This window comes from Tiliqua scincoides, chromosome 8 (assembly GCF_035046505.1).
Source record: "Tiliqua scincoides isolate rTilSci1 chromosome 8, rTilSci1.hap2, whole genome shotgun sequence".
NCBI classification, from domain to species: Eukaryota; Metazoa; Chordata; class Lepidosauria; order Squamata; family Scincidae; genus Tiliqua; species Tiliqua scincoides.
In genome coordinates this window covers 10,203,870-10,347,436 of record NC_089828.1, presented here as the reverse complement: position 1 = coordinate 10,347,436, position 143,567 = coordinate 10,203,870, and the positions used below count along the sequence as shown (strand labels likewise).

The 143,567-nt window shown below is 45.3% G+C and overlaps 4 protein-coding genes and 1 pseudogene across 5 annotated transcripts; 3 read left to right on the top strand and 2 right to left on the bottom strand.

Moving 5' to 3' along the window:
* Window positions 1-12,584: 12,584 nt before the first annotated feature.
* LOC136659801 (5S ribosomal RNA) lies at window positions 12,585-12,701 on the bottom strand (annotated as a pseudogene).
* A 36,756-nt stretch (window positions 12,702-49,457) lies between these two features.
* TMC3 (transmembrane channel like 3) lies at window positions 49,458-73,731 on the top strand. Its single transcript, XM_066636177.1, is given in 22 exon segments — window positions 49,458-49,564; window positions 51,349-51,492; window positions 53,835-53,910; window positions 58,141-58,222; window positions 59,291-59,397; window positions 60,209-60,307; window positions 60,418-60,560; window positions 61,263-61,410; window positions 61,629-61,672; window positions 61,937-62,084; window positions 63,059-63,168; window positions 63,321-63,437; window positions 64,766-64,967; window positions 65,819-65,947; window positions 66,764-66,831; window positions 67,454-67,582; window positions 68,092-68,202; window positions 68,469-68,594; window positions 69,424-69,502; window positions 69,736-69,778; window positions 70,717-71,026; window positions 72,870-73,731. Coding segments are annotated over 22 exon segments (3,384 nt in total).
* A 6,187-nt stretch (window positions 73,732-79,918) lies between these two features.
* STARD5 (StAR related lipid transfer domain containing 5) lies at window positions 79,919-87,344 on the top strand. Its single transcript, XM_066636366.1, has 6 exons — window positions 79,919-80,038; window positions 81,836-81,885; window positions 82,408-82,540; window positions 82,939-83,056; window positions 84,685-84,778; window positions 86,864-87,344. The coding sequence occupies exons 1-6, from the start codon at window positions 79,949-79,951 to the stop codon at window positions 87,009-87,011; spliced, it is 633 nt and encodes a 210-aa protein (XP_066492463.1). The 5' UTR covers window positions 79,919-79,948; the 3' UTR covers window positions 87,012-87,344.
* Window positions 87,345-89,130: 1,786 nt separating this feature from the next.
* IL16 (interleukin 16) lies at window positions 89,131-135,073 on the bottom strand. 2 transcript variants are annotated; one of them, XM_066635027.1, is made up of 21 exons: window positions 134,765-135,073; window positions 130,309-130,445; window positions 126,550-126,682; window positions 124,126-124,234; window positions 122,639-122,772; window positions 122,593-122,598; window positions 120,919-121,029; window positions 119,562-119,676; window positions 118,334-118,407; window positions 118,008-118,221; window positions 116,257-116,374; window positions 113,358-113,490; window positions 110,663-110,750; window positions 109,166-109,641; window positions 104,658-104,796; window positions 98,509-99,613; window positions 96,810-96,993; window positions 95,515-95,616; window positions 93,412-93,661; window positions 91,299-91,424; window positions 89,131-89,599 (listed from the first exon to the last, which is right to left on the bottom strand). In XM_066635027.1, the coding sequence occupies exons 1-21, from the start codon at window positions 135,071-135,073 to the stop codon at window positions 89,400-89,402; spliced, it is 4,263 nt and encodes a 1,420-aa protein (XP_066491124.1). In that variant the 3' UTR covers window positions 89,131-89,399. The 2 variants fall into 2 exon arrangements, with proteins under 2 accessions (XP_066491124.1, XP_066491123.1); XM_066635026.1 differs by lacking the exon at window positions 122,593-122,598.
* On the top strand, window positions 102,822-103,521 carry LOC136659457 (sentrin-specific protease 2-like). The gene is given in 3 exon segments (XM_066636669.1): window positions 102,822-102,925; window positions 102,927-103,047; window positions 103,096-103,521. Coding segments are annotated over 3 exon segments (651 nt in total).
* Window positions 135,074-143,567: the final 8,494 nt, after the last annotated feature.

The following is a 143,567-nucleotide window of genomic DNA, read 5'->3' as shown; positions in this document are numbered from 1 at the left end:
TTTATACAACTGCTGCTTTTCGGGTGGGCTTTGATCTTAAAACAATTAGACGCGTCAGTTCAAAATAATGCACTGTGGCAGGAGTTCACCAGGGGACCCAGAGTGTATGTTCGGCTCTTGCAAGGAGATTTTGCAAGGCTTGCTTGCTTGTGTTTGGGTGGATCCTGATGGTCAAAAGGAAGCAGGTTAGACTCTATCATTAACTTTCCACGAGAGTGTTTGAAAATGCCTTGTGCCAGGTCAGGCTAACTGGTCAGCTGTTGGCTCCAGTTGGTTGGCACATGATTACAAATAGAGATCTTGTCCACCTTTATTACTGGAGATCCTTTTAGCTGAAGGTGCCAAGAATTGAGCATTGGCCCTCCTCTGTATGGAAACAATGTCCTCTACCACTAAGCTATTGCCAGCTTTAGTGCTCCAAATGTCAAAAAAAGTGAAATTGTAAGTAAATTTTAGGAAATTTTCAAGGAAAGTTAAATAGGTTTCTGTGAAACAAGTGGAATTTTTCAGGGGGGTGGGGGTTCTACGCATCCCTGCATCCCCTCTGCTAAAATGTTCTGATATACAGGCTCCTGCTGGAAACATGCAGTTTGAACCTGAAGCTCTTTTGAAACAAACTGAGTAAGTGTGTTTGGCCTTAATCATTGCGCAACATTGTCTTGTGAACCACAATTCTTATGCCACATGTCCACATATGTTTATATTTTGCATGTTAGAAGTTCACCAAATATTTTTCACTTTTGATTTGGGGGTGAGAAGCAATTTCTGTGAGGTATTATTTCCTAAAAAAGAAAAACTCTTAGATTTCAAATATTTGCCACCATGGTCAAAGAAAATACAGCGTATGCCCCTTGTAACCAGGAGTGTAACATCTGGGGACAAACAATAGGGATGGAGCTTCCTGCCCTTCTTGTGACCTTCCAGAAGCATCTGGCTGGCTGCTGTTGGAACAGAAAGTTGGATTGCATGGATCTTGGTCTCATCCAGCAAGGCCTTTCTTATACACCTGAAAGATTAAAGCATGTCAAAATGGTTTTTATTCCCCAAATGATATCCCTCTAAATTAAATCTGCAGTTGCTGACGTGTTCATGATTTATCGCTTGTGCAAATGTGTTATGTATGTGTGCGAGATTTTTTTTTTTTAAAGGCTACAGTTCTAGGAACCAAGGGCAGCTCAGGCACGAGGTTGCTCAGCCCTTGTTTCAGCCAGCAGGCTGTGGGAGGTGCACACCACCTCTCCTGTTTGCTGCTGATTCAGAGGATCCACGTGATTGCTCTGTCCCCTTTGGACATGCAGAAAGAGAATGGGGAGACTTGGGGCCCAATCCTGAAGCCAGTAGTGCCCAGGGCTCCAGCAGCACTAAAATGGTGATCGCAAGATCCTGTGGGTGCTGCAAATGCTCTCTTCCCCCAGGCAGCCAGCAGCCAGCAGCAATGGGTCTCCTCGGCTCCGTACCCATGTTTTAATGGGCAGAGTTGAAGAGGTTCATGTAGGCTGGCTCATGGGGGAGAGCGCTTCAGGATGTGGTGGCAGACACTGCTGCTGTCTCCACCCCCTTCGCAAATGAAGATCTTCCCTTCCCCCCATCAGTTCCGCTCTTCCCATGCCTTCTACCAGTCCTCTCCCCACCCAGAAAAGCCACACCACCACCTGGGGATCTTGCTTACCTATGGTGGCAACACAGCATAATCTTCTTGGCACTGAGGCCAAGAAGCTGATGCTTACTCCTTGCCAGGTGCCATAAATGTGCTTTATGGCACGTTCACTACTCCTGGAGCAAGTGCTTGTCTCCTGCAGCTCCATCACTGTGATCTGCCCCCCAAATTCTCTTGGATCAGTGATCCCCAAATGTTTTAGCCCCAGGATCCACTTTTTAAAATTACACTCTGTTAGGACCAACCTAAGTTTACGAGACTTTATTAAAAGGTGATCTAGAAGGCAACAGTATTTTTATTTACTTACACATAATTTATTTATTTGCTTGCTTGCAAAAATCCATTTCTCCACTGATATGTGACCTGGTCTTCACACTACCTGTCATTGATGGACTTGGGGAAAAAAATACAACGAAAAAGATGCTCAAACATTTATCATATTTACACAAGCTTGCAAACTGCAGGAGCTCAGCTCTTTGCAGGGCCCTTAGCAGCTCTCTGATTTTTCAGTAGCCTCAGGGCTTGAAGCAATTGGTTATCCTTCCTTCACCCTGATTTCATTGGAGGCTCTGTGAGACCCAGCAGAAATTGGGTCACAACCCATCAAGAGTTCTGGACCCATAGTTTGAGAAATGCTGTCTCAGACTATGGGCTCCCCTAACTTGGCATCGGCTACATTGCCTGGAAGTGGTTTTCCGGGGTTTCAGACAGAGGTCTTCCCCAAACTTCCCTGGAGACACCAGAGAAGAAACCTGGAACCTTCTACATGCCAAGTATGTGCATTGCCATGATTGCCTCTCTCCATCTTCATGATTATAAGAATGCAGGGTACATAGTACTTGAATCCTGGGGGAGGGGGGGGGGAGCTGTATCCCTGGTATCAATAGCATGAAGAACACTGCATGATGGTGAATTATGGTAGGATTGCTGTTTTGAGTTGTGTTTGTTTTGTTTTTGAGAACAGACACATTATTGAATGGGCAAGAATATGAAAAGTATGACTTAATGGCTGAGGCATGTTAAGTTAATAAACCTGGTGTAGCCCCATCAAGCTTCCATCAGCTTTTTTCAGTTTCTGTTTTATCCAGTGTTCCTTGTTAGTGCTGCTGCCAGGCCTGTCAAGTTGCTGGCGAAAGCATTTGTTTGTGTAATAAGATGGCTGTAATCTTTCTCATGTTCTATTTTTGGACTTTTGGAAGGAAGGAAAGAAATAAAGACCCCTCTCTCCAAGTTCATACCAGCTGAATTACTTGGGAGTGCACTGAAGTCAGTAAAAAAAAATCTATGCTTTTTTTGCTCTGCAATGAGCATTAAACGAAGTTCTTTTGTTTAGATTGTTTGGGAGGAGAACAGCAGATCTCTTATGCTGACTTCTTGTAGCTGAATTCTGGAATTAGAAAATGAACTATAATCAGAGCTGTGAGTACTGTGTGATTGTACCCTGCAAACACACATTTCTATGGGATGCAGCCAGAATTCTGTATCAGATTGGTTGGTTTCCTTGTTTAAACAAGTTCCTAGTCCTCGAGGTTGAAAACTGGGCTTGAATGGGTGCAATCACTAGTACAAAAATTACCAAACTGCATGCCATATTTTCAAGAGAATATTTTCTCTTGTCTGTTCTCACTCTCCTGACAGTTTTAGTGAATGTCCCCTGGTTCTGGTATTGTGTGAGAGGGAAAAGAACATCCCTCTATCCAGTCTATCTGTCCCCGGCATAATTTTGTATGTCTCATCTCATGTCCCTTGTCTAGAGGTGGGTTTTGTAGTGATAACGAAACAGAAACACATAACACCACATTTTGCACTTCTCATTTTTGTAAAAAAAACAAACAAAAAAACCCACCCAAAATCTGTGAAAAAATAAAAGCATTTTCCAACATTTTCTCTAACACCTGTATGTGTATGTGACTGCATCTGCTTACACTATACCACCTATATCACCTGCCCAGTACACTTTTAAAGCAATTATAATTTATAAAAATGCATCCTTGGAATAAAAACACAGAACACCACTATCTGCACTTTTAACTTCAGAAAACACCGAAATCCATGCAAAAATTAAGCCGTTTTCACCCACCTCTACTAGCCATGCCATTTATATGTAACATAATAGACCTTTCCATTTGCTCACACTGAAACCCAACATCCCAGGCACCAATAGTACAGCCGTTTCATAAACTGCTTTGAACTGGCATTACTTTGTCAGTGTACAAAAGAGCCAAAGGAACTTTTTTAAAATAAGAAAGAAAAGAGATCTCGAAGTCATCCTACAGAAAAATGATATGTAGGCATCTCTGCCTGATGAGCCGCATGGCATGACAGCCAAAATCCTGAGGGCGCAGAGAGCTTGCGGCAAAGCGATCCCCTTAATGAGAAGCAGAACTTGAAATGTGCTAATCTGAAATCCCTGCCAATCTAACCATCTTGTCATTTTTTTAAAGGGGGCACCCAAAAGGGCAACGGGAAGGGGAAGGGAAGGAAGCTAATGACTTGACTATGAAAGCAGGTCATTCTTAGCCAGGCCCCGGACTTCAAACGACTCGGCACTTTTATGACCTGTAAAAATTGGGAGTGCAGCTTAAGGTAGGATCCTTTTCATCTGGTAGTTTCTCTCCCTGTATGTGTGTTTGCTCTTTATAATTGTTCTGCTTTTCATTAGAAAGGCAGAAGAGGGTCATTCTCTTGAGAAGGAAACCGCAATATGACATGTAAATCTTTCGTCTGATGCTGTCTGGTGGTGTTTCTTTTTATTTTTAATCCAGGTTTATTGTTGGGGTTCCCCCCCTTTTGTTCTTTGTCTTTTTTTAAAGACATTGGCTACCCACTGGTGCTTAATTGTTGACTACCTCTTCCTTCTCACTTTCATTCAAATGCTGTGCCGTTCTATCATTCTGAGAAGTGCTTCCCATGAAATGTAATGTAAAAGACAGCAGCAGCTTTTTATTAATGGCAATTGAAGGGTCACCACATTGTGAGTTTCACTTCACACATGGTTGGTTTTGAAGGTCCATCTCTCTTTGATCTCTCCCACACCAGATAACCAGATAACCAGATAACCAGGGAGCACACCAGATAACCAGGGAGCACGAGACACTTTCTCGTGCCATGAGCCCAATAAACAAAGTATGAACTGGGGACCCACCACCAGCCCCCTCCTGGGACCCAGTCTGCCCGCCCACCCCCACACCGCCCACTCCATTTTCCAATAACTCTTGTGCCTTCAAAACAACCCTGTGAGGTAAGCAGCCTGAGCAGGTCTCAACCTTGGGAGCTGCAGGGCACAAAGGCAAAAAAACAGTTGTGCAGGATTATATCAAGAACTCAGTTTAGATAAGGCAGTAACATTATTGGTTTGGATCCTAGCCCCCTCTTGCACAGGCTTTAAAAGATTGCTGAGATTCCCCCCCCCCCAATAGGCTTTGGGATCATGTTAGTGTCCCAGTCCACAGGTTGAAGAACACTACTAAACTCTCTTCCTGGTACAATAACCTGTACCAAAGTAAACACTTACATTGACATTCAAACATTGCAATATGGGGCCTGGGTGAAGTGTCAGTTGCTGTGGGGGGATTTGGACAGCTGACTTGGTAGCTAAGAGATGGATCTTGCAGGGATGGACACCCCTCATTGGTGGCTCTGTCTAGATACAGTGTATTTTTGTTCTATATTATGCTTTCCCCCTCTCCTCTCCTGCTGTGTGCTTTATGACACATAAGCAGTGTGGATTTGTGTGTTTGCTTACTGTCCTGTATGTGTGTCCCTTTAATGGATACAAACCAATTAAATGATGCTGAACAGTCGCTTATTCCTGTGCTGTGCCAAATCTAGACTAACTTCTTCCCATCTCATTATTGGCTGCTATGTTAGTTTCTGCCCTTAGGTTTGAGTGCCTGATAAGTGGATTATTTTATTTGTTTTTTAGTTACATACCACCCTCACTGCAAAGAACTTAAGTGTGGCATACCTGGCCCCTCATTTTACCCTTGCAACAACCTTGCAAGATAGGTTAGACTGAGAGATAGTGATTGACCCCAGGTCATCCAGTGAGTTTCACAGCTGAGTGAGGTTATCATCTTGGGTCTTCCTGGTCCAGATCATACTCTCAGACCATTACATTTCACTAGGTAGGACCATCGTTGTTTTGTCTCTGAGAACGATCTAACTGTTCCTTTTCACCCCAGCTTACCATCATGTCTATTGACTGTTTGTTGGTGTTTCTTCTGCATCACTTAAGATTCTGGATGCAATCCTATCCATACTTACCTGAGAGTAAATTCCATTGAACTCAGTGGGACTTACTTCTGAGTAGACATCATAGAATTGTGCTATCTTCTGTGGCAGGAGGTCTGGTCTAGAGGGTAGAGCCTCCATTTGCCTGAAGATAACATCCACAAGGTCACCAGTTCGAGGCCACCGGCACCGTGCGACCTTGAAGCAGCTGACAAGCTGAGCCGAGTTATTCCATCTGCTCTGAGAGTGGGAGGATGGAGGCCAGAATGTGAAACCAGATCAAGAAAGAAACATCTTGAATGTTGTGGTTCTTGAAAGATAGAACCTTCTTTCAATTGTAAAAATCCCTACGGGGATTTAAATCGCCTGCCTATGTAAACCGCTTTGAATAAAGTCTTGAACAATGACCAAGAAAGGCGGTATATAAATACCATTATTATTATTATTATTATTATTATTATTATTATTATTATTATTATTATTATTATTATATGAGCCTTCTTGGAACAGGGAACCATTTATTTACTTACTTTGCTCATACACTGCTTTTGTAACTTTTTGTTGAAAGGTGGTCTATCCATCATCATCATCATCATGCCACTGTGTTCAGCGGGCTTGGTCCCTAAGTGTGTCAAGCTGTAACCTTTCAGTCTCATCCTGTGCATGTTGACTCAGAAGTAAGTCTCAGTGGGGTTTACTACCTGTTAAATTAGCATACAGTTGTAGCAACTTTCTTCTTCATTCTCATCCTCCTTTTTCTTGGTCTCTTTTGAAAGATAAAAATAATTGTTCTGCAGCTATTCTGAAGGTATTTTTACCTTCTGAAACTGGCTGTTTCTCTCTCCTGCCTTTCTCTTAATTAATTTTTCTCATGGATGATCAATATTTTCTTGTGTCTGTTTTTTCTTTAAATGATGCAAATAATGTATTTGTAATTCCACAATGGTTATGTGATTTTTTTTTTTAATGGAAAAAAGTACAAGCAAAAAGTAAAAATACCGTCTTTTGATAGATCCAGTAATGTTGCCATTATGGGGAAAAAGGCACGAGAATGACAGCAAAGGATTTTCCAGTTGCTTTGTGGTATCCATGCAGAGATATAATAGCAGTCCTGATTGTTTGCTACAGTGAACCCTTTCATTATTTATTTTCATCTAGCCATGGCTCTAATGTACTAGTCAATCATCTGCTAGTTCTTTGTTGTTAAACCATTACCCAAACAGTTATGTATCCTTCGATCTTTGTTGCTGTACTGTCCCAGTCTCCCTGTCCTGATTTAAGGCTTGTTTTACTTGGCTCATACTAACTGTGAGAAAATCAATAATCATTTATTTCCATTAAGCGGCGAGTAGCTTTTATTGCATTCCTGAAGTTTAAAAATAGCTAAGCAGAGTAGAGTTTCCTGCAAACTTCTGTAAAAACACCAAAGCCTTCCAAAATAAGCAGGACATTGAATTCTTGGACCTTGATGGCCAGATTTGAACAGCGGATACAGTTTGATGTCTGAACACACTGTTGAAAGCCAGACTGCTAATCAACAGGGTTTTAAAAATTCTAGGGAGGAGGTGTTAAGGCTGCAATCCTGTCTGCAGTTACTTGGGAATAAGGCTGCAAGCTGTCAGGTGGTTGTATGGCTGCAGCTTATGATATTAGTTACTGTCACCTTAAGAGAATAACAGCAAAATACAACATAGCAAGCAGGCTACTGAAAGAGGCAGCACTTACTCCCCTTCAATCTCCTCCTCCTCTTTCCCTAGTAATGTAAAAATGTGATGACATCATGTCACACATTATAGTTTCCCCAGCTCCTTAAAAGCAGTCAATGAAGTGTAGGAGGCAGGAAAATTCAGAGTGTGATGAGGACAATTACCTCACATGTTTTCATCTACTGAAGATTACAGAGGAGAAAAGGAGACACCAGGCTGCTGATTGGATGGTGACTGTGCAGTCAAGGTGGGCAGCTGCCCAGAGCCTTCTCAGGAGGGTAATCTCTGATCCCTGAGATCCTGGGAAGGGTTAAGGCTCCATTTCCAGTGACAGACAGGTGCCTCCGAGCAAAGAAACCTGATGCCCTAACACTTTCTGTTCAGCCATCACAATGAACATTTCAGGGAAGCAATGCTCCTCTCCTCTCCTCTCACAAGCGACTGAGAAGTGGGGGGCTGAATAGTTACTTCATCTGGGAATGGATGCCAATAGTACTGGCTTTGCCCTGGGCCTATCCTTTGAGAAGGGCTGATGGGAATGCACACATGTTCAGCACACTGAGTTGTCTGCTTGTGTGACAGGGGTGCTGTTGTAGGTGCAGGAGCTGTTGGGATGATTTCAGTGCAGGGCAAGATGCTCAGCAAGGTTCAAAGTCCTACTCTTGTTGTGACTTATCCAGAACTGTTTTTTTTAGTCATTTTGACTCTAGTCCAGTGGTGGCGAACCTACTGCACGCATGCCAGAGTGGGCACTCAGAGCCCTCTCTGTGGGCACGTGCGGACACTGGTGGACCTGGGCATGGGGCAGATGGGTCAAAAGCCCCAGGCGCTGAGCCAGGCAGCCTGGAGAGCTGCAGTCCCCCCCCCCCAGTGCGTCACTTTAAATAAAATGGAGAGTTTTTTCCGAGTCTCCGTGTGTTGGGGAGGGCGGGCTGCTTCCCTCTGTCTGCTGAGCTCACTTCCTTCCTCTCCTGTTGCTCCATTGCCGCCCCACCTGCTCCATGTTTTCTTTTCCTTTTGAATTTTGCCCACTCTGCTAGGCTAAGGCCCATGTTTTGCTCCCATATGGCTCAGGGCAGTTCACTGGCTGACCACCAGCCAATCGTGAGTGCCCTCCTGCAGCCTCGCCTCCTCAACCATTTTGGCAAAAGGGCTACATCATCTCTCTGTGTCAGGGGCCGGGGGAAAATAATTAATTTACATTTTATTTAATGTTTTTAAATGTTTTTATCTGCTATGTATTAATGTTTTTAAAATTTGTTTTTTTAATATGTTGTTAGCCGCCCTGGGTCCCGCTAGGGAGAAGGGCGGGATAAAAATAAAGTTTTATTATTATTATTATTATTACATTTCAAATTTGAATAAATTTACATAAATGAATATATTAGGGATGGAACTTATATGAATGAATGAAGGTCTTGCAATAACTCAAGCCCTATAAAAGGCCTTGCACAAAGCAAGGCTAGCCTTTCCTTCGCTGCCACTGCTGCATCACAGACATAAACAGCAAGTAGTGGAGGGAGCCCTTGTCCCACAGCTCACATAAGAGGCTGAACAGTTGGCCATCATGCTGAGAGCAGTTGTGTCAGGCCAGCATGGGCTCCAGCAAGTCTCTGGAGGGTCAAAGGCTTATTGGAGACTGGGGGCCCCCTGCAGGCCGGATTGGGAGTCCTTGAGGGCCGCAAGTGGCCCCAGGACTGTGGTTTGGGCACCCCTGTTCTAGAGGAAAAGTTCTTTATGAGTTACAAGTAATAGTAGGTAAAAGATGTTGATGTATGAGTTGTTTTTTTAAACTAAAATCTCAGTATTCAGGTTAAATTGCCGTGTTGGCACTTTGCGATAAATAAGTGGGTTTTGGGTTGCAGTTTGGGCACTCGGTCTCTAAAAGGTTCACCATCACTGCTCTAGTCTGAGTCAAGACATGGAAATGGTGGAAAACAAGAATCACAAGGACATAACAAAGAGAGTCTTAACTCAAGTCTATTCAAGTCATGAGACTTTTTGAAGTCACTGCCATGAGTCTCAAGTCAGCCCTGAGTCATTGGCACACGTGACTTGAGTTTGCCCCAAGGCATGAAAAACCCATATTTTCACAACTTGAGTCCAAGCCTCAGACATGAGTTCCCATCCCAGTTTTAACGTGGCTTTATTTTCAGTTAGGCAAGGTGAGAGACTCACACTGCCTCAGATCACTCTGTGATAAAGAACCATTACTGAATATTTTTATTGCTGGGAAAGTGGATCTCTCCCCCCCCCCATGTCCTACAACATGCATTAATAGGGAGGGTGAAAGTCTTTTGGTTTATGATTATTGGAACAGGGTAAGATTTAAATTCAAGAAGAGTAATTGTTTTGACCAATAAGCACCTTATACCCAATTATTGTTATAAATAATAATAATAATAATAAACTTTATTTATATCCCGAATTGCATGAACTTCTGAAGGCAATTGCCTATCTATGTGTTCACTTTCAGTTTGTCTACTAAAGAGGCCCTGGGCCTCTGCCATTCATTTGTGCTGCAAATAATTTGGGGGCAAGTTCTAGATTAACATAAAATCCTTCATGCAGGCATTGGCTACGCCTAATAGTTGTCTCACGTGATGAGATAATGCAACCTAGATAATACCCATATAAGACAAACACATAGTTGTTGGTTAGAGTTTAGGTGTGTAGTTCGTTCTATATGGATCTACACACTGCTGAAACAGTGTCCATAGTCTGGAGGTGCTCCTGGACCCATCACTACTCCGGAAGTTATAAAAAATTAAATGGGTTCATTTGCAGGTGCACGTTCCAAACAACCAATTAAACAAATCCATTGCTTAAAAATAAAGAGTTCTTGACCTGTGTTTATATTGTTACTATTGTTACTATTTACTATTGTTACTATTGTTACTAAAATTCATCACAGTCTAGGTCAGGGGTGTCAAACATAAGGCCCGGGGGCCGGATGCAGCCCACGGAAGCTCTTTATCTGACCCTCAGCTGCTGAGCAGTGCTGAGGTGTTACTGCTGGGAGGGCAGCCCACATGAAAATTGGACTCTCCAATATCTTGAAATATGATCAAGATTTGCATATTTTCTCTTTTGTCATTTGCAGCTAATGAGTTCCTAAGTGAGAAAAAGTGCTTATTTTTGGTTATGACCTGTTTAATGACATCACTTCCTGCCTAATGACATCACTTCCGACCCTTAGCAGGTATCATGAATGCTATTCGGCCCTCGGTATGAAATGAGTTTGACACCTCTGATGTAGGTCCTTCAAATATGCTGTTTTTTGCAATTTAATCTTGAATTTAAGCCCAAGCCACTGTGTATGCCCTTCCCCATGCATTGAAATGACACTTCTGTGATGTGGTTTTGACAGGTAAGAAATACACTAGAATTCTCAGATCAATTCCATGCCACTGATGCATAACCTAGTGGTTTGTGTCTATTCTTATAACAAAATTCTCTTGAAATCTTATTTTCCTTTTTAAAAAAATAATGTAACTGCATCCATTTAAACCACTTTCTCAGTTTCTCAGACACCATCAATGCCTCATTATGCACACTGAATCTGTTGATGAAGAATGACTTTCACTTGTGTCCATCAGCTGGGCAAACGTTCATACACACCTCATGAGATAACATTGGCAGGCTCGATCCAATCTTTGCATGCGTGAACTGTACTTTTGCATTCCTCAGTGCTTGACTTTGATGGAAGTATACCATCATCCAGTCAAAATACAGAAAAAACCCACCCTCAGCCAAATTTTTCCCAAACACCTCAATCACGTGCAAGTGATTGACATCCCAGGGTAATGGAGTCTCTTATTAACATATAAATTGCAATGTTTTTACAACCCCCCTTTTGAATGCCACTCCATAAAATCCCATGCATTTATCTTGGCAGCGCATAGAAGCGTATACAGAGCACTCCTTAGGGGCATGCAACATATGGATTCTCCACGATGGACTTTAAAATGTCTTGGAGAAAAGTCTAACGGCAATAAAGAATAAACCACTGCTCTTTTTTTCCATAGACTTCCCCACCAGCTGCTATGCTTTTTCCTTCACTTTGCTGTTGGTAAGGGGAAAAGGTTGGGCAGGGACCAGGGAAATATCGCACAAGTGAGACTTGTGAAACGGAGCTGAATTAGACCACTTATAAGACACAGATGTTTTTTGTGTGTGATTTTTCTTTTCTTTTTTGCAGTAAAAAAAGAGGCTTTTTCTTAAAGCCTGTGTTTGTATTCCCTTGCTGAGTTCGGCATTTGCTTAAATCTCCTGTGTGCCTCTGACCTTATCTCAGACTACATGGAATAATTAATCAACTGCAGGCTGATTATTCATTTGGGCACAAGTACTATTTGCTAAACATTTTCCTTGACTTCACTTTTGTGGCCAGTTCTTGTGAACTGCCAAAGGTGTGTGTTGCTAGTTGGGGTGGGGGGTGGGGGTTAGAGAATTTATTTTTGAGTGTGTCCATGGCCAAAGACAATGAAGCTGTGTACAGTCAATGGAAAGCAGACTTTGTGACTGGTTCATGCATGGATGTGCATGAAGTCAGGATCTCAGCGTAGCATGTAAGTGACCTAAGTAATTGACAGCCCAATTCTGAGCTGCCTGAGGCACAACTTGGGGCAAGGGGAATTAGTTCTCCTTACCTCAACTCATGTCACAGGAGCCCCTAAAGAGGTGGTGCAAATCTGAACAGCCCAGTTCTAGGTCAGGCCGTATGGAAGCAGGGTTAGGATCCAGCCTAAGTGCCTCATCCTGGCCCCAACCCCGGCTGGCCCTGGTCTACCCATGGCTCACTCACTGCCAGCCCTCCTCCTGGGATGCCCCCAGAACATCCTCCCCAGATCCCTGCATTGGTGGCCCACTGCTGGTGCTTACCTACCTTGCTACTAGCATAGGGGCCCCAAAGTCAGCCTCCAGAGGCTGGCACACATCTATACACCATTGGTTGGCGACCTTCAGTCTCGAAAGACTATGGTATAAGCCTACAGCACCCGGTATTCCCAGGCGGTCTCCCATCCAAGTACTAACCAAGCCTGACCCTGCTTAGCTTCTAAGATCAGACGAGATCAGACATGTGCAGGGTAACAGTTGCTGCCTTCTGAACACCAGCCTTCTGACTTACCAGGTGGTGCAAATGTGCCTCACAGCACTTTTGTGACACCCGGAGGCTGGCACAGTTAGGATTGTGCCCTGAGTATAAGTGAACTTCTGCTGAGTCAGACAGATCTTTCTAGCTCGGTGCTGCCCTCACTGATTGGCAGCAGCCTTTTAGGCCAGGTGCCTCAAACTCATTTCATACAGTGGGCTGAAGTTAGCATTCATGGTACCTGCTGAGGACTGGAAGTGATGTCATTAAGCAGAAAGTGACATCATTAAGCACGAGATGGCCAGAAATAAGCACTTTGTTCTCGCATAGAAACTCATTAGCTGCAAATAACAGAAGATAAAATGTGCAAATCTTGTTCATATTTTTGAGATATGAGAAAGTCCAATTATCAAGCTGGGAGAGCCCACTTATAATGGGGGCTGGATAAATTGCTTCTGGGGGCTGCATTTAGCCTGCGAGTCTTATGTTTGACACCCCTGCTTTAGGCTTTTAGGCAGGGTGCCCTTGTCAATCATTGCCAAAATATTGTCAGGAAGTAAAACTGTGAAACCTTTTGTAAGGAAGGTAGGTACTCAAGCATTTAGCTACCTTCCTTCCTCTAGGTTAGACCAGAAATGGAGCCAAGGTCCACCCAAGGAGCTGTGAAGGAGATTTGGACCTGGGTTTCTCAAGTCCTAGATAGCCACCCTAACCACTGCCTCTTACTGCCAGATGAGGATAATTATCAAGTACTGTGTGAAGTTGAACAAAACCCAGGAAATGCTTTCAGTGTCTCCTCCTATGAAAGCACAACAAGGATAAGCTTTTATGAAATGTGTGTCATAACCATGATCCAGCTCTTGTATCATCCCTTGGAGGACAAAGATTTTCTGTCGTCGGGGTTAACCGTGTAGACAGCTGAGACGCAGGCCGTCAGGACATGGTGCTTTATCGAATTGGTCTTGGTCTCAGTCTGGCACTTGAAAGGAGATTCCAAACAGAGTTCATTCTCCGAGTCCAAAGATGAGGGTGAGGTCAAGTTCCCTAGACAATTATCATCTCTCATTAAAAGACTAAAACGAAATGCCATGTGGAAAGTGTGAAGTTCCCTCCCGCAAAGTTGAAGTGTACAGGAGGTTTTCATTGATACACAAGTACATGCATGCACACAACCACCCCTTGCATGTTGGTTTTTAGTACAAAAAAGACCTAACTTGGGGTCAAACCCAAGATGTTAAATCCATCTTTAAGTCATCCTTTTAGAACCCCAAACACTCAGAAGGCCCTAATCTGAGCACAGTGTGGAATGTCACAGTCCCCCCCTCACTGTGCCATTTTTGTACCCAGCCTCTCACAACTATAAAGCAGCTGTCAGGGCTGGCCTTAGGAGCTGCAGCCCCCCCCTCTAATTTTGTGGGGCTGCCCTCTACTAATTTTTTTAGCTCTTAACTTGAATGGAGCCAGACCAAGAAAAAAAAAAATCTGTTACTTCTGTGCAAGTGGAGAGGACTCTTGTACCTTTTAGTGGCTGTGCAGAATAGGCACCTGTGAGGTCAGCCGGAGGGAGAAGGGAGTGTGCCCAGTCTGCAGCGCTGACTGACTCTTGCCCGTTGCTGCCCTATCCGCACCAGGAACGGCAAGGGTGGGGAAAGAGTGAGGTGCTCATTCTGACGCCTGCAGAGTACCAGTTTTGGGCCAGCTAGAAGCAGCGGTGGGCAGGAGCTGCTTCTGAAGTGACCCAGTTTCAGGTCAATTGGAAGTAGCGGTGGGAAGAAAAGCAGTGCGGGTCCCCACCATGCACACAGCCCAATTGGGTGAAATCTTCCCAGTTGCCTAAAAGCTAGCCCTGGCAGCAGATTCCACAAATAGCTATCTCAGGGGACAAACAACTGCTTTGTGTGGGATTTTCAGGGTACAGACAGTGGAGGGAGAAAGTGGGACGTAGGAAGTTGCCACCTACTGAATCAGGCCATTACTACCATATTACTATGGACTGGCAGCAGCCCTCCGTGGTTTCAAATAGGGGTCTGTCCTAGTCCTACCTGGGGATGACAGGAATTGAACCAGGGACCTTCTGCATGCAAATGAGGTGCACTACCAGAGAGCTACACCCTCCTCTAAATGAATGCACTCTCACACTGAATCATCTCCATCCCAGGTTGTCTGGGGGCTTAGAAGGACTACATCCAGCCTACTTCCTGTTTTAAGCCCATACATTAAGGCGTAAGAACATAAGAACAGCCCCACCGGATCAGGCCAAAGGCCTATCTAATCCAGCTTCCTGTATCTCACAGTGGCCCACCAAATGCTTCATGGAGCACACAAAACAACAGACACAACCTGTGTCCTGGTGACACAACCTGCATCTTGGTGAAGGCAAGTGAAAGCTGGGCCAAATTAATATGTAGTTTGGCCTTTAGGAAGGAAGTAGCAGCATGATGGTCATTTTCTCTGGATTGAGCATGCCAGATCTCCATTCTTAAACTCTGAGGTGTAATCTGTGCACATTTTCTCAGTGTATTTTGGAATCATGATTTGTTCCTACCAGTAAGCGCCAAAGATGTTCATGGTGTGTTTGCAAGAGAGAAACAAACCTGGCAGTCCCAAATCTTCTTTTTACTGCGCAGGAAAAAGTACTGTGTTAATACATAAACAATTTTCTTTGTGCGAACTTCATATTCTTATTCTCAGGCAAGGAATGTGTTTTGGAGCACAAAGAGAGCTCAAGAATTGGGGCTTTCCCAATACAACAGCGTCGCTTTAAAGTTCTGTGAATCATCACAATCGTTTATCAATTAATAAACCCTCCAGTTTGTAACGTAGACATGATTTTTTTTATTAAAAAAAAACTTGCACTTTCACCTCTAAGGATGGTAATTAGCATGCATAAAATTAAAACCTAGTATTTGTACTAATGCTGACCCAGAACTCCCCCCCCCCAGTCTCAATTTATTATGCAAATAGGGTGACCTTTTCTGCAATTTTTTTTTGGGGGGGGGGGGTTTCTTGGGGGCTGGGTTGAAACTTAAAGGAGGTCTTGAAACTCTGCCAAGATTTCTGCAGCTACTTTGACTTTCCTAAGAAACCTTGTTTCATTTGCCTTGGAGCAAGGCATGTTGGGAAATGAACACCAGGAGTCCCAAGAGCAAACACTCATCCAGACAGCAGTTGCGGTGGTGGGGGAATATTTTTCCAAAACTGTTTTTCCCCTTCAAAACCTTTTTATCTTCAAAATGTTTTCTTGCCCCTGTCCCATAAAAGGAGAACACTGGCCAAAATAAAGGGAAAAGGTGGTTTGGATCAGCACAAATTTATACCACGTTGCTGAATGCTTGAAGTGCTTCCTATACATTATCTTGGTGCAATTCTTACAGCTCACCCTATAGGACAATATTATTGTCCCCATGTTGCAGATGAGGGAGCTGAAGCTGTGGATTGGATAAGGCTACCTACCAGCAGCTTCACTAGGGTTTGCATCACCCTGATGTGGGAGAACAGTGCGTCAGCCGCATGGTGGACCTCCTTCCTTGCAGTAGGCAGGGCTATGCCCTGGGCAGTGGGCATGGTGATGCACCGTCACTCTGCCTCCTGCTGGTTTGGGGGCTATAACTTTTGATAGAATAGAGATATTTCAAGATGGGTTGTTGCATTGCATTCTGCATGGAAAAAATGCATTGAATAATACATAACGTGATGGTATTATTCAAAAATACCAAGATTTTAGAAATTTTGGCCAGTGATGGTGTCACCTCCCCCATGCACGTAACCCGGTGCATCCTGCACTCCCCCCAGTGACACCACTGCTACCTACCAAAACCATTGCAGAAGTGAGCTTCAAACCAGGGGCTTCCTCATTCAGAGCTCACAGCCTAGTCCCCATTCTTGCCTAGAGGGTGGGGGTGAGGGAAGTACTAGCTGTAGCTCCTCCTTACCATTAGTGTTTGTTTACCCACTCAAAACCTCTCTCAAAACAGAGCACTCAGCGTCAGGTCATGGGACCTCACCCCTTGCATCACCTGCCTCTGCTTCCCTTGCAAACAAGCAGTGCCATTCAAGGACACTTGCAAGGGTGCACTGGCTGTCAGCTGACTCCATCAGGCCAGTCGTGGTTCACCTGGTCCCATAAAGTCTTGGCCTCTGAGAAGGCCCATCAGCAGACTTGACTCTGTGCTGCCCGTCTCCTTTAGTATACCGTATTTTTCGCTCCATAAGACGCACTTTCCCCCCCCCCAAAAAGGGGGGGAAGTGTGTGCGTCTTATGGAGCGAATACTGCAAAAAAGAGTGCACGTTGGGGACCTTAATGAAGGGGGGATCTTCATGCCAGTTTATGATCCCATTCACCCTAATAAAGGGGGGGATCTTCATGCCAGTTTATGATCCCATTCACCCTAATAAAGGGGGGATCTTCATGCCAGTTTATGATCCCATTCACCCTAATAAAGGGGGGATCTTCATGCCAGTTTATGCTCACATTCAAAAAATGTCATTCAAAAAATGTGGCATTAGCAATGCCTTAGTATCTTATATGAAGACAGCGAAGAAAGTGATGTCAGTGATTGTGAGCAAATGAGCTTCATAAATTCTGACTCTAGCGATGATGAGTTCGTGGGGTTTCCAGAAAACTAGAGTACTCAAACCTTTAAGTCTCTCCATTTGTTAATGACAGTGATAATGGTTCTTAATACCACTGTTGACTGCTGTTCACTTTGCATGGTTCAAATGTTATTCTGTTATAGTTTATTAAATATTTTATTACACTATTTGGTTCAGAATATTTTTTTTTGCTGTATTCCTCCTCTAAAAAATAGGTGCGTCTTATGGTCAGGTGCGTCTTATGGAGCGAAAAATACGGTACATTCCTGTGCATTTTCCTGGGAATAAGGCCCATTCAACAAAATGGGGCTGACTCTGAGAAATCATACATAGGGATTGCACGGAAAAAATATGAATTGGATTCATATTAAAATCTTTCTCACAGGTGGCTTAAAATTGGAGGTGAATGCCTGAAGCTTAACACTTTTATTTGTAAGAAAGTTGAGGATGTGGTTAAAGTGCTCAGTTTCATGTACTGAACTTCCATTTGTTCTGAATTGGCCCTCTTGCCTCTTTCTCTCACCCTCCTTTCTGTTTCTGTCTTGCCCCTTCTTTCTGTCTGTCTTTCTCCTGTTTCTTGCTAGCTCTCGGGGAGCGTTGCAGGTGAAGGTGAGTAAGCTGGGTTGCTCTTGCCAATTTCATTGTGTGCAGTAATGATAGCGATAAAATGGAATTGGCCCATGAAAAGTGCCAATTAGGGAAGCTTCTGGAAAAAAAAATAGTGTAAAAAAATATAATGTTATTAGAGAGTCTCTTAGTAACTGCCAGGCAAATTAATCCACCACTCTAATCATATAAATAGGCCCATTTGACACTAATGTAAATAATCATAATCATCGGCATCTTTCTAAATCCTTGTTCTCTTTAGATCTCTCTCCACAGTCAGCAATTAGGATGATGTGAGATGAAATGCTCAAATTGAAATCAGACTGAAGCAAATATAACATACCAATGGGAGAGGGGTGGGAATGAAAGTGAGAATACAAATTGCTTGTTTATTTTTTAATTTCATTTTAAACTTGGCTTATCTTTAGGGAGCAGTGAACGTGGTTTATAGTGGTGTCCGTCCCTGTCTCTCCAATTTCACCATCACAACAACCCAGTAAGGTAGATTAGGCTGGACCATCCCATCTTCTTGAACTTAGCAGTGTTGGGGCTCAGTGGTGTCACTGGGGTCTGTGTCACTCAGTACTGGAGACCAGCATGTTACCCCCACAATGGACCTCTTCCCATGCAGTAGATGGGACAACGCCCCAGGTGGTGGGCATGGTGATGTACCATTGCCTCACTCTTTTGCCTATAACTATTGATAGAATATAGATGTTTCAATGTGGCGTGTTTCATTGCATTCTGCATGAAATTACACATTGAATGATATACTTATAACATGATGGTATTATTCAAAAATACCTTTGAAAAATTTTGTCCAGAAGTGGTGTCACTCCACCCCGTGTGTGTCACCTGGTGACAGCTGGACCCCCCTTAGCGATGTCACTGTTGGGGCTGGTGAGAAGCAGCCTGGCAGTTGGAAGGTAGCCAACAAAGGAGAGCTATAACTGGTGACACAGCTGACTGGTGAGGACAAGCCTTTGGAAGAGTGAGTCTCCAATGTCACGCTTTCTGAAAAGGCTGGAACCAAGTTGCACCAAGCCCTCGGGCACTGGAAAAATCTCAGCCATATTTATCCACACACTTGTGGTGTGTGCAGCCCCCATATGTGACCCCCATCCATTTTCTTCCTCTCCCCCATTTCTTTCCCCCTCCCAATCTGGTTTCTCCTCCTTCTGTGGGTGCAGGTCATGAGCTCATGGCCTGCAAGAACCCATGTGTATGGCCTATGCTTACTGGGGCTATTAGTAGTGAGGGAGGAGAAGGGAACAGTGACAGAATTTCATTGAGACCAAAATGCAAGGGACATGGTTTAAACACCTTGTGATGCTATTGTTTTTAAACACACACACACAGGCTGCTGCCGCCCTCTTCCAAAGCCCCCAGTGGAGCAGCAGACTGGAGAGGGCAGCAGACAGATAGGCTGGGAGCTCACCCATTCGCCACCCCTCCAAGGGTGCTGCTCCACACAACCGTTTCACCTCACTGCGTGGCAAAGTCCCTGTGCACTTTGTGACCCGAGTATTTAAAGGAGCCTGTTCTGCTGCTCTAATCTGCCTGCCCATTAAGATAATTAATGGAGGCCCCATTCTGTGCCTTGCTGCCATGGTTGAAACAGTCTTGTGGCGCCCAATACTATCCAGTGCTGATGCAGCCGTGCCAAGGTTGAAATTATGTGATACAGGGCCCAATTCTATCCAACTGTCCAACGTTGATCCAGCTGTGCCAACGGGGCATGTGCTGCATTAGGAAAGTTGGATCGGATTGGGCCCTATATCGCATAATTTTATATCACCTTATACATAGACTCGTATATTGTATGTCTTATGACTGTTGTTCTGTCCTTTCATGTTACAACACCACATTCCTGTGGCTTACATCCTTTCATTACAAATCTCCTTGTGTGTATGGTGTTGTGTAATATCTCATAGGTATTGGTATATTATTTCTAAAAGCTGCTATGATCTTATACTGCCATCAGAGCTGCAGGTGTTGGGGGCATGGAATGGGCACTCTTGGAGGAAGGAGTTCCAGCGCAGGGCTAGCACCAGTTGGCAATGGGCTCAGCATCAGTTGGGGGGATGCCCGATGATGAGTAGCACCACCAACCAGCGGTGTGGGTGTTGAGAGCAGGGGGAGGGCGGAACAGGGAAGGGACCGGAGTGGGGAGGTGATGGGTCCGGTGAAGGCCTCCTCTTGCGTGTTGGGCTGCGAAGCCTGACCCAGAGGTTCTCAAGTCTGTGCCAGCAAAATGGCCAGCGTGGATTTAAGAAGCCCCATTGTGGGGTCTGTGCCCTTACTCAGGGGAAGGGGTTGAATGTCCCTTTCTCCAGAGGAGATCTGTGGTGGCTTCCCAGCGCCCTCAGTGGTCACCATTTTGGCACCGCTGTTTCTCCGGATGCCAGGAAGCTGCTTGTTTTGATAGTGGGGAAACAAAGGACTACGATACACTCAATTATTATTTCTTAGTGTTTAGCAATTGCGAAATTTTTAGTTTTAGCAATTATGAAATCAGCCACAGAAAATTTTCTATGACATAAGAAAGTCTATCCTCAGTTACTCTTGGCAACTTCACTTAGCGGACCTTGCAGGTGCAAATGTGTTAGAACAAGGTGTTAGCAAATTTTAACAAGATAATCTCTCCTGTTGAATTAACCAGGGTTATTTTTAGGAAGTTTGTCTAGCCTGCCAGGGATCTTTAATTGGCATTACACACCACAGCATATTTTTTCAAGTGCTGCTGTTGGGGTGGCGCCCACTGACTTATTATGTTTGGCAGACCACTTGTGTTTAATAGGGATGGTTCTCATGTTTAAATGATGCCTTTCTTTCCTCTTCCCACTTTAATTCAAAATGTGATGCAATTAATAATTATGCACATGGCAGGTGGTGGGTTGAGGCTGCGAGAAAAGCTTGCCGAAGGCCACCTAGTGAGTTCACAGCAGGAGTGAGTTGAACTGGGAATAGTCAGGGCGCTGTTGCTCAGGGAATGGCTTGCGCCTGCGTCTGACAATCCCAAGGCACACAGAGAGGGCTGGAAGACACTTGCTGAAATTATGGGTTTTGATTGCTGGTGACTCCGAGCTATCTGGCATCCCATGCCCTTGGAGATGGGCTTGAGAGAAGCCACCTAGATAGAAATAAATCTTTTCAGTGTATTAACCAGAAAGAGCCCTTGAAAAACATAAGAAGAGCCCCGCTAGATCAGGTCAAAGGACCCATCTAGTCCAGCTTCCTGTATCTCACAGTGGCCCACCAAATGCTCCAGGGAGCACACAAGACAACAGGCACAACCTGCGTCCTGGTGCCCTCCCCTGCATCTGGCAATCAGAGGCAGCTTGCCTCTAAAACTAAGAACTTGCACATACCTATTTGAAGGAAGCTATATGGCCATTGGACATAGGCTGCAATCTTATGCGCACATCTGGGAGTAAAATCCCATTGTACATAGTAAGCCTTGCATCTTAGTAAACTTGAGTTGGATTGCACTGTTATGGTGCAATCCATTTGCACCATATGTATTTGTATGTGTAATATATACTGCTATTTTTCTTTCAAGAACTCTACCTTGTGAGATGCCCTTGTCCCAATGCACTGTGCCTCTTTGTGTGTGTGTGTGTGTGTGTGTGTTCAAGGCAGCCCATAAGCCTATGCAACAACATCACGTTCTTCTAGGAGGGGTCACCTTGTCAATTCCAATTTCTTGAGAGATTTGACAGAAGATAGCTTGAACAATCACACCTGGGACTGAAAAGTGTGAAATGTCCAAAGTTGGGCTAAAACAAGGTCCTGCTCTGGTCTCCAATTGGATTAGACTTTTTTTAAAAGTAGCATTTTACAAGTGAACTTTTAGCTTTGATTGGCTGTACTAGTGTTTCTTGAGCAGGCTGCAGAATATTAGCTTCATGACAGCTTTGTGAACCAGGTTACGCTGAGAGGTGGTTACTGGCCCAGGCCTGCCTATTTCCCCATTCCCCTAATGGGCAGCTGCTGTTTGGAGTTGGTACTGGTGGGCATGGATTTCTCGGGTGCATGAGGACCCCCCATTCATTGGAACAGAGAGATGTGTGTGCAGTGTTCTTTTACTGAAGCAGATGGGGGAGCTGTTTTGTATGGGCAAGCTCTGTGCAAATATCATAGCTACCACCACCATAACAGATTGCGGGATCAAAACGACGATTTGTCTTTCTGTTGAGCACAGAAGGATCAAAACCAACACCAATTAAAAACACTGCAAAACAATGATGATACAACACAACGGTTCGCTGGCAAAACCACAAATTGTGAAGAATTCTGCAGACAGAAAGCGCTACCATATAATTTTGTGTTGAGTGAATGGTCTGTGTGTTACAGCAAATGAATAACTGGGGTTATTCAAAGCGGGTACTTTTGCAGAACATTTTTATGGGGGAAAAGGAATATCCCATATTTTTTCTTCAAAGGTCTTGGGGTCTAGCTACATGTGATGCGTTTGTCTGGGAGCTGGAAACTTCCCACTACCCCGGCATCTCCAAACCATGCAAGTCCTTCTTCTTGCCCGTGATGTAGCTAGAGTTGATGTAAAGCACGCGGTTTTGCAGGGAGCCTCACGGTAGCGTGCAAGCGTACCCTTCTCCTCTCCTTCGGAGCCATTCTGGATGGCTGGTGCAAAACGGAGCCGTTTGCCACCGTTTTGCTCCCACCGTCCGGAATGGCTCCAAAGGGGATGGGGAGGGGCTGCCTGTATGCCGTGGTGAAGCTCCCTGCAAAACTGAGTGCTTTGCACCCTCTCTAGCTACACCGCTGCTTCTTGCCACACTGAATGTGCTGTTGTCTTGCTCACTGAAAATGGCAATATGATTTTGCTCAACTGCTACGCACTGACGGAACATACCAAGATCCAGGTCTACAGAGCTTGCGTCCTGAGTACACTTCTGTACTGCAGTGAGTCATGGACTCTTCGCTCACAACAGGAGAGGAAACTGAGCGCTTTCCACATGCGCTGCCTCCGACGTATTCTCGGCATCACCTGGCAGGACAAAGTTCCAAACAACACAGTCCTGGAACGTGCTGGAATCCCTAGCATGTATGCACTGCTGAAACAGAGACGCCTGCGTTGGCTCGGTCATGTCGTGAGAATGGATGATGGCTGGATCCCGAAGGATCTCCTCTATGGAGAACTCGTGCAAGGAAAGCGCCCTACAGGTAGACCACAGCTGCAATACAAGGACATCTGCAAGAGGGATCTGAAGGCCTTAGGAGTGGACCTCAACAGGTGGGAAACCCTGGCCTCTGAGCGGCCCACTTGGAGGCAGGCTGTGCAGCATGGCCTTTCCCAGTTTGAAGAGACACTTGGCCAACAGTCTGAGGCAAAGAGGCAAAGAAGGAAGGCCCATAGCCAGGGAGACAGACCAGGGACAGACTGCAATTGTTCCCAGTGTGGAAGGGATTGTCACTCCCAAATTGGCCTTTTCAGCCACACTAGACGGTGTTCCAGAACCACCTTTCAGAGCGCGATACCATAGTCTTTCGAGACTGAAGGTTGCCAACTAGTAACTACGCACCCTCGTGTCCCACCAGAAGCCATCATTCAGCATTGCAAATGAACCTTTCCACAATGGTGTGCCAAACCGCTGATGTCTCACGGACTCAAGAGTTGTGCAATGGCAAGGAGAGATTCCAACCTGGCAAAAATTCTTGGTGAATTTTGAGATTGGGTTTGAAGGGAGCTGGACAGGCCCACAAACACAGCCACTCTGGTGGCACTGGGGTGGCACTTTTTAATGCTGTGGTGGCACTTTTTAATGCTTACCACGTTGAAAGCCACAAAGGAGTTATTTATAGTCTTAAAGTGTGGGGCACCTCTCCCCAGCTCGCTGCTGCCATCGTGAGGTTGGTTTCTGCATTGCAGAAAAGAACAGGGATGATTTATTTTTATTTTTTTCCCAAGGATTGCACTCAGCTTGGAGAGCTGGCAATAAGAAGAGACAGAGAGCCCATTGTGGTGGCGAGGTTAAGAGACATGGAATTATGGAGGTTAATCACTATTCTGCACGAGGCGATGAAGGACTCCAGAAGGGCCTTAGGCTGTATTGCTGAGCATCATGTGAGGGATGAAATTAAATTCATTCAAGATGCCTGTGACTCACGGCAAAAGAAAACTCCTTGTATATGTTAATGAGGCTGGGTCCAGCTTTAATTTGGCAACGAGTCCCATCTGCCACTGTGAGCAGGTCACATTTTGCACTGGTATGGAAGGGATCCCAAACGCACTGCTGATTGTTTAAAAGTACAAAATGATGCAGTCTTTCTCTTTCTTCATGGGAACCTACAATGCCAGGCTGTGTCTGGAGTGCTCATAGAATCATAGAGTTGGAAGGGACCTAAAAGATCATCTAGTCCAGGGGTGTCCAAAGTTTTTGGCAGGAGGGCCACATTGTCTCTCTGACACTGTGTCGGGGGCCGGGGAAAAAAAGAATTAATTTACATTTAAAATTTGAATAAATTTACAAAAGTTTACATAAATTAATATATTAAAGATGAACTTATATGAATGAATGAATGAATGAATGAATGTCTTGCAATAGCTCAAGGCCTATAAAAGGCCTTGCACAAAGCAAGGCTGGCCTTTCCTTTGCTGCCGCTGCTGCATCGCAGATGTGAAGGAGCAAGCAGTGGAGGGATCTCTCATCCCACAGCTCTCACGAGAGGTCAAACAGTCACCCTCATGCCGAGAGCAGTTGCCTTGGGCCAGTGCAGGCTCCAACAAATCTCCAGAGGGCCAGAGGCTCATTGGAGTCTGGGGGCTCCTTGAGGGCCGCATTGAGAGGCCTTGAGGGCCACAAGTGGCCCCCGGGCCAGGGTTTGGGCACCTCTGATCTAGTCCAACCTCTGCCTGTAGCAGGAAATCCTCCTAGAGCATCTCTAGCAGGTGCTTGTCAAGCTTGAAGATCTCCAGTGAGGGAGAGTCCACTACCTCCCTCTGCAGTCTGTTCCACTGCTGAACCACCCTCATCGTCAGGACTTTTTTTCCTGATGTCCAATCAGAATATCTTCTCTTGGAGTTTCTACTCATTGGATTTAGTTCTACTTTCAGAGGCAGATGAGAACAAATTTGTCCCTTCCTCCATATGACAGCCCTTCAGGTATCTGAAGAGCATATCATATCCCCTCTCGGCCTTTGTTCTCCAGGCAGGTTCTCCATGACAGGTTCCCTGAACCTTTCCTCATAGGGCTTGTTCTCCAGCCCTCTGATCAACCTCATCTCTGAACCTCTCAGGTGCCAATCCCCAGGCTGCCCTGAAACTTGCGGCACTACTTTGGGTTCATTGTTATCTCCCAGCATAACCATCCTCAGCCTTTTGGATGATGATGGTTTCCCCCTTGAATACACTATTTTTGTTGCAATGACGTGTGCTGGATTGTATGCCCAGAATGACCCTGTTTCTCCAGTCTTTTTTCTCAGGTAAATGAGTGGCAAAGGTTATGCCCCAATCCTATCCCCCACCGTTCTACGCAATGCAGTCATGCTGCCGGAGGATGTACTGAATCCAATGGTGTGGGGAGTGGGGCTTGACACCTGACAACCCGGGTCAGATAAATATAAGTGTTTGAAAATGGTTTTATTTTTTCCACAGATTTCTTAATCTGAAAAAAATAAAAAAGGCAGAAAGCAGTATTATTATTATTATTATTATTATTATTATTATTATTATTATTATTAACAGTATTTATATACCGCTTTTCAACTAAAAGTTCACAAAGCGGTTTACAGAGAAAAATCAAATAACTAAATGGCTCCCTGTCCCAAAAGGGCTCACAATCTAAAAAAATGTTATATCTTTTTATTCCAAGTTCTCATTCTTATTAATTTTAAACACTTTAAAAGTGTACTCGGTCAGTGATATAGGTGATAAAGGTGTTTGTGTTCTGTAAGACATAGGCTGTAATCCTCTCTTACTCACCAGAAATAATGTGCTTACTTCTGAGTACATAACACAGTTTTCAAACACTTCCAGTGGTACATTGTCAGCAAATGCAGCCACCGAATCATTTCTAACTGGAAAAGTAATCTATTTTCATTTCTGAAAAATACCTTTAACACAAAAATGCAGTGTTTTGTGTTTTTATTTGGATATTTTAAACACAGAAGGTGTTGTTTTTATGCATTATCAACAAAGCAAGCACCTCTACAAATAAGTTAAAAACATGGCCGTCGTCAGTTGGTCTCCTCAGACGTCGTCAGTTGGTCTCCTCAGACCTATGCCAGCTATTTTGCTGGGATCCAATGAGCTACTTTGACACTCCAAGTGGGACTTGTGAATGTATCATTGGAGCAGCACCAGCCATTGGACACGGCCATGCCCCGTTTCAACTGATTTTCAAATGGTCCAAAGAATATTACCATGCAGCAGTGGCGTAGCGAGAGAGGGTGCAAAGCACTAAGTTTTGCAGGGAGCCTCACAGCAGCATGCAAGTGGCCCCACCCCTTCCCCTTCAGAACCATTCCAGGCAGGGAGAGCATATGCCTCGGTTTTGGAATGGCTCCGAGGGGGAGGGGCCTTTTGCACGTCATGGTGAGGCTTCCTGCAAAACTTAGCATTTTGCACCCCCTCTAGCTACACCACTGCCATGCCGCATTAGTGGCTGCAATTCAGGAAACACTAGTTTAAAGCACCCTGGGGCATGTGGAACTAATCATGTGCCATTCTTTGGATCAAAGTCACAACAAAGACAATGTCTGGGAAATGCTTTGAATCTTCCAAAGTGCTATATAAATGCTGAGAACAATTGATATTTTGTTCTGGACGTAACTCGGCTACCTGCCTGTCAGCGCTCTAAGCAGAGAGGGGGAGATATCATCACCCTTCTCTGTTCCTGATTTAGATTTTTGTCCCTTTTTACAAATGCACTCAGCAGTTGGGAAGGGATGGAGGTGGTGTGGGGGGTTCTGACGGTATTAATTATGGTTGGCCATTTGTTGTTCTTGGTTTACATTCCTCCCATAACTGTTTGCAGAAGTTCATATGGATACGATCATCAATCGTATGTTTGTCGCTGACTACAAAGAAATCTTCATGGGGGCACAAGAGCTTTCTATAAATTTTTGCACAGTACATTGGGTGGGGGGGGGGGGAGAGAGAAACCTGCTGTGCCAAACCGACACATATTCCTCCAGCTAGGCTGCTCTTATCACTAAGCTGCTCTTCAGAGACAAATCAGGGGAGGGGGGCACCACTGTCTTGCATGTGGCCTCTCTGAGCCCATACAGGATGATCAAATTAGCCTGTATTAAGCAATCCCTTACACAGAGTTGCCAACTTTTCAATTGGCTGCTGGTAATGTAGTGGCTAAGATCCTGAGCTGCACATCAGGACATCCCTGGTTCATAGCGTAGTGGCTAAGAGGCAGCTTATGAACTAACTAAGTGACTTGTGAACCAAGTAGATCAGGGATGTCAAACATAAGGCATGTGGGGCGGGTACGAGTTGAAACTTTTTATCAGCCCTCATTATCATTGGGCTTTCCCAGCACCACCATCAGCTACTCTCAGCAGCTGAGCTGCAAAGTGACACCTTGTCAGAAGCAGTGCTGCTGAAAGGGTGGCCCGCATGATTTGGGTTCTCCCCTGTCTTGAAAGTCTGATCGAGGTTTGCACATTGTCTCTTCTGTTCTTTGCAGCTAATGAGTGAGAACAAAGTGCTTATTTCTGGTCTTCAGCTACTAAATGATGTCACTTCCTGCTTAATGACATCACTAATGGCCCCAGCAGGTGCCATGAATATTGTTCGGCTTGCTGTATGAAACAGGTTTGACACCCCTGGACAAGATAGCCTTAAACAAGCCATTCAGCCTTTGCTGCAGTATGGAGATAATAATATCTGCCTTTCAAGGTTTTTATAAGGGCTGCATCAAGTACAGAGCTTGGAACACTTAGTAAACAATTGTAAAGTACTGTTATCCCCATCTGTGCCTTTATTTTAAACTACCCTTCCTCCTGTGAGCTTAGGGCAGCATTCATGGCACTTCTCCTTTCTTGAACCCACAGCTTCCCTTTGAAGTAGGCTAGCCTGAAAGAGAGAGAGAGAGAGAGAGAGAGAGAGAGAGAGAGAGAGACTTGCTAAGTCAACCAGTAAATTTTGGTAGTTGAGTGGGGATTTGAACCAGAGCCTCCACATTCCTAGTCTGACGCCCTAACCACTATACTACATTGAATCCACTGGCCTTAATACTATTGCGGGGCTCAGATATTAGCAGATAATAATCCACTGAACTGCAAGTAGCTTCACCTGCTGATTTCTGCAGATCAAACAGAGCCGGCCAAGTTGTTTTTCAAATCAGGTAGCCACCCTCACTCCAGGTAGTTTGCTCTCACTCTGTATAGTTCTCACTCCATGTTGTAGAAGTAGTAATAGTATTATCGTACCAAGTGGTAATCAAGAAGATCTTAGCCACCGCACTACACCAGCTCCCTGATTGTAGATATGTGGTGGCTGCCTGTGGTCAGGCCTGGCACAAAATCTCCCCCTTTGTAGCTGTACTTGCTGACTGCAGAAGTTTGGAGGCTGTTTTCAGAGGGGAGGGATGACGTTCAAGCGCAAAATTTACCTTGTTAAAAACAACAGCGGTGGCACTTATCCTGGCAGACTGCTGATTGGTGGCCAACATCTTGTTCTCTCCATAATTCCAGCATCCACATTTGATAATTTGCTAAATAAAAGTATCATGGCAAATGAAATCCATCACAGCTGGGTCGGTTTCAGTATCCTGAAGTGAACCCCATCAGCTGCATGTCTCTCCCAGTCTGCCCTTGGCACTGTCTATGTTAAGTTACAGAGGTTCTGAGCCAAACCCGCCTCCCCCGTTGGCATCTGAATTCTAAGTACAATCTGCAAGCCCACACAGCTCTCTTTGTTCTGCGGGTCCATCTGCGCCGATGGCGCCCAGTATACAACGTGCTAAGGCACTCCATGCTTTCAGCTTGTGTGATCAAAGCACACTGAAGTCAGTGGGACTTTGTTCATGTGTTACTGTCATTTTAAAGAATGCACACGGTCAAATTTGGGCATGTATCTGCTGGAGTCAGATCCTTACAAGTTAAAAAAAATTGGTTTTAAATCTGAGTCATTAGGCCCCTGAATGGGTCAGGAAGGTGGGATATAATTGCTTTATAATATGATCAATTAACATCAATAAATGTTCTGTATTTTTCAGTCTTTGCCATTAAGATTTTGAAATTTTAATACTTGATTTCAAATCTGCGGGTTGAATGTAACATTTTCCTCACTTCTGTTTTTCTTTTAAAAGTTAATATCAAACATTTATTTCTTTATCATCTGCCTCTTTTGCAGTGCTCAGAACAGAATGCAAACATTATATCAGTATATCCCCCAGTTAACCTCTAAACCTTGCTGAGGATTTCTTCTTCATGCTGCTCAGAAATCTGAAATGATGCCCCGCAGGTCAGATTGTGCAGTAACAGAAACAAAAAAAAATATGGGGGGGGGGGGAGTACAAAGAGAACAATATATTTTGGGGCAGAAGAGCTTTGTCCCATTTGTTAGCTATTTGAAAGATAAAATAATGGTGGATTTCACATTAACGCTCCCACCCAAAGCATAATTTCTCTTTATTGATTGGGGTGGCATCAACTTTCGTATCAGCAAGGTTAGAATTGCAATTTTCATGAATCTGATAAAGTGAACAGGAGTCCGGGAAAGCTCATGCTGAAATAAATGTGTTAGGATGCAATCCTAACTGTGCCATGGGCTGGTGCTAGTTTCTTGCGCCAACCCGGGAGGGTTCACAAATGTGCCGTAAAGCACATTTGCACCTCCATGTGAGTTGGCTGGGCCGGTGCAGGGATGCACATTGGCCCATGGAGACCACATCCAGCTTCTGCACCGGTGGGATGCGGTAGGTCTGTGCCAGCGAAGCTCGGCCAGCACAGGGGTCTGGGGGGTGTTGGGAGGGCAGAGAGGAGGCGTTTTGGGGTGGGGTGGGTGGGCGGCAGGCAGCAGGCCCATGAGCAGGGAGCAGTAGGTGGGACTGGGATCGATCCTAGCCCTGTTCCCAGGCAGCATGGAGCGGCTCCAGGCAACTCTGTTCTGCTTGGATCTGTGCCACCTTGTCAGGTGGCGCAGATCCAAGTAAAGCCGTTGGGGCCACTGCGGCTCTCCCCAGTGTAAGGGAAGCCTACCTCGGATCAAGCCTTAGCCAGCCCCAAACTTGCTCTGGATACAGCGCAGGCCTGCCAGCCTGCCTGTTCCAACACAGGTTAGCATTGCGCTGCCCATTTTTCAGGAGTCACGTGCTTCTTTGTCGGTTTTTGTTGCAACGGACTAAAAGGGCCACCCTCTGGAAGCTTGAAATTCCAGTTAAGATTTAGTAGTGAGTCCAGCAATAGGACAGTGGCGAGCTACTTGTCTGGCGGGGGGTCACTCCCCCCCCATGCCACCTCTGAACCTTGGACAAGGCGGTTCTTTGCTTGGTGATAAGCACTTATACAACTGTCCTTTGACTGCCATTCCAAATTTTAACAAAGATTAAACACTAACACAGGGTTTCTCAAACTATGGCTTATGTCCCGAGGTCTGATGGGTCCTGTTTTGAGCCTTCCCACCCATCCTTGCATCCAGTTGGCTCCAAATTGGTTCCTTCCAGACACAATTAGAGGCTGCACTGGGCCTGTGCAGGCCTCCAGAAGCAGCTGGAAAATCACTTCTGGTTTACTTTTGGGTTCGTGAAAGCGACTTCTGGTTGCCTGGCACCAGAGAAGGAGGTGGGGCATTTTGAGAACCACTGCTCTAACAGGTTCATTTTGTGGCAAAACGGATCTTGTTTGTGGATTGTGTCATCATCAGATGCATCTAGTGTTATTAAGAACATAAGAACAGCCCCACTGGATCAGGCCATAGGCCCATCTAGTCCAGTTTCCTGTATCTCACAGCGGCCCACCAAATGCCCCAGGGAGCACACCAGATAAGAAGAGACCTCATCCTGGTGCCCTCCCTTGCATCTGGCATTCTGACATAGCCCATTTCTAAAATCAGGAGGTTGCACATAATAATAATAATAATAATAATAATAATAATAATAATAATAATAATAATAATAATAATACAGGTATATATATAATAATACAGGTATTTCTATACCGCCTTTCTAGGTCCTCAGATTTCTCCTCAGACTTTATTCAAGGCGGTTTACATAGGCAGGCTAATTTAAATCCCCGTAGGGATTTTTACAATTGAAAGAAGGCTCTATCTTTCAAGAGCTACAACAATTCAGATGTTTCATTCTGATACACATACACATCATGGCTTGTAACCCATAATGGATTTTTCCTCCAGAAACTTGTCCAATCCCCTTTTAAAGGCATCCAGGCCAGATGCCGTCACCACATCCTGCAGCAAGGAGTTCCACAGACTGACTACACGCTGATTAAAGACATGTTTTCTTTTGTCTGTCCTAACCCTCCCAACACTCAATTTTGGTGCATGTCCCCTGGTTCTGGTGTAATGTGAGAGTGTAAAGAGCATCTCTCTATTCACTTTATCCTTCCCATGCATCATTTTGTACGTCTCAGTCATGTCTCCCCTCAGGCGTCTCTTTTCTAGGCTGGAGAGGCCCAAACGCCATAGCCTTTCCTCATAAGGAAGGTGCCCCAGCCCAGTAGTCATCTTAGTCACTCTCTTTTGCACCTTTTCCATTTCCACTATGTCCTTTTTGAAATGTGGCGACCAGAACTGGACACAATACTCCAGGTGCGGCCTTACCATCGAATTGTACAACAGAGTTATAACATTAGCCGTTTTGTTCTCAATACCTTTTCTAATGATCCCCAGCATAGAATTGGCCTTCTTTACTGCTGCCGCACATTGGTCAACACTTTCATCGACCTGTCCACCACCACCCCAAGATCTCTCTCCTGATCTGTCACAGACAGCTCAGAACCCATTAGCCTATATGTGAAGTTTTTTTTTTTTTGCCCCAATGTGCATGACTTTACGCTTACTTACATTGAAGCGCATCTGCCATTTTGCTGCCCATTCTGCCAGTCTGGAGAGATCCCTCTGGAGCTCCTCACAATCACTTCTGGTCTTCACCACTCGGAAAAGTTTGGTGTCGTCTGCAAACTTAGCCACCTCACTGCTCAACCCTGTCTCCAGGTCATTTATGAAGAGGTTGAAAAGCACTGGTCCCAGGACAGATCCTTGGGGCACACCGCTTTTCACCTCTCTCCATTGTGAAAATTGCCTGTTGACACCCACTCTCTGTTTCCTGATCTTCAACCAGGTCTCAATCCAGGAGAGGACTTTCTTGGTTGGCATGGGACAAAGCAACTGAACGGAGCTGTAGACACTGCGGTTCTCAATGAGGTATAGATGTACACATAGTAATAAAGCCAGGAGCAAAGAGAGGACAGTTTTTCCAAATCAGTAACTTTGGATGAATCAGACTGTAAGTGTAAAGAGAGTGCTTAGTGCCTGCGATGAACCCAAGGCCATTCATGATGTGTCATGCACACTGCAAATGAATGTCAGGCAGAGCGCAGCCATGCCTTGGGCGTTACATGCAGGCTGGTAATGTTCATCCCAGCTGCTAAAGAAGCCTCTTATGCCACCACGAAGACAAGCAACTGTCCTAGGATGAAGGCAACCATAATGAGGCATTTAAAGGAAGGTTGGAATGGAAGGCAGGATAGGGAGCAGGGTGAACATGCTCCTCTGAGGCCTGAATACTTTAGTACCTAATTACAGTATTTGCATTTGAAGCTGCCCCCTTTGTTTCACCTAGCTGAGTATTCGATATCCTGCCCAGGGTTGCAGGCAGACATTTATACCAGCCCTACCTGGAGGTGCTGCCAGGGATTGAACTTGGAACTTTCTGCATGGAAAGCAGGTGCAATGTCTGTTTGTCCCCACCACCACTACCTGTATACTTTCACCCTGTAAGTGTGCTTAAGATTGCAACCATAAACATTAAGGCAGCTTTCTGTGGGGACACAGAGGGTAATTCAAGGATGGGGAAGTGGTCATGAACCGAAAGGGACAGGCCTCTAAAATGTTGCCATCTACCCTGGCTGCCATCCAACCTTTGTTGAGGCAGGGTGTTCCATTTGAGTAAAAAACATTTGTAGTATGAATGTCTTATAGTAATAGTTGCTAAACATTTTAGCACTGAGACCCACTTTTTAAAACAACACTCTACCCAGATCCACCTAGCTTTATGAGGCTTTTAAAAAGAAAGTTTCACCTTACCATTGACTTAAGAACTGCTCCCTCTCTTGAAACTTTCCAGCGAGGCCTGAAGACTCTTATGTTTAGACAAGCCTTCTGAGTTCCTGGCCTTTTAAACATCTTTTTAACATCTTTTAATGCCTTTTTAACACCTGGTTACAGGCTGATCCTTTTATAATTTGTTGCTCTATGCTCTTTTACCTGACTACTTTTTTATCTGACTACTGTTTTTAATGATGTGTTGTTAATGTGTTTTTATCTGTTTTTAAATTATGTTTTTTAATTTGTTTTTAACCTTTGTTGTAAGCCGCCTTGAGTCCCTCCGGGAAGAAAGGTGGGGTAAAAATGAAGTTAATAATGATAATAATTATTATCATTAATAAGCTGCTGAAGTCTCTGTTTTTATTCTTTTTATTATGGTGAGGTGCACCACCTTCTAGAATGTTTGTTGAGCTCCTCATTCATCAGAAGATCAGGACCATTCTGGTGATCTTGCATACCCCTTTGCAGTGGACCAAGGCACATTCATCTACTCACAAGTAAATGCACAGGATTGGATCAGTTTTGCTTTCCTTAGGGCTCCCTGGGGGCCGAGGGACTTCCTTCTTGAGAGTTTGTTGGGGTCTGCATCCTTCAGATCAGGACCACTCTGGTGGTGTTGGCCTGCCCTTTGAAGTGGGACAAGGCACATCACCTACTCGTAAGTAAATGTGAACATTTGAATTTCCATAGGACTCAATATATTTTCTTTGTCAGCTATCAACTTGACAGTTTCGTGACCTTGGATCATGAGCCACTGATAAATCTTGACCCACAGTTTGGAAACCACTGTCTTATAGGGTGATGTCTGTGGTATGTATGTATAGGATGAATGTCTTATAAAACAGTGATGCTAAGTTATGATATTGATATGGATCACATTAAAAAATAAAAAGATTTAGCACCTCTGGCTCCCAGCAATACTGCTCCCTTCACATTCAGAGCTCCCCTTGGCTGCTATAAGGTATGAATAAAATATCGGGAAGGTGGTCCATCCACCAATCTCCTGGGTCAGCTGTACCTGGCCCTAAAGCTCTGTTGAAATCTGTTGTTCAGATCAGCTGTTCGGAATGGGTGTTTTCAAACCTGGTGAAAGGCAATATGCAGGTACCATAATGCTAAGGAACAGATAGTAGGAAAATGTCTTGGCGGTCCTCCAGAATTCTTAAAACACTTTTGCATCAGATTATCTCATATCACTAAAGTGAATAGTGTGACCTGTCTTGTTTGCTTGTGGTCTCTGCTGCCATCTTGTGAGCGGTCCTTGCAGAACAGAACAAAGTCCAGATGACTCAAAAACGGTGCAGGGAAAGTCAGCCCTCCCTCTGGAGAACCAACCCAAAAAGACTATTATTATTATTATTATTAAACTTTATTTATATGCCGCCCTTCTCCCCAAAGGGACCCAGGGCGGCTCACAACATATTAAAAACAGATTAAAAACATAATTTAACCACAGATAAAAACACATTAAAAACACATTAACATATACCCATAAAAACCATAGTCAGATAAAAAGTCAGATAAAAAGAGCAAAACGTAACAAATCAGAGGAATCAGGCCTGTAAAAATACTAAAAAGATACAGAAAAGATGTTTAAAAAGGCCATGCACTCAGAAGGCTTCTTTAAACAAAAATGTCTTCAGGCCTCGCCAAAAAGTCTCAAGAGAGGGAGCCATTCTCAAGTCAAGGAGAAGGGAATTCCATAACGTTGGTGCCACTACTGAGAAGGCCCTATTTCTTGCCGCTGCCCCACGTACCTCCTTAGGCGGCGGCACTTGTAAAAAGGCCTTCTCTGATGACCTAAGAGGACAAGCCGGATTGTACGGAAGTAGGCGATCTCTGAGATACCCTGGCCCAGAGCAGTATAGGGCTTTAAAGGTCAAAACCAGCACCTTGAATTGGGCCCGTAAACGAATGGGCAGCCAATGCAGCCCCCGGAGAAGCGGGCTGACAGAGTCAAACCGCCTGGCTCCGGTGACCACACAGGCCGCCGCATTCTGCACTAATTGCAGTTTCCGAACCGTCTTCAGGGGCAGCCCCACATAAAGCGCGTTACAATAATCTAACATCGATGTCACCATGGCATGGATCACCGTGGCCAGGTTTGCACGATCCAAGAACGGCCACAGCTGGCGCACCAGCCGAAGCTGGGCGAAGGCCCCCCTAGCCACAGCCACCACCTGGGAATCCAGGAGCAGCTGCAAATCCAGGTGGACCCCCAAGCTGTGGACCTGCTCCTTCAGAGGGAGTGCAACCCCATTCAGAGCAAGCCAATAGTCCAGTACCTGCATCGAGGATTTCTGAACCAGGAGAATTTTCCAGTTCCAGTGCTACTGTGGCAACGGGGCATGCACTGCATCTTGTCATGGGGCAGCAGTCAAAGAGGTCCCCTTAAGGTTTGGGAACATTTGTTCCCTTATCTTGGGGCTGCATTGCGGCTATACCAGTGCTGGAAAATTGAATAGGATTGGGCCCTAAGGCATTGAAGAGCAAGTGTTTGAATCGGATTGGGATTTTTCATTCAGCCAGAGAGTTGGCAAAAGAAGGGGGGGGGGAACCAGGGAGAAAATGTGGAAGGTTCCTCGACAGTCTACAACAGTGTGTAAAATCAAAACATGGCACTCAGGAAGTTTTTGTGAAGATTTGTATCAGTCTTCCAATGGTTACAGTATGCATACAGGGGCTGCTTGGACAAAGAAAGAAAGCCGAAAATGGTTGAGCTTACTGTGTTCTTGAAAGAGAAGCTGCAAGTTAGGTCAGTTCAGTCTCTAGTGACCTGCAGGTTTCCTTCTAAGGCAAAGATCAGGAAGGTGCAGGGCAACAAGGTGGGCTTTATTGTGTCAAAGCAGGAGATAATTGTCAGGTTTTAACTGGGCCGAAAGTCTGTTGGAGTCTAATTGGGAGCATATCTACTGTTGGAGGGCATTTCACACTTTAAAAGTGATGGTAAAAACATGTCCTTTCTCCTCAGTTTGAGTGTTTTTCAGCCGTGATGTCCTCAAAATGACAAACTCCTAGGCAGCTGTGTTGATCCACCAGAATAAAGAAATCCACAACCCAAACTACGGTATGGCCTTCATCTGAACCAACCACAAAATACAGGTCGAACCCTAGTATCTGTGGAGGCTCGGTTCCAGAACCCCCCATGGGTACCAAAATATGCAGATGCATTCTGGGGGGAAGACTGGAAGAAGGGAGGAACTCTGTGTGACCTGGAATTGGGTCTTTCAGTGCTAAAAAAAGCTCCTTGGGCTTGGAAACGTCATGGTTTTGCCAGGAAAAGATAGAAACCCTAATTTTTGTTTCTTCTTTGGTTTTAAAAATATTAAACTCGACCCCCATATCCACTGGCATCTGCGGTGAGTCAAATCTGCAGAACCAGATCCATAGATACCAGGGTCCAACTGCAATGAATTATCACCTAGCAAGCAATTGAGCCCTATATGATTCTTCGTTGTCATTGTAAGGCTATGGCCTGATTCTCCATTGCAGTTGCTGCCACTGGGTTGCTGGGATCTATGCCCGACAGTCATGACTACAGCATCACATGAGACAAGTGGGTTTATTATGGGGTGACTTCCCATGCCGGCACTTCTGAACTCCAGGGAGATTCAGAGAGGGTGGATAACCTCATAATTGTGAGTTAGAAATCTGCTGTCCTCTAATAAAATAATGTCAAGTTCAGTTATTTTTGGAAATATAACAGTGGCAGCATTTCGTAGAGGTTTCCTAGATACCAGCTGTTGTGTCTGTTGTGCTGTTGCAGTCCCTGAGAGGTGAAAGCTGTTAATCTTACTGACTGGGCGGTTGCACATTAGATCATGTTACAGATTCCAAATTTGATTATGCTGAAAATCAGATAAATTTCCTAGTGTTTTTTTGTTCTTTTTTCCAAAGCTGTTCTCCAGCTGAAGGGTTCGAAGTGGAAGCATGAATTTTGATATTGGTAGCCTTTGTTTGATGTTTATATCCTCATATAGAGCACGTTCATTTAATGCGGTAAGTGCTAAATGTTAACAAAACATTGTAGAGTACATTAGCATCAATGAAATGTTGTCATTGTCGTGAACAGATTATACTCCTTTCTTCTGAGGAGTATACACAGTCCTCTCCCCAATATAGCCTTGGCAACAGCTCTGTGAGGTTACTGAGGCTGAGAGATGGTGACTGGCTCACGGTCACCTTCAGCACAATCCTAGGGATGTCTACACTGAAGTAAGCCTCACTGTGTTCAATGGAAATTACTCCTAGGGAAGCATGGGTTTAGTGAGCAAACATAGGCTGCAATCCTAACCTCACTTTCCTTGGAGTAAGTCCCATTGAACACAATAGGACTTACTTCTGAGTAGACCTGGTTAGGATTGTGCCCTTAGTGAGCTTCATAACGGAGTGGAAATTTGAACCTAAGTCTTTGCAGTGTTAGTTCAATGCTCTAACCACTATGCCGCACTGACTGTCATATCCTAACAAAAAAAAGTACATGTTTTACTTGTCATGTTAGACAGACATGTTAGAGAACCAATAAGCAATAAGGAGAAACTGCTGCAATGGGGAGAGGAGACTGAAGAACATTTTACATCCATATTACCCCACTTTGAGAATCTGACCAGATTTGAAAGTGGGCTAAAACATCCCCTTAATATCTGACAAATCTGTGATCTAAAATTCTGACTCCAGAGGCCTTTGCACATGCATGGTGAGTCCTTTTGTCTTTCCCAGAGCACTGTGAAATGTTCCAGTCTTGTTTTGGCTGGAGCTCTGTTCACAAGAACATGAAAACGTGAGCCAGATTTTATATACAGTACTGTGGAACTCCTTGGTATCCCTAATTAAGTGTGTGAGCCTACTGTATTGGGGCAAAAATGAGCTCAGAAACCTCTGAGTCTCATAGACCTGAAAGAAGAGATCAACATTGACAATCCGTAATTATCATTCCCTGTTAATGTATGGTTTTAACACAGTGCTCAGTGAGACAGAAACAAATTTAACTTAAGGTAATTGAAGAGCAAAAGTTCTATTTTCAAACAATAGAGAGACTTCAGGCAAACAGTATCTCAATCTTTTGCAAATCCCAAGTGGCTGGGATGGAAGGAATCCGTACACTCCAACTTTTGCTAGTTCCCAGGACAGTCTTTGTTTTCTGGTACGTCTTTGGTAACGTACGCTCTTTATTTTAAGCACATGTTGGCCTGAGCATGTATATTCATTGGTTTCAGTTTCTCCCTCTAATCTCAAGATTAAATTCATGAAGAAATGAAGGATTAGGGTGAAGAGGAGGTGGACTGAGGCCTGGAAGGGGGCCGTATTGGTATCCTATCCCCCTTCCTTCATTTTGATCCGCCTTCCCAGTTCCATGTGGATTTGCACCAGCTATATATTTGGTGCAAGTTCAAGCAGACCTGTCTTCGGTAATGCATACTCTTTATTTTAAGCACATGTTGGCCTGAGTTAGCATGGATATTGATTGGTTTCAGTTTCTCCCTCTAATCTCAAGATTAAATCCATGGAGGAATGGGGTGAAGAGGAGGGTGGATTGAGGCCTGGAAGGGCGCAGTATTGGGGAGAGCAGTACCACCGATATCCTATCCCCCTTCCTGGTTTTGATCTGCCTTCCCAGGTCCACCTACATATCGCACCAGCTATATATTTGGTGCAAGTCTAAGTAGACCCAGTGGAGTGGCAAGAAAACAAATGTTCCCTTACCCCGAGAAGGACTTCGCGATTTGAAATCATCACCCCGGCAGGATAAAGTGTGCACCCCATTGGCGCAGCTAAATTGTCACATGGGAAGTTAGGTAGGATTGGGTTGTAAGTCTATATACATAAAACTGCAATCATAGCAGATTCTTCCCCTGTTTGCTTTCATTTCCCTCCCTTCCTCTGTTGTCTCCCTGGTGTCTGTTTTTGGGATTGTGAGCCCCTTGAGTCAGGGAACTGGATTCTCATTCTGAGTAAAGCCCCGTATGCATGGATTTTTAAAATGCACTAAAAAACCACGGTCCCTTTTGAACATTCTACTCCCAAAGGTAGCCGAAAAAGCACCATAACCTTTCAAGTTCTGGGATCATGCAATTGGCTAATGACATCATTTGGTGCTCCTTTAATATAGTGCCATAGTGTTCAACATTTGTATCCACTGAGCTAAGTGGAGCGACATTTCATGAGAACCTGGCTCTTCATCTGTTTCCTTTGTCCGATGTTGTCTCTCTGTCCTGGCAGTGCTGTGCTCTGTGATTACATCTCTGCTTCATTCCCTGCGTGATTTATGTGAAAATTCTTCCATGGCAGAGAAATACAAAGTGCACGCAGGCGTGGAGAGCATGACAGGGTGCAAGATTTAGGGCAAGTGTTGGAAACGGAATGTAGAAATAGTCCATGACTCAGGAAATCTCAAGGTCGTCCAAAATGAAAAGTACTTGAGTCATACAGCAAATTGATTTCCGGTTGGATATTAATATTTTTACCACCTCAGACACCCTACTGATTGCCTGCCACCCCTTCTCACGTGTCTCCATATCTTACGAGTGAAATAAATACTATTTGCTTACTTGTGCAGATTCCTAGAGCTTAAACATGCATAATGCCAAACTACATGGGAGTTACATGGGAGTTGTGTGATAGGGGGGAAAAAACAAACACCTGGGGGGGGAGGATTCCAGCTATGGGTGTATGTGTGATCTGTATCAGGGTTATAAGGGGATTCTATCCCTTTCTTCCCATGTCACAGCAATCTATCCAAATCACCCTCTCCTGAGTTGCTATTATAAAGGGGGAGGGAGGGTGTGAGATGAATCCTTGGGAATTTCCTCCAAACATTCTTCTCTGGCTCAAATGTAAATTGAGACTCTGTACATGTGCTTTAGTGTTAACTTCTTTAAGGTTAAGCCCTTTCTCCTTGCTGAAACTCTTGTAAACTATTTGTCCAAGCAGCCTTTCATATAGTGTAGAGATCCCTTGACATTCAGCTGCCAGGCCCACATCACTTGGTCATGCTCTTCTGGAGGGCCAAAGCAGGCCACTTATAAAAAAACAATATGTACATTATGTGCATCACTAAGAATTTTCATAAGAGGAGAAAAAATTGCAAATAATTTGCAAAAATTTGCCAAAAAAAAAAAAAATGGCAATATTTGCAGCCAGTGGTGATTCTGGCCCCTATGCCGGCCAAGGTCAGGACCATAGAATGCCTCCCCATCAGTGGCCTTATGGAGGCCAGAGGAGGATGTGGCCTCCTCCAGCCTGCCAAAGACCTTAATAGTCACTTCTGAAAGCCGGAAATGTGCTTAAAAGGCCCTCTGGAGGCCTCAGAAGGCCTTTGGAGGGCTGAAGAAGTCACCACCCTGCAGGCATGGCACCCCAGGGCATTTGCCCCCCTTGACCTCTCCAGATATGCCAGTGTTTGCAGCTGCAAGGCCCCCCTCTCTCTCAATCTGTCACTCAGTGGGGCACTCAGTAAGAATGACCCAGCTCAGCACTTACTTCATCCGGCAACAGGAAGAGGTGCATGGTGGCAGGTGGGCACTGATAGGGGAGAAGAAGGAGTGGGAGGGGACATGCTTAATTATAATGCCTCTGGGTTCAACGGGCGAGTCAAAATGTGTTGGTGAGCATGGTGCGGCCCAAGGGCGATAGTTTGGAGTCCACTGATTTAGTATCTCCTCTGTTTAAGTCAGTTCTGTCAGGGCCCAATCCTATCCAACCTTCTAACACAAATAGTCCCTTACCTCAGGGCTGCATTGCGGCTGCACCAGTGCTAGAAAGTTGGTTGGGATTGGGCCCTCAATTTTTTGGTTGTGTTTTTTTTTGCACAGACTTAATGTGGCTATTGTCTCCATCCAGACCTTAAACCCTCTCTTGTTCCCAGTTATATTTATGAAGACAGTTGAATTTTCAAACCGCTTTCTGCGATATCTGATGCTAGAAACTACCATTTCCAGAAGAAGTTATGGTAACTTTCCGTTGTGAAGATTGCGGCTGATGGGCAGTCTGGACCTCCCTCCATCTGCCTTGCAGAGGGTGCCGCAGTTAGCCATGTTATGACAGCCACATATCTCTTTAGTAGCAAGACTGTTAATCAGCGCAATGTTCATCATCATCAGCTCAGCCCTGAAGTTTCTTCTGCATTATATTTATTGTTAAGCACCATAAAACTATTCACCCTAATGCAGTATTTCAGCTTTTATTGCACAGCAAAGAAGATAGCCTGTACTGAATTAGCCTAGATCATCATCATCATCACTCACAGATCTAGCAGGCTTTCTGCAGCCGTTCACCATTTCGATTTGGTGGCATGGATTATGCCCGGAGTTATGTCGTTAAATATCTCACTGCAATCAAGCCTCGTTAATTGAGATATTGTCAGTGTTCCTGGGCCCCAGGTGGTGTCTGCTGGGTTAAATATATACAGGGGCAGATTTATTTATTTTTATTTGAAACATTTGAGGTCTGCTGTTCTCCTTCAGGGAATGCCCAAAGCAAGCGTGTTGGTCTATTCACATGGGTGAGGTGTTACTTCATGTTTCAGCTACCAAAAGACACACTTGTATGTATGAACAAACCCTCAGGCCGCAGGGCAAGCCAACCAAATCATGCAGCCTATGCAATCTAATTCATGCGGGAACTGAAAGGGACTCTGATTGGCTGATTTTGGTTACAGACCTATACACTCTTACTTGGGAGTAAGTACGATTGAATTCAACGGGGTTTACTTCTGTGTGGACATGCACAGGATTGCGCAGTTTGTCAACCACTCAGTTTCTGGTTTTCCTGCCAACTGTCTCTAAATATATGTTCTCAGCTTTAACTGCATCCTGCGCCTGGCTTGCAGTGATTCAGGTTAGTTGCAAAATAATCAAGTTACAAAGCTTTCAGAAAAATCCCTGGTGAAATAAATATATTTATGACATTCGTCCCACATTACAGTAACTTAAAAGACAGTCTGACTGGAGTTCCACAGGGGAGGCAGATTATGATATGATACCCTTGAATGCAACCCAGGCTTTAAATTCAAAACTAGTTACCCTTCACATGCCCAATCTCATCTGATCTTGGAAGCTAAGCAGGGTCAGGCCTGGTTAGTACTTGGATGGGAGACTGCCTGGGAATACCGGGTGCTGTAGGCTTATACCATAGTCTTTCGAGACTGAAGGTTGCCAACCAAAGTTGGGTGCTAACAAACCAGGAGGGTCCATAACTCAGGGTAAAGCACATGCTTTCCATCCAAGACATGACTCAGTACGAGGCCACTTTACATGTTTACTCCTCTTCTTTAGCGTTTGTCCCTCATGGTGGCAGGGTCTGCTATTTTGGATCAGAGTTTCTCTATCATTTGGATCATTTCTCTCTATCACAGGCCTGGTCTGGGTATAAGTGGGTGATTTTCATGTCACCACGCTGCGTGTCAAGCCAGTGCTGCTTCACTTGGCCCTTTGGTCATTTGCCATTGACCTCCAACTGAAGGCCCTTCTGCACCAACGTATCCTTGTTGGAGCACAGAACGTGGCTGTACCATTGAAGCCGGGCTTCTCTCAACTTGTTGGCGATTGGAGCGATGCCATAACGCTGCTGGATGTTGTCATTGCAGACATGGTCAAAATGAGTGATACCACTGATCCAAGAGAGAATCTTTGTCTCCATGACACTGAGGCGACGTTCGGCTTCTCTTGTCGCCGGCCAGCATTCAGCTCGGTAGAGTGCGACCAGCTGGATGACCATCCAGTAGATCTTTGACATGAGACGATCGCTGATCTTCTTGTTGCAGAGGACACCAGTCATCATGTGCCACTTTGTCCGGACTGCATTTACTAGTGGAGGCTGCCGTCAGCCACGATCATCAAGCCGAGGTATTGGAACATCTCAGCACATGGCAGGTTGATGCCATTTACACAGATTGTCCCAAGCTCATTGGGGTCCATCTTCACGTACTCCATCCACTATACATGTTTACTAGCAAGGCTAAGCCATTTCCTATGCCCAAGGCAGTCTTATTTTTCTTCTTAAATTGTTGGGAAACATGCACACTGGGGACCCCACCAACAAGTGAACTATGAAGTTGGGAACTTTCCATTGATGAAGAGAAATCATGCACAAAATGACATGGTGAGATAAAAATGGCCTGGTGTTTTTTTTTATGCACCCAATCACTCATACACTTCATTTCCTTCAATAGAAAAAAAAAATCACGTGAAGGACAATAATGGAAAGCTATGGCTGGAGATTATCATCCTTATCTCATTTCTAAAATTAATTTCACAAATTCTCTGTGCAGGATTGGAAGAGTGGTGAAATAGAATCCTGGGCAGAGATAACCTGTAACAGGCATAAGGAAATCTGCCCACCCCAAAGTTTAGGTTGAGAGAGAAACTTTGGGGTCTTCAGGAGCTCACTACTCATCTGGGGTTAGATTTTTTTGAAGCCCCTAGAGATGTTCTCCTAGCCTGAGCTGTTCACTGGCATCTCTACTAACAGTTCATAGACAGAGGTACTTAGACTGGTTGGTAAAGTTATAGATGTGTTTGTGGGTTATGAGGAACTTCCCGATTTGAGAGGGGCCAGTTACCTGGTGCACTGTGGCAAATGCAACACTTCTATGCTACTCGTCTGGCTACAGCACTTCTGGGGTGTAGAGTGACACCTGGCACATGGGACTATATCTGATATCTATCTCAGAATCAGTCCTGATAGGTCCACTAGCCAGTCTTAATTGTTACCTGAGGTCCTACATTTTATTGTCCTTAAATCATTTGGTGACAGGTTTATCTAGTGCCACCCTAAAAACAATAGGAAATCTAGCAGTTCATGCCCCCACCCCCAGTTTGTGAGCAGAAGGGATTTCATGGGCTTCCACTTATTCTAAATAGTTCTCTTGGTTCATTCCATCTGGGAACTGGTGATAAGCCTTGAAATGGCAAGAATGAAGGGGTTGTGTTTCAGAGCTGATATATGTGTGACATTTGGCTGCTTGCTTTTGCTTAAACTTCATTTCTGGTCTGATTGGCAGTTTTAATAGCCAAGGGATCTTGAACCATTCTGATGCAGGGAGGAGGAGAATGAAACATGTGCTGTTGTGTTATCCTGTTCAGGATTGCCTACACTGACATTGGTTCTCTGGGATTGAAGGTAAGGATCTTTTTCAACCCTGTTTGGCAATGCTAGGGATTGAGGGTCCAATCCTATCCAACTTTCCCACACCAGTGCAGCCTCAATGCAACCCCAAAATAGGGCAACAAATGTTTCCTTACCTTGAGGAAGGAACTGTGACACAGACTCCTTCTGTGACTGCCCCACCACGACCGCAGGATGCAGTGCACACCCAGCTGGCATGGCTGCATCAGTGCTGGAAAGTTGGAGAGGATTGGGCCCTAAATCTTAGACTGTCTCTGTGCATTTTTATTTCTGTCTTTCTAGATCAAGGTGTCTTCTTTCAATGTCCCCATTACAGAAGTATGGGTAAAGAAGAGCCCGGAGGCTGCATCTGTTAGGGCACAGTGAAGGAATGTGCCCACCTCGTGTATTTCACCAGGTAAATACATAAATAACTATGGCTTCACTGTGAATTGTTCCCAAGTATGCACTCTTGCTTTGTAAATTTAAAGCATGTCATAAGAACAGCCCTAGTGGATCAGGTCAAAGGCCCATCTAGTCCAGCTTCCTGTATCTCACAGTGGGCCACCAGATGCCCCAGGGAGCACACAAGACAACAAGATACATGCATCCGGTTGCCACTCCCTGGCATTCTGAGGTAAGCACTTGGTTCAAGAACCAGGTGGGTGCACAGGTTGTAACCTGTGGTGGGCTTTTCCTCCATAAAGCTATCCCCTTTTAAAGGCATCTAGGCCTTCAAGTGCCATCACCACATACCGTGGCAAGGAGTTCCACAGATTAATTACACTCTGGGTAATGAAGTATTTTCTTTTCTCCATCCCAACTCCCTTGACACTAAATTTTAGTGAATGTTCCCTGGTTGTGATGTTGTGTGTGAGGGAGAAGAACATCCCTCTTTCCACATATGTGTGGGGGGGGGGGAGCATGAGGGATACATCATGCAAGACTGACGTTATCCCATCCTTGCATAAAGCACTGAATAGATTAAGTTGATGCTAGCAGTACTGTTGCTGCAGGACCTTGGCTAGCTCCATGCAGACAACTTGCTCTGCTTCCTGGAGACTTTATACGTATTTCACCCTCCCCCCTTGGATCTGAGTGCTCCTGCCACGCTCCACCCTCTTCCTGAGGAATGATAAATCTTATAAAGATGCAGTGCTTTGGCATGAAGTCCACGTGTTTGGCATGTGTTGCCTGCAGTGGTGAATAGACACCAATGAGTGTCCCCAGTGCAGAAAGGGCCAGTTCCTCAGGGGGGGCTTGGGGGAGGCTACCTCTGGGGGTCCCACCTCAGAGGTCTTCAGCTCAAGAGCCTCCTTGTTGACATGCTGAAGCTCTGAGCTGCAATCTGAGTCCAGCCCCTCTGGACCTGGTGCTCCTTGTCTTCATGGTCGTCTTAGCTCCCCCCACTCTCAGTTGGAGTCTTGTCAGCCTCCTGAGCCAATATCATGACCCCAGAGATGACAAACCTGCCACAGCAACTTGTGAAAACTCCTGTTTTTCCCCCCTGTAACCAGGAGTGAGAAACTGCTGTAGAATATGCTCTCAAACTGTTCACATACATCTGTTCTCAAGAGAATGTATTGCCTCTGGGCTGTAATTTGGGTAATTTCCACTTGCATGCATCCCATTAATGTGTGTGTGTCAACACTTTTTGAATCATCTGATGCGTCTTGATTATTACTTTTTTTTAAGCGTTACTTAAAAGATGGGAGTTTGGTTATGAAAACACAGCAGAGCCAGGCTGCGTTAGAGAACGATGGTAGTTAAACCGTGAATTTGGGTTTGCCAGAATGTGTCTAAGATTAACTGTGGCCATTTGAAAGGGACATTTTTTTTTCCAGCAAACAATGACACAGTAGATTAGCTGGGAGCAGGGAACAAAAGCAAGTGGTGCGCTTTACTCAGCAGCGAATCTAGTGGAGAGAACTTAATGTCCTGTCTTCCCAGAGGAGGCAAATAAAACTCTGGGGCTAAAGGCTCTTGATTTATGGAGCTGATGCCTCTCACCCAATTGTGTGCAGAGTAATTGTGGAGCAACAACAACAAAAAAAAGCCTCTATTCTATAAATGAGCGAAATCACAAGGGTAAGGAGGTTGTTTGAAATCAGTCCCAAACCTGGAGAGGGCAATCTTTATTTTTCTCACTCTGTTCTGTGCAAATGCACAGGTGTTAACAGCCACTTTTCTTACCTCCCCCCACGACTGCTCTCTGCTTTCAACAGAACAAAACTACCAGATGAATGAGTCCCATTTGTTTTAGTTACAGAAACCAATGGGAATTGCAACCAAGGAATTTGAAATGAAATATCCATTCACTTCCCCCATTTGTTTTCCTTTTCTCCTATAAATCCCAGTCTACACATTATACAAAATGAGGCAGTCGAATTCTGAATTGTTTCATGCCTGCACAGTCATATTTTTGTGCATGCATGCATCCTCCACCCATGCAAACACAGACTCACATACACGTACAAGCCTCTTGCATGTAGTAAGCCAGCAAATCAAGGAACAGTCTGCCCTCAACCTTTCCTTCAGTGTGCTCGTTCAATGACGGATTTTTTGTTTGCTTGCTTGCTTGCTTCATGGGGAAACATTCTAAAAAAGGGTTTCCCAAATTGTGAACCACAAGACGATTTTGGCAGGTGCAACTTTTGAAAGATTTTTGCAACATTGAAAAAAACAACACAACAACTTTGCAAGCATCCTTGCCTGGTTTGCAGAAGAAAACCATTAGCTGGAATGCTAACCTGTGGTATGAAGTCATATTCATACCTCCAAATTAAAATATCACATTTTCCCATTTTCTCTAGTAATTGGCATGCTGTAGATCAAGTGTGAAGCCAGTTTCAGCCTTTTGTCTGACCTGGAAGTCCCTAACTGTACATCTTGCTCTCCATTTCAGCCTTCTGGATACCCTGGAATGACAGTACAAATTGGGGGGGGGGGGGGGTCCTTGAACTCCATTTCTAGGGAGACTCTAGCAAATGTCTGCACACACATACTACGTATATTTAAGGTCTCTAGCAGCCTCTGGAATACATGACCCCAATTATTATTAATTAATGATTTATTATTATTAGATAGATTTGATATATAAAAATATTATTTCTTTATAGATCTCTTTTTTTGTGTGTCTAGTGGATCGTGATAGATAACACAGGCCAACACACATTTTACTTCCTAAAACGTTACACCTATTCCTGGATATATTTGTGGTGCCGATTCCAAAAATGGCGTCCGTTTTTCCCTATCACGTCTAGTTTTGGAGACACAGCATAGCCTCTTTAGTGAATGGTTCAAGCAGCTTCCTCATGAGGAAGCCTACACCATGGCTTCCTCATGAGGAAGCTGCTTGAACCATTCACTAAAGAGGCTATGCTGTGTCTCCAAAACTAGACGTGATAGGGAAAAACGGATGCCATTTTTGGAATTGGCAGGCATCCCAAATTCATATCAAACCACCATAAAGTTTGGGAAAAACATTTCTGACCCTCAGTTTTGTAGGCCTGTGTAATCATTGCGTCCCAGTGCTAAAGTGTTTTGGAAGCACTGTCCTAAAATAATATTCCACATCTGAAGTCTGAAGTAGAGCAGTCCATAACCCTCCCACCTTAGCTTACAACCTCACTCACTTTGCTCTCTCTACACCGTACATATTTTATAAGCCTCCATAAGGTGTGTGTGTCCTCACCAGTCATCTTTTTTTCTAAATTGGAAAGGCCCCAAACATTATAGCTTTTCTTCCTAAGGAAGAAGAAACTCCTGCCCTCTGGTCATTTTGTTTGCCCTATTTTGCACCTTTTTCCAGCTCTGCACCTTTGAAAATTTAATGCAGTGGATTGTGTTTTTTTTTTAAAAAAAAACTTTCTACCCAAAGGCAACTTTTTCCATATTGACATGCTTGTTGAGAAGCCTCTGTGCATTGCCAGGGATTCCAAGCCATGCTGTTGTTCATGCATGGCAGTCGCTTGGTCTTTGGGGTTCACCACTGAGCTAGAAAGGCAAGCTTGAACACATGTGATACGCTCCTGCAGCTGCACACTGTAGGGTTTGGGAGCTGTCTTTCAGTGTAAATTCCCCCGTGCCAATGCAGTACACGGGCACAACTTCAGCTGCATCCCATGGGGCATTTAGCAGGTGGAAAACCTCTTCAAGGGAAGGGAACATTCATCCCCTTGCCCCGGGGAAAGACCCGGCTGCTACCATTGGTTAACCCAGACACACACCGGTGATGTTGCCAGCACAAATAGGCATCGATCCGTGTTTGCAGATCAGTTGCTGACCTGGGAAGGGGGACAGGATGCAGTTGTGCACCACCACCTCTGATCCCGCTCCCATCCTGTGCCCAATCTGCCTGCCCCCATCACTGCCCTCCCTCTTTCCACCCCTGCACTGCTTGACTCTGGACTTATCTGCTCCAGTGGGCCCTTCTCTGCTATGCCAGTGCACAGGGGAAGGTTTCAGACACCCCACTATCTGGCATGGAGGCTGTGCTGTCACAACAAGCTTTACAGCACATTTGTGACAGCTAGTGCCAGTGGAGCACATGCTCCTCCAGTACAGAAGGGGGGTAGGATTGTGCCCTCAGTTACCATTACTTATGTTACCGAAAGACCCCTAATGAACTTCTGAGGAACCCCAGTGATTCCCCAGTTCCCTGTTACAACATTAACCCTTTGAAACATCAGTTACAACCATCCTTTGCTCCTTGGCTTGAGTTTATTGTATTTCCAGGGTGTGGTTATCCTGCATTACTGAATTTAATATACACCTGATAGAAGCAGCTCTTCCCTACGAATGTCCACATTGCAACAAACATAGCTTTTAAGGTTAAAAGAACAAAGCACTGTAATACAGTCAGTAAGTCTTCAGACCATTTCCGTATTTCACTCTGGACGTGTAGGAATGATAAGTATGGGTGGCTCTGCGCCAGAGTGCTTGGTGTACTGCACCTTTAAGATTATGTCGATGTCACTGGCTTTCTGGTCTTCCCCACTATTAGGAGTGCCAGATGCTGGCAAGAAGAGAAATCAGAGACCACTTTGACATCCGCTGGCTCCTGGCAGGCTTACTCTCTGAGATCTGTGCAACCTAGCCAGCCTCTCTCACATTCCCAAGCCCTGACTGCTACTGTCTTTAAAGCCTTGGCTGTCGGTGGTTTTGTTTTTTAAATGCAACTTCAGAAACTCTGGAGATGTCCTCTGGAAGTGGATCAGCTGTGATGAAAAATGCAAAGTCCTGCAAGAGGTACAACAAAAGTGTGAGACGCCATGCCAGCATCTACCAGGATCCACCCCACAGGTGAGAGAGTGTCTTTCTGTTTAGATTTGTCAGATAGAGATGCTTAGGAGAACTGGGGACAAAGAAAGGCAGCAGGTGACAAGAGCTGAATTTCTCACCTTTACAGGATAACTGATACCTGACAAAATTCCCTATTCTACATAACTATGAAAGAGACAGGGGCCTTGTTCCCTTTTAAATACGGTGGTCACAGTACACTCACCCTTCTCTCTCATTTAATCTTTCTTTCTATCAGTCACACATTCAAGGCAGCTAATAGAATATAACTACTTGAAGATTATTAAAAGATCACAGTTACTGGAACACATACACACACACACCCATAGCCATCACTGAGTTTGGAATTGGCCTTTTGGCTACAATACTCTAGGAAATTATTAATAAGAAGTTAAGAGAATTTCTTTTGTAAATTTTTTCAAGTCTCTGCTTCCCCCCTCCCCCCCACACACACACAGAAAGCTGCAATTCTTTGCTCTGCTTACCTGGAAGTAAGTTCTATTGAACACTGTTGAGCTGACTTATGAGTAAACATGTAGGATTGTGCCTTAAAAAAAACACCTTCCAATGAAATCCAGTGCGTTGGCTCTCTATTTCTGAAAGGCTCCGGCTTTTTGTTAGTTGTTTCAGCGGAATGTTATAAGCAAGTTGGTTGGGTGGCTCTTAAAGAAAGTTATGGCTCATTTTGTTAATGTAAGGAAAATATGAACTGCTGAATCTTACATATACAATTGGAAACATAACCATTATCCATCTGCTATGAATGTACAGTAGTTTATGCTTCTGGCTGTTGCCTGAATAGACAAATCTATTATCTGCATCAGGGAATAGTTCAGAATGAACCATTTCAGGACTCGGTGAAATATTTAGGCTACAATTCTATAGTTACTAGATAGTAAGTTAGACTTAATGGTCCTCATTTCTGAGTCGACGTGTATAGGACTGCACTGTCAGTGGTACACTTCTCTAAGTGAGAAAGGGTCACAAGAGGAGTGTTTTAGCAGTAGTGCTGAAATCTTGTACACATTAACCTGGGACTAAGTCCTACTGCGCTCGATAGGTCTGACTGCTGGGCAAACTTGCATAGGATTCAGCAGTATTATCCCTGTATGCATGACCACTGGAAATTGATAGATTGGGGACATTTATTCATTTGTTATCCTGCTCCTGAAAACAGAGCATTTTGTTGTTAAACCATTTTTGCCGTACGTTGCACATATGCAACAGGGATCAAATGTGGGCCGGCCAAAAATGGGTTTATTGGAGTTCAAACAAAGGTAATGCAGACCAGCAATTCAATGTGTAGTGACCTTTTTTACTGGAAGGATTGTAATCCTGTGGAATTATGGTTCTAAGGAAGTGCTCCTTGCTCAACCGTTGATGTTTGAAGGGGGACGTACAAAGTGTTAGTTATTTTTTTTCTATAAGGACAATGCTCCAATCTGTTAACTGTTCTGTGCAGGGATAGAAAGACACACACAGGCAAAAGCATCGAAGAAATATGTCTATTAATGTAACTGATTGTGTTTGGCCAGAGTGACCAGCTACAATGGGGAACACAGTGCCTATATCTTTAACCATTGTAGAGAAGAGGGAATTTTGGCAGGTGCAGCTTAACATGGAAAGTTTTAAAAAGCTACATCTGCCAATATTCCCTCTTCTATAGAGTGGTTAAAGGTGTAAGCACTGTGTCCTCCATTGTATCTGGTCACCCTGTGTTTGGCTGAAAATTTTGACTGGAAAAAATAACTCATCTGTGTTTTCCATGGGATACTGGATATATTTAGCAACTCGGATGAAGACAATGGGGATGAGAAGGTGGACAGCAATGACCCTGAGCAGATCTTCCAGAACATTCAGTTCCAAAAGGAGATTATGGCGAACATTCGTTGCAGACCTTGGCCCATGAGACAAAAACTTAGAGCACTAAGGTAATGGAGATTTTCCGGCACCATCAGTCATGTCTGAAGTGTACAGTTTTGCAAAGCCCTCCAGAAGCATGACCTCAAATTATTTGCACTTGCTAAGAAAGAAAGCAGTAGCTACAGCTAGACTAGTAATAATAGCCAGTGGATAATGCGCTGTAAACATTATAACTTTATAATATAGTCAACAATTCCCATTATAAGCTTGGAATTGTCCAAGGCATCCTTCCCATAACAGTTGCATTGAGCAAGACATGAACCTTCTCGTAGAGAGACCTTGGCTCAGTGGCAGGATATGTGCTTTGCAGTCAGATTGTCCCAGTTCAGTCCTGGGCATCTCAAATTACAAGTGTCTCAGGAGTGGAAAAGGCCCTTGCCTTTGTTCCTGGATAACTGCTTCCAGTCAGAAGGCACAATAAAAGCATCTGGCTTGTTAGAAGGCAGCTTTTATCATGTATACCCCACAAACCCTTACTGTGCAATCCTGTGCATGTCTACTTGGAAATAAGCCCCATTGAGTTCAATGGGACTTACGTTCATGTGAGTGTGGATAGGATTGCAACCTTATGGCCCAGTCCTCTTCCCCTATTTGTGAACAAGGCCCTGCAATGGCACATGGAGCACACCACCACCAGTCAGAGCCACCGTCAAGCAGCAGCAGCTTCTGAACTGGACTGCTGCTGACTTCAGACCATTCCAGGGCAGATAAGATGGTGAGATGGTATTTTGTGGGTGGGAAAGGAAGGTAGGGGGCATATCAGGGCAGATTGGAGGGGGGGCAGGTGCAAGGAGCAGGCTGGGATAGATGGAGCAAATGCACACACCAGATACTACTCCCCCCCATTTTTTGGCCTACCCTTTTTTCTCCTCAGATGTATGTAGCTATATAGCTGACATTGGTCCAAGGAGATCCATGAGCTATCAGGGGCCTACACAGAAGTAAGGGGAAAATATTTCCCCTTACCTGGAGCAGGCCCCCTGATCCCCCCTCCCACCATTAGATGCATTGCATGCTCTGCAAGTGCAGGTACATTGGCACAAGTGGTAGGGGATAGGATTGGGCAGTTAGTGGGTTTGCTATTCAATGCTTGACTTGCACTTCTCTATGCCATTTTCCAGGGTGGTGGACATGTGAATGTGGAAACGTGATAAACTCATGAAAGTGTACATGTAGAAAGTTTTTTTGGGTGGCAATCTATGTGTTTTGGGCAGAAGAACACCAGTTATGAACCTGGCCCCTGTGGTACCCTGGGGTCTGCAATGCCACCCTCCCCCTGCATCATGCCACCCCCCCCCCTCTGGGATACTTACCTAGCCTGCCACTGAAGAATACTTACTATTGACACATTCCATGAGTATGGTATATAGTGGATGGAATGCTGAACCAGGAGCAGAAGATGGAACATTCTTTAGTCATTAAGCTCACTGGGTCATCATGGATGAGTCTCCATCTCTTAGCCTAGGGGTGTCCAAACCCCGGCCCGGGGGCCACTTGCGGCCCTCAGGGGTTACCAATCCGGCCCACAGGGAGCCCCCAGTCTCCAATGAGCCTCTGGCCCTCTGGATACTTGCTGGAGCCTGTGCTGGCCCGACGCAACAGCTCTCAGCATGAGGACGGTTGTTCAACCTCTCACCTGAACTGTGGGATGAGGGCTCCCTCCACTACTTGCTGTTTCACTTGCTGTGATGCAACAGTGGCAGTGAAGGAAAGGCTGACCTTGCTTTGTGCAAGGCCTTTTATAGGGCTTGAGCTACTGCAAGACCTTCATTTATTCATATAAGTTCTGTTTTTAATAAATTCATTTATGTAAATTTATTCAAATTTCAAATGTAAATTAATTCTTTTTTTCCCCTGGCCCCCAACACAGTGTCAGAGAGATGATGCGGCCCTCCTGCCAAAATGTTTGGACACCCCTGTCTTAAGCCTAACCTGCCTCATAAGATTTGAGGAATAAAATGGGAGTGAGTTTTTTTTAAAACCATTCCAAGCACAATTTGGTTCTATTACAGATTCAGAACTATATTGGCCTGCAACCTAATCCATTTTAGGCATGTAAGTGGGTTCCATTGCTTCACTAGGAATCTGTAGCCATGACCTTGTAAGGTGGTCTTATCTTATTATATTAACATCTACTACAATTTCTAAACAATTTCTAAATCAGTGTCTACACTGGATCATACCCTTCTTTAAAAGGCTTGTTTGATTTTGAATTGTAGCAAAGCTTCACTTTGTAAGTCAAGCGACTTGGCCAATTTCTGAGACATTATTTATGGGAGTGGAATGACAGGAGCTCGGAGTGTAATGAGATTTCGGTCATACAAAATGAAGCTTTTGTCTTCCTTGGCAGACAAGCTAAAGAGATTGTGCTGAAGTACGAAGGTCGGCTGACTCGAACAAGAGGCTACCAGGCAGCTGGTGCAGAGGTGGGTCTGCTTTCCATTAAAATCTCCAGAGTTCATCTTTCATGGAAATTATTGAGAATTTTTATGTGCAGAGAGAAACATTTTCTTCCTAGCTGAAGAACAGGACAGCAGCCCATGAGTTGCTAATTTATTTTTCAGAGGCGTCTCCAGGAGAAAGGAAACAGATCGTGATGGGGGAGGGGGGCTTTGATGCATCTCCCCTCCCCAAGGGTGAGGCTAATTGGGATGCACAAAAGGGTTTTTTCTGTCCTGCAGCCCCCAGAATGTGGAACTTCTTTTGCTATGTAAGCTACTTTGAGAACATTTCTCTGTTGAAAAATGTTGCAATCCTATTAGCACTTACCTGGAGTAAACTCCACTGAACATAGTGGAATTTATTTCTTATTGTAAGTTGGTTGGTTGGCAACCTTCAGTCTCGAAAGACTATGGCATAAGCCTATAGCACCCGGTATTCCCAGGCGGTCTCCCATCCAAGTACTAATCAGGCCTGACCTTGCTTAGCTTCCGAGATCAAACAAGATCGGGCAGGTGCAGGGTAACAGTTGCTACTATTGTAAGTTACTCTTTGATATCATAGTGCATAGGAATACACTGCTGATATTCTCAATAATAATAATAATAATAATAATAATAATAATAATAATAATAATAATAATAATAATAATAATAATAATAATAATCCTTTGCCACAGGACTCCTTGGCTCCAGGGCCTCTGAGAGGAATTTTAATTTTATCAGGGGGTGTGTTTCTTTTGGGCCCCATTCCCTTCTCCATTGGATCATAACTTCATATGATCATTCAAACACAATTTCTACAAATCACAATATATAAAACTATGTAGGTTTACACAAAAAGTGAATGCTCATCTTCACACAATTTATGACAAAAAGTTATAATAATAATAACTAGGTCAGGGGTGCTCAATAGGTGGATCGCGATCTACCAGTAGATTGCGAGGCAAAATGAGTAGATCATGGAGTGCCGACCCCCCTTCAGGTGCCTCTGGGAGGAAACGCCAGGAGTAAGCCCCATTGTACTCAATGGGGCTTACTCCCAGGTAAGTGTGGCTAGGATTGCAGCCTCACAGCCTAATCCTAGGCATGTCTACACAGGAGTAAGTCCTGTTATACTCAGTGGGGCTCAAGGTACACCAACATACATTGTACACATAAATGTTATATGTTATGATGACGCGAACATTGTAAAAAAAACTCTGGTAGATCTCCGGGCCTTCCTGGGTTTCAAAGTAGCTCTCGAGCCAAAAAAGTGTGAGCACCCCTGAACTAGGTATTTATATACTGCCTTTCTGGTCATCTGATTACTCCTCTGACTTTATTCAAGGCGTTTTACATGGGCAGGCATTTCTAAATCCCTCAAGGGGTTTTTTACAATCATAGAGGTTCTCTCTTTCAAGAACCAACAACATTTCAGAATGGATCTTCCTGGTTTGGTCTCACTTCTGGCCTCCAGTTCTCCCACGCAGGCTAACAAGCAGCTCCATCTCTCACATGGAGGGCAGCCAAGACGCTTCTCGCTCATGCCAAGAGCAGGTGGAATCACTCAGCTCGGCTTGTCAGCTGCTTCAAGGTATCGCCCTTCTCAGCCGTTCAGGGAGCTGCTGTTGTCCTTGAACTGGCAACCTTCTGATGTTATCTTCGGGCTAACGGAGGCTCTACCCTCTAGACCAGCCCTCCTGCCTCCTGACCTCAATGTCAATTGTGCTTCTTTCATGAGGGCATTCCAAATATGGGGCACCACAACTAAAAAGGGCCTCTCTGCTAAATCTCTGCTCACCTAACCTCAACTGGCAGTGGGACATGTAGTTGGTTCTCCAATCAGACAGTAGGAATCATCTGAGTTTTACATTTCCAGCAAATCAGAATATAATTGGTGTTCAATTTCTTTAGGGAATAATGTAACTGCTCTGAAATGACTCCGAAATTTCGCACAAAGTGAAATTCAAAGTGAATTTTCAGGGTTCTGCTCAACGCAAAACACCTGGGAATTTTCAAGGGAGGCCAAATGAGCTTCTATAAAACAAGTGATGCTTCTCATGGGATCCTTGCATGTCCCTAAATTCATATGTATGTTTCAAATTGGCGCTGCTGCCAACTTTAATACCCAAGACTTATTTACTATCCTGCTCTATAAGAGCCACAGACCTTTCACAGCCTGATAAGCCTGGGTCTCTGATTGAAGTAGAAATTCTGATGCCTTTTGTACCATCTGTTAATTCTTTGTTTAATTAAAGAACTTCCAATAACAGCAATAAAGTCTCAGTAGCACCATAAAATTAATTAGCTTTGGTCATTGGATGAGTTGATCATGCATTAACAAAAACTTGGCTTGAAAGAAATTGAGTATGCACTAAATAAAGGGGAGTCGCTAAGGAGACTGCTGGTTTTAATTGACTGCACAGCAACACTGAATGTGCATACAGCATTAATGCCATTTCAATGCTGATGCCCCCTCACATGCAAATCCACCCCTACCACTTACCTGGACTGCACAGTGCCTCACGCTTCTCCAGGACGCATCAGGGAAGCCTCCTGAAGGTTCCCCGATGCTTTAAACTGTGCTTCCGGGAAACCAGAAGCAGTTTCCAACCCTGTTGGGAGCCTCAAACTGTGGGGTCCTAAAGGCGTGCGAGATTCTGTGGCCAGGGCATTTGCCCCATCAAATGAATGGGAGGTCTGCTGCTGGATCAAATAGGGAATGTTAGACTTGCAGCACAGTTTCAGCAAAAGCAAAATTTGAAGTGAATTTGGAGAGTTTGGGTAGGCAAATGTGATCCAATAAAGCCAGACAATTTTTCCAAGCCCTCTGATCCCTAGATCTTCCCGAGACTTTTCCTAAAGCAAAATTGGAGGTTTTGTACAACACCAGGGATATCAAACTGAGGCATCTGGCAGCAGTATCTAGCTGGTTTACTCACCAAACAACTAGGGCAGCCTTCCGCCTAGTCTTTGCTGTGGAACATAGGAATCTATATTGTGGGACATAGAAATCAGCCTTATACAGAATCAGACATTTGGTACATCTAGCTCAGTATTGCCAGCTGAGCAGTGACTGGCCAGGAGATGCCAGGGATTGAACCTAGGAACTTCTGCTTACAAACCATGGATGCAGAATGCGGTGGCCCAGATGGTTAAAGGAGGTAGACGATATGACTCTGCTGGGCCACTGCTTCAGCAACTACACTGGCTACCCATTCACTTCCAGTCCCAATTCAAGGTGCTGGTATTAACCTTTAAGGCCCTTCACAGTTTGGGTCCAGAGACCTCCTCCTGTGCATTCCAATCCACCCATTTAGGTCATCAGAGGGGGCTCTTTTATAAATGTTGCCTCTGTCCCAAGTGAGAGGAATGGTGGCTCAGGGGCAAGTCTTCTCTGTAGTAGCAACGCAACTATGGAATTCCCTTCTGGGGAATTAAAAACTACCCCCTCCTTCATGGCTTTTCAATGAGGACTCAAAACACATCTGTTTTGTCTGGCATTTGGTTGACGGGTGGATATTTGCTCTCTGTGCTCTGAGATACTGCTATGGCTTTACTACTTCCCTGGACTAATTTATCCCTCCCCCACCCCCATGGCTCAACGATATTTGTTGGGTTTTGCTTTGTTTTGTTTTAATGTTTTAATATGTTAGTGTTTGACGTGAAAATCAATGTTTTAATGTTTTGACTTTTTTTAAAATTTGTTATATGCTGTACATTTATTATGGAGCTTTGTAAGCTGCCTTGGGCATTTGCTTCACCTAGGGAAAGGCAGGATATAAATTTTTCAAACAAATAAAAATATACCACCAAGCCACACCTCTTCTTGTGCCATCCAAAGAATGGCCAGGTACTGCAACTCAACCAGACCAGATGATCTCAGGAGTCTACAGGGATCGGCTAGCCCTATATAACTGTACCTTAAGTCTTGGTGCCTCCATCTGAACAACCTGTTGTTAGAGTAACTGTATTTGCACTTCTGGCCTGTCTAACTGCTACTGTTTAGAACTGGCGAATCTGCCTTGAACAAGCTGCCTACACAGATAATATAGCAATATATTGGCATACTGGTGAGCAAATTCACCTGTGATACCATTCATAATACATGTGAAAATGAGACCAGTGGAACAATCCTTCATATAGGCTTACGTCCTGGAATGTCTCATGAGTGATTTCATTATGGTATATTTTTATGAAGAAAAAAACAGTATTTCTTTAATGCTTTTTTCTCAGCTGTGGCGAAAGTTTGTTCGGCTTGCATATAACTTTATAGTCCTCTTCATTCCTTGGGAAATGAGAATAAAGAAAATAGAAAGTAAGTATGGATACCTTAAATAAGTAAAATGCAGCTAAGAATAAGGGATTTTCTTTGGTTGAGAAAGGGTGCAATCCAGGCCCTTGGATAGGCAAGAGCAAGTCCGCGGGCAAGCCGCAGTAGAGCAGGGGATGGGACCAGGATCTGGCACTTGCATTGGATCCTAACCCTGGTCATAAGAACATAAGAACAGCCCCACTGGATCAGGCCATAGGCCCATCTAGTCCAGCTTCCTGTATCTCACAGCGGCCCACCAAATGCCCCAAGGAGCACACCAGATAACAAGAGACCTCATTCTGGTGCCGTCCCTTGCATTTGGCATTCTGACATAGCCCATTTCTAGAATCAGAAGTTTGCACATACACATCATGGCTTGTAACCCGGAATGGATTTTTCCTCCAGCAACTTGTCCAATCCCCTTTTAAAGGCATGCAGGCCAGATGCCGTCACCACATCCTATCAAGGAACAGACAGACAGCCTGCTGCAGAAGCGGGTTTTGGTAGCCACAGGACACTTTCCATTCTAGTGTGAGCCTAAATATGATGGTACTAATTTTCTGCATGATTTCTTTATTTAAAAGATTTTAGAGAGACTAGAGATTGTGTTTGCTTTTCTGTATTACTGTATCTTGCTGCCGATGCCACATGGGTGGTTAGTCTGTTCCAGGTAAGATGGTGAATGCCTCATCAAAGATAAATTCTGGTCCTGGGTAGTCTGGAGCAGCTTTGGACTGCTCAGATTTACGCCATTTATTGAGGTGGCACAGATTCCAGTAGCTGCATTGGTGCTGCTATGGCATTACTCAGAGTAAGGGGAATGCATTCCCCTTGCCCCTGGCTGAGCCACAACTGGCCCCAATTCTGTGTTGGAGATGCGGCAGGCCAGACAGCCTCCCCATTCCAGCGCGGGATAGGACTGGACTGAAAGGCAATTAAATGGATTGCAAATTTTTTCTTGCATGCTATGCTGGAGCTAGAAAATCAACAGTTCGTTGTGTATGTGTGTGTATAAATATAAATACAAATACAAATATATAAATATAAATATTTTTTATTTTGTGGTTTAAGGTCATTTTGGCTCTGGAGTTGCTTCTTACTTTATTTTTTTGAGATGGCTGTTTGGGATCAATATTGTGCTCACCATAATGACAGGAGCATTTGTCGTTATACCAGAGGTAAGGCCAGATCTGTAGCATTTGTAGAAAAACGTTATTAGCGGCGTATTAGTCCCCTGAGCTTCATCCAGCACTCTGCAGCCAAAACCATTCTCCTCTCTTGTCGTTGCAACCATATCACCCTGCTCCTTAAATCTCTGGCTTCCAGTCCCCTCCCAAATCCAGAACAAGTTTCCGCTCTTTACTATTGCCTTGACCTTTGCTGATTCTCAACTATCATGAAGGATTTAGTCATCCCCCACACTACTCTACTGCCTGTAGGTTTCCTCCTCTCTTGAACCATAGTGCCTGCATGCTCATACTACCCCCTTATGTTTGGAACTGCCCTCTGCAATACCTGCTAGATGTCCCCTGTCTTTGTTCCTTCCTTCCATCAAATCCCCCCTCCGAATTCACCTTTTCTGAGATGCTTTCCACACCACACCTTAATCTCCGTCTTGTACTGCAAAGAAACTTAAGTCCGTGTAACAGGAACAATTGTATAGGAACAGGAACAATTGTATATTTTCACCTGCTTCCTCCATCTTTCTCCCTTTTGTCAGTATCTAGGTTGTAAACTCCTCAGGGCAGGGACCTGACTTTTCATTCTCCAGGTAATGCACCTTGTGCCTGGAGGGTGCAATAATTTATAGTAATTGTTACGGCAGTAATTCCTTAAAGTGAACAAATGCTATGTGCATCAGCACAGCTGTAGGTCTGTCCAAACTTTATGGAGAGCTTGGCATGGGACTGCTAGTTTGGGCATAACATCTGCCCTAGTTGAAAGAATGGGGGGCGGGCTTTTTCTATTCAGCCTTTTGTTTTGTTGCAGATCCTGGCAGGAGAGCCATTCGGAACCACTCCCAGGAAGACTATCCCTAAAGAGCAATATGAATCTGCACAGGACCTGGATACCATCTGGTCTTTGGGGGCAAGGCGAATGACCTTCATTATATTTTGAACCATAGATACAAAATCTACGTGTCTTAAAGGAAACAGATGCTAGCGAGTCTGTTTACTGTTTTGTTGCTGTTCCTGCAGGGTTACCTCCAGTACTCAGTGTTGTTCTATGGCTACTACGGCCAGGCCAAGAAGATTGGGAAAGGGGGCTACCGGCTGCCTTTGGCTTATTTCCTTGTTGGGATGGCAGTGTTTGCCTACAGCTTCATCATCCTCTTAAAGAAGTAAGGCAGCTCTTTGGAATGATCTCATCCCAATCGAAGAGCAGTTTGGACTAATTCACATGTCTGTGTTCATCAGTCATTGACTAGCATTTAGTAGTGAGCCATGTGTAGGAATGAGATGAGCCATCACATCTTTGCCACTGCAGACAGAAAGTTTGTTTAGGTTGAGTGCCTTATACTTACAGCCTGTACCTGCGCTGTATGTGGGGATGAGCACAAGACCTTATAGTGTTCACACTACAGAAAACAAGGACAAAATATCTGGATTTTGGAACAGTCTGGATTTTGGATGTCCAGATAAAGGGTAATCTACCTGTATCTCCAGTGTCGCCTAGAATGTGAACCAAGCATTGAAAAGTCCAGTGATGAGGAATCAAGTGCACATGGGAACCAGTCATTCTTCGAGTCACGTTTAAGTTTGCTTAAACATATCTACATATGTTCATGCCTTTAGAGAGCCAACATAGTGGTTGTAGTTGTGACTTTAAATCCCCACTCAGCCAGAAAGTTCACTGGGGGAACTGGGCCAGTCGTTCTCAATCAGCCTAACCTCTCACACAGGGTTGTTGTGAGGCTGAAATGTGGCAGGAGTAGGGAGAACAAGCACATTGGAGATCAAGCTCATCTCAACTCATTGGAGGAAGGTTGGGGTCAAAATTAAATACTTATTATAGCTCTTCTTCATTACTCTTTTTTTTCCAGGATGGCCAAAAATTCAAGAATGAGCCTAGCAAGCGCTTCTGATGAAAATTATACATTTTGTTGGAGGGTCTTCTGTGCCTGGGATTACCTCATTGGCAACCTTGAGGCCGCAGAGAGCAAGTCGGCTGCCATCGTCAATGGCATCAGGGTGAGCTGCCCCACTTGGTAACTGGAAGGGAGGTTTGCCTTTGATCGTGCAAATGGGCCAGACATATTTGTCTTGGGTGTTTATGTCTGTTTTTCCTGTTCTCAGATAAGAAAGAGGCTCTGTGCCTCTCTGAGCAACTAACTGAACACTGAACACCAATAAAATGCTATAATTCATGTAAAGGATGTTTAAATCATTGTTTCTGTGTTTCTTTCAAGGAAGCTATAGTGGAAGAGCAAGAAAAGAAGAAGAGCACTAACCTGTATGTCCATATATAATTTTCCAACAAAAAGCTCAGATTCTCTCTATCCTTTTAAAGAATGTCTAAAATGATGATGATGGTGATGAAAATATATATATAAAACAATATATATAAAATATATTAAAAAACAATATATATATTGTTTTTCCAATTAAAAAAAAAGTTCTCAAAGTGGTTTCCATAGTTAAGGAATAATAAGAAAATGATCTGCTGACAAAATACTACTCTGTGGTTACGTCTCTTGTGTCCCATTCCTGTTTTCAGGGCTGTTACAATAACCTTACGGATCATTGCAAACATCCTCGTACTCCTCTCACTCGCTGGAAGCATTTACATCATTTACTTTGTGGTGGATCGGTCTCAGAAGTTAGAGCGGACTAAAAAGGAGCTGACTCTCTGGGAAAAGAATGAGGCAAGTGCGTTCTCTTGGGGCCTTGTCCTTCTGCGACACAGAAGTGATTATCCTGGTCTTCCTTGATGGGGTACCTGCTCAGATTCTGGGAAAACCTTTGCATAAGCCATTCATAATTTTGTGGACCTCTCCTATGTTTTTGTTTTTAATTCCTCTTACTCATGTGAAGCTGCTTCCAACTGAGTCAGATCATTGGGGTCACCTAGCCCAGGACTGTCTGCTCTGAATGGCAATGGCTCTCCAATGGCCTTTCTCATCACGTCCTTTCTAACCCTTTTAAAAAAAAAACACTAGAAACACCAGGAATTGAACCCTGGATGTTTGGTGTGCACAGCTCTACCAATAAGCTACAATCTCTCTCCTCAATATTTTAAATGATGTATGGTCTCTTTGCCTGTGGTGGAGCCCATATCCAGCCTGGCTTTAAATGGTTGTTGTTTGCCTGGCTATTCACCATAACAATTCACCTGCACCTGCACCATAACAAATCTTCCTGCACTGAGACTGTCTCTCTTCCCTCCCTGTGTCTACACACCAGCACTAACGCATGCATGCTCATTCCTTACAGCCAGTGAGTGGGTGCATTTCTTTCTACAATGCCACTGGGGTCATTGTAGGGGAAAACATGATGGCTGCCAAGAGAAGCAAATAAAAATCTGCCACCACCACTACCACCAGCTAAGACCCCGTGCAAATCTCAGGTGAAGGCCCACCCACAAGGAGAGGGGTCCACTGGAGAGCAACCTGCCAAGGAACTCCTTAAACCTGGCATTGGCCTTACCTTTAAACATGTATTGTGCAAATAGGTTTTTCTGAACAGGAGGGCATCATACAGGTCTGTTCATCAGAAATCTGGGGTTGGTGGAGGGTATGATCAGTTGAAACTCCAGTTTATGGCTATATAATGTGTGAAGTGACACTTACTGAGAACAGAGCATTGGCCTAAGGGGTACACATGCTGCCCTTCTCTCCAGGTGAGTGTGGTTGTCTCACTGATCACAATGCTTGCCCCCTCTGCCTTTGAGCTGATTGCTGCGTTGGAGATGTACCATCCTCGAACCACTCTACGCTTCCAGCTAGCCAGGTATGGAAATAAGCTATATACTTATCAGTAGGGTGGGGGCTGAACCAGTTGAACATGAGATTCTAGCCCACATAACATAATGGAGAGGGTGTTATCAAAGGGCTATGTTGGAAGTCCTATGCTGTAGTTTCATCCATGTTGTGTTTTGGCAGAGTTCTTGTCTTATACCTGGGAAACCTCTACAGCTTAATCATTGCACTTCTTGACAAAGTGGATAGCATGAGCTTTGCAGTAAGTAATTTAATGCATTCTTAATGCATTTACTCTATATGAAACCCACCTGGTGGTTTTGCTTGCAGCTTAATTTACACATTTATGAAATAAGAATGAGCACAAGGTAGTGATTGGGAGCAGGAAATCATAAGTGCCTTCCTGAAGGATGCTGCGGCATGGAAAAATCTTGTGACCTAAGTTCCTGCTGACTCCAGGCTGAAGACCTGAACAAAAAACCTTGGCTGTTTATTTTATAGGAAACCTGAGTGCAAAAGTGCTTCCATCCCATGACTTGCTTTAGGAATGGTTTCCTGGTTTTGGATATAGCAGAGATGGGAACTCGAGACTTGAAGACACGATGGGAACTCGTTTTTGTGACTTGTAAGGAACTCAAGTCACATGCATCTCTGACTCAGGCATTGTCTCATGACTTGTGACAGTGACTTAGAAATTAGTCATGACTCGTATAGACTCAAGTTTTGATTCTCTTTACTGTGTGTGTGTGCTTGCTTGTTTACTCCCCCCCCCCCATCACTTCTGTGTTGCCCCAAAAGACTTCATGGGTGATCTGGAAGCCATCTTTCAGAACAACGGCAGCAGTAGACATAGTAGGAGGAAGGTAGATGGTTCCAGGAGGTGGGGCTGGGGGGGGTGTTGAGGGGAGGAGGAAGGCTTAGAGTTTGTTTTGTTTTATCAAGAACTTGACTCATTTGTTGAAATGACTGGAGTCAAAATGACTTGTAATTTTCCATGAGTCAGTGGTGTGCACAATGACTCATAACTTGACTCGAGTCATGGGGTCACTGACTCAAGACTTGGCACTGTGACTCCAGCACATCTCTAGGATATAGGACAGGAAAAATCTGTGCTTGCCTTATCCACTGCATGTTCCACATCTGGGGTGAAACAGAGATCAATAAGTTATATTGACGTGTCCTCTTGCCACCTGGAAATGGAGACAGGTTGACCAATTCAGATAAACCTTTTGGTTCCTTCCAGGTGGGGTGTTTGGTCTTGGGTTTTCACACTCAGTTTCCTCACTCTTCACAAGGGTGCAGCATGGCAATGACCCAGGTGTGGACTGGTTAGTGCCCAGATGTGAACTAGTTAGTTCCATCTTTTCTTTGAGAGCACATGCCCACCCAATTGGCAACAATAGGTAACTGGATGGGAAGAAGAAGAATGGTCAGTCCGCTGTGACCCGCAAGCACACTATACCTAATGCTGTGTGGAATTGCTGATGTAATTCCACTTGTTCATAGTGGGAAAACAATAAATTGGGGATGATATGAGGAGCAAGTCTTGAAGCACCCTTGGAGAAGTATATGAAATGTCTGCACTTAATGTGTTACATTTTTATGGTACAATTTCAGAAACTTGAAACTCTCAACAATGGAAGTTCCACAGTGATTGCCACAACCTTCTTGCCAGCGAAAACCCCTGTGAAAGACAGCTTTTCAACAACCGTTTCCAACGCACAGATTGGGAGGAACAGTACCTTCCTTCCACCCGAGAACAAGTCAGCTTCTTCCGACTATAGCATCCACAGTCACCAAGATCAGTGCTGGGAGACCTACGTTGGTCAAGTATGCAGCTGTCCCAAAATGGCTTTTGATTTGTATCCTGGGAAACACCCTGTGTCCATGCAGAGTATTCTGAGACTAAACTGTGTTATACTGCATTAGAGCATTGGTCTCCCAATATGGTCTACATCAGTGTTTTTCAACCAGTGGTACGGGTACCACCAGTGGTACTTGAGATGGTGGTACTTGTGGGACCCCTGCCATCTGTCGGTGAGACCAGGAACACGACACAACGAACAGTGGTAGGAGGCTTGGCTCAACAAGCAGAGCTCCAAAGCATGCTTTTCCATGCTTGAAAAAGCCCTCCTGTCCATCCTGAGTCTCTTACTGGTGTTTGTTGCATCACATCTGTCCTCCCAACCCAGAAGTAACTGGCTCTGATGTCATCGCCAGTTACTTCTGATGGTACTTCAGATACGATGGACCTTATGAAGTGGACAAACGTTGAGAAACACGGGTCTGTATTATTTGTCACTTCATGACCTGCCCCCTCAAAACAGTAGTGTAACCAGAGGGGGAGGGCAGCATGATAAGTACTACAGGTGCTGCAACGCATTGTATAAGTGGTCCCTCCTACCTGCCTTCAGAGCCATTCCAGGCAGTACTTATAGTACTTGCAGTACTTACCATCCCCTCTGGCTACTCCACTGTGCCAAAGCTTGGAATCTAAACTTTGATGTGGGAGAGAAAAGGAGAAGTCAGGAGAGGCAGAGGCAGGGGAGAAGCATCTTCTCTGTCATCCTTTGTGGAAGGAAATGAAGGTAGTTCTCTTTGCTTTGGAGAAGGCCAGGTAGAATGGGCATCTCTTCTTTCTGAACTTGATCTGATGCTTTTGCACATCATTTGTGTTTCAGGAGATGTTGAAGCTGTCGATCATTGACATGCTGTTCACCGTGGCCAGCATCCTGTTAATTGATTTCTTCCGTGGGCTCTTTGTCCGATACTTAAGTGACTGTTGGTGCTGGGACCTGGAAAGCAAGTTTGTGAGTATATGCCAATGTAAATAGTTAACATTTAGGGTGCATGATGCAGACACGTGTTGGCTACCAAAAACCACATCCCTGGCTTGTATTCACCTCTGTCGTAACCTGCAGTTAGTGCTGAGCCAAAAATTCAGTACTGAGAAATTTCAGCTCAGATGTTGAGGTCACTGGAGGTGGACAAATGATCATCATTTTACTTTTGGTCACTATCACCTGTTACGGCAGCCTTCTCCCCAATAACTAATGACAGGTAGCTGCCATTCCCCCCCCCCCCCCACACACACACACACAAATGCCCCCTTAGTATGATCCTACCTTGGGTGTCACTCTGAAAAGATGTGCTGGTAGTGGTGGTGGTAAATTTCTCCTCCCCCCCCCCCACATGGCCACAATGCCCCCTGAATTGCACAACCTGCATATCTGGCAGCAAAATACGCCACTGAGGAGTGGAAAGGGTCCTGGAGACCAAAAAGTTTGAAAACCACTGTTCTAAATCAACTGAACAAAGTTGCTCATTTAAGGTTGTATCCGTAACAATCCTCTGCGTGTCTGTTCACTAATAAGTTCCATTATGTTCAGTGGGGCTTACTCCCAGGAAAGTATGTATAGCATTGCAGCCTTAGTCATGACTAAAGAAGTTAGTCATGACTAGAGATGTTTGTTTCTGGTGAGTAAGAGAGGATTACATCCTCAATATTAATGAACGCAGTGGGCTAAATAACATCGTTTTCAAAAACCTCTAGACACGACTACCTTCATGACTAAACTTAGGATACAACTTAATGTCAGTATCTTGTGTTTTTGTGTACTTTGCAGCCAGAATATGGAGAATTCAAAATAGCAGAAAATGTCCTGCATTTGGTCTACAACCAAGGGATGATTTGGTAAGCACTTCAATGCTTGGAATCATATAGTTGGAAGGGGTCTTGAAGGTCATCTAGTCCAAACCCCAGTTAGAAGCAATAAAACGTGGTTTGGTTTTGTTAATTGTGACAGAGCCATTTCAGTGTGACCCATGCTGTTAGCCACGGGCAGGTTTGTCTGTGGGCATTTGATTATCCACGTGAAGATTCAACAGAAGGATTTTGTAATTTCTTCGGGCTTAGTGGATTTCACCAAGGAAAACATAAAAGAGCCTTCCTGCGTCAGATCAAGAGTCCATCAAATCCATTTTCTTGTTCTCATCAGTACCTAGGCAGATGCTACCACGAAATGCACAAGCAGGGCATGAAGTTCTGCTATTATGAGAGGCAAAAATCACCTTTTCTCCTTACACATTAAGGAGAAATTCTATCCAATTTTCCAGTACTGGTGCAGCCGCAGTGCAGTCCCAAGGTAGGGGAACAAATGTTCCCATACCCCGAGGAGGCCTCTGTGACTGCTGCCCGACCACAAGATGCAATGCATGCCCCATTGACACAGCTGCACTGGCACTGGAAAATTGAACAGGATTTGGCCCTAAACTGCCTGAAGGATTACCATGCTTTTGTGTGGTTTCTCCACCAGGATGGGGGCCTTCTTTTCACCTTGCCTCCCTGCATTCAATGTTCTGAAACTGATCGGGCTGATGTACCTGCGCAGCTGGGCCGTGTTAACATGCAACGTCCCCCATCAGCAAGTCTTTAGAGCTTCAAGGTTGGTTTTAAAAAAAACACCACCACCCAAACAAATAAATAGAAGATTTTGTCCTGGGCAAGTAAATAGAAATATACTGTTGCACGAAAGGGGAAGCAGTAATTTTGGGCACTGTAATTGTGTCAGGGCCACTACCTTCAGCAAATGCCTGCCAAGAAAAATTAGACAGTGTGAAAGAAAAGGAGAGTCTTGGGCATTGTGCAGCACAAGAAGTATTCCAGGGGTGTGAAAAGAAAGATATGTGGCTTTGAGCTTGCAGTGGTGCTGATCACAGAGCCTTCTGCTTCTGGGTAATTAGCTTCAAGTCAGTAGAAAAAGACAGCTATTACTCTTTGGTGCTTGGCTAATCGAATTGTTCCGAGTTCATTTGAAGAGCATTGAGGAGGCGCTGACAGTGCAGGGGAGGACTAGAGAGGGATTCAGGCAAGAACTGAATTGCAAGCAGGAGACTGGATCTGCCACAGACTGTATAGGAGGACTCTGTATAGTAACCCTGTTGTCTCTTGCAGGTCTAATAACTTCTATTTGGCAATGCTGCTCTTCATGCTCTTTTTGTGTATGCTGCCAACCATATTTGCGATTGCACGTTACAAGCCCTCTGTCACCTGTGGCCCCTTCAGGTGAGTTGTTGTCAGGAAATGACAACAGGAAATGCTTAAGGGCCCAATCCTATCCAACTTTCCAGCTCCAGTGTAGCCACAATTCAGCCCCATGGTAAGGGAACACATGTTCCCATACCTTGAGAAGGCCCCAGTGACTGCCCCTCCACCCCAGGATGTAGCGCACACCCCACTGGCGCAACTGCACCGACACTGGAAAATTGTATAGGATTGGGCCCTAAGTTGAGAATTTTCTGGGAAAATAATGGGCTTCCTTTTCAACTTAGTGGGCAAGCCAAAATTTATGACATCGTCTTTGAGACCATCCAAGATGACTTTCCAGCCTGGTTCAATAAAGTGATGTCTTACCTGAGCAGCCCTGTGGTTGTCTTCCCTGCTCTGTTACTCCTGTTGTAAGTCTACACATCTCCCTCCTGTTTCACTGTGCTGGTGGCAGCTGAGGACCAGCATGGTATGATCCGCCTGGAACCGCATTGTATGATTGAACCCTGGGGTTATCAGGGTTGCATCATTTTAGAGAGTGGGAGGGATGGTGCATGAGTAAATATTCCTGCTCTTCATTGAGGAGGAGCCAGTGGTTCAGTTGCAGAGCTCATGGTTTCCATGCAGCAGGTTCTGGCTGGGGGCAAAGAAATGACGACTCAGAACTACTGCAAATCAGAGCAGGTGATCAGAGCCTGTCTCAGCATCCACAGTGATGTCACAACGTCACATGATGTTGTGTCTTCACTTACAGGTTCTCATTGGAGGAGGGAGCCCTCCTTCACATGGTGGATTCACACCCCAGGTTCCTTCCCCTTGAAGGGGAGACTCCTTAGGAGAAGGAACGGAAGAACCCAGAAATGACTGCCTTGCCCTGCTTGTGGACTCTCTCTGGAGGAACCTCTGCAGGAGAAGGAATGGAGGGGGGGGGGTGAAACTGCCAGTGCCTCATCCATAACTAGGGGCAGTCATGCATCCCCACCTTGGCGCAGCACCCAGGGCAGGTGCCCCTCAGGCTCTGGCCTAGTTAACACCTCTGCAGACAATATTGGACTGGCTCTGTATAAAGCAGCATTTTCACCTGTAGCCTGAGCTTGAGTACATGCAGAAGGGCTGAGGTTTAATCCCCTGGCATCTCCAGGTAAAAAGTAGCAGATGGATGGTTGATGACAGTTATCATCAATTCCTGTGCCACAGAGCAATATGATTAACATGTTGCCTTGTGTTCCTCCATTCCAGCATGCTAATTTATTATCTACAGAGTATTGCAAGGTCGTTAAAATTCACTAACAATCAATTGAGGATGCAGATTCAGAATGTAAGTACTGATCAAAATCTCAAGGTTTTTGTGACTTGCCACAAAGAAGCTCATCTTAATTAAAAAGCCAAAGCGTGGAGCAAGGAGTGGGGGAGGGGAAGTGGGCTCATTGCAAGATAAAGCGCGTATGAGCATCCTTTATTTGCTCATACATTTCTTTTCTCTTTTTTTTTTAAACAGATGTTATTAAGTTATCATAGGCTTTCCGTTAATTAGCTTTGTGTGCATTCTAGGAAAGAAATGAAGACAAGAAAAAGCTTGTACAGCTGGCAGCAGGTGAGAAGGAATATTAACAGACCCAGCTCAGACCATCAAAGCACTAATGGTCAAAGAAGCTCTTATCTACAGTAGTGTAGCTGGGGGGGGGTTGGCAAAATGTTAAGTCCAGCAGGTACTGCAATGCAATGCAATGCAAGTGTAAGTGGCCTCTCCCACTCACTCTTGGAGCCATTCCAGGCAATGATGGCAACGCACAGGAGATGCCATTCGGTTTGTCGAGTTGCAAAGGGTGTGAAGCAAGGCGAGAGTTTAGCACCTTCTCTCATGGATGAATTGCCCAGACTGGGGAACCGAGTCAACATTCTTAATTGGCTTTCCAGATCACCTGAGCTTTCTTGGGTAGGCTGATGGTTGCAGTTCCCCTTCATGCCACTCTCAGGGTGGAGCTGTGGCACAATCAGACTCAAGCCAGCCTATGCATGTCTACTGAATCCAGTGGGATTTACTTCCAGGTTAGTGGATTCAGGATGCCTTAGTGGCATAGGGGATAAGTTGCTTGGGCCTGTGGCTCATCTGCTGGCATTTTACAGAGAATTTAGGTATACATGCAGGCATGCTACAATCAGTATCTCTTAGTTCGGTGGTTTTCAAACCTGTGAACATTTCAGGGCCTTCTGGCCCCATTGACATACCTGCTGAGAAACCTGTGTGTGTGTTGCAAATAATTCTGGTAAGTGTTCTTGAGAGAACACTTGAGAGTGCTGGCCAGTCCTGTTGACCTGAGAATGCACCCTAAATTCTACCTCAATGCCCTGGGATTAAAGAGCAGTGATCAAGCTGGCTTCCATGGCTCTGCTCTTACTGCTCTTATTACTGTTCTGATTGACAAGCTTCTGAGGAACCCAAGAATTCCCAGGAACACACTTTGAAAAACACTATCTGAGTTAATGACTGCAATGGATATAATATGCATATATATACATATTAAATTTTAGCCCGAATCCAGACTATAGAAGGAAGTGATAAAAGGCCAGAGCAGGAGAGTGACATCATCAGTCAGGAGTCTTCAGCTCGGTCCTCATCGCCAAGAAAGAATGGCAGCGTGGTGAATTTTGAGTCTCCCAAAGGCAGCCAAATACCGACCATCTCTCAGTCTGTGCCACAGCCTGAAATAGCTAAGCCGGTCAGCCCAACCCCAGCGAATCCTACTCCAGCAGTTCCAACACCTGTGGTTCCAACACCCATCACGCCAACACCTTCTCTTCCTAGTATTCAGAAGCCCAGAGCTGAACCTGTTGCCAACAGGTAAGGCCTATTCTCTTCAGTCTGAAGGGAAAGTGGGCACATAAACAGGGTTTTGCAGGTATCTTTGCATCATGACTTGCTTGTGTGAATGTCCCATCAGAGATCAGATGTCACAGACAGAACTTTCATGTAAGCTTACATCACTTCAGAAGCCCAGTGCTTTTCAATTGAGTCTGTCCTCGCATTCAGCTGAGAGTTCATTCTCACAGTCAGCTGCAAGAACAATCATAGGTATGCGTGCATGCATGTGTGAATCAGAATTGCAATGCTGTTCCTCAACATGCGACAGAGCTAGCAGAATATTTCCTAATTGCTGGAATTAGAAGCTTAAGGGTCGCATTCTGTACCTGGGCAGTGGCAGCCACCAAACTGCCTAGGCAACTGCTGTCGCAAAAGTGCCTTAAGGCACTTCTGCACCGGCGGTAAGGACACTTGTCTGGTGCTGAGGCCCACACCAGTTGGTGCTGGGCCTCAGAGCCATGAAGACATTGCAGGTGAGCTACCGGCTGTAAGTTGGGTCTACTACTGGTGGTGAGGCTTTTCAGCGCAGGGGAGGGTGGGAAAGGGGCAGAACTGGGTGGGGAGAGACCAAACCAGAGGAAGGATCAGGCCCAGGAGGGGGGCAGAGATGGCGGCAGACTCTGCTGTTTAATCCAATGCCCCATCCCGAGCCTGGAGGTCCTATATGGGCCTCCTCAGTTCTGTGCCAGCAAAACAGCTGGCATAGCTCCGAGGCTCCATTGGGGCCACAGCAAATTACCCAGGGTAAGGGTACGAATGTTCCCTTGCTCCAGAGAGACTCTGACCCCAAAGAGACTTCAGCGCCACTGCTCCTCCTGGTGGTCTCGGAGCAAAGGATTGGGCTGCCCAAGTATCCCATACTTCACTTCATGGTGCTGAAAGGGGAAAAGATGGTCTGAATGCTCTAAAAAATTATAACGTGCCTTAGAATATCTCTAGTGGTGCACGTGTATTATCTAAAAATGAAGGAAGTATGCATTTTTTATAGAATGAAATGGAATATTGGATTTTTGTTCTCATACTCAAACGTATGAAGATTTAATCAACGAAGGATGCAATCCTAACCCCTATGTTGGTGCTTTCCAGCACTGACATAAGGGTAATGCAGCTCCAAGGTAAGGGAACAAACATTACCTTATTTTGAGGAGGCCTCCGTGAGTGACACCCAACTGCAGGATGCAGCACACGTCCCATTGGCACAGCCATGCCAGTGCTGGAAAGCACTGACATAAGGGGTTAGGACGGCGCCCTAAAAATGATATGATCAGCTAAGATCCCTTAACAAGGTGGCAGGTGTATGTTTTAAAAGTGCAAGCTATGGTATAGCCCAGTGTTTTCAGTTGTTGTCCTTTCAGGGAGCACTTTCTACTGCTGGGGAATGGAAATTGTATACCACTCACACTCAGGTCACATGGCCTGGCTTGTCGGACCATCATCTCACATCCCACATGGACTGAGAGTCAATTCTAGAACCTTTGCAGTGCTCCTGCATGCTGCGCAAAATATTCAGCAGTTTAAATTGAGATGGTAGCAATTGGCAGGCTGTCTTGGCTAGACTATCGCTTAGTGGCAGAGCACCCACTTTGGTTCAATGTTTGGCATTTCCAGGTAGCTATGGTCAAGACCCTTCCTTTAAAAAACCATGGGAAGTCACCATCAATTGGTACAGGCAATAGGGAGCTAGACTTGTCAACGGCAGCTCCATTTGTGCTCTTATCTTTGAGGAGAAATTGTCACTATCACTGCTGATCTCACAAAGGAAGACTGTTTGAAATCCAGCTAGCATAGTAGACTGAATTGCTGTACCTTTTTGTCTGTCTAGATACTCAGGTGCAGTCCACGGAAGTGCAAGTGACCTCTGCAAAGCAAAGGCTTTTACCCCCGTGAAGTTCAAGAAGCATGTGGAAGATGTTCATTCAGAACCCCTGTTTAGGAAAAGCCTTCGACAAGTCAATCCAGATACACATGCCGCAGCTGGAGCTCCTGCCTTGGTGGGCCGCAGAGCTCACACTGCTAGATATTATATTGTTAATGAGCATGAACCCCGCAAAAAACTCCTCCGCTCCACAACGCGGCTGCCCAGGAATTTTCGAATGGATGATTCGAGTGAGATCGTCGAGTTCTATCCAAGAAACGTCCGAAGGTACGTCGTCCGAGCACCTCATCGGGCATACTCCCCACATTTCAGCGAAGAGGAGGAAGAGGAGAGATTAAGGAGGGGCATGGCAAACCGGTATCACCGCCCCCGGTCCCTCTCGGATCTCCGAGTAGCACCCCGGTTCTACATTGGGGAATGTGCCGATGGCCAAATCCTTACTAGCAAGGCCCTGGCTAAAATGCACTACAAATCCTGGGAAGACGGCTTTGGACTTGCATTTGACAGGCCACCACAAGCCCATCCAAAGATTCACGTGAAGAACATCGAACTGGACCAGCACTTCCCGGAGCCCCAAGTGAAAGCCAAATCCAAACACAAGCCCGTATCACCCCCAACCGAGTCCGACTCCATTTCCGTTGAGTCCAGCAGTGACCAGCCAACTAGTGGCAATGATCAGTACATCCAGGTCATTCATAGCAAAGAGAAGTACCTGAAATCTGGAGCAAAGCTAACCAGGAAGAAATCCAAGACCGGCTTTGATCTAAACGTGGCTGGGGCTAATGAACTGATATGCTCCAATGTTTAGAGTGGAAAATACTGGATTGTTCTAGAGTAGTTAAGAAGTGTAATTATGGGAAGAGCCCTTCATCTGTTAGAAATCTCCTCCAGATATTTCTGAATCTTATTTAATGTTGACTGAAGAGGTTAATGCATCCCACACAGGGGAAAACCATTTTTTGCCCGGTCCACAGGTATACACATTTGATCCCTGTTGTCTATATGCAACGTTGGGCAAAAATGGTTTAATCCAGTGTTTCTCAAACTGTGGGTCGGGACCTAGTGCAAGCCAATTTCAGGTGGGTCCCCCTTCATTTCAATTTTATTTTTAATACGCTAGACTTGACGCTTTCATGGTATGTGACTGCATTTGGGGAAAAGTTACAGACCTATGATTTTAACAAGCTACTATGTATATTCTTTTAATGACAGTAAATGGGACTTACTCCTGGGTAAGTGTGGGTAGGATTCCAGCCTAAGATTGTTAAAAATTTTCCTTCTTGATGATGTCATTTCAGATCATGACATCACTTCCGGTGGGTCCTGACAGATTCTCATTCTAAAAAGTGGGTCCGGGTGCTAAATGTGTGAGAATAACTGGTTTAATCCATATCCCTGTACTGAGAAAAGATTCTTTATAACTCACCGTTCCTGGCAAAATTATTTTATTGTAAAGTTATATTGCCAGCACTATTACAAATGTTTTGCAGTAAGAATCCAACAACATCACATGAACCTGATGCTTAGGAAGCTTGGTGTATGTCAGGCACTGGGAGTTTTAAACAGGTGAGTGTGGTAAACACAGCCTCTCTGAATCACTCTGGTGACTTGCCAGAAAAGGGTGTTGGCCCCACCAATGGCTGAAGGCTTCTCCTTCAGTTGTCATCAGGTGACACAAATGGGCCAGCAAGGCTCTACTCTGCAGTCTGAGTGAGTTGCTGCTTGTGTAACAACAAAGCTGCTTTCATAGTGTCTGCTACTTGACAGCTCAGTGTTAATTTGCCTCCAGACTGTCAGTGTATGTTGCAGTCTTTGGTTTGGCACACCACTCAGCTCACCAAAGGTATTCAATAAATATTATGGTAAATAGTAACTGTATGTGATTAAGTACCCTTTATTCAGCTCCCTTCTTAACCAACATGGTCACTACTTGGCTCTCTAGTTTGAACAGTAACTATCGGTGGCATAGCTGGAGGGGGGCGGAGTGCTCCATCTGGGGGGAAGGCTCAGCGGGGTCTGTTTTGCCCCCCTGTCGAGAATGGCTCCAAAGGGAGGGGCCGCTTGCCCGTCCTGCTGAGCCTTTCCCCCCCAGACTGAGCGCTCCGTCCCCCCTCCAGCTACGCCACTGGTAACTACCCCTAATGTAATAACTAAGGCTGCAACCTTTACCTGATAGATTAACACTTTAAAAAAAAAAAAGACTTTTAATTAGCAAGAGTGATTTAGGGCACACTTGTTTATTTTTTTTGAACCTGTTTTGGCTCTGGGGTGTTCCTGTAATACTGAGAGCTGCTGACAGTCTGTGTCAGCAGGACTGAGCTAGGCAGAGCCACGGCCCGACTGGTCAAAAGCCAGCTTCCTACAGCAGCTGATCCAGAGAGCTAAATTAGCACGTTTGGTTCCCTTCCATGCCAAAGATCTCCACTGCAGACACACCAGGAAGATGGCAAAGAAAACTGCTTGGAAGTGGAAATCAATCACATGTTGACATACAGTAGCTTCAAACCGGTTTGCCAGCTTGGCTGCCAGTTGCCACTGACAGATCTCGAGGTGATGCAGAAATCTTTGCCGCAGGGAAACCAGGAGACGCCTCCCATGTGACAGTTTGCACATTCCAGGGCAGGGAGCAGTAAAAAACGCTAAAGAAGCTGGTGGCACCTAAAGATTACTAGCAAATTCAGTGCAGCATAAACTCAAGATTATAAGCCTGTGAGCAGGGCCTGATTCAGGGCCCAATCCTATCCAATTTTCCAGTGCTGGTGCAACTGTGCCAATGGGGCATGTCTTGTGGTGGGGCATCGGTCACAGAGGCCTCCTTGAGATATGGGAACATTTGTTCCCTTACCTTGGGGCTGCACTGCGGCTGCACCAGTGCTGGAAAATTGGATAGGATTGGGCCCTCAGTCTGCAATTTCTGGATTGTTCCTTTAGATTTTAAAGTGTGTGTGTGTGTGTGTGTGTGTGTGTGTGTGAACATAAGAAGAGCCCTGCTGGATCAGGCCAAAGGGAGCACAAGACAAGAGACCTGCATCCTGGTGCCCTCCCTTGCACCTGGCATTCTGAGGTAGCCCACTTCTAAAATCAGGAGGTTGCACATACCCATCATGGCTTGTAACGTGTGATGGACTTTTCCTCCAGAAATCTGTCCAATTCCTTTTTAAAGGCATCTAGGCCAGACACCATCCTGTGGCTAGGAGTTCCGCAGAATAATTACATGCTGGGTAAAGAAATGTTTTCTTTCATCTGTTCTAACTCTTCCAACACTCAATTTTATTGGATGTCCCCTGGTTAAAGTGTTGTGTGAGAGGGAAATGAATATCCTTCTATTCATCCCCTGCATAATTTTGTAAGTCTCAATCATGGCCCACCCTCGGGCGCCTCTTTTATAGACTGAAGAGCCCCAAACACTCTCTCTCTCTCTCTCTCTCTCTCTCTCTCTCTGTGTGTGTGTGTAAAAATAAAGTTTTTAAGGGAAAAATCATGGTGGGGAGGAGATGCTATTACAAGGTGAGGCCAAAAAATTAAGCAGTGTAAGAAGGAGGTATCCCCCAGTTGTCCCATTTACAGTGGAGACCCCAAATGAAAACAAGATCCAGTTGAAAAGAGAGAAGAGGAGCCAATCGGAGGAATGTGGTCCGCTACCCCCCAGAGGACAACAAATTGGCCATGCAGAATGAACAGAGTACTTCAAGCCTGGAAGAAGGATATTTTATTTTCTGCCTCTGTGGAGCCTACTGATGACAGAGGGTCGTGTCTCAGTTGCCCAAGGAGTCTGGATAAGCAAAGTCACATTCGACTCTCCCTTTGAAACACGTGATACATGCCCTCGTGCACCAGCAATGCTTTTCTGTGGTTGATACCACAGAATGCTTTTCTGTGATTGATACTAGTGAAACTTGATGGCCTTTGTGAAACAGAATAAGTAAGCACACCCATCTCTTGAACTGCTCTGCCTTCATTTTATGATAGCATCTCTTTCCCCTCTCCCGCCCATGTGTGCCAACAAAGCATCAAATTAGAGATGATGTGAATTACACAATTTTTGTCTTCTGCATTTAAAAACAATTATGGGGAGAATCAAGATCACAGTGCAGGGAGATTTAACCCTGTGCTGTTTTTTGGATTAAAATTCTCCTCTGACCCCCCCTCTCCCCACTCCACAAGTCATTCAAGAAAAGCTGCCACTGATCCCAATAGTGGCTGGAGAGGGAAGCAATTTTTGTGGGTGCTGCAATTCAGGGGCAAAGGGCAAATCCCCCCCCTGCCACCTACACTGCAGTCCTGCTCGAGCCCCCTTTAAAAGAGTAGTTTCTCCATTAGAGGAAAAAAAAATTCAAAATTAGTCACCTAATACCTTGATTTTAGGACTAATTTTCAACACATGCACAAAAAATGGAGAGCAGGGCAGGTTTCAGAGTGCTCCAGTGCACCTGTTCAGGCTGGATGTTAAACAATGGAGTCCATGTGTGTGTGTGTGTGAGAGAGAGAGAGAGAGAGAGAGAGAGCAAAACAAAGGTGGGCAGGGTGAGAACATAAGTAAAGTCCCGCTGTCTCAGGCCAAAGGCCCATCTAGACCAGGTTCCTGTGGCCCACCAGGTGCCTCAGGAAGCACATAAGACAACAAGAGACCTGTTTCCTGATGCTCTCCCTTGCACCCGGCATTCTGAGGTAGCCCACTTCTAAAATCAGGATCCCCATCATGACTAGTAACCTGTGGTGGACTTTTCATCCATAGGTCTGCCCAATCCCCTTGGAAAGACATCGAGGCCAGATGCCATCACTGCATGCTGTGGCAAGAAGTTCCCCAAACCAGTTCCGTGCTCAGTAAAGAAATGTAAGGGTCCATCTAGTCCCATCATGACTTGTAACCTGTGGTGGACTTTTCATCCATAAGTCTGCCCAATCCTCTTTGAAAAGCATCGAGGCCAGACGCTATCACCACAGCTTGAGGCAGGGAGTTCCACAAACCAGTTCCGTGCTTGGTAAAGAAATGTAAAGATCCATGTAGTAAAGATCCATCATGAATTGTAACCTGTGGTGGACTTTTCATCCATAAGTCTGTCCAATCCCCTTTGAAAGGCATGAGGCCAGATGCCATCACCGCATCCTGTGGCAAGGAGTTCCACAGGCTGTGGCAAGGAGTTCCACAGACAGGGGGGGCTATAGGATAGAAAAGCATCTATAGGATAGAAAAGCCCCTCTCCCCAAGTCTGCTTTGCAGGTTGCCAAGTCCAAAGGAAGCCCTCGCTTCCCCTATATGCTGACCCCATTCCTGGATCTCCCGGTTGAATTTCTGCCTGTGGGCTGAGCGGGTGAGCTGACGGAGAGGTTCCAGTGGCGTCGCTAGGGGGTGTGTGGTCATGCCATATATCGTGGGATGCGGAATGTCCAGCGGAACACAATGCAAAAAACCCCGTTGAGATCGCTCCCTTCCTTCAAAAGTTATGGCCAAAAAACCAAGGAAAAAAATGCATGGAGCCCTATGGAAAGTGAAAGTGAGCCATATCGCGCGTTTACTCGCGAGCAGGCGTACGCGCCATAGTCCGTCGGAAAGGGCAGGCTGAGAGGACTCCAACGACACCAGAATGGTCCCGATCCAGTGAATGCAGCCCCCCAAAAACACCCGAGAAGGAGGATCCCCCTCCCAGCTGCCAGTGTGTTCAGCTGTATGGGAAGGGAAAGGAAGCCAAGTGGCCGCGTTTACTCGCGAGTAGGTGACCTTGCTTTGCTCTGTCCAAAAGGGCAGGCTGAGAGGACTGCAACGTCAGAATGGTCCTGATCCAATGAATGCAGCCCCAAAAACACCTGAGGAGGAGGTCCCCCAGCTGCGAGCTCCCATGGAGCCCTATGGGAAGCGAAGCAGCCTCACATAGCGTTTACTTGCGAGTAGGCAGACGTGCTTTGGCTGGTGGTCAGCCAGGCAAAAGGGAATGTGAGGTCACCAGAATGGTCCCGATCCGATGGGACTGGAGCGCAACAAAAGCCCCAGAAGGCAGCCCCCCCCTCCCCCAGAAAGGACCAACAAAGAGGCTTGAACTGGTAAGGGGAATGTTTTCTATTTTGCACTTGCAGTTTCCCTCACAGCCCAATCCTGCCCACACTTTCCTGGGAGTAAGCCCAACTGACTCTAATGGGACTTACTTCTGAGTAGACAGGCATAGGATTGGGCTCTCAGACTTGTAAAGCCAGGTGGATCTTTGTATTGATGTGCTTGAAATAGAAGGACTTTAAACTGGGCACTGGGGAGGGCTGAAGGTCTCACTGATTCTTTTTTTGGGGGGGGGCGTGTTATTGCAGGTAGACTACAGAGGAAACTCACTTGCTGGAACAGGACTGGCTCCCCCTTATTTAATTATTTCTTTCATTTTAATTTAACTATTTATAATTATTTATTTTAATTTGCTTGATGATGTCACTTCTGGCCATGACATCACTTCCAAAGGGTCCTGGACAGATTGTCATTCTAAAAAGTGGGTCCCAGTGCTAAAAGTATGAGAACTGCTGCAATAAGGTGTTAGTAAGTTGACACGTGTGTGGGGGGGTGAGGGGAAGGGAACTCCACAAGTTTTCAAAATCACTAACATCAGAATTTGGAGGAATAAGACCATCATGTTATATATCAATCAATGCGTAATTTCATGCAGAATGCAATGAAACAAACCACATTGAAACATCTGTGTTCTATACTGCCAAAAAAGGTACTGCCAAAAAACCACTGGGGGCGGGGCGATGGCACATCACCCCGCCCACCACGTGGCGTATTCCCCCCCCCCGCCTCCCGCACCGGGTGGGGCGAATCCTAGTGAGGCCACTGCTCCCTCCTCCAGCTGCCTGGACGCCGCGAGGCCAGAGCCGGCTGCACTCCCAGGACCAGGAGGCGGTGATGCTGCGGGGACTCCGGGCGGGGAGCGCCCGCCTCTCGCCACCCAAGCTCGGCCCCCTTCCTGGGCGGGCTGGGAGGCAGCGCGCTGCCTTCTCCTCCCGGATCAGCAGCCGCGGGGCTCCTTCCCGACCAGCCTCCGTCCATGGACTACCAACGAGCCGCCAGCTGGGCTGCCGACACCCTGCGCGGCTACCGCAAGGACCCCGGTGGCTGGCGCAGCTGCAAGCGCACGGTGAGTCCCGGGGGAGCGGGTCCCTGGGAGGGCGGGGGCTAGGGCTGCTGCCATCCTCTGCACACTTTCCAGGGAGTAAGCTCCACTGAACACAGTGGGACTTCCTGCTGAGTAGACGTGCGTAGGATCGCACTGTTCGTGAGCTTCCCATGAGCCTTGGTGCCCACCAGTGGGTCCCAACCCACAATTTGGGAACCACTGAGCTTTTCTGTTAAGGAAAAAAACTGTAACCCAGCTCACTCCTTGCTGTGCTACTTTTCTACTTGCAAGGACTTGACTTTACTGTATTCAGAGGAGCTTATTATTAATAATAATAATAATAATAATTCAGGTATGCATGCATAGGTTGGCAGCTTTGATGAGAAAAGAGAAGGCTATAGAAATACGCAGGTATGTCTATCTGTTTTCATCCAGAACGTTATTGGAGGATATGTTAGCCACCCCCACCCTTCTTTTTCATCCTTTGGTACTTTTCTGCATCCACTCATGCAGAGAGCTGGCAGGCAGCTTGACACTGCAAGGAGGAACAGGAAGAAGGCACCACTGCCCTGTCATTGGTGCATCTGAGGACATAAAGCAATATTTTCTTGCCTAGCTGGGATGGGGCAATGTTGCTTCACTGGAGCCTTGGGAGGCACAGCCTTTGAAGTTCTCACCCCAGTAATATCCAGAGTTATGTGTTTATTGTATCCTAATATGTTGCCTTTCCTCTTTGTTGCTTTTGCAATGCAGCCAAAATGAATGGGGGCAGATGGATGATTCTCAAGCAAATCTTTCTGATTCTGTTACTTTATTTCTGCTGGTTTTCCTGATGCCAAGTTATTTCTCTGTTTTATATCTATGTATTGTTTAAATATTGCCTGTTGCTCCTTGACTGGCTGTTTAGTAGCTTTATTGTTCTATTTTGTTAGACATATTTTATGTTAGCTACCTTGAGCAGGACATCAGTGGGGAAAAGGTGGGATAAAAATATTTTAAAACACACAATACTGTTTATTCATTTATTTTTTACATTTTTATACCGCCTTGCCTCCAAGGAGCTCAGGGTGGTGTACATGGTTCCTTCCCTTCTTTGGTCCTCACAACAACCTTGTGAGGTAGGTTAAGCTGAGAGATAGTGACTGAACCCAGGCCACCAAGGAAGCTTCATGACTGGATTTGAACCTGGATCTTCCAGGTCTAAGTCCATCACCAGAACTACTACACCATCCTGGCTCTCATAAAACTATTATGATACTGCTTGCCTACCTGTAAAGGACAGTTGTAAAGATGACTGAGAATGTCTCACTCCAATGTGTGTGAAGCTCTTGAAACACTTTGAAGTGCTAAGTAGATGGTATTTTATTATTATTATTCTTGGGCATCTCCATAAAGAAAAAATGAAATGGGCTGACATAAATCAAACACAACTTCAGATACGAGGTTGTATCTGGACCAGGAAACCATGATTTTGGGATATTGCTGCACTCTCAGGGGCTGTAGTTTTGGGATTCTCAGCATCTAGAAATTCTCAGCAAACAACACAAACCATGGGTTTGCCTTCCAGGGGTGTAGCCATATTGGTGTGTTGCAGCAAAAACAACCAAGAGTCTTTTAGTACCTTAAAAGTGAAACTATTTTAGCATCAGCTTTCACGGATTGCAGGTTGGCTCAACAGATGCATGTTTTGCCTGTTGTTCTGGAAGACAAATTTTGGTTTGGATTCTAAACTACGGTTAATACAGAAAATGGTTCTGTGTTATATCTGAATTAAACTGTTATGATAGCACTTTAATTATTTAATTTTCCTCTTTCCAGAATGAAGTTTCAATTTCTTGGAGGCCATCAACGGAGTTTCATGGAAACTTGTAAGTAAACTATACAACACTGAGCATGCTAACCAGGTTTTACTAGAAGAATAAAGCTTCATTCTTGAACCTAATGGCCCTGCTGAGGAAAGATGAATTGTATGCTGAATTAAAATACAGGTACCTGACCTCCATTAGGACTAATTGCAGCTTCAGCAGGGCAGAAGGTGGCTGGGGAAAATGGCACAAAGGGTTAAACTGGCCCCTCCCCAAGGTAATGCAATATGTTCCCAATGAGCTAAAAGTCAAGTTGCAGCATTTTTTTACCAATTGAAGTTTTTGAGTCCTCTTCATAGGGGAGCCTCACTTAGAGTGCATTGCAGTTGTCCCATACATGGAGTTGACCAGGGCATATGTAACTCTGGCTAGGTCAATTTTTTCTAAGAGAGGCCACAGCTGATATAGCAGCCAAATTTGGTGAATGGCACTCCTGATCACTGTTGCCACTTTGGGGGGGGGGGGGCAAATGCCCAAAGAGTCTTTGGTTCCATTGTTTTCTTTCCATCTTGCCTTCCCCAAAAGATACAAAGCAGAAGGAATTATACCTGCAAAACCCGCAGATGTCTTTAAATGCTTAAAGCCAGAGAATGGTGGACTTAGAGAAAAATGGGATCCAAACGTGAAGGAGATTTCGGTCATTGACACTATTGATGAAGTAAGTATAACACTTCCGTACAATGCTTTCAAAACCCAGTTCAAATCCTCCTTGGGGATGGGCTTTGATTTGGTGTAGAGCATGTGCTTGTTGCATGCAGAGGGTCCCAGAACTTCTACCAGTCAGTGTACTGGAGATGATACTGAGCTACATGTGTTGATGTTCTGACTCTGTGGAAGGCCATGTTCCAGTGTACCTTACAACGGGAGAACCTGCACAAGGGTGGTACACCTGGACTTGCCCCATCTTTTGCCTTCTTTCAGGCCAGATTTGAGGTTTCACTTTCAAAAAAAAAATTTCAAAATGTTGCAGACGCACTAGACTGGAGAGGTATAAATGTGCAGATGATGAAATGCAGCATATATTAATAGCGCAACCCCTGGTTTGTGCATTTGTAGGACGTGGTTATATTGAGAACTACCACGCCATCGGCTTTCATGAAAGTAATTTCCCCAAGAGAATTCTTAGATGTGGTCCTTACTAAGGAAGAGGAAGATGGAACTATTGTATCTTTGGGTAAGGCAGTTAAAAAAAAAAAAAGGTAATGTATACTTGTCTGTTCCTGTATGTTACTTGATTGCTCAGTACAGATAACTTGTAGGTATGAACTGACACTGAGTTGATGAGGGGACATGAGGCAGAGTGCTACTCTCACTGTGGTGCTTGATCTGTGATTTGTGACTTGCACATGTTAGGCGCCACTTGATTATCAAGTGGTGAACATGGATAGTGCTGCACAAGAGCAAGTTGCCATTCCGTTGTGCATAGTTAAGAGCCCAGTAGATGCTTCTAAATGCCTTGATGCATAATAGCTTCTCAAATGGGAGTGTGTGATCAGACTCGGTGGGAACATTACACAAGTACAATTTTTGGAGTTCATAGAAGATGGCAGCCTGAGAATTTCACACTGAATTAAGAAAACTCTTGAATCTCATAGCCAAGAAACTGACTAGTTCCTAGTTCAAATCACTACATGAGATTCCACACATCACTCTCATTAGTGCTTGTCTTTCCCACCCTCTAGCATTGCCAGGTCCCAGTAAATCTGATCTTACAAAATGTTACCTGCATATACTGTCTGCTGGGAAGGGAGAGTATGATCTTATCTGCTGGTCATACTCTTGAGGATTACATAGTTTTTCTTGGAAAGGTGTGGTCCCCACTTACGCTACGAGAGTGGGAATCCAGGGCAATTGGTGCCCTGGATGTGTGATGTAACACACAGTCGCTGGGTCGTTGGCATCCGTCTTGCCTGAAATGCCCAGTTGTTTCAGGCCATGTAATAAATTGTGGTAATGTATCTGAGGGGCTGGGCATTTCACACTACATTTTTTCCCCCCATGGTTAAAGTTCACATCCTCATCATTCGAAATCGGAGCATGAGTGAACGTACAGGTGTGAACTTGGGCCAGATTAGATGTGAGTGCTGCTGTTAGAGCAGCACCTGTGTTTTTCAAAATATGTTTGGTGCTTCTTTTTTTGGCAGGGGGGGCACACTCATTTTTCACTTCCATGCCTCTTAGCAGTTTTCAGGGGAGTGATTTGGATCTGGGTGGGTGGGAAGAGTTAGGTCCTGTGCCACAGCCCGAATCCAAATCAGGTCCCCAGCAGGGCTCCTTTTTGAAAAAGACATTGAGACTTCCAACTGCCAGTGGCAGACCTCTCATTCACTTGATGGAGCAAATACCCCGGGCGCAGAGCCTCGCGCACCTTTAGGATCCCACAGAAGCTTCTCTAAGACTCCCAACGGGGCCAGAAACTGTCATTCCGGTTTGCTGGAAGCACAGTTTAAAGCATTGGGGAACCTTCAGGAGGCTTTCCCGGCACATCCTGGAGTTGTGTGAGGCACGATGCACTCCAGGTAAGTGGGTGGGAGCGGATTTGCTTGCGGGGGCAGTGGCATCCCATAGGGGCACCATCACAGACCTTTGTCCCGGGACGCAGGGCTCCGGAGGTCCGCCACTGCCAACTGCAGACCCCTCATGGCACACTTCGCTCTTGGTCACGGGCCAAAGCATGTTTGTTGAATGGGGCTGTCACTCTGCCATATTGTATTCACTATTTTTGAGGGATTCTCTCTCTCCTTTTCCTAACACTCGCGCTAAAAAGACATAATTCTGTGAATGTGTACCTTTTTCTCACAGCGACCAACGTGGAGCACCCCCTTTGTCAACCTCAGCCAAACTACGTGAGGGGGCTCAATTATCCCTGTGGCTGCTTCTTCATTCCTGTTCCAGGGTAAGACACTTGGAGGTGGTCTCTTGTCAGAAATGCAAATGTGGACAACATCCACCAGTAGCTTTAGGGCAAAACTCTAGGGCAGCTCCACACCAGGAAAAGGAGAAGCAGCAGTAAAGAAAGAACTGCTCAGACAATAGCTGGGATACAATGCAACTGTAGACTTTTACTTCCTCCCAGTTCAGTCCTTGCGGAGTAGAAGCCTTCTTAATTTTTACTCCGGATAAAGGGCTGTTGCCTCCCAACACACTGGGAGCTTTAAGGAATAAATAGCTTAAGTCACTATTTAGTTTAAGTTTACTTAGTTTAAGTTTACAGCTGAATTTTTTTAGGGCATTGGAGTTGTGCCTCTTGGCTTGTGTGTGTAAAAGCATGTGCTTTTCCTGTTATCTGCATAGTGATTCATTGATAACTGGGAAAACCTTTTGCAGACCAACTCTCAATGATCACTGTTCACCCATAAGCATCTGCTCTGTCCATTCAGTGATTTAGTGGGTGGTACGATGATCGTCCATGGAACGGCAAGGCTTTCATCTTCTCCCCACATAGGTTGGCATGCAAAGTACCATCCTGGCTTTACCAGTCTCCCAGGTACTGGGAGGTACAGAGCTGGTACAGATACTTTCCATTCAGCTCCTATGGGGTTGAGATCGAAGTGTCTGCGTGGGTCATGGCTTCATCAACATTTTGTAGTAACTGAATATCCTCTGCCAGCACCTTATTTTACACAAAATTTTATGGGGGGGGGGGAATTGTTTGCCCATCATCCAGCTAGAAATGCATGTCCAAACACACACCCATGTAGTCAGACCCTGGTTTGGCGTTACATGAGTGAGCCCGGTACTTGCATGCTTATACACTCACGACAGATTATTTCCAGTTTCTCAGAAACAGAAGTTTTTGTGTTGCATCTGAGCTGGCAGCCTGGTTCCTGGGGGCCTTGGGGCATAGTCCTGCATTCCAGCAGTTTCTCAGTGCAGGCACACTCTGTTAGCATCTTTCCCTGCTATTCTGGACCAAATCCCCTGCACATAGACAGGTTGCAAGCATGCCCATAAATGCACATCTAAAAGGAGAAGAACCTGCTGCTTTAATGCCACCCCTTCCTACTTGCATTCATTGACCTTCTGAAAGGAGCTGGTTCATTGGAATTCATTTAACTAGCTGAATTTTGGAAAGCAGTTTAAATTATTGGTCTCAGCACAAAATATAGCAATGGCAACTGACTTCAGCAGGTCTAAAAGGGGATTAGCCATGTTCATGGAGAGCCCATCAACAGCTGTTGGCCACTGTAGCTAAACAGAACCCCCATGTTTGGATGCAGTGTATCTTTGAGTCCCAGTTGCTAGGGAGCTGCAGTAGGAGAGGTGCCCTGCCAGTGGGCTTCCTAAAGGCAGCTGGGTGACAGAATTCACCTTTTGCCATGGAAGCAGAAAAACACTAGGAGGCTATTGGCACCACTAAGCAACCCAGCATCCCCTTCCCTTCATGGAACAGGGCACTGAATCCTTCACCCACAGACATGGGGTGAAGCCATGTTCTCTCTGTCTGTTACAGATACATAGGTGCAGACAATCCTACTTATAGCAATGATTTAAGACAGAGCTTCCCAAAGTGTGGGTCACGACTCACTGGTGGGTTGCCAGCCCAAGCACAGTAGATTGCAATCTGGATCCTCCCACTCACCATTGCGCCAGTTTGGCTCCAAATAGGAGCCGTTCTAGAAGCCCCATTACTTACCAGAGCCTCTCCTGGCCTGGCAACCCACTCTCCAGGCCTCAGAATGACCCTCCAAAGCCTTTGTTTTTTACCTCCTGTTTATTTGCTTCCAAAAACCAGAGGTGGCTTACAGGGGGCTTCAAAGGACCATTCTGAGACCTGTAGAGTGGGTCACCAGGCTGAGAGAGCCCTCCAGTACTACCAGGAGGGTTGTGACCACTGTAGAGGACAAGGTGAGTCATAGCACTCACTAATACATGCTCAGTTTAAAAACAAAAAATCACCAACTCACTTCATGTGTGAATGCTGTTGTCCTCAGAGTCTGCTTTCCTGACTAAAATCTGTTTTGTTTGGTTTCCCCTACAGAGACCCTTGCAAGACCCAGGTCCTCAGCTTCTTTCAGACTGATCTGGGTGGCAACATTCCGCAAACGGTGGTGGATTCCTTCTTCCCAAACAGCATATCTGCCTTTTATAGTAACCTGATCAAAGCTGTGGCGAAGCTTGTAGCGTAAGAAACGAGAAAATGCAGTTTGTGTGTTTCTGAAATTGCACTTTGCTGAATTATGACTGCCTTGGGACACAGTCAAATTTACAGCCCAATCCTAATTAGTGCTGGAACAGACAGGTCAGTGGCCCTGCGCTGTATCCAGCACAAGTTTGGGGCCAGAATCGGCACAACCCGAGGCAAGGGGAAAACTCTCCCCTTCCCCGTGTTGTGCTGCACTGGTCCCAATAGGTTTACTTGGATCTGCGCCACCTCAGGAAGTGCGAGAGGCCACTCTGTACCGCCCAGGAACGGGGTCAGGATCCAGCATAACCGCCAGCTCCTGACCCCACCTCCTGCTGCCCACCTGCTGCCAGGAATGCCCACTACCCACCCTCTCCCTACCCCAAAACGCCTCCTCCCCCCCTCCCCATGCCCCCCCAATCCCTGCATCAGCTGAGCTTGGCCAACGCAAACTTACTGTGCCTGGCCTGGATCCAGCACAGGGAGGATCCAACACGCCTTGCGCTGGCCTCCCCAACTCCAAAGTCGGCGTAAATGTGCCTTATGGCACATTTGTGACACCCCCGGGTTGGCACAAGTGACTTGTGCCAGCCTAACCTGGAGGTACAGGATTGCGCCCTTAAGCATTCTTTTGTTTTGTTTTTTGGCCCCTTGATTTCAATGGGAAAAGCTTAGCTTGCTTCAGTATTCCATTGAAATCCATGGCATTTAACAGCACTACGCATTGATTGGATCATACTCTATTTCAACAACATGTTTGGATGCTTCTTCCTCCCAGCAAAGTCCCTGACTGTTGCAGAGAAACAACAGGCTTTACTATGATATGCTAGCTTTCTAAATGCAGGGAGGCTTTTATATGCGGAAGCATTCAAATGTGTCGTCTCTTCCCTGCATCCTCAAGTGGTACCCCTTCACAACTGGGCCATGTGATTCTGCTGATTGTATCTCAAAGGCAATAAGACTGACCTACCTTGCAGGGTTGTTGTGAGGCACTGTTGTACAGTTAGTGCTATGAACATTTAATAATACGGTGCTTTAAATTTGTTGTTTCATCTGCTGTGTGCTTGTGTCGATCCCGGGAAGTCCGTAAGCAGAGTCAATCATGGGGATTACAACGCAGCGGGCAGGTTATTTTTATGGGGAGAATTTTAAGTTTAAAAAAAGTGAGGGAGATTTATTCAGATGAGTTGGAATAGAGCTGAAAGAGGAAGGTATACAGGCTGTCCCCAGTCTAGATATAGTTGTGTGCATGTTGCATGTCCGCACACATTTCATGTCACATGCACACATGTTCTTTCACATCTTTTAGCACAACTAGATGCCTCATGTCTGAATGCACCATCTAGTCCAGGGGTCTCCAAACTTTTTGGCCAGAGGGGTGCATGAAATATCTGGCTCAGTGCTGAGGGCCAGAAAAAAATTTAAATAAATTAGAGATGGAACTTAGATGAATGAATAAATGAATGAGTGGACTCATTCACTCAGCCTCTCCAGCCCTCAGAACACCCTTCAGATGCAATCAGAGCACAGCTCTGGTCATGTTCAGTCGAGTAGGCCAGAGGCTTTAAGGGAGGGGTCTCCAAACTTTTTGACCAGAGGGCTGCATCAAATATCTGGCATGGTGTTGAGGGCCAGGAAAAAAATTTTAATATAAAATTTAAAGAGATGGGACTTAGATGAGTGAATAAATGAATGAATGGGCTCATTCATTCAACCTCTCTAGCCCTCAGAACACCCTCCAGATACAACCAGAGCACAGCTCTGGTCGTGTTCAGGTGAGTGGGGCAGAGGCTTTCAGGGGACAAGAGCCTGTCTGTGGGCCTGGTAGAGGCTTGCTGCGGGCCACATCTGGCCCCCGAGCCGGGGTTTGGAGACCCCTGCTTTAAGGGGACAAGAGGCTCGCTGTGGGCCGCATCTGGCCCCCGGGCCGGAGTCTGGAAACCCCTAATCTAGTCTGAGCACACTGTTCCCAAGCTGGTCATGGACGTCTGAAGCTGTTTCCATGCCCTTCCCTTGCTGGCTTGTGATGCCTGATTTGCTTGTTGAGCAATCAATGCCCAGTTAATTAATTTCTGAGTTTACATTGTCATAAATCTGATCTGCAGGTTTCAGCTGTGGCTTCATTTGTTACACCCATTAATTTCTTAATAGAGCCATTTTTTAATTAGTGTACAGCTTGCATCAGCTGCTTTATTAATACTGGAACCACAAACGGGAGCATTTCGCACATGCCATCTTTTCATCATGGTCAACTTGCTCTTAGCTTGGGCAAGAACATCTGTCCTGGGCAGCTGTCTCCATTGCAGTTATGGTGAGAGATGAAAGCTTTTAAGGGTCTGGTTTACAGTGGGCAGCAGTTCTGAGTCTGTTTGAGGTGTGGTTTGGTTTCTCTTTATTCTCCCCCGTGGAGAGATGGAGCTGTTCTATTGTTGATGGAACCTCTTCGTTTGATGACGGTGGTAATGGGCCCATCGGGTAACGTCTTGATGATGTTCCAGGCTTCAAACCGTGTGAGTCCTTGCATCACAGTCGTGTGCACCTGCAGGAGCTCATCCCCAGGCTGGATGGTGGAGCTGTGATCTGATGCCACTCCTAATGGAAGCAAACCAAGTGTTTTGATATGCGTGGGGAAAGCTATAAAATATAGCTTATTATGAAATACACTTATGAATACTGAAGTAACTATGGATATCTAGTTATGATCTAACAAATGAGAACCAAGCAAAGGCCATGAAAATGTTCATGTACAGGCGGAACTTGGCATCCACATGGGTTCTGTTCTTGCAACTTCCGCAGATGCCAAAACAGTAGATAAACAAATCTGCAGTCAGCTCGACCTATACCCTCTGGACGCATCAGAGTACACCTTTGGTCATGTCCAGAGGGCAGAGGTCAAGCCTCAGTGCAGATCGGGAGACCTGCTTTGAGTCAAATCCATGGATGCAAAATCTGCAGATGACAGTGTGTGGATGGTCTGTGAAACTCCTTGCCACTGGATGTGGTGATGGCGTCTGGCCTGGGCGCCTTTAAAAGGGGATTGGACAAGTTTCTGGAGGAAAAATCCATTACGGGTTACAAGCCATGATGTGTATGTGCAACCTCCTGATTTTAGAAATGGGCTATGTCAGAATGCCAGATGCAAGGGAGGGCACCAGGATGAGGTCTCTTGTTATCTGGTGTGCTCCCTGGAGCATTTGGTGGGCCGCTGTGAGATACAGGAAGCTGGACTAGATGGGCCTATGGCCTGATCCAGTGGGGCTGTTCTTATGTTCTTAACTACAATTCCCAGGAGGCCTTGCAGGTCTCTTGTTATCTGTTGTGCTCCCTGGGGCATTTGGTGGGCCGCTGTGAGATACAGGAAGCTGGACTAGATGGGCCTATGGCCTGATCCAGTGGGGCTGTTCTTATGTTCTTAACTACAATTCCCAGGAGGCCTTGCAGGTCTCTTGTTATCTGTTGTGCTCCCTGGGGCATTTGGTGGGCCGCTGTGAGATACAGGAAGCTGGACTAGATGGGCCTATGGCCTGATCCGGTGGGGCTGTTCTTATGTTCTTATGTACAAGGTCTGACCTATATCTGAAAAAACTGGGTTTTATGGCACCTGAAAGGCTTAGCTACTTTATTGTCATGTAAGCATTCACGAACTACAGTTGGCTTCATCTGATGAATTGGACTGTTGACCCTGGAAGTTTACACTTCAATAAATGTGTTAGTTTTTAAGGTGACACAAGACTCTTGCCCTGTTTTTTTTAACACCACTCAGGCTACTTCTCTGAAAGTGATTACCATATACCTGAAGCTACCCTTCCAGCATATTTCCTTCCTCAGCAACCTGTCCCCACTGCTACATTGTTAAATGTAATGTTGCACATCTAATTTACAATTTGGCCAAAATACAGTAAAAGTCAGACCTTTTTGAGTGTCACTGATTTCAAGACTGAGATTCAATCACATGCACTTAAAACCAATTGAACTTACAGCCCAGTCCTATCCTGTTCTGGAACAGGCAGGCTGGCCGACCCGTGCTGTATCCGGTGCAACGTTGGGGCTGGCACCAGCGCAACCCAGGGCAAGGGGAATCGACCCCCCTTCTCCTGGGTAATGCATCAGTGGCCCAAATGGTGTTACTTAGATCTGCACTACCTAAAGAGATGCAACAGATCCAAGCAGCCTGGCACTAGGCTGGGTCACCTGGGATGGGGGTTAGGATCTAGCCCAAGTGTTGGAAAAGTTAGGACTATCCTACTTATCCTGCAGTTTGAAAAAGAGAAGTGGTAAGATATTTTGCTACCTTTAAAAAGCCTGTTGATGATTATAGGCTTATCTCCATGGATAGAGCCTTTTCCTCCTTCTAAACTGAATCCTAATCCAGCAGCCGTCTTCTCCAAAGTCACGGTGAAGATCAGATCTTCAGATGCTGTATTGAAATAGAGGATTATCAGAAGCAAGAGGGCTCTACTTTAGGGACAGTGGCTTTCAAATTGTCCCAAATTGTCCCTGGGGTCCCGCATGGGTGTCGGTGAGAACACTATAATAATAATAATAATACAGGTATTTCTATACCGCCTTTCGTGGTGCTCAGATTTCTCCTTAGACTTTATTCAAGGCGGTTTACATAGGCAGGCAATTTTTAAATCCCCATAGGGATTTTTACAAGGTTTCTACGAGTTTGAAAGAAGGTTTCTACGAGTATCTTTCAAGGAACCACAACATTCAGGTGTTTCTTTCTTGATCTGGCCGCACATTCTGGCCTCCATCCTCCCACACTCAGAGCAGATGGAATAGCTCAGCTCAGCTTGTCAGCTGCTTCAAGGTCGCACAGTGCCAGTGGCCTCGAACTGGCGACCTTCAGATGTTATCTTCAGGCAAATGGAGGCTCAACCCTCTAGACCAGACCTCCTGCCTAATGAACATCTTCCCTACAGAACAACTTGCCTACCATAGTGGTCTTCCTCTGAAGCATGCAGCTGTGATTGAAAAGAGGTGGTTCCCTGTAATTCAGTATCATTCTTGAATGGCAGCTCTTAAGTTCCTTTTAGCAACTGTGATCCAAGTTAAAATGAAGACATCGGAGGTACCGTTTAGCAAGGAACGAAGTCCCGCTCCATCCAGAGGCAGAGAACATGTTTGAAGTGCTGTCAGTCCAGTTTTAATTTCTGACATCCCCAGTAGCAAGGCTATCAGAGCTGTGAAAGATTTCTGATTGGGGGCTAGTCCACCCATGCAGCTACCTGAAGCACGTTGCGTCAATGGTAGATTGTGAGGGGACAGTGGATTTGGGGTGCCTATCACCCAAAGCCCATCACCACCTCCCTCCAATACAAGCCACATTGATCTGCTTTGTGCTCGAGCATGAAGGAAATCATTCCCTTCTTAACGTGCTTCTTGCACACTGCTGTGAAACCCAGACATGCAGGACTTCCCGTTTTATTTACAGGGGCAATGCAAACTCTGTCCCTGTAAATGAAACTAGAAGCTTTGTATTTTTGGGTTTCACCGCAGTACAGGAAGACCATGGTAAGGCTTTTAGGATTTTTTTTTTTAATTTAGTGTAGTGGAGGTGGACCTGAGACAGCATCCTGAGACACCCTGCATTGGATGGAAGCCTTGGAGAGTTTTTGCCACTCTGAGTAGAGGGGGTTTGAGGCTGGCACTAGCTCTAGGCAGGAGGAGGTGGTCCAGCTCACTCAATTTTGACGACAATTGATGTAGAAGTGGAGCAGAATAGTCCTCAGAAGTGCCAAACATACATTGCACACAAAAAAGTTGGCGTAACTATGTAGCTGCAAGGGGTGGGGAGCCCAGTCCTATCCCTGGTGGCACCCAGGGCTCTAGCAGTACTGAAATGACGACTACTGGTTCCTGTGGGTGCTGGGCTAGTGTCAGGAGTCTCCATGGAATAAGGGAGCATTTGCTCCCTTACCCTAGGTGGTGCAGCTGCAGCGTCAATGGGTCTCCTCGGATCTGTGCCTTGCTTTTGAGTGGGCACAGACCTTGCTTTTGAGTGGGCACAGAGATGGATATGACAGTAGAGCCTGCTGCCATCTCAGCTTCCATGCTGGTCCTGATCGTCCCCTGCCCCATTTTACCCACTTGCTGCCCTCTTCCTCCCCAAAAACCTGCACCACCTTACCTTACTGCTGGCAGCCATGCAGAGTCCTCCTCTTGGCGCCAAGGCCTAGCACTGACCCAGCATCGGAGCCCCTTACAGTCTGGATGGCACAAACATGTTTGTAACACCCAGCACCGGCCAAAGCTCAGCCCCAGTGCACGGCCCAGATAGGATTGAACCCTCAGAATTGCCTAGTGCCGTTGCCCTATTAGTGCTGACGTGTAATGTGTAGTGTAGTTAGCCCCTTGGGCCTATGGTGAATACTCATAATTGCTTGTTATAAAATACTCACTTGAGTCTGTTGAAGTCTCACTCCCCATGGACACAGAGGAGTCAGTGGATGCACTGAGGCTTCTTTCTCCCTCTGGAGGTTTCCTTGTGACAATAATGGCTAGTTTTGGGTGCCGAGCATTTCGCAGGATTTCCAGTGCCTCGTTGTGAGTGGCAGCTTTGAGAGACTTTCCATTGATGGATAAAACTTCATCTCCTTTCTGAATAGTTCCTTCCTGGAATGCTAGGCCACTGGGGAACACCCTATGGACCTGTTGGAACACCCAGAAAGGAGGAAGAGGAAGAGAGCATAAGTCTAATATTTCCAATTGGCCAAATGCAAATCATTTGTCTTGTAAGAAGGGGTGGGTGGAACTGGAGACCAAACAATTTCACAGGCACTTCAAAATTTCTCTGTCCAGTCTACAAACTTTGCAACCCAAGTGAGCAAATCTGTATCACCTTCCCAAAATGATGTGAGTAGAGGGTAAGGACCAGCTTTCAACATCCCTGAGATTTCTTCGCATCAGTGACACTTAAGAAAAGGAGCTGTTGACTGAGGGATTCTGGCCGAGCCCATGTACACTTTAGGGACAAAATGCATACCATTTTGGTCCATAGAGGTCCAAGGGCAAATTGCCCTATCGACTGGCATAGTGAGGTACTGTGGACGCATGCATTCTTGTGTGCATGTTTACATAAATGCATTCAATACAAAGTTACTTTCTCCTAATAACTATGCATATCATTGCAGTCAAACTGTATTTAGTTCATTACTATTTCCCTCCAGAGGGCAGTATGGATGGGTACCATGGATGGGTACGTTTTCTCTCAGTTACCAGTCCAGGAGATAGTAAACGTATTGCACTGTTTTCTCCAGATTGCACCCTGTACTTCACTTGCACCTCAGTTGTCCCACTTCATGCATCCTTGATCCTTTCACAAGAATTTTAAAATTTCTCTGTCCAGAGAAGAGCAGTGCCAGGGGAAGCTAAAACTGCCGGTCCAACTTCCATGCGTGGAATGGAAGTTACTCTCTGATTAGATCTTGGGTGTCCCTGGCTCTGTGAGAGACGCAGCAGGCTTGTAATTACTTGCCTCAATAATTGATGAGGTTAGTTTCATTGCAAATGCCTGGCCTTCTTATATTCTGCCAAGTCTCTAATGTGGTTTGTTGATTGATTAAGGTGGATGGGTAGTAAAGCCTAGCTTCTTGAAAAATCTTCTCATGTGGTTGTGCAAAATGCATTCAGTGGAGGGGCAGCCCAGTCCTGAACTGCCTAGCATCCAGGGCTATATTATTATTATTAACAGTATTTATATACTACTTTTCAACTAAAAGTTCACAAAGCTGTTTACAGAGAAAAATCAAATAACTAAATGGCTCCCTGTCCCAAAAGGGCTCACAATCTAAAAAGATGCAAAATAATACCAGCAGATAGCCACTAGAAAAGACACTGCTGGTGTGAGGTGGGCCAGTTACTCTCCCCCTGCTAAAAAGAGGAGCACCCACTTGAAAAAGTGCCTCTTACCCAGTTAGCAGGGGTTATATAGTGGTGCCAAAAGGCTGCTGGGCAACTGCCAGCAGCTCCCGGCATCTCCTTGGGGAAAGGGGACATTCATCTCCTTCCCCCAGGAAAGGAAAAAAGCCCTGCAATGGGGCTACTTGACTTTAGTACCTTGTCAGTGTGCCCTGAGATGAAAAAGGTTTGAAATTCATTGTTTTTACTGCTTTGTGTTTTGATGGCTGACTTTATTGCTTTAATTTTTCATTTTATTTTTTTGCATTTTTGCTTTGATTTTAAATGTTGTAAGATGCCTTGAGTAGTCCTTATGGAATGGAAAAGCTGGATAAACAATACTTAAAAAGACTATAAAGCACTGGATATCTAATTTGGAAAATATTGGCTCCTAGAAGGACCTGCACCTCCATGCTTTCTCAAAAGTAGCAGATGTGATCGGTAGTAGATAAGACTAGGCTATTGGGTTTTTGCTCCCTTTCTCTCTGGTGACCTTTCACCCCTAAATTCTTGTGTTGTGTTTGCTAGCAAGCACTTGCTTTTCACACGCACACACCTTCACTGACTGTCTTGAAATGTGTGACATAGCAGGACAGGGTACTTACGGTAATAGCTTTGTTTTCCAGGTCTACTCCTCCAGCTAGGCTGAAACCAAGACCGGCGCCTTCTTCTTTGTGAAGAATTGTGACCTGAATGTCACTAAGTTGCTGTGCAAGGGCAAAAAAGATCTTTCTCAGTGTGTACATAGAATACACAGACACAATGGAAGACAGAGGTCATGCTCTTCACTAGTGGTGTATGTAGCAGTGGGGTGGGGAATTTCAGCAAGTTCAGCTTTTCGTACCATTGCAGCAATGTGCTGTGACACGCTTCATGTGCTGAATGTCCATTCCCCCCCCCTCCCAGCCTCTGAACTGGAAAAAGAAGAGGGGGGTGGAATGGAAGAGGAAGTATGGATCAGAAGAAAGTAACAGGCTAGAGCAGCAGTGATTGGGACAGGGAGCCATTTAGTTATTTGATTTTTCTCTGTAAACAGCTTTGTGAACTTTTAGTTGAAAAGCGGTATATAAATACTGTTAATAATAATGCCCTAGACTACCACTGTCCTCTCCTTCACACCTCCTCTTCTGCTCCATCCTCCTCTTCCTTTTCTAATCTAGGAAGTGGAAAGAGGAGGAGCAGTGAAGGTGAGTGGGTGGTCAGAGGTAGATACCCCCATCGCTCTGCTGCCTGAGACTACCTCAAGGACGGAACAAGAGCTCTATCCTCCTCCATTGCCAGTAGGCTACCCTAGAAGTAAGTGCCAGAATACTGACTTAAGTAGGCTCCATTGAGACATCAACTTTGCACCTCCTGGATTTTACTGCTGAAAGAGAGGTAATTTGTATTGATATTTTGACTTTAGGAAAAGACAGGCTCCAGGGAGATGCTTCCAGGAGCCATTTTTTATTTACCCACATTGCCCTGAGATGACATTTATGTTCCAGGGTATAAATGGGTTGGCTACTGTTTACAGGCAGCTAAACACTGGAGATCTTGGTGCCGCAGGCAGGCAGTGAATAAGGGGTTAAAATTGAGCCCTACTGCAAACAAGGCCTATTGTGTGGGTCACAAGACAAAGAAAAATGACAGCAAAGAAGCCAAAATAGAAAAAAAAAAATAAGGATAGATCACCCATGTAAATTCTCTATCAAAGTAAAAAGGGGTATAAGTGCAACTAAAAATAAGGTACAGTATTTAAAAAACTGAACAAATGGAGGGCTGCTGAAAATGCTTCTCAACTTGAATATTATTTGGTCAGTAGTTGTCCCCTGAAAGCTTGTGAGTCCCCCTGGCCCACCAGGTCACGATCAGTGCCAAAGAGAATATTGGGAAACAGCACGCAGGACAACAGACTTGCCTTTAACGTTGCCTCGTCTAAAGACTTCACTTCTTCTAGCAACTTCTCCAGTTCTTCAGGAGTGAGCAGAGAGATGACAGCCTGGCCTGAGACACCCGAAGCTTGAAGGGAACTCTGTTCCTGCTTGTCCTCCTCTTTTTCATTGTCTGACCGATTTGCACTGTAGTCCCTCAGCTCCGAGAGGCTGGACAGTTTGGGAACATTAAAAAAAACATAAGAGCCCTGCCAGATTGCACTGAAGGACAAAGACCCATCTTGTCCAGCATCTTGTTTCCCACAACACCCAGCAAGATGTCTTTGGGGTGTCCACAAGCAGGAGAAGAAAGCAGTGCTCTTCTCTCACTGGAATGCAGCTGGCATTCAGTGGAACATGGAATAAGAAACAATTGATGTTCATAACAAACATTCTCCCATGATTCTCAATGTAAAATCTGAAATGGTCATTACGCCCACCAGTTTTAAGGAATGGACTGTAGCAACTGGACAGCAGTAGCCCTCCTACTCACACAACTTTTTGGTGCAAACCAAAGACCTTTATTTTTTTCTCAGATGTTCCAAGTTGGTTGTGCACACTGGCTGGGTGCTTATTTGCCTGGTGTTACGATTTGATTTGTGTGTGTGTTTTTCTAAGGTTAGCCACTAGGTGGGGCTAGTTTTCAAAAAAAAAAAAAACTAACTAGAGAGAAGGAGGAGGACCTGTAAAAAGATGGGGGGGACACATTTAGAGAAGTCCCAGGTTGTGTGAAATGTGACCCCAGAGAAAGGGTGTCTGAAAATGATCACAGCTGTGGAGTGGCCTTTTATCCCTGTTTAGACTCTAGAAGTTGCTCCTGGTCGTTGTCATCTCAGAAGAAAAGCCTGCTTGGTGGAGCTGCTGCAGAAAGCCACAAAGACAGCGCACGATGGCGCAACTCTGCAAGTGAGATGTGGCATGAAAGTGCAGACCATCTCTCCCTGCTCCAGGCTGAAAGCATTTTCTCTGTTTCTTATGAAAGGAACCAGGCAAACTGCTTAACAGATCTGGATTAACGTTTGGCAGGGGCCAAATGAAATGAACATGATGGGAGCCAGATTTGAAACAAAAGGAGAAGGCTCTCTTTGGAGCACTCCCCCTCCTTTGTTGGACTCTGCCCCTTTTCTGTAAACATGCCCAGATTTGGCCTATACCGTAGTGCAACTGAAGACCACTACACCAGTGGTCTTCAACCTTTTTCATGCCATGACTCCAATAAATAAAGTATGAGACTGGGGAGCCACTGTCGAACCCCTCCCCCTCCAGAACCCTATCCACCCACTCCCTGTTCCTGATACTGTCCACTTCCACCCTCATTAGACCCTCCCAGCACTGTTCACTGTAACCAAATATTCTTATTAAGGAGAGCGGAAAGGCTACTATGAAGCCGGGCACTAGTCAAAGCTTAGCACAACTGCTAAGAACCTGAGCAGAACTGGGACACCATCTCCTGGTACCTGAAGGGACACACCAGATGCCTTCTCCTTGACTGGTGGTGCTCCAATCCAGTGGTCTTCAACCTATTTCGCCCCTGTAAGTTGCAGCAAGCCCACAACTTACCCCATTGGGGTCATGACCCCAAGGTTGAAGAACACTGGCCTACACCATAATACCACTGAAAAATCAGAGGGAACTACTGACTACTAAGAAATTCACATTAAAACTACTCCTAGAAGAGGATCTTACTTCATAGAAAAGCTGCCATCTGGGGAATGAGTTTCATTTCTGAGAATAGTGGACCCATTTTCGTCTGTGTGGGACTTTGGTGACTCCTCATGTGACCGTCCTGGATTTTTCCCAGAATGTAGCAGAGACTGGGGCAGGGAATGCAATGATTTCATTAAAGCTGAAGAGAAGTGGCTGCTGATGGAGTAGAGTGCACTGCATTTTTCACCCTCGATCTTCAGCATCTCGCAGGACTGGGCAGAGGTGAGTGGGAAGCTCCTTGCTCTTTGGCTGGGCGCTTTGGTGGCTTGTGGTTTGGGTTCGGTGCCTTGCAATGGATGGGACTTCAAAGACGTCTCAGGGTTGCTGAGGGAGTTGTTGCTTGCCTTTGGACTGGAGGTGTCTTCCTCTCCCAGAGATGAAGGTGAATCTAGGATACTTACATCTAGACAGGGCTGGAGATGAGGGCTTCCGGAACCTTGATGATGGTCATTGCTAGCTGGGGGACATTGGTTTGTATGAGGAGTTACAGCAGATTGTGACTCCTTTCTGCTGGGAGATTTCTCTGGTTCGATCGGTAGCTTTGGGCTCAGTTTTCTGTTTCCCTTTTCAGGTGACTGAGGAGTGCCCAAATTTTCAAAGGAGCTTATTCGTTGCTTTATTGACAGTCCTCTAGGTGATGCTCGAATTATCTTGGAACCCAGTTCGTTGTCAGAAATGCTTTGGTGGTCAGCCGTGCTTTTTCCTGGCTCAGACGTTACATCTGAATTTCCTTTCTTCAAGCCCTTTAGGCTTTGACGGAACCAGGCTGGTTTGGGGGCTACCGGCGGGCCTTTCTTCACAAAGTCACCTTCATCTGATGACCGGGTTGCTTTGGAGTCGGCCTCTTCTGTGTCTGATCTCTGCAATGCCACTTCTAAGCAACCATGGGGTTGGCTGTCTTCATTTGTGTCAATGTTGGAGTGCAAGCTTAAGGGGCACCTGTCTTCAGACATGTTGGGGTTAAACAAGCTTTTTATGCAATCAGAAATCCTAACCCAGGGGTCTTCGGTTGTGGCCTCAAGGCTATAATCAACCCTTGCTTGCCTTCTGAGTGCAGGCCTTGGAGTTGATGAGAGGCTCTTACCTGAATTAAGAGTAAATGGGATTAACTGTAATAAGTATTATTCAACAAAGCATATTTGAATTCTTTTGTTCTCCATTGTTCTATGCTTGGTATGCACCAAAGTCATGGAAACCATCAAAATAAAGCCACACACGGAATTTTTAGTGGTAGTCTCTATGGCAAAGGTCAGGCACTAATACCTGGTCAAGTGTATCTATTTGCTATGTTATATTTATTATTGTTTGTGGACTTCCAATATGCCAGTAAAGGTTTACCAAAGTAAGTAACAAAGCCACACTTTTTCTGTGGAAACCTTTGCCCCAACTTCCTAGACTTCACATTTTGTTGTAATTAAGCCCAATGACATGTAAATGAAATGACCATATATTCTTCCCTAGTTTATCTCTGCCTCCACTTCTCCCTCCTCTTTCTCTTATCTGTGTTGTATTTTTTTTTTTTTTTAAAGACATTATCTCAGAGTTGCTACCTCAGGATTATTAAAATATACTTATCTGAAGGCAGAAGAAGAAACAAAACTGTTAGGGAAATGTTTAAAGTGATTTTTTTTTTAATGTTACTGGATTGTCACCATTCCCAGGGAATGTCACCACTTTCGAATAAGGGAGAAAAGATATCCTCTGAAATACCATTAGTGATGTCCTCATTAAGAGACAAGGGAATCTTTAGAATTGACAGTGCTTTCTCAGAACTTTCTTGTCGCCTGCATTATCCCAATGACCACGTGCCAAAGATTAGGAATCGGTCCCAAGAACTAGATGCCCTGAGGTCCTATATTACCCACCTCCAGAAAGATCTCCTGGAAACCAGCGAAAGAGAGATTACCCTGCTGCCATTTATTGACAGTTTGCTTAAGGAAAATGAGAGTCACAAGGACAGAATCTTTCATCTGTCAAGGCAACTGCAGGAAGTCAATAGGGTAACACAAAAAGAAACTTTGCAAGTGAAAGAGGGCAGTACAGATCCCAAAAGAAAACCCTTAGATAGAAACACCTGTAGTCTCTGCAGACAACATAAGAATTGGAGGTGTAGTTGCCCACAATGGAAAGCAAGTTCCAGCATACCGTCGAGTCAAGCCAAGACAAACAGGCCCAACCTTGTTATATACAGATTTTTTATACATGGATTTGACTCAACACGAATGGCCACTGCAAATGAGAAGGAATGTGCTGATCCCTGAAAAGGGGAAAAATGCACCGCTTTAAAATGCTTTTCTTACTGTTGTAGAGATTTTTATCTCAACATGATGAGAAGGGCCCTTTAAATTAAAGGAAAACAGTCCTTTGCAATAGAGAGAGGGCAGCCAGCTGACAATCCATCAATCTTTCTCTCTCCAAGTGACTCCCTCCCTTCCCCCTGAAAGAAAGATAATCCTTTCTAAGCACCTGGAGAGAAAACAATTGTTGGATTGTCGTCTTAATGACTCTATCTTAGCATCACAAAGATCAGCAAGGCTGTTTTTAAATCACCTGAGCAAAGGGACTTTGTTTTTTAAATGGATTTGCTATAGTGCATGAGTTTGCCATTCTCTTGAGTTCTGGAACTGAACAGAACCCTGAGACTCAACCTGTATGTGAATAAGAAGATGCCCCACACTCAAAGGGGGCAGCTTTAAGCCCTCTGTTCCTAAAATAAGGGAAAATAAAGAGAAGAACCACCTATGCCCCACAAAGATAAAGAATTACCGCCCACCATTACGATCTTAATACTGGCTAGTCCAAGTGCCAATCAAAAGCTTGACCAAACAAATGCAACAAATTGGCTTCTACTCCACCCCTTGCAAGCTCTACTCAAGCGTAGTCTAGAACAATACCACCGACTCGCAGGTGTCCCCACACGAAGAAGACCTTATCTTTCGCTCCAAAATATTCAACATATTCAACAAAATATTCAGGTATGTCTTATACCATGCCTATTTTGGGGGAAATCCAAAAGATTAATGGGACACATGAACTATCAATGAAGGCCAAAGCTACACTAGCGAATTATGAGAGCTTCATAAAAAATCTAACCCATAAGAAACATCTGACAACCTCTGCTGTCCTTTCAGCTTTGCTTCCTCTGTTAGAGATGAAAAGGCAAATAACTTCTAAAGAGACCATAAAAGACATTCTGAAGGAGATGACATGTCCATGGTCTCCACCTATTCATGCCTCTCCCCCCCCCCCCCCGGCATGGTAAGCGAGACAGATGTCCTCTGAAAAGAATCAAAGAAAGTGAAAAGGCATGAAAAAGTCAAAAGTATATTACACAAATTTTACAGAGACCCCCTTTACCTAAAGGACAGTCAAAAGTTTACAGAGAGGGACTCCTTTTACCTAGAAGACAGTCACCAACAAAAGATCCAGTCCTTAAACCATCAGAGAGGGTGAAGGGAAAAAGTTCAGCCAGAACAGTTAAAGAAATGAGGAACCCCAGAAAAACTCCTGTCAAGACTCCAGGAAATAAGGAAAAAGAACATACAACCCTGCAACAACCCATCCGCAAAATTCCCAAAGATCACCACCATAAAGCACATGAGCAACAGTTAATGAAACGTAGTTTAACAGAACTCATAAGGCAAGTGCATGCTGAGAAGCCTGCAACAGGTAAGGATAAGAAAGCCCGCCAGTATACAAATTCTACCTTGTCGCGGATGGCACATGAAAGCAAATTCAATCACGTGCTCACTAAGACCCGCCAACGTGTTAAATCCATCCTATCGGACAAGGTTGAAAGAGAGATCTGAGCATGGTTGAAGGGATAAGAAGAATGCTGATCCAATAATCAGTTTTGTTGAAGAAACATCTGGATATGAAAGCTCAAGAAAAGATGAAGTCCCAAGAGATGAAATCAAGATTTTGAGTTCATGTTCCGGACTTCCTTATGTAAAATCAGAGGGAGATGGAAAATGTGATAGGACTTCTGAAGGTGGGTGTAATGAGAAGAATGAATCAAAGACTGATGCGTGCCCAAAAAGGAATAATAGGAAGAAAGTAAAGGTCACAAGAGGTAACAGGTATGGTATAACAAGCTTACCTGCTTCTCAGGTGAGAAGCACAGAGGGAAAGAAAAAAGATGGAATGTTGAAGTGCCAACAGCAACTGCTTCAACCTCCGGCTCATGGCCATGCGGCAATAAGATGTTCCAGGTGACTTGTTTGCTGCCCAATTCTGGTCTTTCAGAGAAAATAGCTAGATCTAAAGGGAGTTTTCCCAACCTAACAGAGAAAATGAACAGGACCATAGACAGGGCCTTAAGTGATGGACCAGCAGAGCAGGTGGTCCAAGAAGCCTTTGGGCTCAAAGTCACCATAGGAGACATCCAGACCTTACGGGATCCCAGATGTGATCATTAATTTTTATATGAGTCTTTTAGTGCAACGCAGCCAAGATGCAGGATTACCAACTCTCTATGCATTTAGTAGCTTCTTCTATTCTAAGTTAAGTGCAGGAAGAGTTAAGTTAAGTTAAGTTAAGTTAACTTCTAAGTTCTTCTAAGTTAAGTGCTACCAGGATGTAAGAAAATGGACCAAGAAAGTGGACTTGTTCCAATATGACATGATCCTGGTGCCAGTGCATAACAAGGTACATTGGGGGTTGGCTGTTATAGATTTAAGAAGAAAGACCATCAAGTATTTTGACTCAATGAACGAAGGGGAAAATAAGATTTGCAAAAAACTGATGAAGTATTTGCAGGATGAAAGCCGGGACAAAAAGAATAGAGATTCTGACACTTCAGAATGGATGCTCTTTCAGATCAAATCTTGTGCAATTCCACAACAGCAAAATGATAAGGACTGTGGAGTATTTGTTTGTGGGTACGCGGATTTCATTAGCAGGGATGAGCGCATTATTTTCACACAACACCATGTGCCCTGCCTCGGTCGGAAAATGATCTGGGAAATTCTTCATTTACAATTGTTGTCCTAAGATTTCCAACCGGTATCGACCAAGAGTACTGAACCTACCACTAACTGGACTTGACTTACCTGAAGGAAAGACACCATCTCACCACCAATTGACAAAACGTACCCAATCAAGAACAATATCCCTTCCTGTGATCAGAGATCACATGTTTAGAAGGGGGTGATTGCTGTATTTTAAAAAGTACTTTCTCTGGCTTCTGCTTGCCCCTGGCCTAGGGCGGCCAGGTACAATGGAGGACAACGTGCCTCTACCATTAACCATTGTGTAGAAGAGGAAATTTTGGCAGGTGCAGACCCTTCCATGATGAGCTGCACCTGCCAAAATTCCCTCTTCTGTACAATGGTTAAAGGCTTAGGCAAACAGTCCTCCATTATATCTGGCCACCCTGCCCTACCCTGAATGAAGACTGCCAAGTTGTGGTAAGCCAGAAGTTCTGCCCATATAAGGAAATTCTGCTGGAAGCTTCTACAGGGAGACTATAAAAGATCAAAGAGAGTTTCATTCATGGCTCAGTCCTTTGGACTGATGCCAGTGAGACAACAATGGATCGGTTCTAGGAGCAATCCCAAAGATTGCTGCCCCGTCCTAAATGATGGCGTTCATATATTGTATGGTTATGCTTAGAAAGTAAAATCACTCCTTTGTTTTCTTCAATAAATCATTGCTAATATGACTTTCTACATCTGCCTGCTTTCTGCATGTTCTGTGCCTCTGTGTCACCAATGATCCAAAGCTACCATGGGGGCCAGGACTCTGCAAACATCTGCTTTGTGTCAGCTTTAGATGGTGAGCCCCAGGTACACAGATCTCTAAGGCACCATGAACTGACTGTGCTGGGCAAATAAATAAATGCGCAAGATGACAGCAGGCCTGTGACTTCAGAAATGGGTTGTTGTCCAACAGCAGTAAGCCAGCAGAGGGGGAATTTCTGATACAGAAGCAGCAGACAAAAGTGGGGTGGGCAAACCTTTCCTTTGCCCCAGCTGTTTTTTTCCAGGCCGAAGCTCATTTCTGATCTCAGAGCCCACCTGGGAGAAAAGTATTTGGCGGGGAGAGATTGCAGAGGAAATTGCTAAGCAGAGGTAGAGTTCCAAACCCCATTTCCGCCTTTTAGAAATTGCATGCAGTTCATTGCTTACCTTTGTTGTTTTTCCTTTCTTGATCTGCAGCTGTAGAATCTACATTGGACTGTTCTGTAGCTCTTGGGGCTAAAGAACTTGCAAAGACACCGTGGGTTATAACCGCCTTGGTTTTCTGCCTCAGTGCATCGCCTATTTCCTGTTTCTGCTGAATAAACAGGAAACATATATGTGACAATACATGGTTGCACAAAACTGCACCCTTGGGCCACGCTGCTTCTTGCCTAGAGTAACCCTGCAACCACTTCCAGTGGGAGTCCAGCAGAATGAACTGGCCATTAAGACTCAGGCACTCCAGTCTCTTGCTCTTTGCATCCCTCACTAAGAAGCAATGAGATTGTATTTAGTTTAACACATTTTTTGTATCTAATCACAAGGATTTAAGAGCAGTTAGAGGACAGACCTTTTTCAGATTGTCAATGCACTTCTACATATTTGCTTACAATATTTTAGAGACTGCATGTCAACAAAAGGGCTCAAGGTAGTTTTTAAGCAGATACATTATAAAACAACGGAGCTCTCAGGAACCTCAACAACAAAACATAGTCTATATGAATTTAGTTCATATATTAATGTTCTTCACTAGATGAGTCCAGATTCAAGTGCTAACTTTAGTGTGTGCATAATAATCACATATTTAAAAAAAAATACCACAGGTAGAACTTCCATAGATTCTTACATCACCATAAATGAAAGCTTATCAAGAGGTAAGGTCACACACTCATAGTTGTGAATCTTCTTGTGATGGGACATCAAGCTATGATCAGTTTCTAGTAGGCCTAAATGGGGTGTTTGCGGAAATCAGCCCAAATGGGGCCAAGTCTTATTCACCATCGGCATAATCCTAGCCATATCTACTTAGAAGTAAGTTCCATTGAGTTCAGTGGAACTTACTCCCAGGAAAGTGTGGATAGGCTTGCACCCTATATCACTTACAGTGTACAAAACAGGGGGTGAGAGGATTTTCCTGATACTTTGCTCAGGATACATTGTTACTCTGGTTTACTCTATCTTGTGTTCCACTTCTGAATTCTAATCTAATCACCAGAATTTCAAAAATTCATTCTGGTGTCCACAGGGTTTGCTGGTATTTTCAGTTTCTCAAGTTCATTTGCATCTTTAAAAAAAAAAATTCTGTTTTACTGATACATAGATCCTGCTTCCCCCTGCTTACTGTGTAAGAGGCACTCTCAAGTAGGTGCTCCTCTTTTTAGCAGGGAGAGAGTAACTGGCCCACCTCACCCCAGCAGTGTCTTTTCTAGTGGCTGTCTGCTGGTGTTCTTTTGCAACTTTTTAGATTGTGAGCCTTTTTGGGACAAGGAGCCATTAGTCATTTTTTCTCTGTAAACCGCTTTGTGAACTTTTAGTTGAAAAGCGGTATATAAATACTGTTGTTATTTATTATTATTATTATTATTATTATTATTATTATTATTATTATTATAGATCAAATGCTGTACAGAAGCAGTCCTGATGCAATTGTTGGTATGGGTGCATTGCAACTCTTTTTTAAAATGGCATTTTACTGATGAACAAAAATCAGTATCATGAACAAAATCATGGCAGAAAATCTTAATGTGCAATGGTGGGCCAGCTCCTGCCACTTCTCCCTCTATAGGAAAAGGAAGAAAATGGAAAGAGAGGAAGCATGGAGGAGAAGAGTGGTAAGCTAGAGTATCTCCACCAATCTCCTCTTCTTAACACTTCCTTTTTCACTCAATTCCCACATTCCTTTCTGAATCTCGGGACTGGGAGGTGGAGGAACAGCAGAGGCAGGCATCTCTGCCATCTGCAACAGCTTCAATTAGTCTCATGGATGGGCTGGCTCTGAGTGCACTGTGCAACATTTGGAAATTTTTTTTTTAATGGAATTGTGGTGGATTTCTAAGGAATGGGTTCCACTTGGGTAAGAAGCTCAGATAACTTGGAACACAAAATTCAGGAAAAAATTCAGACAAGGAAATTTTATTTATTTAACAGATATATATATATATATGCATTGCATTTTGCAAAAAAAAGAAAACCTCAAAGCAGTGAACAGAATTCAATTAGATCCCTACTTAAACACTTTACAGTTGTTATTTTGTTTGTTTTCACAATAGCACTGTTACTAAGATTGTGTTTTGTTTTTCATGGGAAAAGAAAGCCCTGAACCACATCTACAAAGTTGTCCCATAACTGGCCATTAAGGTTTTTATTTTTCTGCAAAGTATGGTACTTTCCTCGTACTGTCAATTTGTCTGTTTTGGTTGCATTGCATACAGCTTGGCTTCCTGTTTCTCTGCTCATACTACCCAAGGGTGAGACAAGTACTTTTTTCTTTCTTTCTCCAAAAAGCATTTGCAGTTCTGCAAACTTTTTGAAATGTTACATATTTATGTAAATGTACTGTATTGGAACATTGCATAGGTTGGCAACCTACAGTCCACGGGCCAAATCCGGCCTGCTGCCCAAAGTCATCTGGTCCATACTAGAGCTTGGTTTGGGAAGCAAAGCCTCCTGCCTAATTTGCATTCTTTTGATTAGGAATCTTTGCTTCTTCTGATGCTCACACCCTCTTCCCTCACTCATTTATACTAGCCCCTGACCACTGAAAGTGGGCATATGTCATATTTTGAGAACCATCGTTCTAAACAGAGGCACATTTTATCATGGAGGTCCATCTTCCGTTTTTGTTGGCACCTATGATGATGGGGGTGGGGGGGAAGGAGCTCTGCTTCTAGTACCTCCTTCCTTCCTCCATATCTGTTCCTATATGAGGGCCAAGACTGGGAGACTCCAGTGGATACATCCAGGCAGGTAGAGACTTGTCCTCAAAAGCTTCCCTCCCACCTAAGTGGAGGATTCCCCCAAAACCTAAGCTGTAGCAGGCAGTCAAGAATCCAAGAGCACTGGGGCAAGGCTCTGGCTGATTCAACAGACAAGCAAGTGAAGAGTTAAAACATAAAAAGAGTTTATTAAAACACAAAATGGGTGGTGGATGGGGCTTGGATAATACAAGGAGGAAGGAATAGAACAAGCAGGCTTAGAAAATGGCTTGGACTTTGGAAGTGCCTGGGTTCTGATCACAGTCATGCTCAGAAACAAGATAATTCCATAAGGCATCTAAGCTCATGATGGGCAGGAGGTCTGGTCTAGAGGGTAGAGCCTCCATTTGCCTGAAGATAACATCCACAAGGTCGCCAGTTCGAGGCCACCGGCACCGTGCGACCTTGAAGCAGCTGACAAGCTGAAGCCGAGCTATTCCATCTGCTCTGAGCGTGGGAGGATGGAGGCCAGGATGGAGGCCAGATCAGAATGAAAACATCTGAATTGTTGTGGCTCTTGAAAGATAGAGCCTTCTTTCAATTGTAAAAATCCCTACGGGGATTTAAATAAGCCTGCCTATGTAAACCGCCTTGAATAAAGTCTTGAATAAAGACCAAGAAAGGCGGTATATAAATACCTGTATTATTATTATTATTATTATTATTATTATTATTATTATTATTATTATTATTATCTAGGCCTGCACAGGGCCTTTGCTTTCCAGACATGGTTGCATCTCTCTGATCCCCAGCAAGGTGAGCGAAAGTGACAATGCACAGTTTTGTTCTGAGTCAACCAGTTCAGAGTACATGCAAGCATCCTTGCACTTTACTCTAAGTAACTGATTGAGTAACCTATCCAATTTTCCAGTGCCAGTGCAGCTAACAACAACAACAACAGTATTTATATACCGCTTTTCAACAAAAAGTTCGCAAAGCGGTTTACAGAGAAAATCAAATATCTAATGGCTCCCTGTCCCAAAAGGGCTCACAATCTAAAAAGATGCAACACCAGCAGACAGCCACTAGAAAAGACACTGCTGGGGTGAGGTGGGCCAGTTACTCTCCCCCTGCTAAATAAAAGAGGCGCACCCACTTGAAAAAGGGCCTCTTAACCAGTTAGCAGGGGTTAAGCTGTGTCAAGGGGGCATGCACTGCATCTTGTAGTGGGGCAGCAGTCACAGAGGCCTCCTTAAGGTATGGGAACATTTGTTCCCTTACCATGGGGCTGCATTGTAGTTGCACTGGGGCTGGAAAATTGGATAGGATTAGACCCTCAGTTGGATGGTTTACAACCACCTGGGCACGCTCTGTCCTAGTCAGGTGGGCTTGGCTACCTGACTGGCTGCTGGATGCCAAAGCAGGTGGGCTCCCTTGGGGCTACAGTGCTTGGCAGACTCAGAAAACAAAGAAAGCAACCCACAAACTACCTGCCTGCTCAGCCATGCGGTGAACATTTCTGCAATGGCACTGGTTTCAGAAGTGTCTCGGGACGCCTTTTTATACCGAGACTTTCCTTAAAGGAAATAGATGACTAGGGCTGCAATCCTCTCCACACTTTTGTGGGAGTAAACTGTATTGACTATAACGGGACTTACTTCTGAGTAGACAGGCCTAGGATTAGGCTCTAGAACAAGGAAGCAAGGTGAGTACCTAGAATAGGGGAGCTCTGTTGGCCTTCAATGCCGGAACCAGCCTTACCTGAGCAGTCGGAGATGGTGGGCTCCCATCACCTTGCAGGTTGGGTCTCTCTTTCACTTCTTTGTTCATTTGCTTGCCATTGGGGCAGTCTTGCTTGAAATACTTTCTTGGCGGAGGTTTGGGTTTTGACGATCTGGGTTTCCTAACGAGGATCTCTGCTGACCGTTTTGTATGTTGTTGGGTACGTTGACCTGTTCCTTTGACAGGGAAGTCTTTATCCAAGCTAGTCCTGGAGGAAGAATACAAGGAGCTGGGTTGTCTGGTAATGGGCACATCAAGGCTATGTCCTTTGGCTTTCAGATCAGCCAGTTGGTAGGCAAGGCCATTCCTGCAAGATGTTCTGGGGTTGTAACTGCTGTCGCTGCTGGAGCGGATCATCAGCTTTTGAGAATGGTAGTTGGAAAAGGCAGTGCTCTTCTCGGTGTATTTCTCACATGGAGATTTCTTGAGCCAGCTGCTTTCCAGACTTTTAACACCTGGATTGACACACACACAAAAAAGTTTTGCTAGCCCAATGTCCAGGATCCAAATCACTGAATACTTTTGAACTGAATTGAATTGCTTTTTTCTGGATATTCACATGTGCACACACACATTTATTGGGGGTAATTCTTCACAGATTGGCTGAAGTGCATTGTCCACTAAAACTTATGCATAAGTCTTTAAGGTGTCACAAGACTGTCATTAGAGGCTAACACGGGGGGATCAAACCTAAGGCCCAGGGGCTGGATGTGACCCGCAGAAGGTTTTTATCCAGACCTTGGCCTCTCCCACCACCACCATCAGCTACTCTCAGCTGCTGAGCCGTGCTGAGGTATCACTGCTGAAAGGGAAGCCCACATAAATAATTGGACTCCCCCATATCTTGGAAATATCAAGATTTGTATATTTTCTCTTCTGACACTTGCCGCTAATGAGTTCCTAAGTGAGAAAAAAGTGCTTATTTCATGTCACGATCTGCTTAATGACATCACTCTCTGCTTAATGATGTCACTTTCAGCCCTCCGCAGGCATTATGAATGCTATCTGGCCCTCTGTATGAAATGAGTTTGACACCCCTGGGCCAACACAACAAGCACTCTGGAGGAGATTTCCTGGGAGCAAATGTGGGCTACAAATCTATCAGGTTAGGTCGATTTACCTTTGCTGTCCTCCAAATAAACTAACAGCAAGCTATTTGTGTAGAACATTCTGAGTGTGCACATTGTATTATCTTGAAGTTGCCAGTATAACAACCCTGTATGATTATCCCCACATTGCAGTTGAGACTGAGGAGGAGTGGCTCATTTAAGGCCATCTAGTGAATTCAGGCAAAGGAGAGACTCAAACCAGCAATCTCTTCACAACTCATTCTCTTAGCCACTGTCTATACCATCTCTCAGTGATGCACCTCCTTGCCATTGCCCTGTAGCTCTGCTGATCAGTATCCTTCATTCTCTTCTGTTTCAGGTTTCTCTCTCAAAATCCTTAATTTCCCCGCCAATCGGACTCCCTTACCTTCTGCACTCCACTGGTGCCGCTCTCTTTCAAACCTGCTGCTTTCCACGGCTTGTGAAATGGCTTCCTTGAGCTGCTGTTCGGAGACCTACAAAATGTCATCCAAATGTGCTCGGTTACCAAGTGTGGCCAAAAGGCTGCTTTTATTCTGAGTCCTTGAATCCCTTTCTAACACATAGAGTTCCTTTCTCACTTGTGTTCCACCTTGGGCCAAGGCAGTGCTTTGGAATCCACCCCAGAGAATACCAGCCATATGAAGCTTCCATCTATCACTGGTCCATCTAACTCAATATTTTTTATGCCATGTGGTGGTGACTCTCCTGGGTTTCCAGCTGTGACAGTGCAAGAGATTGAACCTGGAAATCTCTGCATGGAAAGCATATTCCCTACCATTGAGTTTTGGCACCTCCCTGACCAAGCTGATAAAATATTTGGAAGATATTGGGTTCTTTCTTGCTTCAGAAATCTGGATTTATTTATTATTTATTTGAAGAATTTATACCCCACCTTTCTCCCACAGACAAGGGCACTCAAGGCGGCTTACAAAATAAAACCGATACTGTTTACATTAAAACAATAATAAAAATGTTAGGCATAAAAAAGGTTAAAACAAACACCAGAATTACACAACTATTAAAAATACATCTCATAAAAAATGCCAGCCCACAATGCCAGTCAAAGGCCTTCCTGAACAAAAAGGTCTTGAAGCCCTGCAGAGAGGTCTCCAGAGAGGGAGCCGTTCTTAATTCCAGTTGGAGGTTTTTCCACAAATGAGGAGCCACCACCAAGAAGGCCCTATTTCAAGCTGCCATCCCCCTTCACCGCTGCTGGTGGCAGCAGAATCAGAGGGGCCTCCTCTAATGATCTGAGAGGATGGGTAGGATTATACAAAAGGAGGTGCTCCTGAGCCATAAAGGGCTTTAAAACTCAAAACTAGCACTTTGAACTGAGCCTGGAAACAAACCGAGATGAAACTTTTGGGAAGGACGCAGTGTGTGATAGACTCCCCTGCCAAAGTTTATTAGCCAAGGTTCATTTTTGCAGCTTGTCCAAACCACATATCGTCATAAAGATACAAAGCCACCCCAGACACTTTGTAGACATGCTAGTCTACACCCTGCACAAGCTGGGGGGGGGGGGAATAAGAGCCATGCTACACAGTTACAGCACCTTTAAAAGCATGCAGGGATGGTACTACTTGGGGTCAATCTGGAGTTGGGGAGTGGCACACAGGGAAATCTCAGCACCTCCTTTCACTGCTTCTCCTCTCTAAATGGCTCCCTCAGAAAGCAGCTTTTATTCTTTTAAAGCCACCCGGGTTTCATTACACAGGTTAGTGTGCAATGTTGAGTTAAGCCCTTAAAATCAATATATCGAGTTCTACGTTTGTCACTGCTGTACAACAGCATTGACTGTCTCCATTTGTACTCAGGGAAAGACAGAAATAATGTCCCCTGGAGTGTTTTCTATGAATGGGTTCAGAGGCTTTTCAAAGAGAAGGTCAGTGCTCCAGTCTTTTTAGCTCAATCTCTCCTTATTTGAAAGGAGCGTCAGTTCACACTGCAATATATCAGTGTTCCTTCTTTCTCCCTTCTCTAGATGCCTCTCTCATATTTGCCACCATACAGAGGATGCTTTCAGTGTCTCCTTGTCGTGGCCAGAGAGAGAGAGAGAGAGAGAGAGAGAGAGAGAGCTGCCTCGGGAACTAATTTAGAGCAGACTGCCTGCTTTGACTTCTCACCCTTTGCCACGTAGATGACATGACACACACTGTCTGGATGGCTACAGGCTGTCTAATCTGTCTAGCTTCCTTTTTGGAACAGTACTGCAAACTCATTCCTGGGCTGAGCATATGCTCAGACAGAGGCATCCTGTTCCCTAATCCTAAGTGCATCTCTGTTCTTCAGACACATCCAACTCTGGTTGGTGGTGTTTTACTAAAGCGACAACAAATTCCCCAAACATCTGGCATCTGATTTAAACCACTGGATAGCATTACTGCCCTAATTCGTGTGAAGGAGCGGCAGCCCACACCTTCATAAACCTCTGTGTGAAGCACACACACTCCATGAGGAGGCCGGGATGTATGCTAGCCTGGTCTCTTCTCCCCTCTTGTTTTAAAGAGAAGACTCATGCAAGGCTCCCAGTATGGCATGCCAATCTCACTTGTGACATTATACACATGGTGGAGGGGCACAACACATGATGCTCTCTTACACTGAATTAGACCTTTGGTCCACCTAGTTCAATCAGCATCTTTCCACGGTTTCAGACATGGGTTTTTCTCCGCACTACCTGGAGATGCCAAGGACTGAAAGTTCTATAAACAAGGCACATGCTCTACCAGTGAGCTATGCCTCCTCCCGGGGGGGAGGGGAAGTGGTTTCACCAATGCTACACTATGTGTAGTGGAATACTGGCCCAATGAGTGGGTGGGCCAGGCCTCTACAGTAATTAACAAAAGCCAAATCCAGAGGTTACTGTAAAGTTCAGAAGGTGCACTGTGATGGCCAAGTTCTTGCCTGTTTTCTTGAACATCTATGAACCTGCCTTATACCCAGCTAGCTGCATACTGAGGCTCTCCAGGATTTCGTGCTTCACTTGCAGAAGTTGGAACTTCTCTGTTCTCCCACTAAGCCATGGTCCCTCCCTTGAACTCTAGCATCATCCAAGCACATGCCTGCCATCATCTTACCTGCGGATCAGGGTGTCTGCTGATTATAATCTGCACGGCGCCGGGGTTGCAGTGACTGAGAAGCATGTGAACCTCATTGAGTGTCATATTTTGAACAGATGTCTCATTGATTTCTACAATTTCATCTCCGCACCTTCAAGAAAAAGGATGCAAACAAATCACAGGTGATGTTAACCATTCCAGATCATTTGTTTGTAGGCACACCTTACTGCGACACATGGTTACACCAGTAACCAAGGTAGCTGCACTTTGGCACATGATGACATAAGACTTTGTCTCAGGATCAACAAAAGCGTGGTGCATTCCTCATATTGTAAAACAGTGTCACAGTCCCTGTGTTTACTGATCTCTGTGGCTATCCTGTGGAGATCCCTGTGCTCTGCTGCATCAGTACAGCCCAGGAACAGCTGACACAGGGGCTGCTGGCAGAAGCAGGGAGGAAGAGGATGTGGAAGGAGGAGGGCAGATACCAGCACTGTGGTGTAATGCATGCCTCTAAACCAAACAACTTGTGAACTATGAAGCTGAATATAGCTTACTAGCCATGTAGTCTGACCTGCCAGGAGCTTAGATTTGAGGGAGGTCAGCCAGGTGCTGACCTCCCCAGGTGTTTTGGGGATTCTGGTTCTGTCTTTTCTAGCATCTCCAGGTAGTACAGAGAAAGACCCCTGTCTGTAATCCTCAGTGGCTGCTGCCACTCAGTAAAGACAGAGCCAGATGAATCAATGTTCTGACTATTAAACCATTTCTGCCCAATGTTGTATTTACACAACAGGGATCAAATGTATACACCTGTGAGCTGGGCAAAAATGAGTTAAGGCACCTAAGTCAATTCTAGTGACTAAGTACACAATCCTAACCCCTTATGTCAGTGCTTACCAGCACTGGCATAGTGGTGCCAATGGGCCGTGTGCTGCATCCTGCAGTTGGGTGTCACTCATGGAGGCCTCCTCAAAGTAAGGGAATGTTTGTTCCCTTACCTCAGAGCTGCATTACCCTTATGTCAGTGCTGGAAAGCACTGACATAAGGGGTTAGGACTGCACCCTAAAGCTCACCCAAATATCCTCATATGTGAAAGTGTCTCCCCTGCACGTTTATCTGTTGTGGCTAGAAGAGCCCAGCTTTCCCAGCTTTTCTGCTTTCAGGTTTCATCCACGTGTGTCTCATCTTCTATGACAGGGATAAATCCTGCACACAGACTGTGCATCCAAGTCATAAAAGGGGTGACACATGCAAAAGAAGACATTTGAAAGCTGAACTGGGAGAGAAGTGCCAAAAATGCTCCTCCCCTATAGTGCCATTTGGCCCAAAGTACCCCCACCCCCCACAAATTTCTGCGTACAGTTCTCATATACATCTGTAAACACGGACAGATAGAATCAGAATGTAAATGTGTGAGTGTCAGCAGGCTCAGGAGGAAGCCAGAAAATGTGCACAGTGGGTGGAGGACATTTAGTTCTCATGCACCTGTTGTTGCTTCGCTCTGGTTTGACTTCTCTAAACATTTTCTACGGATGCGCTTTTGGCAGGAAATAGACATGTGGCACATAAAGTAGCAGCTGCTTTGCAGCCAGTTTCCTTCCTACTTGCCTACAGTCTAGCCTTTCACTGTTGTGATTTGCTTAAATATCACCAGACTGAATGTAGAGGGCAGAAAAAGCTTGGCTGCGCAAGTCTCCCCTTGTTACGTGCAGTCAGATGTAGCTCGTTAATTTGCAACTTTTCAGTGCCAGGTATTAAATGGGCATGTCTTTAAAAAATGGCAACGGTTTGGCAATGACAGTGATTTGTACCGTAACCTAAAAATATACACCATGCAAGTGAAATTGGTCTTGAAGTTAATCTTATTTAAGTTTGTGGGGTAGATGTGTCCTTATCTCTGAATTGAGAGGCAGGTATCTAATGTTGCTTGCTTGTGCAAGAAGTTTCTCAAATTCTTGTGCAAGTTCCCATGGAAGAAGAGTTTGTGATTCGCTTTTCTTGTGCAACAGCACTCCAGAAGAATCCATGCATGCAAGGTATTCTTCCGTCTATATTTCACTTGCTTTCAGTTCTAAGAGTTCTACTACCCAGGACAAATGTCAGGCAGAGACTGGGATTGCTTTTTCAAACCCAACAGATCTTTACAGTTATCTTTCTGAAATCAATATGCATATATAGTGATTTGGATCCAAAGGTGCCTTTCCACTAGTAGTCCTCTCACCCACTAGTTTCTTCCACTAGCTTCCTCTCTTGCACTCACAGAGAACCCAGACTTATGGCTTACCAGAAGAGTGGTACATGAGAAAATTGACCTCAGAAAATTCTTTCATTTGCACACATTCTTTTCAAGAACTTTTTATGGGCCATTAGAGTTAATAAGCTAGAATAGCACTTCTCAATGTTTGTCCCCAGCTGCACCACTTTGTATGGTCCACCTATTGGAAGTACCACTGGAAGAAACTGGCAATGATGTAATCACCGGTTACTTCCGGATTGGGAAGCCAGATGTAACATGACAAAAACTGGTAAGAGGCTCAGGGCAGACGAGAAGGCTTTTCAAGCATGCGAAAAGCGCATGCTGGAGCTCTACCCACTGAGTCAAGCCTCCCAATGTTGCTTGTCAAATTGTGTCGCTGGTCTCACTACCAGGAAGCAGGGGTCTGGGGGGACCCAAGCATACCACTGGACACCAACTCAAGTACCGCTGGTTGAGAAACGCTGTGCTAGAACCTTTCTTATTTATCATGTTTCTCCTCCTTTAATTCAGCCCCCAATAGTGGCTCTGCTTTTTGTACAAGCATTCATGGAACATTTTCTGTTCTTGAATCCAAACCGATATGAATACTTAAAAGTCTGTCTTTTATAGACATGAATGTAACAGGCACACGATGATGAGGTCATTCACTTCAGACCTACCTGAGCCTTCCATCCATGTGAGCCACAGAGCCTGGAGAGAGGGCATGGATGAAAATTCCTGAGATACACTGGAAGTAGGGGATGTTGCATAATCCAATGCCTAGGCCAACACCAGCCTCTGGGAAGGCAGAGCAGAAAGATACAAAACAAATAGATGAGTCATAAAATAGTTAAAGCAGCATTTCTCAAACCGTGTGTTGGGACACACTAGGTAGGTCACGAGCCAATTTCAGGTGGGTTGCATAGCCCCTAGCTAGGCCAACATTGAAAATACAGAGCTGAAAATACAGGGTGCAGAGCTGCTAGGCAGGGCAGGCTCCTAGTAGGAGAGAGACATGGTGCTTTTCCCTGCATGGGGGGAGGGGAAGATGGAGAGCTGGAAAGGGGGAGGGCTGTGTGATTGGAGAAGGACCCATGTCTGCCTTCTGCTTTGACTTCTAAGCTGGAATGTTTGAATTCCAAGCTATGCAAAATAACAGCATGAGCGCAGTGTGTAATGGGAACTTTGGCTGATCTCGGCATAGGTGTAAAGTCCACGTTGATTATGTCACTTCCAGCCATGACAGCACTTCCAGGTTAATGACATCACTTCCAGTGTGTCCCAACAGATTGTCATTCAAAAAAGTGGGTCCTGCTGCTAATGGTTGTGGTTGGCAACCTTCAGTCTCGAAAGACTATGGTATAAGCCTAAAAAATAGTTGGCATCCTTCAGTCTCAGAAGACTATGGTGTCACGCTCTGAATGGTGGTTCTGGAACAGAGTGTCCTCTCCAGTGCGCAAAGCCTGGGTAAAGTAGGTATGGAGGATAGGCTGTTACCCATGCAGCAAATCCCCCCTCTCCACGTCGCTGAAATTGTCCAATGGAAAGGCAGAGGCCAATACGGTTGGTTCCAGCGGCGTCGCAGGAGTTGCCAGAACATGACTGTGTTCAGCCATGAACTGCCTCAAGGACTCCGGCTCCGGATTTTGCCTCGAGGTTGACTCCTGAAGCCTTTTCCATAACTGGATGTAGCCACAAGACAGTGGAGGTTTGGGATCAGAGTTTTCCTTCTCTCAGATGAGCTGCCTTCCCAGGCTGACAAGTCCCATCTACCCGGTGGCTGTTTAGTCGCCTCTTACGACAAGTACAGCCAAACTGAGGGCCTATTCTTATCCCCAGCCCCCAGGGGAAGGGGGAAGGTATAAGCCTACAGCACCCAGTATTCCCAGGCGGTCTCCCATCCAAGTACTAACCAGGCCTGACCCTGCTTAGCTTCTAAGATCAGGTCCTGGTGCTAAAACGTTTGAAAACTACCAAATTAAAGCATATCAACTGCCCATATGAGTCACTGGGTGTGACATTTGAATATTAGATTTTAGTGTTTTCACTTCTCTTTTGAATACTAATATTGTATTTGCCCCATCTCCATTTTCTTTGTTGAATATACCATCTCAAGCTGAAACTAGATGCGAAAAGGATAATGAAGCATTCCTTCTCCTTGTAACTACTTATTTTTCCTGCAGCAAGTAGCCATGGAAATGTGCGATGGGCAGATATCACATTGCCTTTATCCCCGCCCCATGCTATTGGCTGCCCAACAGGGAACAGAAATAGGGAAGCATGTTATTTTGTTTGCTGCACAACTGTACGTTAGGAAGGAGAACTTCACTGGGGGAAATGGGGAGGAATGAGGACCGATTTGGGGGAAACTGTCCAAAGAGAACTAGAGTTTGGTTCTCATCCTGAGTGCTGCATTCTGGTTAACACCCACCTTTGCTTAAGGAGACTTCCATAATGATTCTGTCATTGGAGTTGTGTGCATTTAATGGGAATGTGGCACTTTCTGAGCAGAAGGAGCTGTTTTCCTTGGTGATGCACATGCTGGTACTCAGCGAGCGGCACAAGTGGGACGATAAATAGCTAGCCGCGGAATGTGGGGTGCTGAGGCTCGTCCGGACCGTGAGTGTCAGAAGCCCTTTCTTGGCCTGCTAGAAACAAGGAAGCGCTATGAGCCATGCGTGCTGGTATCTGGCGGCCATGTGTATATGTGTGCGTGTGCTATGTATAAAACGAAGGGACATTGTGCAGGAACGTAACCTTGAATTTCTGCAAAGCTTCATAATGTGTTAGTCCGTGCATTGATTCTCCGTTCAGTTCCAGGATTTCATCCCCTGTTAGCAAAAGAAATGATCTTGTTAACAATTTCTTTGGTAGATTCACTCTCTCTCTCCCAAAGGATGGTGCCAACTAAAATCAAACCAGGGAGTCAAATCTAAGATAGTTACCAAATGTATGTCTTGCCAGAAAACTGCAACAGAACGCATGATTCCAGACCCCACAGACTCTGGATCTATGAATTCTGGGTATTCTGTATGTTTGTGGGAAAATGCACATTTAAATGTGTCTTTTTCAATACATTATTATGCCGGTTGTTAGGGTGGGGAAATGCATTAAAGTATGTGAAAAATATTCTTTTCAATGATTGGGGGGGGGGAACCATCTGGGAATTTTTAGTGGAAGAGAGTGGAATGGGGATCAAAAGAAACTATGCAAATGTGAGATGGAACAGAACCAAGGAGATCCAAAGCTCTCACTGAAATTGAGATCAATTGAAATTGAACTCAAACTGGCAAACTGGTTCAGAGAGATTCTTTAGTGAGCCAGAACTGAACTCATTCACAAAATCTCTTGGTTGTCTTAGACCTGAATTAAAACTGGACTCCTAAACACAAAAAATGGTTCAAAAAATGGTTCAAAACAAATGACTTAGGGCACAATCCTATCCAATTTTCCTGTGCCAATGCAACTGTACCAGTGGGGCATGTGCTGTAACCTGCGATGGAGGGGCAGTCACAGAAGCCTCCTCAAGGTATGGGAACATTTGTTCCCTTTCCTTGGGGCTGCATTGCACTGGTGCTGGAAAGTTGGATAGGATTGGGCCTTCAGTCATCAGGAATTCCATGTTCAGGTGTATGATAAATATTTTCGTATTGTCTTTCATCCTGTTGTATGGTTTTGCTTTAAAAATTCAAAAACAGTTTACTGAAAAAAAATATATATAAACCAATTACAAAACCATTTTTTAAAGTTGGTGTCCAAACTGGTGGGGAAAAAAATACAGATGAACTGGAACTAAGCCCCCAATTTTAATGGTTTGTCTTCCTAATCCAAACTGTAGGCTACTTCAGTTTTGACATCCATTTAAATCTTAGGAGTCCCACTCGTCTCACTGCTTGCCAAGAAGCAATTTCCAGTGGATTATGCCTAATGCTGAGATGATTTAGGGGCAACATTGTCTACATGTACAAAAGCTGTAGCCTCCCACCTTCTTGCAGCCTTCCGTCTGCCGCGGCAGCTCCTCCTGGGAAGATTGTTTTCACATAAATGCCGATGGGACCGTAAATGCTGTCCTTGCCTCCCACAATGCTGAAACCCAGCCCCTGATTGGAGGGTACAGAGGATGAAAGAAAGGAAACATTTTCATTTAGGGCTCTCAAGCAATTGTGTCTTTAAATAGTTTGTCTTCCTTATTCATGCTTAACCAATTAATTATAGTATATTTGCCTATAACAGAAGTATTGGGGTAAGTGCATTTTTCAGACCCTGGAGGAAGGGAGATGAGCTGGATGATGCTTCACCCCCCATTCTGACCTCTTATGTAAAGAAGAGCAAACAAACGTGCATCTCGCCTTTCTCCAGTGTTCCCACATGTCTATATAGGGCTGTTGTGTTTGAATACAGTCTATGTGCATAGACCAAGACTGCACAGTCAATTATCAGATTCTTTTCTGAAGATTCAACCACACGATTTTGGCCTACGGACGTTGAAACTATGCATACTGCGAACTACTACCTAGCAATAAAGCGTGCATTTGGAAGCTTTCTGAAGACAATACATTTTTTTTTCAGCACACTACTACATCCAGTTTGTTCTATCTCTGGTTTGCACAGGGGCATGGGGTACCTCCTGTGCCAGATCTCCTTCCGACAAACAAATGCCACTCAATTTCCAGCACACAGCAGCGCAGACGTGAGCAGAAATACCTTGGGAGAGATTTGTTTGTTTGAACATAGCCCCATAAGAAAAGGACAGGATTTGCAAATTCTTGGTAAACACAAAGCACAATCCTAACTGGTCAATAGGCAGGCATAAGTCCCTTACACCGGCCCAAGAGTGATGCAAACATGCTGTAAGGCATGTCCAAGACAACATCAGAGTTGGGAGGGCTGGCACAAGAACAAACGCTGGCCTCCCCACATCAGATTCAGACCAGCGATGGGTCAGTTAGCACCAGCCTGGGGAGGCCAGTGCAGGGGTCGGAGACAGTGGTGGGAGGGTGGAACGGGAGCGTTTTTGGGGGGAGGGAGGGCCAGTGGGGGTGGGGCCAGCCTGGGCAACCCAGTCTGTACCCTAACCCTCCTCCCGAGTAACCCAGCCTTACACCGGGCTGCTTGGATCTGTGCCAGCTAGGATCAGTTTTGCAGCAGCCACCTCCTACGCTGTGCTGGATACAGCGCAGGCCTGTCAGGCTTCCTGTTCCACTGCAGGACAGAATTGGGCTATTAGTCTTACAACATGGAGTATACTTTATGAGCATAAAACAGTGTTGCAAAGCAGTCTAGCCTTTCTTCCCCAGTCAAGGGTCAGAATGTAAGGTACATGATAGACATAAGCATCTCACCTTCCCTTGACCTTTCATTAAAACGATATTGGAGATGACAGAGGCCTGCAAACCACAGGATGCATGAATTAGATGCGCTGTGCTGAGCGATCGTGAAGACCTAGAAAGAGGCTGCTTTGCACACAAAAAACAACAGGGAGAAGAAGTTAATGTGCGTGAACAGGTAGACTATTAGTCTGACAGCTAATCTAGCCATCTGTGTTTGAATATTACCTGCTATGCTTTTGTGGTTTAGGTTTAAAGCTATACAGATGTAGATCATTGGTATTTCCTAACTAAGTGAATAAAGCAAGTCGGCAGGAATTGCAAAAATGGAAGTGTGAGATTAAGCTGAGCCTTGTGAGAACTGAACTCCTTGGCACATTAACTAAACAAAATAAGCCTTGACAAAAGCCAGCTGTGTGTCCATCAAATATTAGAATTTACAAGCAAATCAGCAGTGGATTTGCTCACCATATGAGAGAGAGTTGAAAAATATCTAGAGTGGATAAGAGAGATCTTGATATATATGCTGGTAGCTAGCACTTATTTAATCTCAATATGTTCCAAATTTTAGAGACAGGGTTTGAATGCTAACATAGTTGCTTGCCTTGCTGGATAATACCAGAGTCTATCTAGTCCTTTCTGTTTCTGCAAGGTCTCAAGCTGGGCATGAAGGTGGAAGCCTATTGTTTGTCTTTAGCATCTGAGATTCAGAGGTATACAGGCCCAACCTGAGTCAAGGTGGCATCCAAAACCATTGCCATGTCCACATCCTCCTCCTTCTATGCCTACTGTGTCTTCAAAGCTGTCTTGGCAGGGAGGACCTAGGACTTCTTCTCCCATGATCCTCCCTTCCAACCTGGTGAAGGCACAGAGGAGAGGTAGAGGAGATACAATGATCCCCATTGCTGGAGCATGATCAAGATAGCAGCCAACCCTACCTCCTCCTCCAGCTGCAGCACCATGTTCTTTGGCAGTACCTTCTACAAGTCTGCCACCTCCTCCACTGTGCTGCTTGAAGTGAGTGATCCAGTCTGCCTCTTGGGTGGATTTCCCCTGGGCATACTGCTCCTGAACTCTGAGTTTTAAAATCCTGATGGACATAAATGGAAACCCAGTTTTTAACAGAGTAATAAATTGGGTTTCAGCAGATCCTTGAAAATTGGCAGGACTGGGTTATTTTAGACCAGAGGTGCTCACACTTTTTTGGCTTGAGAGCTACTTTGAAACCCAACAAGGCCCGGAGATCTACCACAGTTTTTTTTACAATGTTCGCGCCATCATAACATATAACATTTATGTGTACAATGTATGTTGGTGTACCTTGAGCCCCACTGTGTATAACAGGACTTACTCCTGAGTAGACATGCCTAGGATTAGGCTGTGAGGCTACAATCCTAGCCACACTTACCTGGGAGTAAGCCCCATTGAGTACAATGGGCCTTACTCCCGGCGTTTCCTCCCAGAGGCACCTGAAGGGGGGGGTCGGCACTCCGCAATCTACTCATTTTGCCTCGCGATCTACTGGTAGATCGCGATCCACCTATTGAGCACCCCTGTTTTAGACCCATGGTCTGCCTCGCTGTAGGCCAGTTTCTTATAGTTATTTGAGATATGGGATTATCAAAAGACAATCTTAAGCCATGAATGTATGCAGCAGCCATCCTTTGCTCTGTACTGAGACTGACAAACAGAGCCCTGCTTCGATGTATTCAGGTAGATTTCCTCTTCCACTTACGGTGGCTCTTCCTGTTGAACTGTCCAGCTGCTGTGAGAGTGACTTCCTGTTACCGTAAAGAGACTGTCTATATCGGGAGGCTGCCTTCTTTGCTACAGGACCGTCGACTTCCCCTATCCAGTAGGGACTCACACCTGTCGAAGGCAGAAAGTACAGAACCAACATGCTGTATGATGAGCACCAGATTACAGAAGAGACACTGAAAATAAAAAATACTCTGTTGTGTCAAGCATTTGGACTCATCTGGTCCATTTTCAAACAGTAGCAATGTTATCTGCCCCTCCTCTTCCCTGCCATTTACCCCTGCAATAGACAGCGGTGTTACATAAATTGTATAGTTATAAATGTCCTGGACATGGAGGGATGGTGAGGAAGAAAAGTGACACTTGTTAAATTTCTGACTGCCGTACAGCTGTTGAAGGTCTGCACCAACAAGGAATTACAGTATATCATTTTGGTGTGTGGCTGTGAGAATTTGTTACCTCTCTGCTCCAGAACTCCTTCCTTGCCTCCTGAAGTAGAACTCTTAAACTTAAGTTTGCAGTTTTTGTTTGTGTGATACACCTGAATCTGTTTATATCCCCTGGATTTAAGTATCACCTGTATTCTGTATTCTATCCAGGGCCAGCCCAGCCATGAGGCCAACTGAAGCTGTCGCCTCAGGTAGCGGATTTGTGGGTGGGTGGGTGGGTGGGTGGGGTGCCCAGCTAATTGCCTCCACTACTCTTTCTCCTCCTTCCACTCCCTGGACTGGAAAAGGACATGGGGCAGAGAGGAGAGTGCTAAGCTAGAACATTGGAGAGTGGGAGGAGCAGAGACTGGCACATCATTGGGTAAGGGGGACAGCTGCCTCAGGCTTCAAGAGGTAGCATGCCAAAGATTAAAAAAAACATGTTAACAAACTTAAAAGAGTTCAGAGTTAGTGCTTGTAAGAGTTAAAAAAAGAATTAAAAGAGTTAAAAAGGAGTTGAGTTAAAAAAAACAAAGACAAACATTGTTGGAAAATATTATATTTCTATAATTCTTATAGAATTGGCTAAAGTCTTTGTCCTCTGACAGAACGTATCTTTTTATTGTCATTGTATGATTTTCAATGATATGGTATCATAGCCATTATTGATGACTGAACATTGTTTTCTCAACATCTTTTTACAACTAATAATATTATTTACTGTACATTTTTATGTATGTATGCATTTTATGTATTTTTATGTACAGCTGGCTTCAAGGGTAGCATATAGTCTTTCCTCTCGGGCTACCTCAGAGGGTTGTTGAGAGGATAAAGTGGCAGGGGCAGGAGAGACGCATGTATACTGGGAGCTCCTGGGAGGAAGGAAGGCCAATAAAATGAACTCATTAAAAAATAGTAAATAGTGACCTGCCTTACAGGGTTGTTTGTCAGCATTACCGAGACACTACGCATGCAAATCTTTCGGCATTTCACAGTGCTACATAAATGCTTGATATCGCTTTGCTTGGGATCTTACTAGCGGAATTGCTGCGAGTCTTTTGGCACTTGGCTTTGGTCTGTAGAATGGATCCATTCTGCCCACACTGTTTGCTGGGCTGCTCTTTGCGAGGACAAGTTGAGGATTCCTGGTGGGGGGACAAAACAGATCCAGAATGTCATAAATGCAACGCACCTGCTCCAGTTTAAAGATGAAAAAGTGATGGTTGCTTAAAGGTTACTTAAAGGTGAGAAAGTTAAGGTTGCTTTGAACTTGTACACACACAAACAGAGGAAAACAAAAAACCACAGGAATGCTGGCGCCCTCTAGTGTCTTAACATGGAACATTTTAAGGTTGAGAACCACATTTACTTTAAAAAGAGTTGTGAACCAAATGCAGGTTGGGAACTGAGATTTGGAGGGGAACTGGTACAAAACATGGATAACACACCTGACCCAAAAGAAACAGAGGGGATATGTCCAGATGGTCCCCATTCCTCTGTCATTTAAGTAGGGGAATCGACATGGGGGCAAAGGGTTAATCATGCTATATTCTGCATGTCTTAGGAATTTAGGGCTGCTTGCACGATGACTGGCTCTCTCACTCCAGTCAGTTCTTCTCTAGCGGCCCCCAGGGCTTCCTGATCAAGAGCTCTGGGCTAAGACAAGCTTCCCTGCTGCCTGGGTGTAAAATCAGGAGAGAAAGGTGAGAGCCATGGGTTCTTCAGGATGCTGATATGGCCAGGTAGTGGGTAAATGGGCTTCTGCCAGGGATCCACTGTCTCTCCACAGGGCCCATAACAAGGCGGTACAGAGGGTAAATTGTACCTAGGCCTAGGGGCCCAGGAGCCAAAAAGCCCAAATTTCCTGGGATCTTACATTTTCCAACATTACCAGGGCCCATGAGAGGGAGTACAGGGGTTAGCATGTAGCTGGGTCTGACATTAAAAAAAAAAAAAGAAGGTCTGGGAGTCAAAGGAGGGGAGCCAGAAATTTCCTGGAAAATGTTTGCATGTGTCTTGTGAAGGTTGGCATTCACATTTTGTGTGAGCCTACATATTTTTTATATATGTATAAATTACGCTCCAATAATCCAATGAAGAAGGGAAGGGGCCCAAAAGAAATGGATCAAATTCCTCTCAGAGGCCCTGTGACACCAGCACACACACATGGGTAGCCCTCTGAATGTTTCTTGGAGCTCTGCAGAGCAAAAAGGACTGTGAAGAGCACATTGGATGGGTGAGGTAGGCAGCAGAGTGAGGGGTCCCAATCCATCAGAGAAAGGAAAGAGGTGGAGTGAAAGGGGAAACACTGGGATTTAGGGGCTGGGGGGAGGAATGTACCTCCCCTGTATACTTTATATGTTAAAACAAAAAAACCTGATCTCATAGCTAATTTGGCCCTAAACAACAGCATCATATGGTCTGAGACATGGAAATGGTGAATTATTCTGGTACTGGAGTTAAGCATGTGCTCAGAAAACTTTTTATACAGTTGAAGAAGTGACAGAGAACCACATGGAGCAGAGAAAGAGACCAAAGTTCTTGAAATGAGCTTTTCAAGCCATTTCTGCCCAGCGTTGCATGTCCACAACAGGGATCAAAAGTGTCCACATGTGGGCTGAGCAGAAATGGGTTTTTTAAAAAATTGGCAAGATTTGAGGAATTGCTGTATCCAAAGGTAACTTCCTTTTTCTACAGCAGGTGTCACTTTTGGTGTGTAAATCAAATTTAGTTGCTGGCTCCCAGCCCTAGAACACAAAGATCTGGGGCCATATAGCAAAGAAAGCACCAAGGTGAGAGTAAAAACAGCACTGTCACTCTGTTCTTTAACAGAGCAAGAACCAGGAAAAAAGAAAAAACAGTGGTACTACTTAAAGAATCTAGGATAGCAAGTGGCTGGTTTGGCTAATAGATAACATAATGCTTAGGTGCTGATTGAAAACACATGCCTAGCAATCAGTAGGACTTAAAACTCTGCTTTCTTGGGGGTGGAATGGTGTGATCTTTGAATCATGGAATCTTTGATGCCCTCCACAGATGGGGCTGAAATGTCAGCTGAGAGATATTTTGTTGGCTCATGGACTTCAAGTCTGGACGCTTTTAATTGGACTATTGGCCATTCTGGCCAGGAAAGCCTTGGCATGTATGCAAGTTTGTCTTTCTGGGCATCTTCCCCTATTAAATATTTGGGAAAGGTGACATTAATATTGAGTTACCACTTTCTTTTCCTGGCATTATTTTTTAATAGAATTTTTTTTGGTTTTTTTAAAGCAGCTGTAGGATGGTCAGGAATTCAACAGGTGATGCCTTTCCCACTGTGGATGTGAAATCCTGGGGAAAGCAGCACTGCTTGAATTTCTGCCTGTCCCAGGGCTTCTAAAGGCACAGGTCCCATTAGGAACACGAACATTTCAAAGTTAAAATTGGTTGTATTATGTATTGTCTACACCTTCCTGCTTACCTTGTTGGCAATTACTAAATTCACCAGGCCTTTTGCTGACTGAATGAGTGATTCTGCCTCCTTGCTGGAGAGGTCTTTAAGAGGTTGTCCGTTGACAGTTAAAAGTTCATCACCAAGACTTAGGCGACCATCCCTTTAAAAAACAAACAACAAAAATTAAATAAATGCAATATGTAATGTATGAATTCTGCCCTAAGAAATGACTGAGGTGGCATAGGAAACAGTTTGTGATGGATCCTTCCTGTGCCAATTTGGTAATGGTTAGGATTCTGAAACAACATGGGGAAAGCCGGTTCCTTTCCATCCATACATTGCTCCCACTCTGGGCCAAGTGATCCGGCTAGGATGTTCTGGTATCCTTGCAGAGTCAAGGGCACAGATCGAAACAGTTCATGGGGTGTCATCTGGTAGACTAGGATCAGAGTTAGCGGAGCAAAAGTGTTCTGCCTACACTTGTGGCTTAGGTTTCAGTGAGTGAACATGGAGGTAAAATGAAAACACCAAGACCTAATGCAAATATCTAAATACAGTATAAGCTCTGTCTAGAAAGTACTCACTTGATTGCAGTTCCTCTGTTCACCTCCAAGGGGAGCAAGAGGGGCAGTCAGCACTTACAGGTAACCTTACATGAGATTTTAGAGGCATTGAGATTTTTCCCCTCTGATTGACTTATCCCAAGGCAGAAGACCTGGGGTCAACCTCTTGATCCTCCCCTTGGCTGTGGGCAGATGGAAGGATTGGACCAGGGGTCTCCAAACTTTTTGGCCAGAGGGCCGCATGAAATATCTGGTGCAGTGCTGAGGGCTGGAAAAAAATTTAAATATAAAAAATAGAGATGGAACTTAGATGAATAAATGAATGAGGGCCCAATCCTATCCAATTTTCCAGTGCCGGTGCAGCTGTGCCAATGGGGTATGCACTGCATCTTGTGGTGGGGCAGCAGTCACAGAGGCCCTGTTAAGGTATGGGAACATTTGTATGGGAGATGGATAGGACTGGGCCCTGTGGGCTCATTCACTCAGCCTCTCCGACCCTCAGAACACGTTCCAGATGCAATCGGAGCACAGCTTTGGTCATGTTCAGTCGAGTGGGCCAGAGGCTTTCAGGGGACAAGAGGCTGGCAGCTGGCTGGATAGAGGCTCGCTGCAGGCTGCATCTGGCCCCTGGGCTGGGGTTTGGAGACCCCTGGATTGGACCAATGAACAGGTGTGAGCAACACCCCAGCAGGGTACCAGTGGTTTCTGCCGGGTCCTTTGTTTCACTTAGGCTAGGGCTGCTAGACAATTATGGGGTGACCAGCATTAAGCTTCTCCGGTGCAGGTTATTGTGGTCAACCTATTCAAGCTTGCAGCAGGGGCTCACTCTGGGGCTTGTTTATTAGGGGCCATTCAACACTGGCACAATTAGTCCCCATAAGTGTTCTCCTTTATGGGGAACAGCACTTGTTGGGGATGGACAATTTGGATGGGGGGGGATGCCCTCCTTCTGTCTCCCGCATGCCATGGCCCAAACAAAATCCTCCTCCATTCCCCATCTGTTTTCAGAGGAAGAAAAGTACTCTTAGAGTCCTGAACATTCCCACGTTGCATCTAATTTGGTCCTAAGTGAAAATGACGATGATGCTGGCTTTTACAAATTTTTTTAAGTCCGATTTGCCAAAATTTTATGAGTCATCAGCTCCAAGTTCTGACTTCAGCATGAAAATATTCTGGCTACAGCCCTAAGGGTCAACTGTTTTATGTTTATTTTATTTTATTTTACTTTTGGTTGGCTGGTTGTTAGCCCTGGTGGGAAACCACATGATTTGCTCTGCTGCCTCCATGAAGGCTATCTAAATGTTGCTGAGTGGGATGGGAAGATGCTGCAGGCAATAGGCTCTGATGTTGTTGAGCTAATGTGTGGATCAGCCCTAAAAGAAGAGGTGTGTTTCAAGCCTGGCTGGAAGGCTTGTGGCACCTCTGCCTATTTGGTGTGTTGTGGCAAAAATAAGTCCTAGGCCGTGTCATCACATGCATGAAAGGTGGTACATACCTCAGGGTCAAACTATGTGTTGCTTTAAGTACATGCTTTGCAAGGGTGTGCTTTTAAAAAAAATTAAGTAGCAGCCAGATCCCCTGTGGAGCGAGACACAGGGAAAGAGGGGCTTTAATCCTATCCCTTGTCAGATCCAAACTTGGATCTTCTCCACTGGAGTCGTCATTTGGCTACCATTTATCTTTCAAAAATCAAATCCTCACCTGCAAAGCACATGGTTTAAATAATGTCCAGTTTGACCTGGAAGATAATGGGAATGAATCACCATCTGAGAGTGAGATTCTAAACATGTGGCATCAGTGGTGGCTGTTGCTATGTTGCTAACTCTTGTTGTCATTGGTTGAGCTGCTGTTTTGTCACAGAATGTTCACTGTAATTGGTCAAGACAACATGCTTCTGCAGTAGGCTTCAGTCAAATGGTGTAGTTTCTGGGGTAAAAGTTTAAGGAATCCCAATTTTCCTTTGGCTTTGAGGGAGGGAGAAATATCAAAATGTTCAATTATTTGCAAATATATTGGTTGTATCCTGCAAGAGTAATTCATGCTAAGTGAACCAATGAGAAGTTGATGAGACAAGTTTAGCATGTTGAAGTCTCATGGATTTTGGTGGGGCTTAGAAATCCTTGCTGTCTTAGGATACAGTTACTTGTTTTCCACATTTTTATAACACCCTTCCTCTAAGTAGCTCAGGGTGGCATACATGGTTCCTTCTCTCCTTTTTGTCCTCACAACAAACCTGTGAGGTACCTTAGGCTGAGAGATAGTGACTGGACCAAGGTCACCCAGGAAGCTTCAGGACTGACCAGGGATTTGAACCTGGATCTTCTAGGTTGGTGGTTCCCAAACTTGTCGCCATTGACCTACTGCACCATTGGCTGTGGCTCCCCATTAGGGCTACAATTCTATACATTGTATAGAGCAGCAGCTTTTTTGTGAGGATTCTGCGGCTCCCCTGGCTGTTTTCTGTTTCTCCCCAGGGAGCCACAGCTCGCAGTTTGGGAATCACTGTTCTAGGTGGTATAGGTCTTCTAGGAGACCACTCTCACTCTCCAGGATGCACACAGCTCTATGTTTTGAGGTGAACTTTGCAATATATGCCTACTTCGATTATGTATTGTAGTAATTTAAATTTTCATTGCAAAATTTGGAATTTACTTTCATTTAGAGTGCAAACCTGAGCACAGGTCCTCTGTGCCAGCCCAGGAGTGTCGTAAACATACCATAAAACACAGATTTACCTCCTTGAGAGCAGGCTGGGCCAGTGCTGAGGCCAGGTCCTGCTTACGGACACTGGATCCGTGGCCAGAGCAGGGGAGTTAATGCCGACTGAAAGAGGATGGTGTGGAGGGGTGGCGGGAGGATGGAAGTGGGGAGGGAGCATTTTTGGGAGGGGGAAGGTAGGACGCTGGGCAGTTTGGGACTGGCCACAGCACCGCAGGCTGAATCATAACTTCCCCTCCCAGCCAGCCCAGTCTTACACAGGGCTGTTTGGATTGGCACCAGCGTTTTCACTGGTGCAGATCCAAGTAAACACATGGGGTGCAACATGGGGTAAGGGGGGAAAAACCTCTTATTCCAAGTAGCACTCTAGCTGGTACCTACCTTGCATTGGATACAGCGCAGGCCACTCGGCCTGCCTGTTCCAGTGCAAGGTAGGATTGGGCTGCTGATGTCATTATTTTGGTGGCAGGGCAAATTTCAAACCTTAAGTGTGCTTGTAGCATACCTCTGGGCAGCTCCTCCGTCAATCACTTGGCTAACTGTGAATTCTTTGCCCAAAGTAGAGCAGTTGGGCGTCCTGGAGACTTGAATTCCCAGACCATCGTTCCCTGTGGCTATGCAAAGCTTCCAGATGCAGTTGTCCTGGTTTGGAAAACAAGGGGCGTATTTAAGGTAAAGATGCATGTTTCTGATGTACTATTTGTCAGCTAACTGGCTTTTACAGTCCATCACAAGTGCTCAGCTGTGAAACACTGCAGAGTACATTGTTTTGATTTCTAGTGTCTTGTTTGAATTGTGTAAACCAAACCACCCACCACCACCCAGATCTGTTGCATTTGGAGGAGAGCAGCAAGACGGAAATCCAACAAATCCATAAGAGAACCCAAGAGAGTAGGTACGCCCCCGTGCTGGATTGGGTCCAGTAGGGGTTTTTTGCATCTAAAAATGTGCATTTACTTCTTCATCGGGCACAGCAAAGTGAAACAACAAGTTTCAGATGTTGTTTGAAGTAAACACAATGCTGGCAGTGACTGAAAACTGGAATGCATTTGTTCCTGCTTTACCGGACTTAATGGGGTCCCATGTGCAGGATTAGATAGGTTCTAAGAGATGAACTGCATTATATTCCCACCAAAAGAAGTTCTACTAATAGTTCTCTCATAAACTAGTTAGTGCTCTGATGATGCTCCCATTTGTGTGTCTCTCTCCCTCTCTTTTCTTTCTTTTTCAAAAAGAAGGTAGAGTTGGGGTCAGCTTCAGGTTTCAGTGTCCTTGGCAAGATGGCCTCTAGTGGTCCCCCTTTTGTCTAGGTCAGGGGTGTCCAAAGTTTTTGGCAGGAGGGCCACATCATCTCTCTGACACTGTGTCGGGGGCCGAATTAATTTACATTTCAAATTTGAATAAACTTACATAAATGAATATATTAAAGATGAACTTATATGAATGAATGAAGGTCTTGCAATAGCTCAAGGTCTATAAAAGGCCTTGCACAAAGCAAGGCTGGCCTTTCCTTTGCTGCTGCTACTGCATCACAGACATGAAACAACAAGCAGTGGAGGGAGCCCTCATCCCACAGCTCACTTGAGAGGCCAAACAGTCGGCCTCACGCTGAGAGCAGTTGCGTTGGGCCAGTGTGGGCTCCAACAAATCTCTGGAGGGCCAGAGGCTCATTGGAGACTAGGGGCTCCCTGAGGGCCACATAGAGAAGCCTTGAGGGCCACAAGTGGCCCCAGGGCCAGGGTTTGGACAGCCCTGGTCTAGGTAGACGCAGCCTCGCCTCCCTTCTGTTGTGACTTTGGGTAGCTACAGGGATGGGGACTCAAGTCAGGTGATCCGAGTCAGTCTCAAAAATACATGTTTGCTGACTTGTGCAGACTCTAGTCACCTGCATTGATGACGCAAGGACCGACTCAAGACTGAGGCCACTGACTCTGCACATGTGGGGACCAAAAGGGAGTCTGTCTGGGTGTGCTTGCTAGCTTTTTATGTGGCATGAAAGACTTGTGGAGCCATCGTTCAGACCAGGCGAGCAGCAGAAAAGTTTCAGCCAGGAGGCAGGGAAGGGTTAGTGTTTTGCTTTTGCATCCGGCAGGCAGGGAGGCAGAAATGGGCTCTCTTGTCCATCTCTGAAGGAACTGATGATCACTGGACAAAGGATGGGCAGTCTGATATTTTCCTTTGGCTGAGGTAGGGCAAAAGAATGAGTCCAAAGGGGTTCTTGCCTTAGAACATAAGAACAGCCCCACTGGATCAGGCCATAGGCCCATCTAGTCCAGCTTCCTGTATCTCACAGCGGCCCACCAAATGCCCCAGGGAGCACACCTGATAACAGGAGACCTCATCCTGGTGCCCTCCTTTGCATCTGGCATTCTGACATAGCCCATTGCAAAAATCAGGAGGTTGTGCATACACATCATGGCTTGTACCCCATAATGGATTTTTCCTCCAGAAACTTGTCCAATCCCCTTGAAAGGCGTTCAGGCCAGATGCAGTCACCACATCCTGTGGCAAGGAGTTCCACAGACCAACCACACGCTGAGTAAATAAATATTTTCTTTTGTGTGTTCTAACTCTCCCAACACTCAATTTTAGTGGATGTCCCCTGGTTCTGGTGTTATGTGAGAGTGTAAAGAGCATCTCCCTATCCACTCTGTCCATTCCCTGCATAATTTTGTATGTCTCAATCATGTCCCCCCTCAGGCGCCTCTTTTCTAGGCTGAAGAGGCCCAAACGCCTTAGCCTTTCCTCGTAAGGAAGGTGCCCCAGCCCCATAATCATCTTAGTCGCTCTCTTTTGCACCTTTTCCATTTCCACTATATCCTTTTTGAAATGCAGTGACCAGAACTGGACACAGAATTGGCTGGACAACCAGGAAGGGGGAAAAAGGAGGCAGGGAAACCAGAGGGATGTGATTTGTAGTGATTTTGCTTTCCAACCTCATGGCTCCTATGGGCTTCATTGTTACTTGGGGGAGGAAGCCTAATTAAATGACCAGCACAAATAGAACTACTTCTGAGTAGAGCTGCAAAGGATTGGGTCATACTGGGAAGCCTCCCAGCTGCTGCCCACGACTCTCCTGCCGCTTCTATCCCCACTGTCGTGCAGTCCTTCCCACCCCCTCCTGCCTTGTTTACAGATGGGATGGGGACAGCAGGGAAGTGTTTAAAGAGAATGCCAACACACACACACTCCAGCAGCTGGGTTTTTAAAGGGATCTTTCTGAGTCACAAAAATGCTCTGGGTGAACTCGGATAGTCCTCCTGTGAGGACTCATTTTCAAGCTGAGTTGCAGGGAGCGGAGACTCATGACTTGAAAGTCAGGCTGCGCTTGGGTAGCTGTGGGTGACTCTTGCAGTTGCCCAGTTTGCCCCACAGTGTGGTGGAGACAGAATTGGGCCACTGCCCAGTACTGCCTGAGAGGCACCTGCCCCAGGAGCTACACCAAGGGGGGGGGTGCATGATTGACCCTCAGGCTCCGCCCTTGTTAAAGGGTAAGTGCTGGTGGCTTTGCAGTTTGAAGGGGAGCCTACACAGGAGGAGGAATGGGGGTGGGGTGTGAAGCCACTGCATCAAGCACCCCCTCCGTTGGGGAGAACCCGGAAGTGATGTCACATGATGTTGTTTCATCACTGCTGTGGACACTGGTGCACCGCATCACACCTCTGACTGCTGCAGCACACCCAGCCATCAGGCGGTCGAATGGCCATGCTGCTGCCACTTCCTCCTCTCCTCCCTGTAATTCACAATTCAAAGGAGGCAGGGCAGGGTGTGAGGCAGATGGGAGTGTTGAGTAATGCAGCACTGGCCTACCACCAAGGTCTCACTTAGCTGATAGCCACTGCTTGCTGACCAGGCCCATTTCTCTTGGGGGGGGGCAGGGACAAGGCAGGGGTCTGTGGTAGTCCTCCACAAAGCTCTGTCCCCTTGGCAAGTGTCTGCCAGTTCCACTTTGCACTGACTCTATATGAGCACAGGAAGCTGCCTTCTTCCTGTGATCCCAGACCTTTTTGTTCCCACTAGCTCAGCCGGGTCTACACTGACTAGCAGTGGCTCTCCAGGGTGATTTTATTCACCCAGCTCAACTTATAAGAAACTGAAGCAGGGCCTTCTGCATGCCCAGCAGGTGCTCCATCACAGAGGTATCCCCTTTCCCGTCTACTTGAAATGGGGGTGGATCCAAGGGGAGGGCCATGGGAGGGCCATCCCCCCCAGTGTCTGGCAGCAGGCAAGAGCACTCGCCGGGCTGGGGAGCAAAATTGGGCGAGAGGGGAATGCCCACTGGGTGTGTGCCAGTGGGATTGGCTGTAATAGGAGCCCAGGTCTACCCACCAGGTTGACCTGGGCTCTGGAGTTGGTTATGCACATGCCCCCCCCCCAAACACAGACACTGGAACTGCCCCTGACTTGAAAAGCCTACGCAAACTGTTTAATCAGAGGTGACAGCTGGACAAAAGAAATGGCAGCCATGCTCCTGCCATACTGCCTTTAGCCCTCGAGACATCATAGCCTGTCTTCAGTCTCCAGCCCCTAGCAATCCACCCCCAAAGGAAGCCCTCAGAAGCCTTACGGCAAAGACCACTGTCCCAGAATTTCCCTCCAAGCTAACAGTTTTGAACCGTTCGTGAGAGATGCCTTCAAGATCCCAGCTTAACCCTGTTGTGCGTGCTACAATGACAGCTTTGTATTGCAGCAATCCTCTTGCTGCATTCCAGGTAGTGCTGGTCCCGCTGTGCTGCTGAGCAGATGGGATTGACAAGTGCCCTACTGAGCACATGGGATGAGCCAGCTGCTCAGTAGGGGTGCAAGATCCTTGGCACGCTATTTGTGCTGACTCGGCTTGCTGGTGGGGAATTTGATATGGCAAATCCCTGATCTGGAGGCAGCTCGTGGGTCAACCAGAAAAGTGGTTGCTAGCCGATTCTTAGGAAGTCGAAGCAGACCAGGGTCTGCAACCCACCTACCTTGATAAAGAACTTCTTCCTCATGTTCTTGCAGCTTTCACTGGCTGCTTCCTTCAGCTGCATCATGCTGGCGATCATAAGAGGCTCAGGGTGGCCCTCCTCGTTGGACGACGCGCACGCTAATTGGAGGCGAGGGCAGTAGCCGGTTTCCTCTTGGCCCCAGGTGGCCGGAGTCTCAAAGGGGTTGGGGTACTTCTCCTCGGGACTTGAGCCGTCGTCGCTGTTCCTGCTGTTGCAAAGGATCAGGGACCGCGAAAGCGAGCGCAGGGTTTTGGACTTGCGACTTTTTGTGCTGTTCTGCCGTTCCATATTGGTCAACCTGGAGATCTTTCTCTTCTGGTTAATTTGCCATGACTTTCTCCGCTTATTGCAGCTAAATATCCTAAGGAAGAGAAGGACGAATTTAAAAGGGATTGTCGCGTGCTCTTTCCTCTCCCCCACCTTGCCAAATAACACACCACTGAAAATTTGTGATTAAGACAGAGAGGCCTTCAGTTCAGGAATAGCAATGTGATGTCTCATGACTTGCTAATTCTGTACTTTTCTGTTTAGGGAAGCGCTAGGCAGGATTTTGCTTCACTTCTTGACTTTATGGTGTTGCAGCCTCTGTTTCCAGGCACTGAGGAAGACTTGAAAACAAACCATGCGTATCAGTGTCCTCCAGATCTAGCAGTCTCTGAACATTACGTATATTTTTTTCAGTGTGCACCTAAAAAATACATGCAGTGAAAAATGTGGTGTGTGTTGAAGCATCTACCCTACAGACACACATGATAAAGCAGCAGTTTTCAACCAGTGTGCTGTGGCACATTGGTGTTCTGCGAATGGTCCCCGGGTGTGCCATGGGAGTTTGAGGGAGGGTCATTTATTAGTAGGGCCAATGGGGATGTGAGCCCCAACTGGCAGCATGGTGTACTTTGTCAACTGTCAAAAAACGGACGGTGTGCCTTGAACAATTTAGTGCCTTTGAAGTGTGCCATGAGATGAAAAAGATTGAAAATCACTGTGATAGAGGGTGGAAACACACATAACTTTTGGAGAGAAAAGTAGTTTTGGTATGAGAGGTGATTGGATTTGAAGAGAAGCATGGTTGGAAGGGAAAGAATTATACTTAAGGATACATGTTCATGCGTTATGCGGAGTCAGACTTTTGGGCAATATAGCTCAGGATTGCCTGCACTGGCTGATTTCAGACAGGGCTCTTTTTCAGCCTGACCCAAGGTGCTGCCAGGGATTGAATTTGAGACCTCTTGCATGGAAAGTAGGTCAGTAAAATGACAGTAGCAATAACCAAGAAACTTACTAGACAAAAGTGAGGTAACCAGTCTTAAAGAAGAAACAAGTTAAAACAGACTAAAAAAAACCAGAGAAAGATAATACATGAATCCAGTGGAAGATTTCTGGAAACAGGCAGTAAAGGGACCAGTAATAAATTAATCCCTGGGCATTGGTGCTGATTGGGCTCATAGGGGAGTGGACAAGCAAATGAGCAGTGATGACAGCAACAGGGAGAAGGAAAATCCACTCAAGGTGAGGGACCCACTGAGAGGATCTTGCTGAAGACAACACCTGCCGCCACGCCCCACGCCCCCCCCCCCCCCCCCGCACAAAAAAGCCTGGAGCTGACACCACGGAAAGAAAACGTGGGTTTTGGTTTCACAAGAAATCATTTTCCCCCTTCAAGTAAGGCTAATCCCTCGGTTGAGATTCTGTGCTGGGCACACTTGATTTGTAAGTGGTTTAACAAAAGTAGATTTTCTGGATGGTAAGGAGGAATGTGTGGCTAGAAATGTATGCATTTTGCCCTAAGCTTCTTTTAGCCCCCACTTCTGGTGCAGAAGAAGGAGACTGTTTAACATGTATCTAGCCAAATCCTTGGAAAAAGATACAGAGCCTGTCATTGCCATAGAGTCCTTTCCAAACTTCTGATAGTGGAGGAGTCCTCTTTTTTTTCTGAATTAAAACAGAAAGTGTTTTTCACACATTACACCCCCAAAAGGGTTATTTTCAAGGTCAAACCATGTGTGATGCTAAATGTGCGATTAGGGCTTTCGTCTTTTTAACAACAAGAATAGCCATGGGGTAGAGGTGAGGAGGAACAAGTCTGTGGCATAACCCCTTTACCCACTCCATGTCAGGAACTGCTTGGGCAGGTTCTAGCAGCTGCCCCTTGTGGCAAGATGCTCAGGCTGCAATTAGATACATAGTTTCTTGGGAGTAAGCTCAATTGTATATCATGAGATTTTCCTCCCAGTAAACGTGCATAGGAATCTGGCTGCAGACTCTTCACTCGCCCCACCTGCGCAGGTTGGTAAATGGGCCTCTCTGGACAGGAAGAACTTGGTTCTCTCTCCTGTCTGCACTGGGTCTCCTTGTCTCCTAGGACTCACAGTTTGATCTCTGGCTTGTCTTCTTATCCTCGCCTGCTCTCAACTGGTTGTGACCCTCCACCATTGCTGCACATGACCCAGCCCTGAAACATTGGAGGAAAGCTTCAGTAGCCATTACTGAAAGATTCTCCTCTGAAACTAATAGCCTCTTCAGTTTCTGCCAGAATCGTAGCATGGAGAGAAGAAACCACCACCACTGTGGTCCTTAACTAGGTAACTCCTCACAGCTCTTTCAGTTATTCAAGTTATAGAACAGTGTTTCCCAGACTGTGGGTTGGGATCCACCAGTTGGTCGCAAGCCAATTTTTGGTGGGTCATGAAAAGTTTTTAAAACATTAAAAAAAAAAATCTTTGCAAACACCCTTGCTTGGTTTGCAGAGGAAAATTGTTAGCTGGTATGAGGTAATCTTCATCCCCCAAATTAAAAATGCCACATTTTCTAATTTTTTCCTGGTAATTGGCATGCCATAGATCACATGTGAACACAGTTTCAGCCCTTTGTCTGTCCCGGAGGTTTCTAACTGCACATCTTGCTCTCCAGTTCAGGGTACCTTCTGTGCACTCTGGAATGACTGCAAAGGTTCGGGGGAACATTCCTTGAACTCTGTTTCTAAGGAGAGTCAAGCAAATGTCTACAGACGGATATACTATATGTAAGGTCTCTAGAAACCTCAGAAGCATAGACCCCAATTATTAATTTATTATTCATAAATAAAAGTATTACTAGATTTTTTTTGTCTAGTCGATAGCTTGCAACAGATTCTCATTTTAAAAAGTGGGTCTCTTTAAGTTTAAGCTAAAACTTTTAGCTTAAGGGTCTTTTTAAGTTTAAACTAAAAAGTTTGGGAAGCACTGTTCTAGAATATTCTGAATGATAACCGATTAACGCAGGGATGTCAAACACAAATCATGCAGTGGGCCGAATAACATTCAGGGCACCTGCTGAGGGCCAGAAGTGACATCATTAAGTAGGAAGTGATGTCATTAAACAGATGATGGCCAGAAAAACTCATTAGTTGTAAATGAGATAAGAGAAAACGTGCAGATCCTGATCGTATTTTCAAGCTGGGGGGAGCCCAATTATCAGCTGGGCCACCCTTTCAGCAGCACTGCTTCTGCCGTGGCATCACTTTGCAGCTCTGCAACCGAGAGGTGCTCTATGAAGCAGTACTGGAAGCAGCACTGCTGAAAGGGAACTCTTGAAGAGTTGAATTATAATGGACAGGATAAAGAGCTTCTGGGGACCACATCTGGCCCACAGGCCTTATGTTTGACACCCCTGGACTAACCCCTGAACGATGTGTGCTTCGTTCTTTAGAAAAGATAAGAGTAAGAATCGGTACTACCAAATAAGCCTGGCACTTGTGTTTCTTTGTGTCTACTCCAGGTGCCTTCTGTGGAGAAGAAGGTAAGCCCAATGCAGTGACTTACGCAGGGACGGAGTGATGAAGGGCACCTAATTCTGCTCCCTCTCTGTTATCAGGAATAATGGAAAGTTCCTGTCACATCTGACACACAAGGTGGGATTACTCACCACACACCCCTAGCAGAGGTTGATTGGGAGGAGGTCAGAAATCATAAAGAGACACAACAGGCAGGCTCTTTTTGTTGGTGCTCTGGGCTCCCAGCAGCCTTTAATTATTGAGTTAGCTGCATTTCTTATAACATTCTAGAAGCTATATCAGGGTGAAGAGTCATTCTTGTTCACCACCAAAGGGTTCACCAGCTCAGACTGACCCCTGGACGCTCTGTACTGCTGACAGCCATAGTACTTGATAATATCATTGAGGAGCAAGTAGAGGGCACTGTGGGGGGCCCCAGTGCATGGCTTTGACCCAGGACCTCCAGAAATCCAGTGCGAGCACTGCTCCTGACACATGGTTTGGCAATTCATTCCTTTAGGGATAGAGCATGTTTGTACTGGCCCGAGTTCAATGCTCATAATCTTAAGGACAGGATAGGGCTAAGAACTAATTATGTGATGCAAACATTGAAGACTTATGAAATTAAATTATGTCAAAGGCTAAACATTTTAGCCCCAAGGCCACAAATATGCAATAAACATCATTTCTCCACCCACCCACCCCCCCACCTACCCCAGACATTAGCTTCTTTTTCTTTCCTCTCTCCTGGTGTGTCACCCAATCAGGTCTCAAAGATTTTGCATTTCTTAAAAACACACGTGCACAGACATGTGCATGGTTTGTAGCTGTGGCTGTAGCCAGTGGAGTAGCTAGAGGGGGTGTAAAGCACTCAGTTTTGCAGGAAGCCTCACCGCAGCATGCAAGCTGCCATTCTGGGCGACAGGAGCAAAATGGAGGAATTCACCTCTGTTTTGCTCCCCCTGCCTGGATTGGCTGTAAGGGAGAGGGGCTGCTTGCATGCCACAGTGAGGTTCCCTGCAAAACTGAGTGCTTTGCACCCCCTCTAGCTACACCACTGGCTGGAGGGAAGAGTTCACTAGTTAGATCTATGTATGGTGGTGTGTACGGGTCTTCCAAAGCAGGCAGTGTAAACTGCCTGAGAAGGATGTAGAAGTAGGGGGAAAGGGCACAATTGCTGTTTATTTGAATTCTGACCCAAAAAAAGCTGTGCTCCTGGTAACTGTGACATGTCTAGGGGAGTCTGTCTGCTGCGTACAGTTTTGATGCTACAAGAGACAGTAACCAAGAGAACTGAACCTAGTGTATAAAATTCAACCCTCTGCACTGCCAGCCAGTCACCCAAATACTCTGTGGCTCAGCCCATAAATCCCAGGTAATCGTGGATCTGCTCATCCTTGGGTAAAGGGAATCACCACACAGCAGAATGGAAACAGACCAGCCCCATCATAAATCAGAACTGCCACCCCAACCACAATGGAAGCAATTAGAGCAGAATCTAACCTGGTGTTGAAAACAGATCCAGCGGCTTTCTGGAAGCATGTTGTATTTCTTGCCTTTGAAGACAATCTCAGAAGGTGGAGAAAGGAAGCCCTCCAATCAATCTTCCCTGTCCTGGAATGCATTCAGGAAAAAAAAATAAAACAAGCTGCAGGTCACTGCTGATGAAGAAGGGATGGAAAGAGGCCAGGTGGGCCTAGATGAGGAGAGGAAAGCCCCAGCCCAACAAGGGATTGGTTGGGTTCTAACTAGCACTTTCCCGGGGCCTCCAGTTGTCGTGGGAGCTGGACTCAACTGGAGCTGGGACCCATTGTGAGATGCCTATTGGAGATAGGAGCGTGAACCGGTTGTGCCTGGACTGGCAGAGTGACCAAGAGGACTTTGGGAGGAATCTGTCACCTGAGGTGATTGGAGGCAGTCACCTCCTTACCAGGCTGGTTCTGCCCTGCTTGTCTGCCTCTGTAGTAGAACCCTTCCTGCTCAACCTATATCATTTGTCAATAAAGAGATGCTTACTAAGGTACCATAGTTCCCCAGATTGCCCTTGTGCCCATCCCCACTGGAAACTTACCCAGAAAGGCTGACTGGATCTCCTACTACTCGGGGAATAAGTAGTTCACAGAACGAGATCTGTGAAGTGCATTTTGTTTTGCAATCATTCAGAAAAGAACCCCACATGCGCCAAACACCGTGATTGGTGTCTGCTGATCTCAAGCTAAACTTGATGTTTCCCAAACTAATTAATTCAAATACGTTGCCTGCCTCGTCATCCCTAGTCTATGCAGTCAAGACACGCTGATGCCCTCTCTGCTTCTTGCATTCTTTTCGCTTTCCTTCAATGACCGGCACTCCTGACTCAAAGTTGTCTTGGGTTTTGTAAATCCAAACCAAATGTGAAAACTGTTTCACTGGCTGATTATTCCTCCCCCCCCCCCCGTTGTGCATTAAATCGCTGTAACCTGTTTTGCTCTTTGATGTAAACAACGCATGTGCACAGAGCAGTGTCCATTTGGTTTGCATTTGGCTTTGGTACCTCACCGAGCATTTGCAAGACGTCAAATGTTTGGCGCAACAGAGAGAGAGAGAGCTGGAGAGCATTGCTCTTTAATGAAGCTGCAGGAATGCAAGATCTCTCCATCAGTGGTGAGAACAAGATGGTTTTAATGCCGTTTGGCACACGCGATGTAATATAACCTCATGCAACCTACAGAGCTTGTCGCTTTCTGCTTTGAGCTTTGCCGCATAAATAAAACTGAAAGTATAAGAGGGTGACTGAGACCATCCAATCAGTAGGTTCCCCGTTCTTACAACTTCATCTGGGAGAACTGGGGTTGACTGCATGGGCAAAATCGCCATCTAACCATTAAAAAGCATAAAATATTAAAAGGAACTTACAACAAAGAAGCAGAAATATCAGACTCCTTCAGAAGGCTGTTTTTCTTCGCGGGCCTGGCAGAGGGACTCAAGTGCAATAATTGGAAACACACCCTCCGAATGTCACATGACTTGGTTTCAGTAATTCTGTGCAGGACTGGCTATAGGACAAGGCTATTGTTTCCAAATGCAAGGAGGGGCAGCGAGAAGTGATGAACGGACCCAGTGAAATTCTGCATGCGGGGCACCAAGCCAGGCGCCCCTTTCCCTTAAGTGATGTCTTGCCATCCATTTGCTGTGACGGGGCAGTTCCTCATGCCAGAGCTTTGCAGTTCTATGTGGAGGCTGACAAGAGCGTACCCCATAACACTGAAGGTGGGATGTCCGTTCTTCGCTGTGGTTGGTGCACCAAGAACACCGAAAGCTGCCTTATACTACATCTACTGAGACCACGTTGACTGTGACTGGCTGTAGCAGTGCAGGGTCTTGGGCAGGGATCTCTTTCAACACCTGCGACTTGATCTCCTTTTAATTGAAGATGCTGGGGCCCGAATCTGGGAGCTTCTCCTTGCTAATCGTTGCCACTCCATATCCTTCCAAAGCAGTGGCGTAGCTAAGAAATCTGGTGCCTGGGATCCCAAAGTTTTTTTTCAACTCCCCAAAATAATTTAACCCACCCAGATGACACCTTAGAGGCCTCTGAACTTTGAGGGGGTATCTTCAAGGCCTCCAAAAAGCATGTCTGGTTTTCACCAAAAGGCATCATCTCAAGGCACAGTATAGGGACAGTGTACCCCCATGTACCCCCTAGCTATGCCACTGTTCCAAAGTTACCTTATATTGAGTCAAGTCACTGGTCCATCGGGTTCAGAGTTTTCTGCTCTGACTGGTAGCAGCTTTCTAGAGTCCTAGGTAAAGGCCTCCCCCAGCATCTTACTACTTGAGATCTGTTCTAAGCAGAGGTGCTGGAGACTGAACCTGTCACATGCAAAGTGTGCCCTCTACAAACATTTTTTTTTAAAGCAGCAAATTTGATGTGATAACAAAATTTTTTAAAATGTACTAGGTAGGTGATTTAGGTGGTATTGTGTCAGCAGATGCAGTCACATGCATGTAGAGGTGTTAGAGGATGGTTTTATTTGTTCACATGTTTGAGGTTTTTTCTCCAAAACGAGAAGGGCAGAAAGTGATGTTATTTTTTTAATTTTGTTATTGCTGAAAAAACCCACCTCTAGTTACAGGGTACTTAACAGCAGGTACACAAATGCCATTCAGGTGTGCAGCCACTAATATGGGAAACCGTCCTCGATTGTTGTATTAGGATTTGTCCTCTTTTTCTTTCTGGATGGAGTGTTCTGGGACATCAAAAGCCTGCTACAAAGCTAAGGCTGGTTTTTTTTCCTCAGTATGTTCTACAGAATAAAAGGATTTATGGAACAGAAAATGTTTATTGTAGATGGAGCAGCTACTGCTACCAAGAGAGATTGCACGATAATCAATGGTGCTTTAGCCTCTTCTAACCCTCCCCAAGCCAGATTCTTTGGCAGCCTGGAAGATGTTGTGGTTTAGTTTTTGTGTAGGTGAAATGTGCCGGCCTTTAAAAAAAAAAAAAAAAAGTGGTGGTCCATGTGATGAGTAAGTAATAACAACTGCAGCATTTGCAAGGCGTGTGAGGGTCCAATCCCTCCATGACTTCAGAAAGACATCCTTGCTGTTTGGCAAAATATGTGTGCCATGCTAGGAATGTGACTGTTAACAGAGCTTTTTAAGTGAGTGTCTCTGTGGAGGTGGAGGTTCTGTGGGTGAGCTGGCAGAAGGGGAGGGTGTAAGAATGTCCTTTTAAGAGGCGCCTTGCTGGATCAGACTCAAGGGTCAATTTGGTACAATTGTAAACAATGGCCAAAACGACTGCCCTGTAAGCTCACAAGGAGGGCATGGGGTGATGGTTTTCTTTGCTACCAGCATCTGGTAGATAGATCCATACAGCCTCTGAACATGGAAGTGTTATTTAACTAAAAGCAATTGCTAGACCTCCATGAATTTCTCTCATCCTTTCAAAAAGGATGGCCACCACTACGGTGTGCAGTAGCAGACTTCATCATTTAGCAGCGCGTTCAATGGATAAATACATTTGTGTGTCCTGAAATTGCAGTCAAA

Excerpts from the sequence above, each read along its gene's own strand:
- STARD5 (XM_066636366.1), top strand. The coding sequence starts at position 79,949 with ATGGACTACCAACGAGCCGCCAGCTGGGCTGCCGACACCCTGCGCGGC. Across the intron at positions 80,039-81,835 it reads GGCGCAGCTGCAAGCGCACG|AATGAAGTTTCAATTTCTTG; the intron begins GTGAGTCCCGGG and ends TCCTCTTTCCAG. Across the intron at positions 82,541-82,938 it reads TCATTGACACTATTGATGAA|GACGTGGTTATATTGAGAAC; the intron begins GTAAGTATAACA and ends GTGCATTTGTAG.
- IL16 (XM_066635027.1), bottom strand. The coding sequence starts at position 135,073 with ATGGAACGGCAGAACAGCACAAAAAGTCGCAAGTCCAAAACCCTGCGC. Across the intron at positions 124,235-126,549 it reads ATTTAGTAATTGCCAACAAG|GAATCCTCAACTTGTCCTCG; the intron begins GTAAGCAGGAAG and ends TCCCCCCACCAG. Across the intron at positions 95,617-96,809 it reads TAGACGAGGCAACGTTAAAG|CAACTTAGTGACATTCAGGT; the intron begins GCAAGTCTGTTG and ends GCCCTTGCACAG.